We start from the raw sequence: 144,179 nt of genomic DNA on the forward strand, positions 1-144,179 counted from the left end.
GCTGCACATTATCTGCAACAAGACGGACTGAAACAGAATAAATCAAGTGGACATTTGAGGAACTGCAGTTTTTGAACTTCCTTATTAACACCTTCATTTTTCATCACTGTAGGTTGTTGTTGCCCCTTAATTCAATATTTTTAAAAGGGTGATGCACTAATGGTACATCCTCTATCTGTTTTACGCTCTCCATCAATATTGTATGCCTCTTAATACAAGTGTGAAATTTCCCACAACTGAGCGTGATTACACGTCTGTATTTGTGGCTCTAAATGTTTTCTATATTTAAAACCCCAAAACATAATCAGGGATCTGACCTTCATAGCAGTGGCCCCAACAATACCACGAACTCACCGCCAGCTGTAGCTCATGCTCATTCATTAACACTTGTTTGCATTAAGATAGATAAAATATAGTTTTTCAAAGACAACCTGGGAAGAGTAGAAGATTACCTCCTGCTGTTTCTCCCTCTTCCCTCTCTGTATGTTTCCTGCTTGCCAGTAGGTGGAGCTTGTCTCCTTTGGCTCGAGAGAAAGAGAGAAGAAGGGAGAGAAGGAGATGATTAAAGCGAGAAGAAAGACAGCAAGAGGAGAGGCAGAGAGGAAGAGAGGGATGGAGGAGAGAGGGAGGGATGGAGATGGAGCTGGAGAGGGAGGAGGGGAGGAGAGAGCAAGCGTCAGCACTCCATGCGTTAAAAGGGCAGATGGTAACCGCGGGTAACTGAGGAGCAAACCACTCTGCTGGCCACAGAGCAAGAGATCAGCAGAGAGAGGGAGGAGGAGGAGGGAGGGAGCAGAGCGAGCACATGCAGCGCAGGCAGCAGAGGAGAGGAGAGGAGCATCTGAGAGGAAGCCGCACGCCGCCTCTGACAGAAAAAGACTGAGTTCTTCAGCTCCTCACTAACAAGGAGGCAAAGAGAGAAACAAAGACAGGAGAAAGAGGGGGAGAGGAAAGTATCCCTCCTTTCCACTAAGAGGGAGACAAAGAGGGAGGGAAAACAAAAGGGGAGGTTGAAGTGGAGGGAGAGGAAAGGCAGCCGGCGGGAGATAGTTAGAGGAACTGCAAGGCTGATCAATGAGGGAGCTGAGATTTCGGGAAGAAATTTCGACTCAGCAAGAATAAGGGAGGAGGAGGAGAGAGTAAGAGTCAATGACAAGGAAAGATTGATGAATGAAAGATGGAAGCAAAACATCTGGAGAGGAATAGGACTTAGAAATAATTAAAGGGAGACCTGAAGAGAATTTAGAAAGAGAATAAAAACATTTAGAGGAAGAGAAAAAGATAAGAGCGGAGGGGAAGGAGGAGCAGAGGGTGAAATATTTAAAAAGAGACAGAAGCTGAGGGAAGACGAGCGGAGAGTCAGAGAGTCACCGGCTCAAAACTTCCAGAAGACAGAGAATAAATCAGAGCAGCAGCAGGGGAGGAGGGGGCACTCCTCCTTCTCTCTTTTTTTTTTTGTTACGGGGTCCCTCTTCTTCATAAAGCAGAGGAGGAAATAAGGAGAGCAGGAGCAGAAGACTGAGGAGGAGGAGAACACCTTTTTTCTGCAGATTGATTGTTCTCAAAGTTTGTCAAACTTAGTCAAATCCAATGGCGTGCTACTACATTGTGATCAGTTCCACCCACCTGCGAGATGGACAGCTGAGGAGCATCAAAGGGGTGTTCAGAGGACCAATAGGAACCACCGGACAAAGAAGCACGGTAAGGCCTTGTTGTCTTTAGTATTTTTGACTTCTTAGTTTGCTGGGAGACAGAAAAAAAGAGAAAAGCTGAGGTGCTTTATTTTGTAGAGTTTGAAGTCCTCACAGCAGGTTTACTGCTGTGAGAAAGTCAAACTTTAAAGTTTCTTTCTGACTCATTTCAGCTTTGAACTCCTTTAATCGACATAAATCCAGTCTAATCCAGAGTGCATGTGCCTCTTTGTTTTTTTATGTGCTCCATCAAAGAAAAGCCATTACCTCTAAATCAGCATCAGTAAAACCACTCCCACTCGCTTGATTGTCAGCTCCTTAATCATCGTGTTTGCTGGGTTAATTAATTGCCACTTCCATTAGGTTAATTGACTTGGAGGCAGAAAGATGCAGAAAGACGGGGGTGGGTAAGCTGGAGAGGGTTTTCCCTCCTCTCTCACACTAAGAGCTCCTCGAGCTCCGCGACTGCACTTAAACATGTTTGGCATCTTGCGTCCTACATTTTAAATGTTTGATGTTTGAGGTCAGTGAGAAGTCAAGAGAGGTTTTTCTCCTTACATTTAGCCTCAGTCTGACACAGCACTTATGCTCCTTTACAAGAAACACATGCAGAAGTAAAGTGTTTACAAGGTTTGGTGCACAATTTTTTACACAAGATTTCAGTCCTTTATTCACAGCCTCCTTTTTTAAAAGGCTTTTAAAGTAAAGAAGTAAAGAAGCAGCAAAAATTTAAAAATGAATTTATCTGAAAAACAATACTGTGCTAATAAAAAAAAATCTGGGTGCTTTTATTAAATTGTGAATGAACAGGAGTTGAGGGAAACTTGCTGCGGTGTGCAGTCTTGAAGCTGTGTGGGAAGAATCATTGCGACCAGATGAGTCACAGAATCTCTTTACTTTTTTTTTTTTTCTCTTAATCTCAACTCCAGTTAAACCTTGTTCTTTCACTCTCTGTCACTCTTACTGGATGGTACAGGCAAACATGATTACAGCAAGTACTTGCAGTGAAGCAACAAAAAAATTTCCAACAAGCTTTGAAGAGAGACATCATACGAGAGGAGATGGAGGAGGTGAGCGTACAGTACGCTCAAGATGCTCCTTTAAGCCTCAGGAGGACTCATTTTAAACACAGTGTCAGGTTTAGTCTGTGTAAAACATGCTTGTTTTAGAGTGAAATGATAAAAAAATTGAGTCATGTACTGACTACGTTTTGTGTTGAACAGTGATGACTTAAACGCACAGTTTCTCGTCTTTGTTCTGTCTCCGTGCCTGTTTGTATCTCAGTCATCATATTTCATTTTAAGTTGTGTCAATACTTTTAATAAGCAACATAAATCTTAACTTATGATGAGGTGCCACAGAGAGCTGATGGGGCCATCAGTCTGTGTGAGTGACTGGCCTACAGTGAATCAACAATGCACCTGACTCAGACTGTAATTAACTGTAGAAACATAACAGAGGCTGCGGCAGCGCTCGAGTGTCCTGCAGCTGCAGCCGAGTGTTTGTGCTGTTTTATTGGCCGTCTTATTAAAACAGTGTTTGGCTGCAACAACTTGGCATGCAGATGTTGGACCTTTTTCATTATCACATGAATGCATAATGTAACACTTGCATAACGCTGGTGTTTATGGCTTCAAATGAATACCAAAATGAATTCTTAAGGGGCAAATCCCAAATATGGGTAACAGCAGAGATAAGGATTTGTTATCACATCTAACAATGTAACTTCAAAGCCAAACGCAGGAGCTTTAGGATGATAATCAGAAAAACTGCGTCTGTTAGTCTTTGGCACATAATGAAGAGCTGCATAAAAAATGGGGCTCCAATCAGAGTTAATAAAAACACATCGATCAATTTTTAGAGCCTGAGTGTGCGGTCACTTCTGCTCACGCTTTGATTTTTTATTCCTGTAACGGTGAACGGACTGAGCTTCAATAGGGTCACATTTGGAAGAGTCTTCTAATCGCTCCTATCACAACCTATGTGTCATCTTTTAAAAATCAAGACAAAGGTAGGAGATGGATTGTCACTTGATGTCTATGTCTTCTGGAAACATTTGCTTTTATTGGTCGGTCAAAACTGAAGCTTTTACAAACTGCTTAATTTTTCTCTTCAGGGAATAAGGGTTCAGGATTTTCTATGTTGATGAAGTATATGTGAGATAATTTTATCTCATAATTTTGAGTTTGATTATTAATTTTTTTTGTGGTTGTATCTGTGATAGTTTCATTTGCTGAAAAAGGCTGCAAAAACATGATGTAAACAAATTTTATTTTCCTCCAGTAATCATAAACTCAAGGCCTTATGGGCCATTTCATCTTACTAGAAAGGTTCAGAGACAGAAGGCTAAAGAAAACATGCATCCACTTGTACTCAAGCTGTACAGCTCTGATTACGATGCTGAAGAGTCCCTTGGGTGCTGAAATAGCTGATGGACAGTAATATGAAAAGCAGCTGCATGACCTCCTCATTCCTTTAACTTCTTCACTGGTAACTGTGATGCACCGTTCTACAGTCGTTCAAGTCATGGTTTCAAATGACTTAAAAATCACTGTTAATATGTACGCGTGTGTGTGAGAAGAATCATGTGACTGAAGCAGATTTTCTGGTGAAATTTGGCCTCAAGCATGGTTGTTTTTTATGATCCCTAGTTGGTGAAAAAACGTCACATTTCCATAGAGTTTTTGTCACTGGAAAAATGCTCACTGGGTCGTCTTCAGGCCCAAACCATATGGCTACAGATAGTGAAGCTTTAATTTCAAATGCTGCCGGATCTTTGCTGCTGCTGGTTCAGACTGGTGATTATTGTTAAAGAAACCAACTTTGGATACCATCTTTTAGGGAAGTTAAAGTCACTTTTTTTAAATGAGTAGTATTCCATAATAATATCATTTGCAATGTATAAATCAAATAATAACAATAGCAGTTAATAACAGACACAGTCTGCTTGTTTACTGGGTTTATCTTATTCATATGTCTCTGATTTTAGAATAGCGAGAGGGTTGAAAATGTCAGGTTACCCCAGTAAAAACAGAAAGGAAAAAGAAACCTCTACATTTCAAGGTTTTTCTTTTATAATCATTTTTTCCCTAAGGGTCATTATGTTCATGAAACCTGCTGTAAAAAATGTGCACGCACCATTTTGGTGATTTCAGGCATCAGTATCTCTGCAGAGACCTTACTGATTTTTATCCCTGTGTTGTTTTTTTTATATGTGCTCACAGTCTGTCTCTGATGCTGGTTCAGATCTGAACACATTGGACTCTTGGGATGTCAGGATCCCAAAAGAAAAGTTCCCACACCCACCTCCTCCTCCTCCTCCTCCTCCTCCTGCATACTTTGTGAAACTGGTAGATTTTCAATATGAGTTGTAATCACTCCAGCTTGGAGAGGTCTTTGTCACTTAATGTTTCTAAATGTCACTTTTGGGCTGCAACAACTTTCATGTTTCTCAGGAAAACCATCTCATGTCTTCTTTTTTTCTGAGGATATCTTACTCTTTTTCTTGATCTTTTTTTCTGCCTTTGTTTAGATTTATAACCAAATTTCACACAGACTATAAAAGAAGAGTTTGACTCAAAGACTTAAAAGGATTATTGTGCTTCAACAAAAAAGATGACAAACTAATGACACTGTTTTAGCACCTTTAGACACAGAGAGAGGAAAGAGGGAGTTTTCAGACTTATCAGAATAAAATGAAACTCTGAAAGCATAAGGTAAAGCTTCTACTGATAACATAAATAAGTCCTGTCTAATTACCCACACATGAAAACGAAGGCACGCATTCAACAGTGTTCGTCACCTCGTCCAAGAATAGAAAGCTATATCAAGAGATTTAATTGGCGAACAACCACACACATGACGATCACCAGTCACCTTGGGTTCTCGTGTACCAGAGCTAATTTTATCTCCAACTTCTCCAGTGCAGGCAGGTCTGATGAAATTTAATGAAATGATCACATCTTTAAAACTCACATAACAGGCTGTGTGCATGGGAAATGAGAAACGTATGTTGGTGCCAGCACAAAAGAGGAGGGCAGAGACAGGAAGCGGTTTGAAGCCAGAAAAGTGTTAAGTGAGAGATCAGTGGGATGGAGGAGTGTCTGCAGTTTGCTTTGAACTTAAGTTTAGCATCATGTTTATGCAAAGATGTTTCATCTCCAGTCATAATGAACAAAATCTTATTAAATATATACTTTAAAACTTACATTAGAGTTTGCAAAACCACCAGCTTGATCTATGAAGTGGAAAAAGCAAGTTTTAAAAGTGAATTCATACCAGTCTATATATAAAATCACAGTGAACTACAGATCTGCACAAACACTTCTTAGCCCTGAGTTTTAATTGCATGGTAACTGTGTCTAAATAAAGACTGATATGGCAACATTGCCTCACACTTGTTGCACAACACGTTGTAGAAGTGACATACTCTTCATTTTCAAACATTATCAATTTTTCTTTTTTTTTTTTTTTATTTATTTTTTCTTTTTTTTTTACTTTTTACAGTAGTGTCATGAACTCTTAAGACCCTGTGTCCACATATATGGACGTTACATTTCTGCCTCTCAAATCCATGATACATTTTTTAAACTTTGACCTTTTAGCCACATCTAGGGACACTGCCCACATTATCTTTAGGTGAAATCCCAACATTACACCCATTTTAGTGAAAAAAAACAAAACAAAACAAGTATAAGTACAATAACAAACAACTAATAGTGAATTCTGAAAACAAATAGTCAACTTCCCATACAAAGACCAAGTTTAGTTTTTATACTTATTAAGCCTTACTTATCCCAAATAGCAAGGTGAATTAGAAACTGCACAGGATACAAAAGCTCAGGTCTTAAGAAGTTAAAACAAAAAGGTGCCAGAAGAGTTCCACTTGCTAGCTAGGCTGAAAAAGTATATGAGGTGGAGACACTGCACATCAGAATCAGAATCAGAATCAGAATCAGAATCCTTTTTATTGTCATTGCACAGTGTACAACAAAATTTCAAGCAGCATCCATGTAAGTCACAGTGATAAATATAAAAAAAAATAAAATATGTATAAAAAATCTATCTGCATAAGAATCTTTTTCTTTTTATTTCTTTTTATTTTTTTAAGATATCAGGCAGCAGTGCAAGTTTTAAGGAAGAGTATAAATAGAAAGAAAGATAATTATGTACAGAAAAAGGAAACCACAGAGTGAGAAGAGAAGACAGGACATCCTAAAACTCCCCAAAACCCACCAGTTTGGTTGAGAAGTCTAAAGCTTTTCAACCAAAAAATAAACAAACTAACAAACAAAAATAAAACACTTCACAGATAATATATACATCATGTACGTGTGTTTAGTTTTATGCTAAAGCTCATTAAAGATGTCACTTGTTGTTGAGTCTGCCTATTATTGAGTCATGTTGGAAGCAAAACCAGAGGCCTTGCAGGTCATTCACCTGCTGTTGACAAACACTTTTTACAAAAACCTCCAAACCCCCCAAAACCAAAAAACATGGTCTATGTGCATCGAACCAAAGATATTAGCGTGGTTAGTTGTGGTCTCCCACTCAGGCTCTCTATCCCTGCACCAGCTTGTGGTTTTGATTTAGTTTGCATATTGTTAAAAACTTCTTGTACTTGCTGCTTAATTTCTTTCTTCCTTTTTTTTCTTCTGTACAGCTTTGGTTAAACACTCTCTTCGCCTCACTTCCAGTATTTCACCAAAGAAGAAATGAACAGTAAAGTTGTAGACTTGTTTGGTTGATCAAATTTGATTTTTTCCTTCTGAGTTTTCAACAAATATTTCAATTATATTTTTAGACTTTTTTGTTGTTGCTTTTTTTTTTTTTGTTTTTGGCCATGATCACAATAACATGACAGCATCATAAATTGGAAAAAAGAACCGTCAGATCAGGAAAAAATGGGAGTTCAGAGAGTTGATTTTGCGAAATAAACATATCCATTTCCCTTCATGGGTGTGGGATTGATCTGCTGTGAATGACTCTTTTATCCCCTGAAACTAATTTTTTCTCTAAATTACTCTAGTGCTTTGTATCACAGCAGTAAAACATAAAAAAACAAAAAGTTGCCTTTTTGCTTTACCCAAACTGAAAGCAGAGCTAGGTTGAGTTTGGCCTTTTTAATATGGCCCCCACAAACGTGGAGCTTCAAAACTGAATGGGTGATTTTACAAACACTACGCCCAAATATTATACAACCAGTGGTTAAATTATACCAGCCGAGACGTCCTGTCCTCTCTCTCTATCTCTTGTCTGTTTTTTCCCACGGTGAGATCAGAGTGACAAGATCAAGCAAACTGATTGGTTGGGCGGTTTTCTAATACACCCAGGCAGCCAATCAGCATCTCTGCCCACTCAGATCGCTGCATGAAGAGTGGGGCTATAAACTAAGGGGCTGTCGAGCATGGCCTGTTAGGGATGCACAATATATCAGTATCATTACCGGCCCATATTGGTCATCTTTTTTACATATCTGCATCAGCCAATGTGTAAAAGTGAGCCGATATTGACTCATTAAATGTGAGTAAATAGTAGACATTTTCAGAGCATCTTGAATGATCTCTGAAGTCCCAATTGATATTGTTTTCTATGACTATGTAAACACCAAAACAAAGAAAACAAGTTTAAAAGTAAAGAGAGATATTGAAATATTTAGTTTCACAATTTGATCATCTCAGTTTTTTTTTTTTTTTTTTTTTAACCAAAATTGATATCTGTAAATATTGGTTATTGGCCATAACAGCAATTTCAATATCAGATATCAGTATTGGCCCGTGCATCCCTACTTCCTATAGCCTCCTAAACAGTGCGGCTGTCCCTACACATATTCTGGAAGATTGTTTGTTTGAAAGGTTTTATAATAATTCTTCAAAACAAAAACGAAATCAACTTATCAGACGTTCTTATTTTCTCACCTTCGTTGCTGCAGGTAGTGGCACCATTTATTCCCTTAAAGTACGTAATGACCCTTTAAGAAATCACTCTTTCAGCAGTCTATATCTTCTCTGCTTTTTAATCTCAGAGGATAATATCAAATTCAAACCACTGCAGCATAATCTTTCCCTGTTTCATAGCTGTACTCTTAGACTTAATCCTCATTTCCTGAAAATTTGGACACTTTGTTGTTCGACGGGTGAGCGTTTAGCGGCTGCAGACAGCAAACACATCTCACATTGCATGCTGATATCACCCTCTTCTCTCCTCTTTAAAGGCAAAATAAATCATCCTAACACCCTGAATAAAATGTTTTTATTTTTCCCTCTACCTTAATTGCCTGACTGTGCCAGGGATATTTGGGCATGTTGCCTGTGTCTCTCTGTGTTACTATTCATGCTGTCAACACTGCTCGTCTTTAAAAACCACACCGCGTGCTCTAAAGCCTTCATCTATTATAACAACGTTTAAAGTCATTCAGGAAGTGAACATGCATGCATCCTGTGTGTGTTTGCATGTTTTTTTCTAAAACTCAGGTAGTTCACACTGTCACTTCACTGCAGCATCAATTCATGATAGCCCACCAGCTGTCAGCAAATTTTTCACACCTTTCCCAATATCAGTGAGGCCACAGTTGTGTTGCTATAGAAACATTGATTCCAGTAAGTTAAATAACGCTGATTTTCTACACCCCACTTGGCACAAAATTTGACATCAAATTCCTTCTGAGCACATAATTTATTCTCTGCAGAGATATTTTTTCTCGCAATTTATTTTGTTTTGGAGGCTTCCTGAGCCGGGTGTGTGAAGTGCTCTTTTGCTCTCGAGGAAGCACTTTGTGTTCAGAAGCTCATGACTGGGGAAAAATTTGAAAAAACTCAGGGAAGATGTGATTGTATACAGCTTTTTTTTTTTTTCTTTATTAGAAGTCGGTATTTCAGTGTTGTGTGTTTTCAATTAAAAGCCCAGGTGCTGCTGACTGTCTTGTAAAAGTAATAATGTCCTTGAGCCGCCGGGTTATGGTGCAATATTCTCACTCTGTGCGATCGACTATTTGACATCAGGCCTAACAACACCCATGACAATACTGCTCTATAACCCAGTGCCTCTCAGCCTTCAGAGCTTTAAGTGTGTGTGTGTGTGTGTGTGTGTGTGTGTGTGTGTGTGTGTGTGTGTGTGAAGGCTGTGTGTTTGGGCTAAGATGCCAACAACATGGCTCCTCACTCCATAAATTAACACTGATGAGGACACACCGCGCACACGTGTGTATGTATTTGTGCTCATGACTAAGCCACTGCATGTATCAGTGCCTGTGTGTGTGTGTGTGTGTGTGTGTGTGTGTGTGTGTGTGATGTCTAACATTGTTGGTATGACTGCAAGCATGTTACTTTCTGTGTGTTCAGAAGATGTGACTTGCATGCCACGAGTATGTGTGTTTGTGTGTGTGCATGTGTGTGTATGTGTATGTTTGTGTATAGTTGTGGGTACATGATGTGCTTCATTGATGTGTGAAACATCAGCTATGACTGTGGAGCCATCTGCTCCAAAGGGAGAGATAGAGTGCAAGCGTGCATGTGTGTGTCGAGTGTGTGTGTGTGTGTGCATGTATTTTCTTCTCCATGCATGAGTGTTTGCGTGACAAAGCAGTGTGCACATGGGTGTGTAAATTTCTGACACAGTCTGACAACTTGGCCAAACCAACAAGTTGTTATTTTGAAGCATGTGAGACAGTGTGAAGTTTTAAAGTTGGAATTTTATCTTGAAACTTTTTAAAGAGCTCTTTATGTCTGATTCAAAAAGAGAAACCATCATCAGTGAGAAGCATTGAAAATAAGACAAACAGACCTATGCATACAGGAGTACCCTGAGTTGACCATCAACAAAAATATTTTATGCCACAACACGGGATCTGCACAACTACTGAATCTGTCTTTGCAACCAAAAGTACAAAACCACCACTAAGGCATTGGGGAGAAGGAACATGCATTAACCCAAATACATAAACATCACTCACATAGATCTATTTTCAGTTTCTGTACATAAGAGTCTTCATATGGAATGACCCCAAAAACATTCAACAGATTTAGGATGGAAAAAAAGTCAAACTTGTTAACCACCTGATCATTTTTGTCTTCCAAAAGTATAAATAGCATCTCTCAGCTTGCAAATCACCAAAACCAGACTTAATGAGTTGCTTGATGGTGATTCAACTTTGGAAAAACATGTTTTTTGCAAACCCCAACAAGCCCATGCTCCTTGAAATCTTCATGTCTTTAATTTTGTCTCCATAAAACCCTCACGCTTCGTCTAAAATCAGAGACCCACTGAAACATCACTGCCATTAGGCTTTGACAAGAAGCCAACTGCTGAGACTCACAGCATATGCTGTTACTAAATGCTCACCGAATAATAAAACGTAGACGTCTGGGAACATAAACATAAATACATTCACTCTATTTACACACACCAAGGAACAGGAGCCTTTCCTCTAAGTGTTTAATAATTAACATTAAAAACACACTCATGAATAAAACCCAACAGTTATTACGTTTAACTCTGTGTGAGTGGACGCCTGATATTTGTGGTCTATTGCAAAACAATTCTACTCCACCCGTGATATCTGGATCATCTTTTTCCAAATCGTCTCGCTGAATAACACAAAAACTTTGATGCTGGTAAACTGTGGTGCAAATATTAAGGCTGGTACACATAACAGGATTCTCCAAAACTTCACACACTTAGATACAACACACTTGATGATATCAAAAGACAGATAGCACAAGATTTCTCTCTCCTGATCTTACAGTGTGTGGTCTGCACTCAGAAGACAACAGATTCTTCATTCTAACAGATTCTTCAGCAGAGCTTCAGCTTCTTCACGCTCAATATTCAAAATCTTGCGTAGTAAAACGTGACTTCGGTGCAAACAAACATGACGGGAAAAAGCAAAGGTGTTTGTTTTATGGACTCTAGAATTTCAAAAAAAACACACAAAGGAAAAGGGCTTATGGAAAAGGTTGTGGTGATGGCTGATTTCTTACTTCCTCTCCGGTCAGTCAGCTGAGTCAGCTCGCGTCTTGATTGGCTTTGCTCCGGTACACGTGACATTACATGCTGTACCTGCTCGGCTCCTCATGAAGCACCCCACACACGACAGGATTTTTAGTCTCAAAAATCAAACATGTTCATTATCTACGATCTCTGAATCGGAGGCCTTCCGAGCGGCTCCTACCAGAAGAAATCACTCTTAACACACCCCACACCACAGGAAATTCTCACATGACGTCATCAGACAATCAGACTTTCACTGGCTTTGATCGTAAGTGGGAAATAGGGACAAAAATCAAGCCAATTATCCTGTAGTGTGTACCCGCCTTTAGTGAACTCCCTCCTCTGGTGGGATTGAGGGGTACAGTGCTTATCAAGCAGTGGCGATTGCTCTAAAACTGCAAGGGAAGCTCAGCTTTCCCTAAAATGTCTTCAAAAAGTGGTGATATGGACTGCTGTGTGTACATTTCATTGACAAAATATGCACTAGAATTCCTTCATCTTTTGTTCAGAATCAGCTACCTATCACAGGTAACTGGCTCGACCTCCTTCTCATTCACCCCCGCAGCGTCTCAGCGCTTTAACACAGTCGGATGCTGAGTGTCTCCTGACTTCAGCGTGGAAGTGTGGGTTGTTGAAACTGGGTGGTCATTGGATAAACGCTGGGCTTTGTCCCGCCCATCGAACGCTCAGCGTCTCTGGGGGTCTATGAGGCAGTGGGCTGGCCTGGACGCTCGGCTTCTGCATGATGATTGGATGATCTGTCTGAGGCTGAATCCCTTTTTGATTGACAGTGAAATGAGCCAGTCAGCGATTGAAGTATAACCCTCCACTGGAGCATCTTCTCAGTTGTTCTGGACTGATCTGGAGGCTTTATCGCTCCCCAGCGACTTAACCTTTCTTAGAAACGACGAGCGTTGAGAGAACACTGGTAAAATCCCTGGAAAAAACACCTGGTTGGTACGACAGGGTCACAGATCATTTTCTTGAAAAGGAATGGAGGGTAGAATTTAAGTTAAAATAAATAAACAATTTTATGATGTAGGCCTGAAAAAATGAGCTTTCCCTCCTTGACTGACCAGCAGCCGCCACTGTTATCCAGCCACTCCTTTAAAATCTAGCATCTGTTGATCCAAAATCAAAATAACCACAGATTTCTTTCAAACAGTTCAGGTGTTAAATGTTTCTAAAATTGGTCAGGGCCTATATCTGAGTCCAGCCTGTTAGTGTAACAGATAATTGATCTGATAATCTGTTTGAAATATGCTTGTGACGACAGAAAAATCAATATGAAAACATCCCCTCATTGAGATTCAGAGGCCAGTGGAACAGATGTAGAGGGGGAGAGGAGGCGGGACTCCGTCTGTGTGTGTGTTGGTTTCGGTCATTCATGATGTCAGGCACAATATGTTTGATACCTCTCTGCTGTCAGGAGAACTTTCCTCCGCTCTCCAAAAACATGAGACGCTGATTCTCAAAGGGTTGATATTAACACATGTTAAATATGCTGAACGAATGACTGATTCTGTGAACACAGCGTTGGAGCGTTTATACCCAAATAAGCTTTGTTCTGACTCTCTCATGAGTCGTGAATAAAGAATGTTCTCTGGTGCTCATGAAATCCCCCTGGGGTCACATTTACCATCATGTTGCGCTCAGCGGAGCGGCTCCCTCTTTTACATCCTCACTACCTCACAGGTTCAGAGCTCAGCCGCTTTTTTCCAGTGCTCACAAACACTTGCTCAGTAAATCAAAAAGTGCTCTAAATTCACCACGGTGGCCCCTTTAAGAAGAACAACACCCTGAGAGATGAATTTTTCATCCAAAGACGTTCTTAATGAGTTGTGGAGTGCCGAATGTTAAAGCATATATTTATGTAGCACAGTCACTACTCGATTACCATGGAAACTGAGGTAGCATGTTGGAGGTGAGTGGGCGTCAACGTGACTTAGATGAACCCTGCGAATGTGGTGGGTGGGACACAGAGAGAAAGAGAGAAACTGAAAGGGAGAAAGTGACAGAGGAAATGGAAGCAGATGGAGAAAAGTAAGAAGTGATTAAATGTTCAGGAGGAAAGTTTGCTGTGATGAAAGTTTGCTTTTACCTTCCTTCTCTTTCTCTTTTCATCTTTCTTCTCTCACCTCATCCCCTCCTCTTTCTATCTTCTCTTCCTGTTGCATACATTTCATTTGCACATCTGTTGTTCCTCTCATCCTCCTTTCTCCCTCAATGCCTGAAATCTTGCTTCTCACTGACTTTTCCCTACTTGTTGACCTCTCTCACTCTGTTCCTAGATTCCTTGTAGAGGAGGAAATCTCTTCGAAGTCTGCGCACATAAAAGTTATTGTAAACAACACAAGTCCCTCACAGTTACAGGCTATTTAAAGCAGTCACTGCTCGGGGCATGAAGCCTGTTTTATCCTGCCAAATGAATGCTTGTATCTGCTGCCAGAGGAGAGGAAGAAGGTGAAACATGGTTTTAAAGGTGTCCAGGGTCTTGTACTCTGATCAGCGCTCTGTCAGTGGCGATGTCAGGACTACTCGACGAGTCCTGTAATCAAACATGACAAATGTGAATGTTTGCCTTCCCCTGACGCACGAGTCGTTTTATAAAAGGATCCTGCAATAACTGTGGTCAGTGCAGCAGCTTTGTTTATAAACTGACACAAAAAGTGCAGTCCTGTTTTGTCCCCAGCAGGAGGCTGGCGTACAGAACAACAACAATAATGGTCTTTTAATATCCCTGTGTTGTGGTTGAGTTCACTGCTCAAAGAGTAAGGAGCTCACAGACGCCGTCTTTCGAATTCAAGACTGTATAAAAAGATGGGCAACATGAGCACTTCTAATAATAGAAGCCAAAATATTTGAAGCCACCCCCTTACTGATTACCTTCTACTCTTTAAATTGTTAAATGTCAAAAAGGAAGCTCTATTTAAACCACTTCACCAGCTGCTCAACAACCTACTATCACCCCAGCTCCTCCTTTTGTGCTGTGACTGATTTCACCAGCATCACATGTATACTCAGTGATGTTTTGGCTCTTTGTTGAGTAAAGGCTGCATATGGAGGAGAGGGAAGAAGAGGAGCTTCTGCTCCTAAAGCTTTGCCACTTCACATATGCACATGGGAAGGTAGGGAGTTCTCAGAGCTACGGATAGGTGAGTACTTGTATTGGTATCGAGTATCAGGCTACCTTTTTCAATGTATCATACTTGTGAAGGCTGTCAATACCAGCAGCCAATGCTCAAAGCAAAATAGCAAATCTCCCTCGCCACTAGTTGCCACAACATGCTGCAGTTTAACACCACGGCTAATATGCGTCAGATCCCGGTCAAACAACACGAATAAATCAGGGAGAGTTAAAAGTTAAACTGTTTTATTTTGCACTTGTTTTTTAAAAAAAAACTTTAACTCAGACATTTGTTAGTTTTATTTTGCACTTTTGTCATACTTATATACATATAAAATGGTAAACTCAGAGAGAGTTTTTTGTGTTTTATTTTGGTCTTAAAGGTCCCATATTTTGCAAAAATCACTTAATTAAGTCTTTTAGTGCAATTTCTAGGTCTTTGGCTTTCCTCCCAGCTCACAAAATGTGATATTTAATGACAAACCTGTACTTAGTAGTGCTTGTGAATGTATAATCCTGACCTAAAAGAGCTGTTTGGATTTTGGAGATTTGCCGATGTCATTGATTCCCTTTTTTGACCAATCAGTAGAAAGTCTGACCTGATTGGTCCACTGGAGTAGATACCCCCAAACCCCCTCCCCGCCCACTCTCCTCCCCGCTGCTGGAGAGAAGAGAATGCCAAAGTTGAAAAGCCATCACTGCTTTGTTTTTGGCTGTAAACAGCCACATAGTTTCATGCACAAGCTGCCCATCTCGGAAGAGGAAAAGAATAAGTGGTTAGAGTTCATTTGGTACCACTCTCAGTGACGTGGAAGAGCGGGGCGGTATCAGCGGCGGCTCATTTACATATGAAGGTCACGCCCACTAAATCAGACCGTTCTGAACAGAGGGGCTATAAGAGCCTGGAAACAATGCTGCTGTGTTTGATTTATTGACTTTTTAGACCAAAAAATGTTACTACCATTTTATGAAGACATCAATGATCCATACTAAACTGCAAGAAAGAAGCATAATATGAGACCTTTAAAAAAGTAGCTTTTAACTGAAGTGTCAAGATTCATCTTCTGTACCAGTAAAGTATGATTTCACTTTTTATACCCACCTGTGACTGCTTTTAGTTTGCCACCTTTGTCTTTCTTGTGCTTTTTCTTTTGTTCAGTTTTAACTCCAATCCTCAACCACGGCTCCTTCTTTACTTTACTTTTCTACTCAATCGCTGATACACTTTACCATTCCACCATTACCGTTCTTTCAGTTTTTTGCCTTTCTTTCCATTGTTTTAACTTATTTTTTTCCTCCCATCTTTATCCGAACGGTCTTTTGCTTCTGCACTTGTTCTTGGTTTTCTCTGTCCTCTCAACCAGACATTTGCAACTTCTCTGCTCCTCTCTCCTCCAGTGGTCCTTCCCTTTTTTTTTTTCTATCTGTTAAGTGTCTTTCTAAGAGGCATTTTCATGTTAGGCACGATTGTTTTGTAAGCACAGTTGCTCCCCACTCCTCTCTCCTCCACTTCACAGTAAGTAACATTGTACCAGACTTATGTTCACAGTCAGATACAGAAGGTGGCAGTAGGCATGTAGTTAGTGAGCAAATCTGCCAAGAAGAAGACGGTGGCTCATTTACATATGAAGGTCACGCCCACTAAATCAGACCGTTCTGAACACAGTGGCTCCGAGAGCCTGGAAACAATGCTGCTGTGCTTTATTTATTGACTTTTTAGACCAAAACATGTTACTACCATTTCATGAAGACATCAATGATCCATATTAAACTGTAGAAAAGGAGAAGAATATGGGACCTTTAACCACACAGAGGATAAAACAGGAAGTGCTCAGTGATAATTCAAACATTGTACAGCAGCCTTCTTTGTTTGCACATGCTGGGTTACCATGTTTCTCTGAATGTGCTGGAATTCACGTGAATCGGTTCAAGACCGCCTCTTCAGACTTAGGCAGACTGGGTCTTTCTTGTGACACCAACCTAAAATATCTTTGGCTTCAGTTTCCACATACTTCTCTTCCCTCCTTCTTCTTTCCTTGATTCGTCTCTTTTATTACTGTTCGCCTTTCTTCTTTCTTCTTCCAGGAAACTTTACTATTTGAACTTGTCCTTTCATTTTTCTCCACCCTTCCTTTATTCGCGTTATCTTTGCACCTCCCTCTCCTTCTTCTAGTCTTTTTTCCTCCTTTCATCACATCTCTCTTCTCCTCCCACTTTTACTCCACCTGTCCTCTCCTCTTCTCCACTTGGCTTTATCTATTTCTGCTTTACTGTTTCTCTTCTTTCTTTCCTTCAGCCTTTTTCTCATTCTCTACGTTCTGTACTTGCCCTCCCCTGTTTTCACCAGACATTAGCTGCATCTATTTGTTTTTACCCTTTTGATCTACAATAATAAAAAAGACAATAAGAAGTCGAATCATAAACTAGAAAGAAAGACAAAACAAATCTAGCTCCATCTTTTCTTGTAACGGTTCAATAGCCCTGTACTGGAAAGTAAACAGACTGTTGCAGATTTTTGAACCCATTGATTGAATTAATAGTATTTAAAAGGCCTCAAGTTGTTGCTAGTTTTCTGACAGCTAAGTCGGCTCACATTTGAAATTCTGCCCTCTTTTGTGCTGAAAGGAAACGGTGTCAAACTGGCAACTCAAATAAAGAAATTCATGCCTGAGGCTGCTAACACCCAGTGCACCCTGGTCCGTGTAGGAACAAGATAAAGCCCTGAAAATCTGTCTTGATCATTATTGCAAACAGAGATTTATTCTCCTTCTCAAATGACTGCATTTACCACAGCAACTGAAATTTGGCAAATTTCCCCTTTTACTGACACTGTAGTGGGCGGGAAGATGCATGAATTTGCATTTTTTTAAGCTCTTTCATAAAAACAAGTTTTAAAACTTTGCACTAATTCTGTATGGAAACAGACCTACTGGCAAAATTGTCTCTGTCTTATCTTTTATTTGCTCCATGGCTCCTCCGCAAAACCCTCCTCTTACTGTTTACTGCCCATCTTATCTCTCTTCACTGTTGTCTTACATTCAGTTTTCCTCCTTTCTCTCTTTTTGTCACCTGTTACCTTTCTTCTGTCTTTTTTTTTTTAAACACTCCTTTTCTTCCTCTATCTCTCTCTTGGGATACATCCTTTGATCTTATCTCATGCTCTCCCCTCATCTCCTTTGTCTTTTTCAATCCACCTTTCATTCCTTCTCCCTTTATCCTCCTCTACCTTTTTATTACCAGTCCTTTATTTCCTGTTTATTCAAGTCCCTCCTCTAATTGTTTCTACATAAACCTTTGCCCTTGTTACCCCCTGCTTTCGATTACCTCTCTGTCCTCCTCCTTTTTCCTTAATAGTTTCCTCTCTCATCTCCTCTTCCTCTGCTCTCCTCACCTAGTTCCCTCCTCTGTTTTCCTACCTCCTCTCCACTCTTCATTCTCAGTTTAGTGAGCAGTAAAAACAACGATAAAATAATAATAAAAACAACAACTGTCCCGTGATTATAAACCCATCTCCATCTGGATCTCTCACACCCTCTCTGTGAGACGCACACAGACACACACTGAGCCGAATAGGAAGTCAAACAGAAGGCCAATAAGACACGCTTGACTGGAGGCGACTGCGTATTTATGTGTGTGTGAGTGTGTGTGAGAAAGGGAGATAGATAGAGAGAGATAAAGAGGGACTGTGTGTACGTGAACGGGGAGCGTATTCACTCCTGTCATTGTGTGAACCTTGTGTCCTCACAGCTAAAGGAAAGTGAGATAAATCCTTAAACATTTTTGTCGATACTCGAGGGAATGTTTTCATCTGAAGGCACCTGGAGGTGTTGAAGCGGTGTCGCCTCCTGTTGTAGTAAAATAAAATGAGTAGAAAGCAGTAATCAAGCTGGAACGACAGCAGTAATTCCTGATTAGACCCTTGAAGCTGAAAAAGTATTTAACTGACAGGCTTTTACAACATGTTGACTCATTAATACTCTGTGTTTGTGTCATAAGATTGTCTTGCTGTCACCTGCTGGGAAAGTTTTTAATTAAAGTTGCAATGATAAACCTTTATAAGACAAACCTTGATGTTTGTGTGTATATGCAAATAAATGTACGCTCGATGAAGTTTTAGGAGCAGTGGTGCAAAAAGTGATGGGTAGAGAGGGACACATCTGGTCATAACAGCCTGAGGGACATGTACGTGCCACACACACACACATACACACACACACACACACACACACACACACACACACACACACACACACACACACACACACACACACACACACACACACACACACACACACACACACATACACACACACATACACACACACACACACACAGGAACAAGAGCCAGAACATCTACTGACACACTCTGATAGTATACACTTTTATCTTGGCCTAAACGAAAGGATAAACAAAATTTTTATGCCTTTAATCAGATACAGGACAGTGGATAGAGTAGGAACCCCATAGGCTGGATTCGAAACTTGGGCCACCTGTGCGAGGGCGAACCCCATGCAGTGCAACCTAGACTCCTTGACCGCTTTAACATTCTTTTTAACGAGAGAGGAAAAACCTCCTTGACTGTCATGCAATCTTTTTACTATTATCATTCACAACATAAATTTGCTACAATCAAAATTAGTTATTATGCTGCATGTGCACGAGAGAATACAGCGGCGAGTGGGGCAGACAACACATGGTAAGCTAGCTAGTATTAGCTTGTCATGTTAGCAGAATGCAACCCGTGTGTAAGGTTACTATTTTGATGCCTCAGAGTCTGTAACCCTCACTTTAAGTTCTATTCATGTTTGTGGTCATTTGCAGATCATTTAAAATCATTTGATATCTGAACGTTGAATGGAGAATTACACAAACACCCACCTGTAGCTCAGCGGCAAGCTAGGAGCCTCTAAGCTGCAGTTTCACTCCTCAAACCATTAGGTGACGACAAAGACACATAAACATTACAAATACATAAATATAGCAGAAATTCAACTTGAAGAAAGTAATCCTTTCTGTGCTATTAGCTAGTTGCTACCATAGACTGTGAACAGAGTGGACAGCATGGCTCTACTTTTTACCATTGTACAGTTCTGAAGCCAAAGCACCCCGATCAGACAGACCGCCAATGTGCAGCTTGAGTCTGTGCAGCAGAGACTGTGTGGGACTCTGAGAGAATCTGAATCTGAATTCTTTTTTCCTTTTAAAAGTTCAATCTTGGCTTGGCTCTCCCCCAATGTTTTTCTAATCCTGAAAAAACTATACAAAAATGGTAGCCATCCATCATCATTAAATGTAAAGCACAACCCTGTTTTTTATTTTTCTCTAAAAACTAATGAAAACAAAACTTTTAAGAAAAAAAGAGGACTTGAACAGAATGCAGCCCAATAAAAACTTCACATCACAGCATACAGATTGTGAGAAACATATCTACAAGCTTTATGTATTTTTTTTTAAATCTGACCACAGCTCATCTGGAATAGTGGGAACCATAGACTGTATAAAACATGGACGTAGTCTCACTGATGTCACCTGTCTGTTTCTGAAGCAGAAAATGAAGCATATCGGCTATGGCGGCCATATTGGTAGTGGCAAGGGCTTCTCGTACAGCCATAGGGCGCCTGTCGGTCGCGTGATCCTGAGCTGTGCCCCTTATTGGGGGAGCTTGTGATCTTAATATCCTCTGAACAGCCGAGTTAGAAAAAAATTCACCTCAGACAGGAGACATTTTTTGAACCAGGCTGTAAATAGGTTCATATCTGCTTTGAAAATGGCTTTTTTTGGCTTGGTGTGTGTGTGACTTCCAATAGCCAGCCTTGAGGCAACACTCAAGAAGCAGCAGATTTTAGCACTTCCGCATTGTCTCATATTCTCAGACCAGAGGTTGCCGCTTGTGGGGAACATGGATTTGTTGACCTACTGGAGCCAGTCACCAGGGGAAGCAGTTTTTCGAGGTGACCTTACTTCGAGCCGCGCAAGATGATGCCCAGTTTCTTTACTGTTTATGGTTGCTACTAACAACTGCAGCTAGCTAATGATGAGTGTTTCTCATGGAGCAAATGAACAAGAGGAATGAGTACCTTAGTTTTCTCCATTTAGCAGTTGCAAGCTGTTTTATGTTATTATTTATAAAAATGTGATGCTCAGTCATTTTTCTTTTTTAAGACACTTATGCAGCATGAAATCTTTTTTTCTATTTTTTATGTTTTTTTTTTCATTTCAATCTAAGACCAAAGTTTTTCCGTTAAGCTGATGTTGGTTAAGTCCTTCATCAAACAACACAAACCTAACAAATGTTAATACATTTTCAGAGATTATTCAAGTTTTTTCTCATCCTTATGTTGTCCCCTCTTGTATCGAGGTTACATTTTCGAGCAGGCGGCTTGTAAACTAGCTGTTCTGTAAAAGTTCTTTTAACAGGCTACAAAAGCACAACTTCTGCTCATACAATTAAAGATCAGAGAGGATTAATTCAAAGATGTAATTCTTCTATTTTTACTACGACGCCAGACCACGTTACACAACAGCATGTTTATTTCTTCAATCTGTCTTCCTTGTGATCTTCTACCTCTCTTATCTCTGTTCAGCGGTTGTTCGCCAACAGTCTGTACAAGTCTTCCAGGCAGACCCTACAGCGTAAACAACAGATGACATAGAGATGCCCTTGCTCTGGGGCACGTCGGCAGTGTCAGCCCTGCTGTTGATACCTGAGATCAAACCAGTAATTCCCTCTCCAGCTCGGTGGCCTTTCTAAGAGGAAAGAAAGATGGTCCGATATTTTGGCACTCAGGCTCTGCTCTAATGACACAGCAGAGGAGCAGATAGCATTGATCAGAGTGACCCCTCTTTCTAAATCAATAGAAATGATCCCATCTAGATAACGTTACACACAATCAATAACTCTCTGTCTGCGTGTGTGTGTGTGTCTGCTCCTGGTCCTCGTGACCTGACTGGTGTCTTGGTAAGGCTACCTGCATGTGTGTGTGAGTGTGTGCGTGTGTGTGTGTGTGTGTGTAATATAGTTCTGAGAGTGACATTTGTCAGTGTATGTGTGCATGTGTAAGTTGTGTGTTGGTGTGCATGTTAAGGGTTGGAGTAGGGCACTTTAAGGTCAGACAAGGTGAGGCGTAATGGGACTCTGACCAGATCCAATCTGGGACCACTTGTGGCAAAATGAATTGGCCTCAGACATAGGAAGTCTATCCTCGAGTGTGTGTGTGTGTGTGTATGTGTGCTCCCAGCTGTCTGTGTGTTACTTGCAGTGTTTTTGCTTATGTGTAAAGGCCATGCTTGCTGTGGAAAACTAATCTAATTCTGACAGGTTCGCACAGACAAAAGGCCACGTTTATTAAAAAAATAATCATACAATGACGAGGCGTCACATTGGCTCTGCACCACTAAGTGTGTACAAGAACTCACGGTCTGATCTGGTCGAATGTTTCACACACCAGCCGCCACTTTGTGACCGACTGTGCTGAGTGTAAAATGCCACGTGATTGGTTGTGTTTCGTAGTGGAAAAGCATCTCCATTCCCTCCCCGTCTGGTTTATCGCCTCGTGGTTGACTCTGCGGCTCAGATGTCGTCTTCAATCCTCAAACTGCCTCTGCTGTCTTTGTTTCTTCATTCACCGCAGCCTGTCGACCCATTCGTCCCGGATATTTCCAGGTTTCTGACGTTTGGTTGCAGGTCTAAAAGTGTCTGGACATCAAGGTTAAAACCTCTCTCCTTGTTACTTATAAACCAAATAACAGCTGTGGATTTTGCAGACCTGTATTTCAAAGATTTAAAGGAACATGCCATAGCATTCTGTTTAGAAGCGTAATAATGGAGGCATGTTATTCTAAAAGATGATGAAGGAGGGTAAAGGAAGTAATTACAGGCTGGTTTCAAAAAGACTGCAAAAAATCATATCAATAACAGAGGCCAGCTTTGGTAATTTTTACACAATGAATACATCACACAGTCTACAACACAGCAGAAAAGCGCCAATAGCCAGTGAGTCTGCAGGTTGTACCACATGAAGTACATGTGGGAGTACACGCCCACAATGCACGGCATTGTTTGAGCTGAGGGAGAATACAGTGAACATTTTCTGTACAAGAGAGATATAAAAAGAGAGGAACAGGAGACCAAAGAAGAACTGAAAAGATGTCCTTCAAAGCTGAGGCAGCATGGCCTGAATCTGTAACATGATGTCCCTTACATGGACCAAAGCAGCAATGAGAAGGCTCCTCAATGGACATCCTTGCTTCATTTGAAAAAAACTGCTTTTTACTGCATGTTTTGGCAAAGAAAAGACTTCTACAGTTATGACTTCCCTGGAAAATGTGCTTTAATGTGTGAATTATGAATGTTAATTGGATAACTAGAAGACCTTGGACTCTAAAAGAAGCAAACATTAGCAGAGGCACATTTTGTATCACCGCTATCATCAGGAAACTCCTCAAACCAGCAGCTTTAACACATTTTATACAATAATGGGTATGAATATTTGTCAGCACTTGATTACAGGCCCCGAGAATTTTCCACCTTGCAGGTCTCGTAGAGGTATACATTAGATTGAGTAGAAATGCATGGTGGGAGAAAAGCTAAAGGGTTTATGGGTATGGATGAGGAAGGAGAGATGTGGTATGAATGTAAATGGATCTGAGGCAAAATGCATCAGTTAAGTTGATTGGGTTGAAGTAGGATTGACAGATGATGACTGTTATGTACAGCTCTGGATTGTAAGTTGACTAATGTCAGGGGTGACCAACCTATGGCTCGCGAGCCGCATGTGGCTCTTTGCCTTTTAGTGTGTGGCTCTTCGATCCATTCATCCAACACTGGGATCAGTATTGATCAATATTCGGGTGATGAGATTAATACTTAAGTTTCATTTTCTCTTCTCTACATGTGATCCTCTCAATCACTCATGTGCTCATAGCTACCTAGATAGATAGATAGATAGATAGATAGATAGATAGATAGATAGATAGATAGATAGATAGATAGATAGATAGATAGATAGATAGATAGATAGATAGATAGATAGTTTGTAAGACCAGGTGTGTGATGTGGCTCTTTGTAGTACCACAGCAATTTTTGTGGCTCTTGGTCTCTGACTGGTTGGCCACCACTAATATAGAAATATGTGGATCTGAATGCCTTTGACACAATGTTTGAGATTTACTTCAAAGTATAAAATCGATGAAAGATAGAATGGCTAAAGGAGGCTGCTTTAGTTGGCAGATGGACAGAGAGAGGTGCAAATAGAGGAAAATAAGAATTGAAGGTGTAAATATATTCATATGCATTTGGGAGTAAGCCCTTTTTTTTCTAGGACCCTCTTCCAGAGGTCTGCACAGGGACAAACAAACCCATCCATGCATTTATTCACAGTTTAGAATCAATCTGGGCGTATTTTGATTCTCTAAGCGCTCGAGTCTTAGAGGGCTGAGCTGAGTTTGAACCCAGCCTGGACCTTCTTGTTGAGAGGTGAAAACTGTCAAGCACCTCTCCTCTGAAATCCTTTCTCTTGAGTATCAATTTCTCACCGTATGTGGGCCTGGAAAGTGGCTTCAAAAAGTTTATAGTTCAGGGCAGTTAAGATGGATTTCGATTGCAATTCAAGAGCCACAGCAAAAGAAAAAAAAAGGAGAGAAACGTCTCAAAACCACAGCTTGAGCAGAAAAGACTAAACATTATCTGTGTGTTTAGTGTCGACTTGTCAGACTTGAGGATTACTATACTGTCATATAAAGTGCTTAACACATTTATTAAACCACCTGTCATAGAAACGAGAAACCATCCAGCATCATGAAGTGCTTCGACTCGGACTTTGTCTTCCTCAGTGAGTTTTCTATGCTTCACCATTTTGAACAGGAGTAAGGAACTGAACACTGAAATGCTCTGAGAAGTCACAAATTTTTCTAGAATAACATCCAACCACCAAAAAACACTTTTCTGTTCAGGAATGACAGCAAATAACTGTGATTTGTCAATCAAAAGAAATAATGTGCTTTCTTTTTTCTGCGCTTTGTAAAATGGTGCATTGGAAAATTCATGGATAGAAACAATCATTTTAGTTTACTGTAAAATATGTATCATTTTGATTAAAGAGCTTACACATATGGGTGGATTGTTCATTACAGAAATAATAAAAAAAATGTATTAATCAGCAACATACTGTTAATTTAGGGCAGAGATGGCAAACACTTCACGCTGGGTGGTGGTCTAATAAATGTGTTAAGCTCTGAATATTAATACTGTATATGTTGAAGCATGACGATACAAAAAAAATAATATCACATAAACATTTAATCAAAATTAATGTGGTTCTGAAAGAAAGCCACACATTTTACAAACTGAAAACTGTGATAGGAGAGTGCCTTATTCAGAACATGTAAAGTTTGGACATAAGCATGTGTTTTGGTTTTTGTTTCATATGTGTGTGTGATTACTCCATAGAGCAAGTGTTCAGATATTTGTCACAGGAGGTACAGAAGTGGCAGTGATCAACGTAACACATAACGTCAAGCTGTTTAGATTTATAGAGTTTGTTTTACACCATATCTTTCAAAGCAGCTGCAGTCGGATGTATGATTGGTGATATATGATGTCAGGGTGTGAACTATTTTTACCTCCACCAAGAAGATTGTGAACAACATAACTCAAACAATAATAAACAGATCTTGATGAAATTTCCAGGAAATGTTCAAAATGGGATAAGGAAGAAGTGATAAAATTTTGGAGGTGATCTGGATCACCGTCTGGATCCAGGATTTTTTGTTTTTTAAAGGATTCTTTATCATTGTGAGATAGGGCTGTTTTCACCACATGTGAATATAACTCCACAATAAATGGTTGGATTTCTTCACAAAACAATACAAGACATGGTCACCATAATTTCTGACAGATGTAAAAGTATGATCCAGATCCTGGCAAGATTCTGGATACTAAGATCCAGAATATGAAATATGTTCTGGGTCATCATAGTTTTCAACACTGTCAGGTAACAAACTATGCTACCAAATTGTAGCAGACAGTCTGCTGAAAGGGAGTATAACATTAAAGTAGGACTAAAGTGTTGGTGACAATCACAATAAGCTTGGAGGTCTGCACTTTCTGAGTGCTTTTCTAGTTTTTTTTTAAGCAGTTATTTTAACTGAAAAAATTTACATGTGAGTTTCAAAGCCCTCAAATGTATGTTTACATAAATCATGTATAGGCCCAAAGAATGGACGATTCCATTTAAGATTTATGTTAACACATAGCAACACTTGCTACCTTAAAAATGGCAGTTTATCTTTCCATAAAAAGGTGTTGATTAAAGTCATCATACCTTTCTCTGATTTTAACAGTTCATTGCTGCTCTGTTACGACTGCTTTAAAAAGCCTTAAATGGGATGATCTACCACCTTGGTGCTGAGATTTGGTCACTTTGATGCCCTAAAACTACTTTGAAGGATCTGAAAAAAGGTGGTTTGAATCTTTAGGATTCTTCAAGGAAACTAGAGGATGAGACACTTACCAAGGGCAAGTTCAAGTTTTCCGAAAACATCTTTGTAAAGAAACAAATCAAGCAAATAAAACACATTAGTATCAATGTGTCATTTGTTTGAAAAGTGTTTGCCTTCAAGTAAGCCATTGCAGATTATGCTGTAAAATTGGTTTGTGACACTGTAGGAGATATTTTGTAGCCTCATTGCCATAACTCTTCATTTCTTTATCTGTTGATAAGAGTTCTCAAGCTGAGAGAGCAGCTGCGCTCAAACAAGGTTCACTATTCAACAGATAAGTCCACAGCAGATCATTTCTTTGGGCACTGAGCTGACTTTATGTTGATTCCTCTGTCAAATACCTTGTAGTCGGCCTTACCAACTGCTTGCTTTCAGAGTATTTTCTTCAGCCATCTTTGTCCCGCGCTCACCACAACAGCTTGAATATCACCTGGCTCAGATTTTCCATCACCGCTATTTCCGGCTTCCCTCGGTTTACCTTATTCCTCACTACACGGCTCCATGCAGCGTGGAATGTAAATAAACCAACAATTGAGGTGCCACAGCCAGTACACACACAAACACACACACACAAACACACACACACTCACACACTCACACACAGATTTGTATGCAGCGAAGAGTTTGACTGTGTTTCTATTTCTGGACGTTTTGACTTCTTTGTAAGTCTGCCGTGCTGCCTTTTTCAACGTTTCTTGGTTGTAAAATAAAGAATACAGATACATGTACTTCTTCACAAAGATTTGTTCACTCTCTCCATTACAAGGTGTGTGTATGTGTGTTTGTGTGTGTTTTTGACAGTGTGTGTGTATGTGTGAGTGGAGAAAGAGAGACAGAGATAACATTGTTCCCCTCGAAATCTATCAGCGCCAACAGGATTGCTTTTCCCCCCGCCTCGCTTTTTCCTGTGTTTCATTCCTGTTTCCATCTCCCCCGCCTCGTCTTTCTCTCCTTTTCTCTATACGCTGCCTTCCCTCCTTCCTCCCCCCTGCCATCTCTCCCTTTTTCTCCCTCCTTTCCCTCTTTTTCCATTACTCTCTCTTTTTTTTTTTTTTGAGCTGTCCCCCGAAAAAAACTGTGCACCAGTTGCACTTTATAACATCTAGTTTAGCAGCTGCCCACCAGAAGACAAAAACACACATGGAGACAAAGGGAAGCTGGGCAAATGTGAGTGTGTGTGTGTGTGTGTGTGTGTGTGTGTGTGTGTGTGTGTGTGTGTGTGTGTGTGTGTGTGTGTGTGTGTGTGTGTGTGTGTGTGTGTGTGCATCGGTATGTCAGTGAAAGCTATCTTCTCTAAATGATACTCTGCCTCCTCTTACCCCTGACAGAGAAAGAGATAGATCTGAAGATGGCAGAGAAACGGGAGTAGAGAGGGAGATGGAGAGGCGGGAGACAGATGAAAAGAAGGGGGAGTGGGAGAGGAAAGAGGGGAACAAGGGGGGAAAGTGAGACGACATGGGAAGATGTAGCGTGGGGGAGAAATGAATGATCGCAGGCCAGAGAATAAAAAGAGATGTATAGGGATTAGGGTGCGAGGGGAAGAATTAGTTATGGCCGCTGCAGACGGTTGGGATCAGGCAGGGCGCAGCAAGGTTGTACTTTGCATTTGTCAGTTCCACTGTTACACTGTGTAATGTATAATTTTCTCATGTAGGGGGCAATTACTGTGCATACAGAGCACTACATACCATATAAGAGGCAGCCTGGGAGGTTTGATGTCGACACAAATAAATGGGATGATGGTGCTTTCGTGATAAAACTGATCTGAACCTGCAGCACAAAGTATTTGAAACAAGAGGCTGCGTTTGTTAGTGCTTTTATCCAAAGCCTTTTCTATTTTTTCATCATTCATACAAGCCTACACACAGTTAGATAGCACTCAAAGAGCTGCCCGACCACCGCTCACTTTATATGAACAAATATATCGATACTCCAGAACCGTCTCCCTCCTTCTGCTGGGATGTAGACCCTCGAATTCTCCCTCTACGTTGAAAAATGTGGTTTGCTAATTGTAACCTCTCGTGGTTGTTTGACCTTCATTGTGCAGAATGATGCATGTGCAGATAAAAGGAGGCTGAAGGGTCCTAAATCTCACTTACAGACTTGAAGTAGTGCACAACTTTGGAAGGCAATTATGGTCCAATAAGCTTCCCTCTTCTCACCAAGTCTTGAAAGTTTGGAAACAACCAGCTCTAGGTGACATTCTGTCGGCATGCTGCACTCTGTAACCCAAAGAATGAGGAAGAGTTACAATGACACAAAGCTTTTATCTTTTTTTGTCTCACAGTGGAAAAAAAGAAATCACAAATAAGTTATAGGTGCACAAATGCAAAGGTCTGGTTCTCTTTTCAAGTCTTCAGCATCATATAGTCAACTCTAATTTGTACATGTCATCTTACTGCAGCTGCAAATTAAAGATGCTATGAGGAGGATCTGTTTTAATTGCACTCCCTTGCCACTTTGTGGCCCGGAGTCTTCGCACATTGTCGTAAATTACTTTTAGCGAGGTGTGTGTTTGATTTGGATTTAAATGGGGAGTGGATCAAAACAAGTTTCCTATGTTCAAGACATTTTTTTACTGGATACGACCCGCAGAGGTAAGGTGTTCATCAGTACAGTTACGTAGCGCTACAGTTGAAATGTGACAATAAGCAAATGTTGTAGCAGCTTGCTACATGTTCGCAACATCTTTAGCCTGGTGCTCTGGGGTATCTGTAGGCTAACATGACAACGAGAAAACACTGTCAGTTTGTAAGTAGTTCAGTAGACATTTATATTTAGCGCAGCTGGCAGCCGGTGCTCTAACAGAAGCCTGTAATGTGTTAAGTTTGTAAATCCTGGTTAGCTATGTCCTACCAGTCATCCACCAAGCAGAGCTAATGTAACCTCACTCTTCAAGGCTAATTAGCCTTTAGCTCAGGCTGTATCACTGTCCTGTTTGGCTTTCTTCTTCTCTTCTGTCCTTTTTCTGTCTGACAGTTAGACTCCTGTGTCCACCATCACTACAAAATTAATCACAGAAATCATTTTTAGCAGAGAAAAACACAGATCTCTGTGTTTTATATCCTCTCACCACTAAACTTCATCGGCTGGCGTGGTGTTGCCGAAGCGTACCATCAGTCCAGTCCTAGTCGACCCAATCAGGAAACTAAGAAGTTGCAATTTAAAATAACCTGTAACCATCAATATTTGTGCTGATAATCTCATTTTAAAGTGTGGATTACGATCAGGCATATATCTAGAAGGAAGACTTTTTCAAGATCACTTTCAAACTCCTCACAACCCCTTTAAATCCCAGTTTCATCAAAACTGGAATGAACCTGAGCAGCATGCAAATGTCCTTCAAACACCATTTAAGAAATGCATAAGTGATCCTGAAACATTTTCACTTTTATATACTTGCATGTTCATAATCTACAATTGAATTGAAGAATGAGATTATTAGCACCAAAATGGATTACCTCTAAACGCTATTTCTCAGTACTACAGAATAACCCATTTGCAGCAGAATGTCCTTACAGCACTATACCGGCCGACAAAGTTTAGCAGCAAGAGTAATATCTATGTTTTTCTCAATTGAAAAGGATGTCTTTGGTTTATTTCAGCGTAATGGTGGACTGATGGTGGAGCTGAACTGTCATAAAGAAAAATGAAAGAAGAGCAGAAGAAAGCTTAACAGGAGAGTGATAGCACTCAAGCTAAAGGCGAAAATGTGGGCTAAGATGTTTGTGATATAGTTCATTCCAACCCACAGTCAGCAGTTATTCTGCAGTGGTCTGTTCAAACTTGAGAGTCTATCAAGAAAATAAAGAGTGAAGTTACGTTAGCTCTGCTTGGTGAGGTTGGAGTTGGTAGATGAGCACTGGTAGGACATAAGGATTCCGAATGTTACAAGTTATGAGCATGCCTCAGAGCACTGAGCTGTGAGTAGCACTAAATATAGCAGGTTATTAAACTACAGAACAAACTGAGTTTACAAAGTTTACATGTTGTTATGTTTTAAATGGGCACATGTATTTGTTCCCACAGCTCTAAGATTTTTTTTTTTCTATAACCTGTTTTTTTCTGATTTATAGAAATGGAAACAAGGGTTCAGCGTTTAAAAGCTCTACTTTGGCCGAAACCCTGTTTGATCAGCCTATTTTATTTTTTTCTTGAAATGATTGTGACGATTCGTGGGCTGTGGGGGCATAGGGTCTAATGGTCTGTGAAAAAAAGAAATGTTGGAACATATGGCTGACCCCTTTAAAACAACAACTCTATGTCACGACTGATAAAAACATCACCTTGTCACTTTGCAGCCTGTAAAAGTTGTCTTTAACAAAGTAATGTTAAAACTTAGATCCCAGCTCTACACATTAAAAAGTGTTTATTCCACAAAAGCACTAGTTTTTCTAGAAAGCACCTTTAACGGAGCAGGACATGATACAAACAAAAACAAACTTTAACTTGGTAGATGAAGGCCTAGACACATCAGCCCTTTTACCTCGCTTGATAAACACTCCGCCAATTCTCCCTCGCAGTTTGCTAGACCTCTGTTTTAGTCTCCACCAACTCGTGAGTGGGAAAAAGTTATTTGTATGAAAAAAAGATAAGCTACTCTTTTTCAATTCTATATCCCAGGGTTAAATTTAACCTTTATCGGGTAGGACAGCAAAGAGTGGGGGATGGCATATACAGCTTCGGGTTGGAGAGGGGAGTCAAACCAGTGGACACTGCGACAAGGATACAACCCCTGTCTGTGGGACATGCTCTTAAACTGCTAAGCTGAACCAGTGCCTCAAATTAAGCTGGCCTTTCTGTAAATTTAACTGTTGTTTGGTGAGTGATGTGCTGTGGGTTGGTTGAGCTACGAATGAGACTTGTAAGAGCAGACGGGGCGAACACTACAAAAACCAAAACAACAAGCTAAAATAGGCTAAAATAGTTAGCAAAGAGTAAATAGTTACGTAAAGCAAACTTCTTTAATTATAAAGTATTGAATTACTTTTGTTTTCTATGAATTCACCCATGTGGAAAAGGTGTCATATTTCTTATGCGTCATTTATTGTTCACGACAAAATTAAATGAAAACTTTCATTCATTTAACTTCGAAGTTCATTACTCGAATATGTGATAAACATGGGTTTAGGCTTTAAGTAATTATGTTGCAGGTACCTCCTGCTACAAGTTAGTAAACCTTTCTAATTGCAGTATTGGATTGCTCATGCCTTGCTGCAAACCATTAACCAAATGTCTGAGGAGCCAGATATACGCTGTGAGGTAGTTAATTAGAATGGAGCAATGCCAGCGGTTAAGACATCCCATAATATAGCTATAATGCCTGAGAGATCTCACAGAGCAAACCCTCTCTGACTGCAGGAGAGCGGCTCAGTCTTACAGCCATATTTTCCGACGCCCAAGAAGCTGGACGTTAGATACTGAAAGCAGCGTAGCGAGGCGAGTGCGCCGATGAGCTTTTCACAGCTTCCTTCATCAATCCTTTCCAGTGGATTTCTGTCACCGCTTCGCAATATTTCAAAATAATATCCCATCTTAGCTGAAACCTCCCCACTCTATCCTCCCTCCCCTCAGTCTGTTCATTATTTACCTACCTGCGTTTTCTCTCTTTCATCCCCTTGTCTTCCTACATCCCTCCTCCTATCTGTTTCTCCTCTTTTCTCCTCCCTGGCCTTAAAATCTATTCATCTCGATCTCCTTCTGTCTCTTTATGTCTGTCTCCTCCTCCCGCTCCCTTTAGTAACCTCTTAGAAATTCCTTAACGGCACTTTTCTTTTTTTTTATCCTGAGAGCACAGGCAGAGATTGATGGAGTGAACAGCAATAAAGAGACAGTAGAAGACAGAGTAAAAGTGTGTGTGTGTGTGTGTGTGTGTGTGTGTGTGTGTGTGTGTGTGTGTGTGTGTGTGTGTGTGTGTGTGTGTGTGTTGTAGTGTGTGTGTGTGTGTGTGTGTGTGTGTGTGTGTGTGTGTGTGTGTGTGTGTGTGTGTAGTGTGTGTGTGTGTGTGTGTGTGTGTGTGTGTGTGTGTGTGGGGTAATAGAGGAAACGAGTGAAGGAGCAGGGAGGGAGAGGAAGAAAAAAAGGGGGAGAAGTGAAAAATCTCTGAGCCATAATCTTCACTCAGCCTGGAGAAGCTCTGCCAAGCTGACCACACACACACACACACACACACACACACACACACACACACACACACACACACACTCAAGCACACACGAGCACGCACAAACACACACGTTGTGTGGGCTAAGTTTAAGACAGAGTGGAAATCAATGCAACCACTACCACTATGCATGATAATGAGAAACACTGTGCATCTATGTGAGTGTGTGTGTGTGTTAGAGTGTGTGTGTCAGGCTGTTTGACACTAGATGTGTGTATAAAGCCAGCATCTGTTTGTGTGTGTGAATGTAAGTGAAGTGTGTGTGTATGTGTGTGTATGTGTGTGTTTGTGTGTGTGTGTGTGTGTGTGTGTGTGTGTGTGTGTGTGTGTGTGTGTGTGTGTGGTCTAATCCTAACTAAGCCTGTAGATGTGTGTCTGACGCTGATACAGTGTCATAGGCTGATTGGTGGATCTGCCCTGTGTGTGTGTGTGTGTGCGTGCGTACTGTAAGTGCACTCATCTATTAAAGTGTGTATTCGTGGAGGTAAACTTCCCCCCTGAATGCAATGAGGAAGAGTTCAGGTTCAACAAAAAGTCACTTTATTAAATGTGCAGGGAATGGTTGGGGGTAGTGAGTGAAACTAAGCTTCTTCCTGGTCACGCTGCCTTCGCTCTGCATGGTCAAGGCGGATGCAAGCCCTGTCCGCTCCTGGGCAGGGGAGGAGAGGTGGGGAGGAGCGACTGGAGGTTAAAGACAGGGCCGTGTAACTACAAGCGGCACTAACCCGTCCAGATCCAGCGCTTGAAGCTGCGATCCAAAATCGTTATTCCTGGTCATGCTGCAGGGTCCAGAGAAATCTATAACACCACCACTGAATACTGACGCATCGGACACTTCATCAGAAGCTTCTTCCTCACCGATATTAGATGGACAGACGGCAGACTGATGTATCATGGAAATTAAAATTTATTGCTTTGTGTCCCTTTAGAAAAATCTGATAGATAATCTATGTTTATAAATTTGCCAAACACGCCCTGCCAACACTTTTTGTTTGTTTGTTTGATCAATACCAATGTGTTGACAGTCAGTGTTGCAGTGGTTGTTTCATGATAAAACTCTGGACTGAGACATGTGGCTCTAAACCAGCAGGCTTTTGTTGGACACCATCTATTAGGTTTATTTATATGTTTCATATGTCTCATCAATCTAAGAAGGTTCATGAGGAACATGAACACTTGCTGGGAAATGATGTGAAAATAAATTAGTTTCTGCTTTATCAATGTCTGATTGAAATGTAAATCATAATACATTAGACACCTATTGCTTTTTTTCCTCCTAAATTGAACTTTTATGACATTAACTTGTTTCCAGCAAAAGTGACAACACAGTTACATGCACTTTACTTATTCACTCAATAGCTTAATCAAACATCTGTAACCTGTACCTTCAAACAAACAACACCCCTATAGAGCAATATGTTTGACTAGAATTAAATGTGATAAAGTAGGAAAACAAATTTAAAAACAAACAGCAGGACTTCAGCAACCAAAGAAAAAGTAAAAGTTACATAAAATAAGTCAATGAGAAAACAAAGTGATGCATGACTCAGATGGACAATATAAAGTGATATAAGAAGACGACAGATACTTGTATTACAGCCCACAGTATGTGATGATTAACTGTTATGTAAAATGGAAGAAATCTGAAAATAATCCAGTAAACTGAATCCATGAACAAAGACTGAATCTTCAAGTTAGCCAACGCTGATGAAGTATTTCAGATCAAATTCTCACACATCAGTGGAAGTGCTTCATATAACCCCCCCCAAAATACTGACTCCAATTGTTGAGAAATCCCCAATACCAGACACCTGACCTTTCGATTTTGCCTGTTCAATAAATCACCCAATGGTTGTTTACTAGGAAAGGTTGTAAAAACTATGCAGATGTTAATTTTAGTCAGCAGAGAATTGTCCAGGATATTTTTCGCTGGGTCAGACTCCAGTGCACTGACTGGCAAGGGTGGCAGGAGGTGGGTGTGTCTAAACAAAATAATAATTTGATTTTTTTCCTTTAATTTTTTCCACCAATAATATCTTCTTAAAGAGGGAATATTATGTTCTTCAATATTTTACAAATGAATATGCTGTAAAGTTACAATGCTGGATGTCCACACCAAACACGCACAAATTTTCAAACTGCTTAATATTTGTAATACTGTCAAAATCCCTGAACCTCTCTGTAAACTGCTCAAAATGCGCTGTTCTGAAAATAGAACAAGATCTTCATGAAATTTTTACAAACCTTCATAACACTTGCTGAAATTAAAAGGTCATCATATGTGGATCCTCTAACTGGTTCGTGACAGACTGGAAGGGGCAGGCCTCAAATGACAAGGTCTGCCCATATCTCTGCCCCTGACCGGCGCCCAGATGGCTGGTCAATCAGAGGAAAGGGGGTTTGAGGGAGAGGAGCCTTAAAAAACAGCAGCTCAATAGAAGCATTTCAGACAGACATTTTTATAAACATTTTTAATTATTATTATTATTTTTTTTAATAAAACTAGTATGAGGGGAAAAAATGTTATTTTTTTAGCTGTAACTTATGTAAAGCTATAACAGGGGTACCTGAATCAGGTTATATAAAAGCACAATATACTTCTCTTTACCAACCACAATTTACAGAAACATTCCTGTTATCAAAACTTGAAATATAACATTTAAATCACATAAATCCTAAATCAGAATCTCTTTTTTGTTACTGCTACTCCTTCAAAAAGTTGAAAAAAAGAAAGTACAAATAAGAAATGAGATTTCAGAAATTACAAAATATACGAATATAAGAAAGTGGGAAAAATTGAAGCATAAGTGCTTCAATTTTTGTGAATTTTTTTTGTAAAATGTGAAATTGAATATAGCTATAAAATAGAAGTATGGTAATACAAGTTATAATTATTGCTCATATACTTTAAATATGTCTTTTGCACAGCAGGTAATAACGACATCTATTGCTTAAAACACTGAGTCCACAGTGAAACTAAGAGACACTCAGAGTAAGAAGTTGTACAAAAAAAAAAAAAAAAGAAAGAAAATAATGAAAAAATTAGCCTCAGATTAGTCAAACTGCCACTCAAAGGTCAAAGGTCAGAATTTTAGGGTGGCTGATCATATTTCATGGAAGGGCTAATGCCACCTCTTATCATCCCTCTGTACACACCCCTGCTGCTGAGATGATTCATATTTTGAGCCCATTGTATGAAGCTACTTCAGCCAAAGAAAATATAGTTCAGTCTATAGACAAACATCATACCCACTTGTGATTTTCTATTTTTTTTTCTGTTTGTTTATCTAAAGAACTATAAATGTAGCAGAAAACGTTCTTACGTTTAAAAACCAATATGAACAAGAATATCCTGCTCAAGGCCAAGTGTCTTTATTAGAAAATGAGGTCAAACTGTTCAGAGTATCTGGCCATGACACTCTCAGCTGTGTGGGCATGTATCTCTATCACTATATCTGCCCTGTACTCCAAGTGTGTGTTTGTGTACGTAATTTGAGAGAGTGTGTATTGCTGATGTAGTTGTGTGAGTGTTTGCTTTGGTGAGTGTGTGGATGTGGGGTGTGTGAATGTGATTTGTGAGAGTGTCTATGTGTTAATTGGTGGGCTGTTGTCTTGAAAGATCATCCATTTGTCTCCATCTGGCCCTCTGGCTGCAGATACTTCCCTGCTACATCTCTCTCTCAGACACACACAGACACACACACACATTTACTCTCTAATTTACTAGCATGCACATCAATGCTACATCCACCGGTGTTCTCGCTGTGCACCAAGGTCCTCACCCGTCACACTTGAAACATTTCTGAAGTCAACAATACTGACAACATTTCATCAAAGCCGCCGCTCAAATGCATTTTAATCTGCATCTTCAATCAGAGTGGTCCTCTATGATTCCCAGGGTTGTTTAGTCTGCAGGATAAAAGCCTTTAATATCGACTGTAAAGTGGAGGTGGAGGGCGTACAGCAGGCCCACCGGCTCATTTCAGAGCTGCCTCGCCTCTCATCTATCTAAAAAAAATGATGGTGGAGGTGATGCTGAGGCTCTGCCTCCATTAAAATCCATCCAAATCTTCATCCAGTGTGAGCAATAAACTCTCAGCCTAACATGAAATAACTGCCATAATAGTGAAGGATGAACCCTGCATTGAAGCCCTTAGTGATGAGGGCTGCACTGCAGGCAGTGTGTGAGTGTGAATGTGTGTGTGTGTCTGTGTGTGTGTCTGAGAATGTGAGTGAGAACAATGTTTATTCATAGGATCAGACTGTTTGGCCAGGATGTCGGTCGTCTTCACGAAATAACATGGCAAACACTCCTGAAATTGATGCAATATTAATGTCAATATGCCTGTCTCATTTTCGTCTCCTATGGTAGACTTGGTGGGACTTCTTAAAGGGATAGATTCATGGAAATAACAGCATGCACTTGAGGTGAACTTATGTGCAAGAGTGTATCTCAAACACCTCTTCTAAAGACTTAACTCTCTCTAAGATCACTTTTACAAGTCAGAGATTATGTTTTTCAGCTAGTGGAAACTGTTGAGCGTGTCTGAGGCTGCAGAATGAGAACATAATGCTGGTAATGTCATCAGGATTATCTCAGCTCGGATTCAGAAAGAAAACATTGTTAACAGTGAGGATAGTGGAGTATGAAAGAAGGGAAGTGGGCAGTTCTCTGCAGGGAGGGTCTTACAAAAGACGATATCAAGTTGCATCATGAGAAATGTTGAATTCAGCAGATCATCCGGCAGCTTGACCCAGAGTACAGACTTAAGGGCACATCACACACACACACACACACACACACACACACACACACACACACACACACGCACACACACACGCACACACACACACACACACACACACACACACACACACACACATACACTCACACACAGACACACACACAGACACAAGCTGAAACAACAGGCAGCCCAGTGAGATTTTGACACGACTTCCTTGCTGTTTGTAAACAGAGATTTAAAGAGAAAAGTTGGCAAAAGTGACAACAGAAACCCTTCTAACAGCTCACAGGACAAAAAATTAGCTTTGGCACCTTTTCTCTTGCAAGGACACATCAAATCCATTGTCAAAAGCAAATTAGTCTGGAATAAGAATGGGTATTCAGTTTATTGATACTAACCCCATTATTGATTCTGCTTAACGATGTGATTCTTTTGTTGCTAGGCGCCGCCCTGTTATGGCTGCCTGTTGTGGCCGCTTTCTCTTCTTTGTTTGTTACTTGAAATTTTTTAATCTCTTTTTTGTCATGTTGGTCATGGACACCAAACTGATTATGTCTTCAGTAGTTGCGTTTCCATTACACTTTTTCGCAAAATAAAAGCGATATTTCTAAGTTTCGATTAAGAACAATTTCCCCTTGCCAGTGTTTCCATTATGGCTAGAAATGCGCACAACTCAAGTAAATTAAAACAAAACATCCATCCAGATGCTGCTGCTGATGATGCCAATTCATGTTAGTGATTATTTCATTCATTAGTGTTTTTATTCACTGCTCAAACTGTCGGCCGTGATCACGCTAACTCAAAACAGGCACGAACTAAACACTGACTGAAGATCATCATCATCATCATCAAATGTTTATCAAAAACACAAACATCTGCACTGAACACATAAGTAACAGCAGAGTCGTTAGAATATGAGCGCCAGAGTCCATTTGTGTGGCAGTGGACACGTACGAGGAAGCGACGGAGGTGCGTTGTTATGACGTGCCATGTTTTTGCAAAAAAAGTGATTCCATTGCACTTTTGCAATAAAGTTCAATATTGAAACTTCTGTAAAAACCACCTCATGAGAGTATAAAAACTTTTTATCCAAATTTGAGAGATTTTTTTAAATTGTGGTGTTTCCATTACTATTTCTTTATTGCGATATTTATGTTTTGCACATTCCTAGGTGTAATGGAAACGTTGCTAGTGATGTTTTTACTGGTTTTGCTCCTGTGTTTGTCTGGAGATCCTACATGTAACCATGGCCATATTGTTATTATGTGAAATCAGCTGTTAGCAGCCTTGAGCATGTCAGTGCTAACTAGTGCAAGGCCTGACGTCTTCCCACAAAATGAGGAGAAGGAGGTGAGGACGATGTGCTTATTCTCAGGTGTGAGCTAAGAAGTGACCTGTCCTTCCATCCATTGTTATTGAGAATGTAAGATCTTTTTCCAATAAGATGGTTGAGCTAGCCATGCTAACCCAGCACCAGAGGGAATACCAGAAGGCAGAGTAGCATCATGCTATTCACTGACATGGCTAACAGAGCTAACAACTGGACATGAATGCCACCACTGGAGGAAATTCACCTGCTGTAAGCAGACAGGATACAGGAGAGATGAATAAGTATCAGTCTGAATGTTGGAGGCATCTGTTTGTAGCACGAATCCACATTTAAAACAGTGAAATATTTAAAGATACAAATCAATAAAAGTATCCTCCAGAGCACATAAACATCATCTTGGAGTCTGATCCGTGGCTGACCTGCTTGTTTTAATAGTTTTAAGGATTATCAGGTTCTTCTGAAGTGTGAGGTAAGTTTAAAGTGATTTTATATGCTTATAAGATCCAATAGCTCCACTGATAACTATCAAACATGTTCAGTGTTTCCAATCAGATATCCTGTTGCGTGTGGGGAACCCAGAGGACAGCGGAGCATACTCAAGATGGGTTGTAATGAGAAACACATAAAGCTGGGTTGACATCAGTGATGGAGGACCAACCTGCAACAATGCAGGAAACTTTGAAACTTTTTCATACAAAGTTTCCCTTAACACATAAAATACTTATACCAACAAGGGAAGGAGTGAAAAGTTGTGTGAATTTTCCAGGTCCCAAAACAAATAGCTGGTTTAGTGTGTGGTGTGCTGTGTTGGCCATAGTTCACACACTAGAACAACAAAAGTGTTCAATCTGTAACTCTCAAGTAAATTTTGTGCATCTGTTGAGACTCCTAAAATCTTTTTTAAAGGGAGCTTAAAAAAAAATTGAATAACAACATCAAACTCCACTGTGAAAAGTTTTATAAAATCAGATCGTCCAAAAAGAAAAGTAATCCATCAGCTGACATTAAGTGACATTCTGCCTCAATGACTGATAGTAGTCTCCTGTATAACTGTAAAAACACAAACATTTAATAATTTCATTCAGTGCTTCAGTGAAAGCTGGCTCACAAGTTTGGCTCATAAGCACATTTTTGTGAAATGCAGACATAATTAATATTGTCACTGATACCCATTGTTCCCCCGCTGTTTAAATCAAAATACCTACTATCAGCAAAAACAAAGCACAGGCTTCCAACCAGGGTGTCATTGTATAAATATCAAAATAATTACACTGGCAAAAAAAAGGATGGAAAACCCAGCTTGAGCCCCGTATATCACCACCGCTTTTTATCTTATTTACACATTGTAAAGGCTTTGTTGAATTACCTGTGACTCAAAGAAATTTGTGGCAGGAACCGTGAGGTATATTGGCAGTGATTGAACAAGAAGAAATGAGTGAGGTATCATGAGCTTCTGGACACTCTACCAACCAGTAAATATGAGTGTTAAGTTAAGTAGATCAGATCAGCAGATAAACTGTGAAGTAACTATTGTTTTTAATTATTCAAACTACAGCTGATTAGGTTCTTACAGCCCATGACTTCTACACCAGGTGTTCTCAAATGTGTTTGTCTTGTAAACCCCCGTTCAAATACAATTTCAGCCAAATACCCCCTTGGATGGCCAAAACAAGTTTTTCAGGAAATAAATAAGGAGATAAAAGTCATAAAAAGAAGATATCCCTCAAGATACTGAGGATGTTTTGTAAATCAGGGTTTTGTTGATGTCTTTATCACCTGCCTCATTTTCCCTAACTTATTTGCCTTGTTTCAACCACCTGTCCATTGTTATCCACCTGGCTGCGCTATTGTTAGCATGCACATATACCTGCTTGCTAGCTGACATTAACAGATGGAGGCTGTTTAGTTTAAATGGTTTTGCAAATAATATATTTTATGAATGAATGTGCTCAATTTTGGTAAAGTTATTTTTTGTGATGCAACTTTTTTTTTTTTTTTTTTTTTTTTAATTTCAAAGTCCTCCTTGCAGTACTCTCACGTACCCCAATTTGATAAACCATGTTCTACACAGTACAATGATAACTCGCACTAAGGACTACAATCACTGTTAAAAAAAAATATCTGGCGTTAAACTCAACTTTGCAATCTGGCTGGTATCCGACTCATGTGGGAGCACGCCGACAGAACAACAACACAGACACAAAGGAGTTTAACCCATATGGTGTCACAAAGATGATACAAATATTTTCAGACCACAGTGAACAACAGCACACACACACTATCTTTTTAAACATAGCTGTTGTTATTATTTTAAGTCTTTGAGGTGCATAACTATCTGTGAACACAAGCTGGAAGCTTCTGTCATGGGGTTTTATTGGTTGCACAAGTTTTGAACCATTGTGAACAGAAGTGGTTAATACTCTTCTTGCCATGAAATGTAAACCCTCAGCTGATTAGGTATTCTTAATGGTGTTCAACTGGGAACTGTATTTTTCATATAAGTCTGTTTTTCTTAGTCAAAGAGATTTGTATCCATGTGGTGTTTGAGTGAAGCTACAGACACTTTTGTTATGATAGAGATTTGCTGTAGAAGAGTCTTTACTCACTTCTCCTCCTATATGGTGGATAAAAACAATCCTTTGACACTTTTAAACTGTCAGCAGTTCAAATAACAAAGGAATGTGATGAGTAAAAATGGAAACAAAGCAAAATAACTACAAAAAGAACGATAAAGAATTCTGGTTGTGTTAAGAGGCATCATATGGTGTGATAATTATAATTAATTATAATATCCGTTACATGAATATTTCATTCCAGCACCCTTCCATCATCACATATTTATCTTTCACAAAAGAAAAAAGTAACATCAAGTGAGAAGTGGGAGGAAAAGCCTGCGTAATTAACCTACAAAGTACACTGTCGACTTCAAAAACCCTCTTTACTCCCTCCTTTATCTCTCTCCTTTTCCCTCCTCCATCCCTGTCTCCATCTCTCTATCTTCCTCTCTTGCCATCTCTCTGAAGTCCGGTCGCCATATCAGACGAGCTAATTAAAGCAGCACATAATGAGCGAGCAGAGGGGGAGGAGGAGGAGGAGGAAAGGGGAGGGTCAGAGAAGAAAGGAGTCAGGATTCAGAGATGTCACACTCCTATCAAAGGAGCTTGTTCATCAGACACATAGCGCATTTCCTCTTCCACTGAACCCTCGACATGTTTCCTCATTCTTCTGCTTATTTTTGATTAAATTATTTAAACTAACAGAATCATCGAATGCAGCGTTCTGATGAAGAGAAGCAGCTGATACCTGTGGGGTGTTAATTAAGGCCAGTTTCAAAAGTTAAAGAAATGTAACATGCAGCCTAAGGACCTCCCCGGAGATAAGAGAGTCGATGTTTCCAACACACGAATCGGCTCGTTTTAAATTAGCTCTGAGAGAAAGGTGCCTGGCAGAGAGGGAGGGAACTGAGTGTATTTTTCTGTGATTCATCTGAGATTCATTATGAAATGCTTGATGTAATAGAGATGTGGGGGTGATTCCTGTCTGGGATCTACCTGGATATGTGCAGCATGTGAAATTAAGATGTTAGAGGACCTCCTGCTGCTGAGAATCTGACTCAGAGTCTGTAGACAGGTGAGGAGATCAGATGTGAACATGGACGGCTCAGAGACGTATTAGAGGCCCCACACCAGCCCTGTAAGAGACAGACGCTCTGGCACAGACACAAAATGGACCTGCTTGTGTTTGTATTTTTGGGTCCTTTGAGGCATTTGTTTATTTCTTTGAAGTAATTTTGCATCTGTCTATAGCCATTTTGCTTCTGTTTGGAGTTGTTTTATGTTTCTTTGCAGACATTTTGCATCCCCATTGACCAATTTTCCAACGTGTGATGTTTCTTGACTTTTTCACCAGAGCTTTCTTTTTTGGCTTCATTTTGTCATTGTCTTTGTGTTCACTTTGCATTTTAACACAAGTAATCAGTTTTATGTTGGTTTTGTTTTTTTTTTCCAATTTTTTTTATTTTTATTTTATGTTGGTTTTAGTTTTGCAGTTATTTGGTATCCCTATCTATTGTATATCTTTAACATTTGCAGCCATTTAACATTACTTTCTTATATCCCAAATCTCTCCCTCTCTTGTCTCTTTAGTGACTAAATGTCTTGTTGAGCTTTTTTTTTTTTCTTTTTCATCCATATTCTTATCCCTTCAATCACACACTGGCTGTGTCATGTCTCATTAAATAAAACATGCATTTTCTTTTGGTGAGTGATTCTATAATAAGGGGTACATTTCATGTCCATGGGATATACTTGTCCATTTTACTAAGCATTAATTTCAAGCAATGACCAATTTTACAGTGGGTCATTTGAGTGAGATTTCACTTTTATTTGATACAGAAAGTTAATAGGTTCCATGATTTATTTAGCTTAAAATGCAATTCCAAGAAATCAGCATCAACCATGTTACCCATTGAAAAAAGACCCATAAATCAGCAATGGTTTGCTCCAAAGTCACATGACTTAAATCAATTGAAGTCACATTCTTTTTGGTGGGAACTATCGAGAAAGTGTTGCATATTTTAACTCCTCTTCATATTTCATCAAAATAATTGTCTATACCAGGTGTGCTTTTATTGTTTGTCAACTGTGTTACCAACATTTTCTGGTGTTCTTACTATAAATGTTTATAAAAAAAAAAACTGAAGAAAAGGCACAGAAATGTGATGCGATTGAGGTCAGGTGATGCCTTGTTCAAGGTCCGCAGTTAGCACAAGAGTCAAAACTTTTTGTGCCATAATTCTTTTAAATTTTGGCTAAATTTTAATATAAATGATGAAGGACATTTCTAGGGAGCGTAGTCTGACATAGAAATGTTGAATAACTCTAAATTCAGAATAACATGGATTTGTGTTGAAAAGTAGTCACAACTTTTGGCCATAGCACTGTTGACAAAATTGTGCTCAATTTATTATTATTATTTTTTTGTTACGTAAATATTTAAAAATTCATTAGAGCTTAAGCTTTCTAAATAATGAATTAAGTACATTCCAGGTGTATCACTTGCAATCAAATAGAATATGAATCAAAAGAAGCACATATTTTTTCACTTTTTTGTATCCCTGAAATATACCCCAATTTAAAGAATTGCTCTGGTAAATAATATGTGGTTGTTTCTTTGTCAGCCTTTTTTTTTTCCACATGTGGCCTGAAGGTTGTATTTTTTGGGGGGAAGCATTTTGCATTCATAGAGCGGGCCAGAGATTGACAGGTAATGTGAGAAGAGAGTGTGAGATGCCTGGTGCCAAACAGTGACAGAGTCAGGGGTTGAACTTGTGGCTGCCTTGTGTCTTTGTAAACATTTTGCATATTTTGAGGTTATTGTCCTTTCTTTTGAAGTCACTGAGAGTCTCTTAGTTGTGTTTTTTCCTCCTGTTTTATTCTAGATGGTACACTGCTGTTCAGTGTCTGTGTAGGGCAGGGGTCAGCAACCCAGGGCACAGGTGCCATAGCTGGCACATGAGGCTATTTATGTTGGCATGTAGAATAATTACAATGAGGCAGAAGAAAAAAATAAAATAAAATGTATTCGATTTAACACTTTAAAATAAACTGTGCACTCTGTAAATGTTCTTACATTAAATCTACAATAATGATAAAGAAAAAATCCAAATCATGGTGTTGAAAGTGTGCGAATGTGACTTTAAAATACACCGCCGCAATTTCTTGGGAGCAAGGTTATAATCGTTTTGTATTTGTCATTACAGTTTAGTTTTAATTAGTTTTAGAGCAGGCAATCTCATTTTTATTTAGTTTTGATTTTTGCAACAAGGCACAATTTAAGTTTAGTTTTAGTTTAGTTCCAGTTTAGTTTTAGTTTTTCATACCTTATTAACCAGGTGCAGGATTCAAAAAGGTCAGGGTAAATATTTTGTAATACTGTTTATTTTTAAGTCCAACATAGTGCTCACTGCTCATTCAATACTGATACTGAACTGTTGGTAGCTGCCTTAAACACAAGAAAATAATATAAACTTAATATAAGAAATATAAAAATAAATTTCAAAAAAATAATGTTAACATAAATTACATAAAAATAATATAAACATAAATTATATAAAACAATATAATATGAGCTTTAATAATTAGAAACTTGGACTCTGTAACAATAAAGGCAGACTCAAATACAATTAAAGTCAGATTCACATTCAATTAAACTGTTACAGATGCTCTGATTCATTGCTCCACTCTTTGTTGTTGCAGCACAGAGCACAGCCAGTCAGTGCAGTAAACAAGCACGTCCCAGTAGGTCTCTATGATGGTGCCGTACGGCACTGACAACTGCCGAAAACTGTCATAAAATTGGTTGGGAAAATGTGTTAACTTAAATCCTAGAGGCTATTAATATTGTCAAAAATGATAACTACCAATATTTTGTCTATAATTTTGGTTAGTTTCAGTTAGTTTTGTGAACACAAGATACAGTTTTAGTTTATATCATTTTTGTTTTCTTTTCTAGTTTTTATTAGTTTGAGTTAACTGCAATGTATTTTAAATTTTAGTTTTCGTTTTTAGTTTCGTTTAAGTTAACTATTATAACCTTGCTTGGGAGTTCAGTCTGTTAGCTTGCAATCACATACATTTAGCAGCATCATCAAGGGAAACAAATCAAGTTCCAGTCACTCTTTCCAACATAGCTGGACAAGGGAGTATGGATTTATAACCAGAGATGGCCTGAGATCAAGCAATATGCTCCCTTTGCTGTGAAAGTGTGGTATGTTCAAGTGGACATCAAGTGGGCAGCGTCTTTTTGAGACCAAACACAAAAACAGTGTGAGCAAAGTATGCCAAACAGAGCAACACATTCAAAACCGTTTGTACTGTTAAAAAACAGGCAACGGAAGAAGGTTATACCATTACTCACTGCGAAGGTGAGCATGGAAAACTATTTAAGGAGACTTTCCTGTTGACTGTTGATGATTTTATAAAAGAAGCAAGTCATTGCACTTTGGGTATGGGTGCAATTTAAAACGGCTTGTCACACAAAAGGTTGCCTACTCCTGGTGTAGGGCCCTGGCGGATCACTATAGTCACCTGGTGCTGTAGTTCTCTATCAGTTAACATTTTGAATCCCTCTTTTGTCCTTGTCTTCTTTATGGTCTTTTGAATATTTGTTTTCTTTGTCATTTTGTGACTCTTTTAATCCACTTTGCATCTCTTTGTAGTTTCTTTGTGCAACCTGATGGTAATTTTGCATGTCAGTGGCAGATTTACGTTTCTTTGCTGTCACTTTTTGGTCTCCTTGTGGCTGTTTTGTGTCTCTTTGTAGCTTTTTTGGTCCCTCTTTGTTTGTGATGTGCCTCATTCCCTGACATCTTATATATCGGCCCATTCAGTAATCCAGCCGTGGGTGTAAGCTGCATGGCATTCTTTGTGGTCTTGGTTCCAGTGCAGAAAAAGATTTTTGACTCCAACATGTCTCCACTGCGTGGCGTGACCGATGATGAAATGACTTGAAAGATGAGAGACCGACAAAGAAAGAGGGAGATATGGAGAGGCCAAGAGATGAGACAGAAGGAGAAGGAGACAAAGATAGGGGACACAGAGGGAGCTGCAGAGACAATAAGGAGGATGTTATCCCTGCATCATTACTTCAACACCCATTCTCCCTCTACAGTCTCATCTTCTCTTTTTTATTATTCGCGCTCCCTCTCATCTTTTCTTTCTATTATTCATCCTCTCTCCTCCTGTCTCTGTCATTAGTTTTTATCTCTCTGTCTCTCTCGCTTTCTGTTGTTCAGACACTCAGACAAATGAGGCATGAAATATTCGCCATCAAGTCACAGGGAGAGTTTCTGTGAGAGTGTGTATCTGTGGGTGTGGGTGGCAGGCTGTGCACATGCATGTATGCATGTAAGCAAGTGTGTGCATAAGAGTGTGCGTGTGTGTGTGTTTGCTCATTTTGACTTTGAAGTCTGTCAGGTCTACTAGCCGCTCTGGAAGGTAGCCCACCTGAGTTCGATCTGCCGATTGTGATCCAAAAAAATGATTTGGCAGGAAAAAAGTCAAATTGGCCGCAAGAAGTTGTGAATTCACTGGCTGCTTCACAGCTGACCAGCAAAGAAGAAAGGATGTTTCATGAATTTCTTAGCCAGGGATCTCACTAAATCTGAAAAAATAGCTGAAAAGACTGATATTTGTAACAATTTGATGGTAAATGTGGAACAAAAACAATTGAGGCAGAGTTGCTGTTCTGTGACCGGTGTTGTACAAAGATCTATGCCGTACTTTTTCTTTCTTAACTTTTCCCCCTTTTCAGAGTAATGTTGCACATAGAAAGTTCTATAAATATGCACAAATGAAGTCACTGGTTTCATACTTCATGTTTGATTTTGTCATCTAGTTTCCCAGTTGTTGCATGTTGAACTACAAATCCCAGCATTAGTCTTTATTACCTCTGCCAAAGAGGTTATGTAGGAGATAATTATGTATTTGGGAGAGTTTGTCTGTGAACAACATAACTCAAAAAGTAATAAGCCGGTCTTCATGAAATTTCAGGAAATGTTCAAAATGGTATAAGGAAGAAGTGACTAAATTTTGGAGGTGATCCGGATCACCAGCTGGATACAGGACTTTTTTTTAAGGATTCTCTATTATTGTGAGATAGGGCCATTTTCACCATATGTGTATGTAATGCCTAGATAAATGGTCGGATTGCTTTGCAAAACAACACAAGACAAGGTCACCATAATTTCTGACAGATGTAAAAGTACAATCCAGATCCTGCAATATTCTGGATACTAAGATCCAGACTATGAAATATGTACTAGGTCATCATAATTTTCAACACTGTCAGGTAACAAATTATTGTACAAACCTACAACTAACACCAAATTGTAACAGACAGTCTGCTGAAAGGGAGTATAACATTAAAGTAAGACTAAAGTGTTGCGTGACAATCACAATATGCTTAGCGGAGGTCTGTGCTCTCTGGGTGCTTTTCTAGTTGAGGTCATGCGGTTTGTTTATGCTGGTCCTGACTGTATCACAGACCTGTTGATGGTGTGGCAATTTCCTGGTTCCTGTCAGAGCTCAGTCAAAGCGCTAAATGACAAAACCCATCAGGTAAATTGAGTTAGCTTAAAGTAATTAACTCCAACTGAAACAGGAAAGCAGACCATAATATGTCCGATAAGTTGTAGAACAGCACCCTTAAGAGGAGAAAGCATTTTCTCATCCTCATTCAGCAGAAGTAGATTTAGATTAACAAGTGTTGCTCTTTTAAACAACAATTCATTGAATGTATAACGTACAATGTTCTTTGTGATTTTTAAATTTAGACAGGAGAGAGTTTAAACGTGTTTGCAGAGCAGCCAAGTTTCAAATGTTCGTCATCCTCGCCCTCTTTACACAACGCACATCTTGTGAAATATGCATAAAATCCTGCATTACTGATACGAAGCCAGAGGCACTGCCACATGTTTGATCTCTCACGTCTTTGGGCTCCAGCCCACATTCACACACAATTTCTTCCCTTGTGTTTGAGACTCTGCATCCAGAGTGGCTCTGAAGAAGTTGTCCTCCTTTTAAGTGCGCCAGAAAGTCAAGAGCAAACCTCTCTTCTAACAGAGAGAGAAACAGATCCGTTCTTGGCCCTTAACACACTTTTTCACATGTTCTCCTCTGTGATGCAGGATCAAACCATCCACACAGTTGGCAGTGAAACTCAGAAGAATGTACAAATGCAAATATCTTTGTTGTAAGTCATCATGAAGAGTATGATCCTCATCTTTTAAACTGGAGATCTACTCTTCGGGGATCCTGCCCCAAAGTGCAGCAAGAGAACAACAAAACCACACCCCATGTTAAGTGAATGGTGAATAGACCGTACATATATTGTGCTGAAGACTGCATGTTACAGCACAGACATGCACTATGGTATAAGATGCTTTACAAGGTGCCAGCCGGTCATAACCAATTAAATTTATACACTGCTGGCTATTCCATCCAGAGAAATGTCAGAGCATGCCTATAAGGGCACTTTGGCATATAGACTGTGTGACCCGGGATCAAACCAACAACCCACCAACTGAAAAATAACCAAGAGCTGATTTTTTTTGGCACAAGGGACTTAACCTATTCTGTTTTTTTTATTTTTTTACTTTCCCCTCTGGTCACTCAGTTTTCATCTACAGTATGAGAGCTGCAACTTTACTGTGTTGTGTTATCGTTCTCAAGTCTATAAACTAAAAGCATCTTTTTAAAAGATAATTACCGATATCAACCAATTCATATTTACACCAATTCAGGGAATTTAGCCCAACAACTGAAACATGATACGTTCTTTAACACATCTATGTACTGTCGAATGATGATTAAAACGTGTGTTTTAAGAATTGAATCTTGTGAAAAATCATGAATTCAACACGACATTGCTTCCACAGTTTTCTGTCACACCTTTCAAATCCTGTATCAAGATAAATAGTAGGGATAGACCGATTATCGGGGCGGATATTTGGCATTATGAGGCATATCGGCATCAGCCTTTGTTTTAATCTGCACTGTCCCACCCACAGTACCATCTGATTGGTTACAAGCAGAGCCATGACTTGGGAAACAGCCAATCAGCAGTGTAGTTATTACAGTTATTGCAGTTGAATTGAAATTTTGGAAAACTTTATTTACTGTAGAAAACTTTAGCGATTTATTTTTTAAAGTTTTCATTTAACTTTATAAAACATGCTGCTAAGCCTGGGAGCTGTTTAATAAACCCATGCTTAAAGGTATTTGAATAAAGTTAAGTGTTGGAGTTTGTATTGTTCTTGATATTATACACCAATATCTGCACTTTGACTGCAAATATCCGCTTCAAATATCGGTTGTCGGCCTCCTTGAATACAAATAATCGGTATTGGTATCACCTGGAAAAATCCATATCGATCTATCTCCAATAAATAGTAACAAAAACTGTCTGACATCCTTTAGTTAAAAGAAGAAAACAGCCAAAAATCACACACACACACAAAGAAAACCCCAAACAATAATGATAAAATAATTTAAGAACTGTGTGTTTGCCGTGCATTCCTTTGTAAGCATGTTTTTGAGAACCAGCTGAGTCGACTCCAAAGTTTTCTGGGCTTGGTGCTTTTATATATGACGGCTCCTCACAGCTCTTCACAAGCATTTAAATAAATATATGATGAGGATGATGAATGTAACCTAGTTGTCAAAAAGCTTACTCAACCAAATCTGATCCAGTCTCACCGTGTATCCTGAAAATCTCCCTATAAATGCTCATAGGGTGGTGACATCTCACGGAAACACAGAGTTAGTCATTTAACGCTTGCTTCCTTCACCCGAAGTTGCTTTTGAGAAACTTTCTGCCACCAGCTGCCCCGCACCCTCCCCTACTGCTGGTGTAAGCAACAAAATCCTCCAAAAAACACACGCATGGTCCAGAGAAACCTCAGTGCAGCAGGGTGGGCAGCTGGCGCTCAGGCACGTCCAGCCTCCTCAGCCTTTATTGTCCCAGCTCGAGCTGCTGCAGCCTGAGTCTCGGCCTCGCTTTGTGCCGGTCCCTCAGCGCGCAGCTCTGCCTCTACCAGCACGCTCAGACTCTGACAACATTTTATTAAATGTGAAGTGATGCAGGAGGTCCCCTGTGCGCACACACTGGAAAGTTGTTTTGGTGAGCTGAAATGATGCAACTCCAACGGCTGAGAGAGCAGGAGGGCGCTCCCAAGAGGCAGAGAGAGCCAAAGTTTCTCATGTAGTTCTTTTATTTATTAGCCAACAAGAAAACACATTAGATGATGGTGAGTCAGGAAACCCAGTCGACTTTTCTGCAGTGACAGATGGATCATTACTATCAGGAAAAATTACTTTTACCCCTCAGCTGTCTTCAGGTGCTTATATAGCATCATTTGATTTGAGAGCTGTGTTTATACAACAATGAGGCAATTTTTTTTTTTTTTTTACAAATTATATGAGTATCTGAACATTTCTCCAGCTATTATTTAAAAAAACAAAAACAGAATAAACACTACAGGGTTTTTTATCCCCGAGTTCTTTAAATGATAAATCCATACTATCTGCTTTTTTCCACTTTTGATACAAATATGGCCCCATTGCATCGGCTTACAGGCATGAAGAGTTAGTAATTCTCACTTTCAATCAAAACCTTGAAATACAGACTACAAAAAAATAAATTAGTGTCTGAATACTTAATTTAGTAGTTGGCGATTTTTTCTATACTGTCTTGGCAAGGGTAGCAGCTGAGAGCCAATACAGCTGCCATCATTTTTCAAAATGCATCTCTTCTTGTGTGTTTTCTCTGATGTTTTATCTCATTTGCTGCGTAAAATGTCTGTAATAAGGCAGATTATTTTTCAGAGCAACCTTTCAAACTCAGAATAAGCTGCATCCGTCATCAAAAACTGTATTCACGTCCTTTTTTTTAAACCTTTAACTAAAACTGTTCAGACTGCTGCAGGGTTAGTGCTCACTCTGCTCTTTCTCTGGAGTCAAATTAACAAACCACAAACTACCATTTTTTATCATCAGTCACATTATCTGTCAGTTTCTATGAGCAATCACTGTTGGTTTACAGTGAAATCTGAGAGAAGGATTGGTTTCACTCTTTAAAGCTGCATTCAAACAAATGAACCAAAGACGGCACATTAGCCAAACTAACAGACCACGCAGGATGCTGATCATTAACCAAAGATAAATAAATAAATAAATAAATAAATAAATAAATGAATAAATGAATAAAAAGCAAGGAGTCAAACGTGCTCATTGCCTTGGAAGCATAATTTGAAGCGATGTTGATAAGCATAATTTATCAGCATCAGCCCTTACAACCTCATTGACGCCTGAATGTTTGCAGCCTGAATGACGCCTTTTCATTTTACAGGAAGCCATGAGATAAAAACCCCACTTACTGTCAGCCACATCCTCATGCATTGGGCTGACCTGGACTAATGTCTCTTTACATTTTAATCTCACAATTTTCACATAGCTAACTTCATGATAAAATAACAAAGGATTTGAATGATCAAACAAGAATTCAGGGAATTCGCCAGAAATTGATAAAGCAAAGTTATTTTCCATGCAGTTTAGTAGAAACTATAAGCTTGAGATCCTTTTTTGACCAGCAGAGAGATCTACCCATCATATGCAACAAAACAAGATATCCATTCACTGGCCTGCAGAATATAACAGTGTGGATGTTATTGGTTTAAATTTCTGACCTTTGCTACGGGACTTCCCTTGAAAGAAGACCAGAACATTAATATAATAATATAATATAATATAATATAATATAATATAATATAATATAATATAATATAATATAATATAATATAATATAATATAATATAATATAATATAATATAATATAATTCTTTATGTAAGGGTTAAGTAGCAGTTAGGCAGCGAGGTCAACTACTCCCCCCTTAAATTAGAAAAGGCAATATTCTGATGGACACACACACACACACACACACACACACACACACACACACACACACACACACACACACACACACACCCACACACAAGTATATTGCTCACTCATACAATTGCCCACACAAACACACTCACATACAAAATCAATTCATTTCATGTCATTCCCCTTTTAATTTAAATCCTTATTGTCCCAGAAGGATTTATTTTTCTTTGTTTCCGGGTAGGATTTCTGATGAAAAACACACTATAATAAAAACAATTAAATAAAACAATAACACACGCACACACACGCACACACAACCACACACAGAAAATTAAACAGCGTGGAATATAAAAACAAAGCACAATAGCTGTGGAGTCAATCGCTCCATATAGTCCTATAAAAGTTGATTATCAGTGGAAAATATGACGTTCCTGGGTAGATAAAAAGCATTTTGTCTGCAAATTAAACTGTTACAATGCAGAGGGGATAGAGTGGTGCCATATTATTTTAATCTTAGATTTTGCCACTCTGAGATGTCACCCAGAGGGCTCACAGCTGCCTCACAGGGGCTGACCTGGGCAGTCCGCTTTCCCCGCCATATGCTTCCCAAAGGTTGAGTCAATTTTTCCTCAGTAATCTTCCCGGCTACTTTTTACCCACATCACTAATCTTATTTTATAGCTGAAGGCTGCAGAGTCGAGCCCCAATTCAAAAACCCTGCAAAATATGCAACGAAACCCAAATTCGACAACATATTAGACTTTATCCAACATCACAGGAGGAACACATGCTGCAGCAATTCTCAACGGATCAAATCTCTCATCCTGTGTGTTTTTTTTTTTTAAACAAATGACTGGCAGTTAAAAACAGATATTTGCAGATGTCCACCAATTTACTCGCCTTTCATCACAGTGGGTTTCGGAGAAGGTTGTGACATTGTCCACTTTTGAAAGCAACCCTGTAATCTGTCTGCTACACAAAGTGATTAACATGAAGCTTGTGTCTGTTTTCTCTCTCTTTCCTGAAAAAAAGATAAAAAATGACCTAACATGACCCCTGGACTTAATAAAAAAACATCTCTCTATGCACTGGCTGTGGTGAGTCATTAGTGTTAGGAAAGTACAAGCTTGGAGAAAGAACATAACCCTGAGGGAGATGGAGGAAAGGAGATCTGTCAGTAAGAGAAGTCATTTACAGGAGCTGCTCGGCGAGCGTGCGAGGCTGAGAAAAAAGCTGCGGAGGAGCTTCACTTCCCAAGTCTTCACACTTCAGACTTATCAAGCCAGTTATACGACATCCAAAATCAAATTAGTTACAGCCGACAGCTTTGTTTCAGCTAAAGTAATACATTTCAAGATACTGAGTTGAGCCAGACCTTCTAAAGAGTAGATTATTTGATGCTTTCCCCCAAGCTTTTATCATGTTTTCCTCCTTGTGTCTCAACCAAAAATATTAAACTCAAAGTTCAAAATACGGCACACACTTCTGCTAATTGGGTGTTGACACCCAGCTCTGCAGCCCACAGCACATTTTAGCCTCTTTTAGATCACTGTCTGATTTTTTTCTTCAGCCGAACAAGGGCTGCAGTTTCCACCAACAAAACCCAACAAAGTGCGCTCTGAACTGCCTGCATCAAACGACAGAGATGTGAAGTAAACAAGTGGAAAGTGGTGGGAGACGTTTGAAAAGGCTGAAGAGGCAGACGCTTTCTCAGGGGTTGGTGGAGACAGAGTGAATGTTGACCTTTGATGAGACCATTCAGTTACACAGCTTCAATGCTCATGCTGTGTCCAGTAGATGTGGAAACAGGCAACAGTTTTCTGGTGCCTAAAAGTCAACAGCTGCCTGAGACTAATGTTTGTGGAGTCACATTTGAGCTTTTATCCTTTTTTTTGTAAATTTTAACAGCTAAGTTGTAGCTTTAATTTCTTTTTTTTTTTTTGCATGGTTTAAAGAGGCAAAAGAGTTTGCTTGAGCCAAATGCAACAAGTCCTCCCTTCCATGATCACAGACTTTCCCAGCTGTAGAGTTTCTCTTTAGCAGAGCAACGCACCCACAGACCTCAACCCCGACTTGAATATTTGACAACATATGTGACCTGTTGTGATTGTACTAAAACAATCTTTGTCTTGGCTGACCACACACTTGATACTTCAATCTAGATTCAGAATTGTGCATATTTAAGCTGAAAGGAAAAAAAAACATGGAGAAACAGAAACTCTGATCAGATACAAACCTTTCTTATTTTCTTTATAACAATGCTGAGTTGAGTAGCCGATCATAGTTCAGGGTTGGAGTCAGTCAGTCAGTCCCAGTTTGGACACAATGAGATTTTGGCATGTTTCGCATGTTTGGAGCAGAGTGAAGGGGGTCGGGCACAGAGAGATAAGAGAAGGGTCAAAACTTCAGCAACTCTTGTTGGTCTAAAGCCCCATTTCCACCAAGCAGTTCAGTTTGGTTAGTCTCTGTATGGCACGTATTTTGTGGCCTTTCCACCAACTAATCCTGGGGCAGATCCCCAAATAACCGAGACGAGCCGTCCCACTTTTTGGGACCCTCCTGTGGGGGTGCCAGACATACTGATCTGACCTCAGAAGGTGGAGCTACAACTCTGCAGACTGTTGATTTGTCGGAAGAATCGTCACTTACCGTATGACAGCAGCTGTATTTTTCCTTGCGGCACACAACCTTCTCAGAAAAAAAGTTTGACTGTTTGAGTTAATCAAGAAGGAGAGTTGCCGAATGTCTTCTATCAATGCTCTTTGTTTAATGTGTTGGGTTTTCTTCATTGCTGGGTTTATTAGTGGCCACATTGTGTCACGCTGCCATGGTGTCACGCTATTATGTAATTATATCAGCATCACGCTTAAGGCTGATTTATGCTTGACGTGTCCACGGGGTCTGTGCGGATTTGTGCGGACGAATTACGTCATTTTCGCACCTACGCCCCCTCTCGCAGTCCCTTTCCCGCACACACTCAAAAATTTCTAACCTGTCGGACAGAAAGGCGCGGAGAAGATGGCGGAAGAACTGGATCTCTTATTGGTCGAAGTGCAGAAATACAGGCATCTGTATGACTCTTCACACAGAGATCACTGAGATAACTGAGTGGTAAATAATATGTGGCGTGAAATTGCGGCTACTCCTGGCAGAGAAAATCAGTTAAAAAAACCTGGAAATATCTCCAGGTCAGATATGTCATGTTGTAAACAAAGGCAAACTTCTTCCACTCTCGTTTAGTACTATGGTGGATGTACATTTGTGATACACAGCCCCCTGCAGTTTGGGGATGAACACTAATGGACACCATGAAGAGAGTTAAAAAGCCCGAATCTCGCGTGCCTATTTCCGCGCATCTCATTTGCCCGGAAAGCATAACACAGCCTTTACACGCTGCCTACCAACACATACATTTGGCTATAGAAACACAAACCTGATCAGGCTTCACTGATCCAATCTAATGGAAACTACAGATCCATACAAAACTGCTTGGTGGAAACAGGACTTAAGACTGTAGATGTTACTTACAATATGAAATTTGTCCAACAATATAGTTTTGGATTTTTCAACATTTTTTTTATAACCCTTTGGGAATATTGACCTCAGCTTGGGTTTCCTTGTGTCTTTCTTGTATCATCTTATTCCTATAAGACATTGTGTTTGGTTTGAACAGGCGTGCTTTTTGTTTCAAGTTAAACAAACCAAACTACAGCTTTCTTCTACGCACTACACAAAAAAACATAGAAGTATGGTGGTTAAGCAGGCTTTACATGACAGAACATTTTTTTTTGTTTTGTTTTGTTTAACAGGATCATACAGTCTCAACACTATCTACAAATTACTGCTTTGTTCTCCAGCACCTCATCTGCTTCCTTTGTGCCGTGCAATCAAGGAGAATATTGTGCATCAACAGCAACAGCTTTTAAAATCACTGCAGACATTTTAATCTGCCTGTCTGACTGAATTGCAGTAAACAAAGTCAAATGCATTCACTTTGTAGGAATAAGAAAATTTCAAAGCTAAACCAGTAAATAATTGTGACTTTGTTTAATGTTAAACTATTGTGAGTTACTGTATTTTCAGGTGACCTCTTTAAAACAGTTTAGCAATAAAATCATCGTCTCAGTAACAGATACAGATATACAGAACCATATTAGTAAGGAACTGGATATCATGATCTAAAATCTATAAATAGTTTGTTAAGTTTATGTAGCTCATATCTGGAGCACTTTGGGGAGGCTTCTAAGAGTTTGTCCTGTGGGTTTTGAAAAATTAATTCTCACTGTGGGTCAGGCTGTTTCCTCAACTCTTCCAGGAAAACTCTCCCTCAGCGTACACTAAGAAAAACAGGAAGGAGAGTCTCCCATGGCAACAAGAAAACCTCTATTTTGTTTTGATGCAGTGTACCAAAAGCTCTGAGAGTGCAATGTGTTTTAATTTGAGAGTTTACTGAGCAGCAATTTCCAGGCTATCCAGTACGCTGTGGTTAATGGACACCAAAACCCATCTTCAATGAGCTAATGCAGCCCAATGACATCTTTAATGACATAATGCAAACCAACGCTGTCTTTGATTAAATAATGCAAATCTAATGCTTTGTTCTGTAATAGAATAATGTTACATAGATTTGTTACTTAATGGGATTACGGTAGCTGCAGTAATCATTTGTGTGCTGAGCTAATGCTGACTGAAGCAGGAGCTCCCGGCAGTAATGGCCGAGGATGGCGGCTGTTCTGGGACCGCGAGGGATTAAACAAGGTTGTGTGCATTTCCCCTCTGCTTATGTCACTGTCAGTCTGTTTGTCTCCATCTGTTCTCTGTCACATTGTACGCCTGACTCACTCACTGCTGCCCTTCTGTCTCCCTCCCCTCATTCAGACTGTCTCCTGACAGCCACAGGGTTTAGGGACCTTCTACGCTGCAATCTTTAAAAGACCAAAAGTTAAAATTTCCAACTTATGCAAACTGTGACTCGCATGCACACACACACATAGACACACACACAGACACTCACTCAGAGCGCCTAGACCTCCGCTGAAGGTCGTGTCAGAGATTGAATGTTCCCTACTTTTAAAGATAAATCAATCTTCCATTAATGGAGTTCGTGTGTGTGTGTGTGTGTGTGTGTGTGTGTGTCTAGAAGGGAAATTTTGCTTTGCTAAGTCTGTGAATGTCCGTCACAGTGCGGTGTAGAGAGCTGTGTGCCTCCAGAGATTTGTGAATTTGTTTGTCAGAGTATCAGTGTATCGGAGTGTGTGTTGATCAATAGATGTGATTGAAAAGCCTATTAGCTATCCAAAGCATCAGAAACAGCATCACTCCACATGACAGCCTTTATAAAAACGCGCGCACACACACCCTTTGTTTACAGCTAGTCCTTACGTTGGATAGGTAGGTAGGTAAAGAAATGACAAACACTTGTTTCCTCTTGAGAAATGACACAGGGATAATGTTCAATTAGCAGGTCAGCCATTTACCACAAGAGAGTAGTGGTTATATTGAAAAATCCTCCATGTTGCCATCTGATGCCACAGGAAACAAATGTTTTTGCCAAATTGTCTACAGGAAGAGGTGAAATTAAAAACTTGGCAAATGGGCTGGACTCTTGTTCCTGGATTGATTCAATGTGATCTGGAGTAACTGACTATTGTAAACTGACCAATCAGATTTTTTTCCCCTAACACTCTTTTTATTTAATTTTTGGCACCTAAACAGCAAAAGTTTTTTTTTTTTTTTTCATTTGTTACGATGAATATGTGCATCCTGGCACTGGCATTTCATGTAGTCAACAACAAATGATAAAGTAGGTCACAACAAGGATGACACAAGTTAATTAAATTGAAAAGCAACCAAAACAATACAAAAATAAATAAATAAGTACATAAAGAAATAAATGGAGACCAATTGGATTTAACAAAGCTGGGTTATAGATATGAAAGCAGGGTAATGAATAACTAATAATAGCTTTCAATAGAGCACCAACCGAGAGGATAGAGTGGTGATGTCAGCTGCGATGTCAGTGATATCTGTTTTTCCTGATTGGAGGTTAGGTACTGTGCAGTGGCGATTGCTCCAGGACTGCAAGGGAAGCTCAGCTTCCCCTAAACTGTCCCCCAAAAAAGTGGTGATATGTACTGCTGTGTGTACATTGCATTGATAAAATATGGGCTACAATTCTTTCATCTTTTGTTCAGAATCAGCTACCTATCACAGGTAACTGGCTCGACCTCCTTCTCATTCATCCCCGCAGTGTCTCAGCGCTTTAACACAGTCGGACACTGAGCGTCTTCTGACTTCAGCGGGGAAGTGTAGAGTGGGTTGTTCCACTGTGGAAACTGGACAGTCATTGGATAAACGCTGGGCTTTGTCCCGCCCATCAGACACTCAGCGTCTCTGGGGGTCTATGAGGCAGTGGGCTGGCCTGAACGCTCGGCTTCTGCATGATGATTGGATGACCTGTCTGAGGCCGAATCCCTTTTTGATTGACTGTGAAATGAGCCAGTCAGTGATCTTGAAGTATAAACCTCCACCAGCGCACCTTCTCACTTATACATTCAGTTGTTCTGGACTGATCTGGAGGCTTTATCGATCCCCAGCAAGTTTACCTTTCCTAAAAACGATGAGCGTTGTTTTTAAAGATTCTCTTTCGTTTCACCAATAAGCAGCTACAGCTACAGCTGCGGAGCTTCTCCCCCTGTCAGTCACACTTACAGCCTGCAGGTGTAGAGAGGAGCTTCTCCTGTTTAAAGCGGCTCAAGTCTTTCACCCGCAACACAATGGACCAAGGCCATTTAAGCAGTCTAGCTCTGCTGGCCATTGAGAGAACACTGGTAAAATCCATGGAAAAAAAACACCTGGTTGGTACGACAAGGTCACAGATCATTTTCTTGAAAAGGAACCAAGGGTAGATTTTACGTTTAAATAAATAAACAAATTTATGATGTAGGCTGGAAAAAAATTTGCTTCCCCTCTTTGACTGACCAGCAGCTGCCACTGGTCCTGTACGACAAGAGATATCTATGTTGCCTGATCTCACAAGAGTACACCTTATCTTATGGGAAAATACATTTTATATGTTTTGCAAATAAAAGATAAGTGTGGCAAGGTATCCTACAATGAGGTAGGATATGATATGATACAATTGGTATGCTACGTATGGTACGGTTTGTTACGGTATGAATCAATATGAATTGGTACAATATGTTGCATTATGATCAATCTGGTGCCGTGCCATAGACAAAGTACAAAAAAGTTATGAAGCAATAATACTTTTCACAGGCCTCTTGGGGGTGTTTGCCTCAAAATGTGACACTAGAGAAGTATCATGACTGCTACATCTTGCAAGAAGATGCCTATCTGAGTTTACAAAACCTGTAAAGACAGAAATCAATACGAGTCAAGAAGAGATGAGGCGAGACCACTCTGGATAATACCACACCATACAACACAATACTCTCCTGCTCCCTCAGGGAAACGGCTATTCTTTGAGTCATTCCTTTGTCAAATCTTTGTAAAAGAGAGTTTCTTTTTGCAAGATGTTAGCAGTGTATTTCTGTGCCATTCTAAAGTAGAAAGTCAATTTGTGTCAGAATGTTTGAAAGATATGTTGCCAAAGTAAAACAGGTAGAATTAAGTCTTCTGTGCGGGTAAATTCACTCAGAGCCTATAAATGGTCTGCTGAAGGAGAGGGGCAATGGTGAGCAAACATTGACTTTCACTGTGTATGCTGTCAGAACCGTGGACTGAATGCTCTGAACCCTCTCTCAAGGTCATTTTTACTTTCTTAACACACAGTTTTCTTTACGAATGATACAGCGATGTACATACCAATCCACTGACAGTCATTATCTACCACAGCTGGTAAAATCATTGGCTGATAACTTCTATTTAGTTTGGTTAAAAACTGTCTAAAAGCAGTCTTTAATCAAGGACCACTTGTTTTGAAAATCTGAAAGTCTGTCACCTTCATCACTGAAGAGCATGTATGCAATGTACACAGAGGAATGTACATAGAGCAGTGGAGGTAATCCTTTTCCCTGTCTGACAGTGATGAGACTCATTGGCTGTACCTTGTGACTTTTACAACATCATTTTGGTTTCTGTGAAGAAGCTTTCGTTTATCTACTGTTATTACGTCAAGAAATGCAGATGGAACAGCCAACAACTGAGGTCCTCAGAGTATCGCATTTTTAGTTTCACAAAAACTTTTAAGCGAACTTAATCAGGGAGATTGTTCTCATTTAATTTCAACTCACACGTTTTCCACAGCACCCTTTTACAGCTCAAAACAAAAAGTTTAGTTTGAGGACAAAGAAATTTGTTAAAACTGATCCTTTTGTTGAAATTAATTCAAGGTGAAAACAAGGAACTATTTATCTTGTTAATGGTTCAATCATTCACAAGATCACCACAAAGACGCTCAATATAAGACATGAGATTTTCTATTGAGGCACTAACTGATTTCTCTTTCTTTTGTCCTCTTTCTGCCTCTATGTCTCTCTATTCATCTATCTATCCATCTCCAGGAGGAAGGAGACTCCAATCTGTACTGCGAGCTCTGTGATAAGCAGTACCTGAGACACCAACAGTACGACAACCACATCAACTCCTACGACCATCACCACAAGCAGGTGAGTCACACCACCCTAACAAGGCACCCATGGGTCTTCTTTATCTGGCCGAGCAACACCTTAAGCCCTCCTCACCAAGGTCATGGATTTATTACATCCCAGAGCCACAACCAGCACTCTGCTCTGGTTTCTGTTACACAGACTGTGGTCGACAAAAATCACACAAACACACAACAATATCAGCTCTTATGACCACCAGCACTCCAAAACCTCCACTGATTGATTTTACAGCGAGTGAAAACACTACAAACAATCTGAGAGCTACACTTTCAGCAATCAGCATTCTTGCCAAGAGATGGAAATATAATGAATCACAGTTTATTAGCAGTGCAGTTAAGCTATCTGAGCTAAGTATGAGAGGCTAACTATCACTGAAACTTAGGCTACCTGTGGTTTAGCTAGCTGTATCTTGATGTTCTGTCAGTGTAGCTACGCTTCTGAGCAAATGATCCCTTTTATACATATTTATTAATTGATTAGTTTATTTGGAGGGAATTTTAAAAGCAAGGCTATACCTTATCTTGGTACACCTTCAACTTAAGTTAGGTTGTAATTTGTTGTAACTTAGATTTATCTGTACAATGAATTTAAAACATCCATTTCTATTCAGTGTTTTGCAATTAGACCTATGAATATATAGACTTTGAAAATTGCTATCTATATTAACATTGACTGAAAATTGCATGGATGAATGTTTGAACTATAGCCCCTTGTAACTGTAATCTGTATCAATAATGTGGCCTGTTGTCACTATTATAACAGGTTGCACAACACTTTTTGTTTCAGTGTGACTGACTTTCTGACACATAAACCTTGTATTCGCCAAGCGGTTCAGTTCATCTCAGCACAACACGCATTTTACAGCATTTCCACTGACCAATCCCGGGACAGATCCTCAAATAACCAAGATGAGCTGTCCCACTTTCTGGGACCCTTCCATCGGGGTGCCAGACTAAACCGATCTGATCTCGGAAGGTGGAGCTACAACACTGCAGACCGCTGATTGGTGGAAAGAATCGTCACTTACCGTACGACACATAGCTGCACACAGCCTTCTCAGAAACAAAGCTTGATTGCACTTTGTGTCAAAGAGCCACATGCCAATCACACGGAGGAGGAACTGCTGGATGTCTAAGAGCGCGGTCACACTGGCCATCGAAACCGTGCCGTGGTTAAGCACAATTGCCACCCTGCAGCGCTGTTCCCCAGCTGGAGAGTACGGCCAGCGGTCACACTACCCCAATATGAACCAGACTTTAGCGGGTATCACACACGCGCTCGGCCCGCCTACGTCATCGTGAAGCGTCTGTTTACATGAAGTGCAAACTCATCAGAGTCAGCACAATGAGACACACAGAGCACTGCTGCAACTTTTGGACTTATGGTGAGTCGTTTTCGCCTGACACAGCCCTCTAACACCCCCCCTTTATTTAAAATGATTGTCGAGAGATGCGCTTGCAGTGATCATACGTAATGGATCGCACACACTGTCCGCGTGCTTGTGCTCGTGCATGAAGTAAACCGTGCCGAAGCCCACCTCTTCGAAGCGTGCCGAAGCACAGGAGGGAATCGTGCTTGAGCACGGTACAGTTGCGGTCACACTGGCCTTTCCAAACGTGCTTTACGGCTGAAGCGTGGTTAGGCACGATTGGCCAGTGTGATAGTGTTCTAAGTCTTACTCATTGCTCTTTGTTTACTATGTCGCGTTTTTCTTGGATTTATTAGCGGGGTAAACTGCGTCGTGCTGCTATGGCATCACGCTAATATGTTACTGATGCGGCTGTCAGGATCCAGCTTACACGCTGCCTACCACGAGGGGGTACGATGGGCTGTGGAAATGCAAACAAGACCAAGCTTAACTGAGCCAACCTGTACCAAACCGTTCTGATCTAAACCAAACTACTTGGGGGAAACGGGGCTAAAGGTAACTGCTCTGAGACAGTTAAGAGATAAACTCAAAAACTTGTGTTTGATATAGTGTTTCCAAATTTTCTTCAGTATGAACTAGTTCTCTGGTGGTCTTTTTAGCTTTTCTTTATTCACTAAAAGCAAGAGTACTATTATGCAAAATTGTCCTTGATAATATTTTTTAAAATGTAATAAATGAGGCTTAAATACACATAACATTATACTTGTCTTTATTTTAAAGATAATTAAAATAATAATAAAGAAATCCTCTCTTCCATCTCTAACCCGAGTCCATGCCCAGCCTCACACAAAAGCACACATGGATAGATGACTTGTAATTAAAAAAAAAAAAAAAAAAAAAAAAAAAAATCAATTAAGGCGGCTTTTAACAAAATAAAAACAGACCTGAGGAAAAACAATCAGAAATTAAGTCAAGTACAGTGAGGAAAAAAACCTGAGGCACAATAACAAATAGATTAAAACTATTAAACTATTAATATAATCCTTTGCTATGTTTAACCTGAGGGGAGGCGTAGTATTTTATAAATAGCAGCTCTCCATGAAAGATTTCTGGGGGTGTTATTAAAGACTTTCATTGTGGGAAACATTGTAAATCAATGAGCAGCGCTGCATCATGGTTTCATTGGATTTTTAAGGATTTCTGCATCAATATGATGACAGATTGTGATTCGTCAGCTTTTCAGTTTAAATGCTTAGCAGACAAGCATCGTTGGATCTGTGTTTTATTATATCTCATTAAATACCCTTAGATTTTGTTTTCTACATCCTCATTCTTATGTAAATTTATCTTAATTTCTTTCTCTGGCACTTGAGGGTTTTTGTCTTGAGCCTGTCAATTAAACTGATAGTTAGAATAAATAAATCTCAAAGACTTCCAGTAATCCCTTTAGAAGATGTCATTACACCACTCTCAGTACTAACAAATATGGTTATCCAGGGCATCTTTCTAGGGTAAGATCAATACTGCACATTAAATAATAACACACAGGTTATCAATAATGCACTCTGCGAACCTAAAGAATAAAACTTGTCACGTCTCTGTTGTATTCCTCCTTTCTCTCTCATCAATCTTTTCTTTTGAGCCTCATTTCAAAACAGTTTGTTGATCCGTAATGGGATGAGGAAGTGACTGTGAGAACTTGCAGCTGTTTACAAAATTATAGGTGCTGGGAGGAATGTATTTGCTGCAATTATCATTTGTTCACTTGCAAGCGACAGAAGAGGCATAATATTTTTCACAGTTAGCTGTGCGTCTGAGTTATTAGGTTTACTTGAGGATGCAAAGTGTTGAGGGCATATTGTTCGAGACTGCAACACTTGCAGGAAATGGATTTCCTTGCAGTAATATTTTTCAGCCTGCACACACAGCAAGCTAAGCCGCCCGTCTTTTGGTTCACGGTCAGTCACGGTCTCATCGTCTTTAGAAAAATGGAGTGGTTTGCAGAGAGGCTACGTCACTGGCACTTGAGGTGCTGCTGCCTGTGACGGATGCATCGATTCACACATGAAAAAAAAAGCAGAGTTTATCCGACATTAAGCTGCTGCAAAGGATGCATGTGTTAATGATTGAATTTAGCTCATACAGTGTGATCTGAGGGAAACAGGAAGGTGATACCTTACTGTTGTGTCAATTTCTGTTGGTTTGATGAGCCTCTTCCTGGTCTGCGAGGACGGATTGTGACAGAATATATCAATGACATTAGAGAGTCAGCCCCCAGCTTATTTCTGTAAGTGTTAACTTCAAGATATGATTAAACGTCTCCCTTTTTTTTTACACAAGTTTTCCTCTCTGATGCTTTGTAACTTCAAAGCTGAATCCGGGCAGCTAAACTACTCAGCATCACTTTCCTGATACTACTCGGCTCTTCTTTGTATCAATACGAGGTGATGTGTTAATGGGGAAGCTAAGATGGGGTTTGGTAAAATTCCTTCCCCTCTGAGTCAGTGCTTAAAGAAGGCAGGTGGAGTATTTTTATGTGTATTGGATGTGTAAATATTCACCCTTGACAGCAGATGGAAGAAAGGCTCTCCCAAAAGGCCAAGAGCTTATAGGGCGCATACAGATGGCGACATAAGACTCTCAAGTTCTTATTCTTAGTGACATCAAGAATCTGAACACTGTCAGGAGATCGTCTCACCAGGCGAGATGCTTCAGCCTGAGCAAACATGTCTCAGAGTCCACCTCTCCTCCTTGCACAGATTTCAGTCAGTATGTATCCTCATCTTAACACCAAAACTACGATGACCATCGAGACTTTTACGTCAGCATTGAAGCATCACAACTATGGGTTTCTGTCACATTTGAAACGATGCAGTACCAATTCTCGGTACCTGGCAATTGGTATCGGTACTTATTCTTTACTTAACTCAATTTTCACTACTTCTTTGTGTTTATGTGGTAAAAAATATCAATTTGTCTAATAAGAAAATTTGAATTCTTTTTAATTTAACATATTTATTCTTCAAAATATAACCTTGTAATTCTGTGTTTATGCCCAGCATGGAAAATCACCTACTCTACATTGAAAAAAACATAAATCTTATCAAGTGTTTTCGTCTAATTTTCAGTAGAAAATGTCTTTTTAAACTGAATCTGAGCCACCTTCATCTGACCAGTCCAGAAAAAATGTTTTATTTCAAGTTGTTCAAAGACAAAAATGAGGTCTGAATTGCTTGTAACACTTAAAAAAAAAAATCTGCCAATGGAACAGAAGAAAAGTTACTTGTATGAAGACATTATTCTAGTTTTAAGCAAATTTTCTTACATTTTTTTCTTGTTCCATTGGCGGATTTTTTAAATTGTTACAAGCAATTCAGATTTCATTTTTGTCTTTGAACAACTTGAAATAAAACATTTTTCTGGACTGGTCAGATGAAGGTGGCTCAGATTAAGTCTAACAAGACATTTTCTGCTAAAAACAAGACAAAAGCACTTGATAAGATTTCAGTTTTTTGCAGTGGCTTCCACTCACTCACAGTCACAAGTATGCATTTAGGTACTGTTAGAATATTTAGCTTGTGTATATGTACTTTGCTAAAATATTATCAAAATGTGCTCATATGCGGTCATAAATTAACAGGTTTCTTTACAGGTGGTTTTAAGCTCCTGAGAGGTTACAGATCACTCAGAACTAAAAAGAAATAAAAGTCTTAATATGAGGAATTTAGCTTTGAGCTGTGACAAAGAAGTATTCTTGTATGATTGTGTGTTTTTCATATAAATGATGTGTTTTCAGTTTTAAAATGAGGAAGACTGAGAAGTGGAACAGTGTTTTTTATAATCCTCAGGTGTTAGAGATGAAAACAGGAAGTTCAACTGCATAAGTGAGACTGTGGTTTGGAGGAAAATAGACAGAGAAGGGAAGAAGTTAAAGGTCTCTTTACAAAGGCCATGCGTGTAGGCGTCTGCATGTGTCTGTATGTGTAACTCTTCTAGGAAATCTATGGTTGTCCTGTGCCCCAAGAAAAAAACAATGTGAACAAGCACAGAGGCGGCACACCAGAAGACAACGTCTCAGACTAGGAAATGGCATTTCTAAATTAGGTGGAGCAAGAGAGTACAAAGGCGTTCGAGGGACAAGAGAGAGGGTTCTTTTACCCCAGCATATGTCTGTGGAGAGGGAAAGGTAAACAGAACCCGGATCTGTCCTATATTTTTCAACTTGTAATCAATAAATCAATAAAATAAAAACGACTCAGTCGTTCTTTGTCATCTCTTATCATCATCAAAGAACGCCAATAAACGCGGTAAATTTAAGGTAAATAACAGAGGGTCAGATGTTTTTATTTTAAGAGTACCATGCGTATGACTTAATTGAGTTTTACAAAATGAGGAAAAATACCACGTTTCCAACAGTACCTTAATATGCTACCTTTTTATTATACGTGAATCAGTATACACTCCTTTTGACAGAATCCGATCAGTACCTATAAAAGTATCTAACTTGGTACTAATTCCTCATCACAACCTGCCTAGATAAGTGTTTCACACTCAAACCTCGGTTCACTGAATGAAAGTCTGCCGCCGTCTGATCCATCTCATCACCCTGACTTAGTTTCTAAAGCCTGTGATGGTCCTTTGACAAAAACATTGGACTTCTCATGCACCACAGAGGTTGTTCCTTGCATCAAATAGCCTCTCTGATGAGTTTACATTGGAGTTAGTTAAAGCCCTGTGGTGACATTTCAGGGGACTTTGTGCAAGGGGTGTGACAAAATGGTGGCATTAGTTGTTCTTGGGATTGGAGAAGTGCTGTGATTGGGTAGGCCTTAGTGTCAGTGTCGTGAGATCAATCGAATATTCCCACAGGCTGTGTTACATTTAAGGAACATGGAAAATGACATTTTCCTCAAAGGTCACAGCTTATTCATTCCATATGTAGTGTTTAACTAAACATGGTTTTAATTTGTCTGGACACAGAAGCTGCCACAGCCTTAAGAGACACACATTTTTACTTTATCTAAATTATATGCAAATGTTTGCCAGGGCTAATAAAAGTGTAACTTCATACAGTGAACCAATAAACTTGTTATTGTAATCAGAAAAATTGCTAAAACAAGATCACATTGCCTAATTTATAAACCTGATTTTTCTTTCTTTTTTTTTCTTTTTTTTTAAAAGAAGGGTTTGTTCTGTTGTTTCACTTTCTTTCTTGTGAAAGAAACTTTGAGCTTTTTCTCGTTTCCCTGTCTTCACTGCTCTGACTGTACATACACCAGAGTCCACATTTCAAGGTGTTAAAAAAAACACACTCCCTTTGTTTGTTTGTCTTCCTGTCCCTCTGTCCCTCTGTGTGCAATCTGTCCGTCTATTTTTGTCTGTTTATCAGTTCGTCTGTCTCTCTGCCTGTCTGTTTTCATCTGTCTGTCTGTGATATGAGCCCACTGACATGTTATTAATATTATTTTTTACCCTCTCTCTCTATCACACACACACACACACACACACACACACACACACACACACACACACACACACACACACACACACACACACACACACACACACACACACACACACGCACAATATCAGTATCTCAGGCTTGCAGACACAGCTCAGTAAGTGAATTAAGCTGGTCTGGACTGTACTAAAGCTGACACTGGCTGACATAGTAAACACACATAAAAACAGGACACAGAACAGACATGTGCACACACACACACACACACACACACACACACACACACACACACACACAAACACACACGTTATTATACTTAAGGAGAAGGCAGATAAATAATCGCTGACTGACGGATAAACTTTCACACTGAATTCTGCCTGATCAACATATTGAGATATTTTTCCCTCACTTTTACCCTCCTGACCTCTTAATTCTCCCTGTCAAAATAAAATGCAACTCCTACTTTGGCAACTACTGCTGCTTTAACCAATGATAATATCAACGGATGTGCTTGTTTTGTAGCGCCTCAAGGAGCTGAAACAGCGGGAGTTCTACAGAGCGCTCGCCTGCCGACGACAGAGGAGACGCAAGGAGGAGAAGCGAGAGGAGAGAGCACTGAGAGGGCTTCACAAGGATGAAGACAGGAGGTCAGGAGAGTGGTGAGTGAAACGTGCTTCAGCATCATTACTGAGCGGATCATGTATAACTTAAAATTAAAAATACCAATGTTGAAACACATTTGGGACGATGTATGGGTGGCTATTCAAACTGGAACCAGAACAGGGTGAGCAGAGCCTCTTCACAGGTCAAAGCAGTCTTCTCTCACCCTGACAGGATGAGACAGTACAGTAAGATTGTTGATTCAAATATTACTAAATAATATTATGTTTATTCAGCCACAAAGATTCAATGATTCTGTCAGCATTCCTGCTAAACAGATTAGCATTAAGTGATTGAATTAAAAACGACACTGATGTGAACATTTCAGTTCAGTGTGACAATCAGTCAAATGCCAGCCTGCTTGATCACTATGGTTTACATTTTAGTTGTAAGTTACGCAAGACAAAGGCCCTGTTTACATGACAACATTTCATCCAAAAACACTAAAACGCAGTGAAAAAAATCTGCGTCTACAAAGAAACGCTGAGGGACTAAAAATCGCTGCAGTAAGCATGCCAGGCCTGTAGTTGGCGCTGTAACTGTCTTGTCCAGAGACAAAAATTGGTGAATTTTAAGTGCAGAATTTGAGCAGCAGATGCACATTTTGTCAAAAGACAGTGAGCAGATTGAGCAACACAAGCGCAACATGGTAGTTTCGCAACCATCACAACAACAGAACTGTTGTGTGCACTTTCATGAAGCGGAGTGTGACTTTAGCGTTTCCACTGAAAACGCCGGCTTACTGTTTCCATGTTACACTGTTTACAGAAAAGTTCCACTCTGGAAGCAGTTTTCAAAAGTTTGTGTTTTGGGTCAGCTAAAACACTGTTACCATGTAAACGTGATACTGAAATCTAACAATACTATTGCGTTACACCCTAAAACAATTGCCGTGTAAACAGCCCCAAAGTGAGCACTAGCTTTGCTGGTTGTGCTTGGATTGCAGGACAGAATCTTGGCCCACATCAGAGATATATATGAGAGAGCAGCAGATGCACATTTTGTCAAAAGACAGTGAGCAGATTGAGCAACACAAGCGCAACATCTATATCTCAGAGATGTATATGTGCCAAGTTTGTAAGTTAGGACGCGGTCACACTGGCCAATCATGCCGTGCCTAAGCACGCTTCAGCAGTAAAGCATGTTTGGAATGGCCAGTGTGACTGCAACTGTGCCGTGCTTCGGCACGCTTCGAAGAGGTGGGCTTCGGCACGGTTTACTTCATGCATGAGCACAAGCACGCGGACAGCGCGTGCAATCCATTACATATAATCACCGCGAGCTCATCTCTCGATAATCATTTTAAACAAAGAGGGGGTGTTAGAGGGCTGTGTTGGTCAAAATCGACTCAATATAAGTCCAAAAGTCTCTAAAGTTGTAGCAGTGCTCTCTGTGTCTCATTGTGCTGACTCTGATGAGATCGCGCTTCATGTAAACAAATGCTTCACGATGACGTAGGCGGGCTGTGCGCGTGTCTGATACCTGCTAAAGTCTGGTTCATATTGGGGTAGTGTGACCGCCGGCCGTACTCTCCAGCTGGGGAGCAGCACTGCAAGGGGGCAATCCTGCTCAAGCACGGCACGTTTTGGATGGCCAGTGTGACTGCGTCCTTAGTGTCAGTGTTGTGGTGACAGGTGTGTGGCACTTATGAAGTGCAAGCTTCATAGGCCCTCAGATGACATGTCATTATGTCACCTCACCCATTTTTTCAAAGAGTTACAACTTACCCCAAGCAAGTTTGATACAACCGTCTTTGAGTGCATTAGTGATAAGCTAGCTTGGCTTAGAGCTAACAGCTAAAATATTACCACAAACAATCGGAATGAAAGATAGCTAAACAGACACAGACAGTTGAAAAGTTCAACTACAAAGCAGGTCAGGCTATGTGACTACAAAAATAATTTGAGAGGAGAAAAAAACCTTGCGTAACTCAAAATTATGTTTTCCCTCATGTTTTTAAGTGTCTGCTTCTGGACACTGAGCATGTGCAGAGCGATTCAGGTGATACCTAACTTGTTCGTGATTGGAGCAAGTGCTTTAATTGTCCCCAGTCTCCCCCACAACCACAAGTAAAATGACTTGTCTCAAACTCAACTTGTGGAGCAAAATGCTGAATATCTTGATTGATAAATTAATTTCCAAATTTTATTTTGACAAGTGAACACAACAATTCGTAAAAACAACCTTTGACTGTAAACTGATTAGTAGTTTACAAACTTAAGCATCAATGTTCAAATCACTTTAAACCCTGAATTCTTGAGTTATATGACACAAAGAAATCAAAATGAAATAGTTCAACATGATGGAGTTAGTTTGACCTTTTCTGCTCAGCTTTTTGTCGATGTTCTGCCAAGTTTATTTATCGGGTTGCATTAATCTCAAAGTAATCCTCTGCAATGAACAACCTGCTGTTTATGTTTGTTTAAGATCCTCTATGGATGAGTGTAATGTTAAAAATCTACATGCAGTATCATTCTGAGTTTGCACTCTGGAGGAGAGCTTAAACATCTTGGACTATGAGTTATTAGTCTTAACAGAAATTAAAATGAAATAAAAAAAAACAGTAAAATAAGATAAAAAAAATAAAAACAATAAAAAGAAAGGCGGAACCCTGAAAGAAAAAAAATGACAAAACAAACCCAGAGATTTGGAAAAACATGATGTTGGAATCTGGCTTGTTCCCTCATAAAATTCATTTTTATGATGAGAGTTCATCTGGCGACCTACCAAAAAGAATTTGGTCTCCCAAAATATATACGATAGCGCATGAATGCAAAATTTGAGCTCAGGGCTGCGAGTCAAAACCTGAAGACGCCCACTCAAAAAAATGAACGCAAGTCTCCGCCAAGAAAATAGTCCCCGAAGACTCGATCAAACATCCATGACTTTTAAATTTGTGCATGAAAGTTTGAATCTAAAAGTGGGTCTGCTTGCTCACTTTGGTCCAACTTATATTTAAAGACAGTTAATACGCCCGCTGACATGTTGGTTTTGCAGAGTGAACGTTTGAGGAAATGTATCTGAAGTCGAAAACACAAGATCACTAACTAGCTCCCTGCTTACAACGGGTGTTGGCACAGCAACCAAAATAAGCATCTGGCTGTGCGTAAAGGAGATAATCAGCATGACCATGAAGGGCCTCTGACCAATCATATCGAGCGGCTGAACCCGCCCGCCGCATACAGAGAATTGGTGTCGGCTGTCACTGCCATTTTCATATTCGCAACAATGCAGTTTGGCTCCTGGCACAACGAGAGGGAGGGAGAGAAGCATGAACAAATTGATTTTCAGCTGGATTTCAGATTTACTGTCACCACTCGTCTCCTTGTTTCCTTCTCTCCCCGTCCTCATGTGTTTCCTTTCACCCCTTCTTTTATTACTGGACTTTTTATCCTCTCTTTAACTCTGCTCCTCCTTATTTCCTCTTCTCTTTACCTCTCCTGTTTTTACTTTCCTTTTCACCGTTTCTTTGATTTCTGTCATGCTCTCCTTTCCTTTTTCCCTTTCCTACTTTCCTTCAATCCTTTCTCTTCTCTACATATCATTGACTCTCTTTCTCCCTCCCCTTCAGCTGTCTTTATTCTGCTCATCTCTTGTCTCCTTTTTTTCTCCTCTCCGCATCATCCTTCTAATCCTCTTTTTTCTCCATTTTATCCTCTTTCCTTCTCGCTTTCCTCTCCTTGCTATTTTCTTTCCTTCTTTCTTTCCTACCATTCTCTCACCCACTCTTCCGTTTCTCTTCCTTCTTCTCATTTTTCTCCATTCTTTTCAGCTGTCTCCTTGTTTCCTTGTCTCCTCAACAGTCTTCTCTTACAAGTGATGCCTTACATCCTCATTTTTGTCTACTTCTCATTTTTTCTTCCTCCTTCCTCTCTTCTCTTGTGATATTTATGTTTTCTTTCCTTTGACTTCTTTTCTTTGCTTTCATCATCTCTCATCAAATGTGTCCTTGCCTCCTTCACTCATTGTTATCTGATCATCTTGTTTTCAGCTGCATTCATCATCAATTTCTTTTCTTCCCTTACTCCTTTTCCTCTCCTCTCCACTTTTCTTCCCTCCCCTTCTTTTTGTCCTATTTTACCTCTTTCCTCTCATTCTCCTCATCCTATGTCTTATTGTTCCCTCCTCTCCCAACTATCCTTTTTTACTCCTTTTATTTTCACTTCCTTTTATCCTCACTTTCCCTGTTCTCCTCTTTGTATTTTATTGTTTTACAGATTTCTCCCTCCCTTCTTCCTGATTTATTCATTATACTTTTGATTTGCCCCATTCATCTCATCTTTATTGGTTCCTCGTCATCTCCTTTATGCTCACTTCTTTTCTCTTTCCTTTTTCAACTCATCCTAGCTTGTCCTTCCTTTTCCGTCCTTCTCTTCATCACTTGTCTTGTATTTCTCAACTTTCTTTTTTGTTTCCTCTCCTCTCTTTTCCCCCTATTTTTTTCCATTCCTCCTTTCAGTCCTCCATAATCTCTTCTCTTCTCCCCCCAGTGCTCCTGGTTCTGGCCCCATGTTCCGGTCCACCACGGTGGCGGTCGAACCAGGAAACCAGAGCAGTCCTGATTCGGTGCAGAGCTTGGCCAACATGCATACAAGCAGCTCCTCCCTGGGAACAAGTAAGGTTTCTTCAGCTTAAAAGACGAGCACTGTGCCGCTTAAATAGTTAATGAGCATGTGTTTGGTTTCGCTGATGGAGATATCACTCTTGATATTGAGGGATTAACCAGAGTGTGGTCTGCTGCAGTAGCGCTGGAATATCTTTATCAACAGCAGACTTTAGAGACAAAATGAACAGCTCGGAAATCTTTGCATAAGATTAGATGAAATGAGATAAAATCCTTGGGGATGAGGGGTTACGGTTTGGGGAAGAAGTGGTACACAATTTAACAACAGGAACATGTTCAAGGCAATTATATGCTAAATGAAAAATGACTCCAGGGCCTCGGTCACACTGGCAGAATTTCGGACCAAAACCAATTGATTTTCATAGAACAGCAGAAATAAGTGGATTTGTTATAAAACAGCACTCTGCTCAACTTGGGGGAACTTTCTCACACAAAGTCTTGCTGCTGACCGATCGGAAACAGTCTTGACAGGACTGACCTTTGTGGTAAAATAGTACTGGACAATAGAGGGAGGCAATCAGTGTAACTTGAAGTGCACCATCTAAAATTATAAACCGCGGCTCTGCTGAGTAATGTGCTCCACAAAGTGAAAGGTGGATGGTACATGTAATGGGCTGTTTGAAAGTGACTAACTTTCTATTACATTTTTACTTGTTGTTTTCAATTAGAGTTTAGTTTTATTCAAAGTGTCTTTTCCAGTTAAGTTTTTAATTTTTGGGGAAAGTGCTCAGTTTTAGTTTAGTTTTAATTCATTTCAGCATTGGTTATATGGGAACTGTGGGGACATAGGGCCTCTTTTTAAAAAATAATCCTAAATGTGGGAACATTGTGGGAACATCCCTTACTTTGACAAGGTAAGCTAGGTGAGCTTTCCCGTGTGACCTTTTTACATGGACTCTGAGATGAGAGGGGCTTTTCCCCTAATAAATGTTCTGCTTACTCTACCACCTTTACCTAAATGCAAGGCACCTTCTCCTCTCAGAAACATGGACATATTCAAAGTATATCCCAAATGGGGCTCCAAATACGGCATTCTCCCAACTTTGGCCATCATGAACGTTCTGCTCATGTGTGGATGTGTGCTTGCTTGTGCACATACGCAAACTGGCGTAAAAACAGAAAGTAAACATAAACATTTTGTTTCCCCAGAAAATAAAGAGTATAAATATGATATGGATTGACAAAGACTAAAACTAAAGACATTTTCTCTGCAATTGTTGTTTATTCTAGTTTATTTTGTAAACTTACAATACACTTTAAGTTAGTTATTGTTTTTTGTAAGATTTCTTTTTTATGAAGTTAACAAATAAGTTTTTTTTTCACCTTTAGTTTTTGTTTTTTTGGTTAGTAATATAATATCCTTGCCATCCACACAGGGTCACAGAGTCTAAAGACCTATTTATACTCCCATTACGTGTGACACCTGCTGGGAGGTTTGAAGGCTAGTAGGGATGGGTACCTTTCACATATGAAACGAAACGGTAGTGATGCCCGGTACCTGGCCATCAGTACTGGTACTCAACGGTACCATTTTTTGGTACTTTTTTGTGTTTTTTATGTGGTAAAAAATATCAATTTGTTAAATAATAAAATATAAAAAGTTTACAACCGAACATATTTCTATAATTTATAAACTTGCAATGCTGTGTTTATGTCCACCATGAAAATTTGCCTACTCTTTCTTTTAGGTACCTAAACATCGAACCCTTTTGGTTTTACGTGAATCGGTATTCGGTACTTTTGACAGAATTAGGTCGGTATCTATAAAAGTACCTAATTCGGTACCCATCCCTAAAGGCTAGTGGTGCTAGCTCTGCTAGTGTTAGCAACACTCACTGAAATAATGATACTGTTTACCTGCCGATTCTATGACCCTGTGTTTAGCTGGTTGGTTAATTTCAGAATTTAAATATCTTACAATCATGAGCAAATAAGTCACTTTCCTCATCCCTAATATCTGTTCATAAGTTCATCAAAAACAATCAGCCCCAAGCAGATGATGAAGGTCTATCACTGTGTGGACATGCAGCACCTCAAACATACAGAGTTGTTGAAATTGAACCTAAAAGTACTGGCTGTGACCGAAGTTCAGATCCTGATAAACAAACTGGTTGCAGGGCAGTAGTGGCACTGGAGGTATTTTACGTATGATGGAGTGAAAGTTGACAGGTTTCATCTCAAAGAGTTTAAACAGGCACTCTACATGTACAAAAGATTTATTTCAGGGGTGATGGACTGTGTTCATTTTTGATTCAGCATTCAGAAGCAAAATGAGGTAAAAAAAAAAAAAAAAAAAAAAAACTCAGTCCATGAATAAACTGTTGAGTTTGGATTTCTCTGATAAACTTTCGTTTCGGTCTGAATTTGTCCTGATTCAGGAGCTGATAACAGCTCCCTTCAGTGCATCTCAAGAGGATTGTAGGATGCAAGATGGATTCATTTTTAAAAAGTAGAGATTAATAACATGAAATTTAGCAGCTGCATTTCTGTGGTTTCAAAGAAACAATCAAATGTCACTCTGTCTTTTCAAAGAACATATCCCTCACATTCAGGGAGGGTTTCTTCTCTCATTTTAAAGTTTAAACGAAAGAAAAAGTTTGACAGCTGCATTTAAAGTCGACCTCCCCGAAGTGCTAAATGTATTTTCACATTTAGTACAGCAAGAGTGATAATTTATTTGAAAGCGTCCCTCTGAAACTCAAATATTAAACAAAAGGGGTTTCTGGATTGACAGAAGACACATTATGGAAAAGTTTTAACGTTATGAGTCATCTTAAAACCTTCACTCAGCAAATAATTGTCTGAATCATTTGCCTCACTGATGTATAGAGAAATGTTACAAATGAATGTCTGTCAGCATGCTCTGCTCCAAGATAGATGTGGAAAAATGGATATTACATGTGATAAAAATAAAGCCCTTAATCTTGATTTCTTTCTTTACAAGTCAGCCACTCATTCATCTCAGTGCTTATATTCTTCCTTAAGTGCATCCTTCACCCATAAATCTCATTCAGACATGTTTAAAGCAACAAAAGATTAATGGTAAAGAGGAGAAATGCTGAATGAATCTATAAGCAGCTTACTGTATGGAGAGTCTCAAAGACGAGAGCTATTTTTCTACACGTATAATTTCAAATTCCTTTCTTTGGAGTCAGGTTAGGCACATAATCCTGTTAAGTTTTGCATGTTAATGTAGCCAATGTCATCTGGTGTAATCCTTTCTTTGCTCCCTCTTCCGTTTAGATCCTCAAACCCAGCTGATCCAGCCCTTCCTTCCCCTGGACCCTGTGCTGGAGACCAGACTCCTGAGCAGCTCACAGTGGGGGTACAGCCAAATGGATGCCAGAGACACCGCAACTCCTGCTGACCACTCCAGCATCCTCAAAAGAAAACAAACTGGCCACGATGACCCCTTCACCTCCAGTATCACCCCTGACAAGACACCAAACTTTTACACTTCGAACAAAATCCCCTGGGCTCATAATTATTTAAGCAGCTCCAGGGACATCCCAACAACTGCTGCTGCTGCTGCAATCAACGGCTCCATTTTCAGCACAACTAATGTCACCAACTTCAGCGAGACAGTCCAAAGTACCCCAGCAGCCATTACCACCACATCTGATCTTGATGCTAATAGTAGCAGAGCAGTGTGTGGACCAGATGGAGGCCTCAAGTCCGTCCCAAGTAGAGTCCGTCCTGTGTCCTTCTCACTGCCCAAAAGGAGCTGTGTCCTCCTCCATCAATCAGCAGCTGTTTTCATCCAAGCAGGGCAAGGCTCCGGCCTGTCAGGCAAACAGGATTTACTGACAGCACAGGCACGAGCCAAAGATCTGGGGGAGAAAGTCGTCCATCAGCGGCTCAAATCTCCTTTATCTGCAGTCGTGGATAATGTAGGTGTGGATCAGTGGGACACTGGAAACCAGTGCAGTGTGGACAGAAAAGTGGCAATCCAACACTCTGAGACTGGAGCCAACATGTCTACCGAGAGGGGAACCGAAGAAGAGTCTCGGACTGGAGCCCAGGTTTCTTTATGTAATCGCAGTGTGATCAGAGTTGAAGACTCTGTTATGAGTGGGAAAGAAGCCCAGCTCTCCTTATGTAATGACAATGGGACTCAAGTCCAAGTCAGCCTGGAAAGTAGGACTGAAGCTCATCTTTATTTAAGCAGTGGGATACCAGCACAGGTTTCTGATATCGTAAGCACAACTGTGACTGAAAACTCTGAAAGCAAGACAGAAAAGCAAGACGATGTGGATCATGGGGAAGAGTTGAACCCTAACCATGATGAAGCGAGGGATCTCCTTTGTTCTGCGACAAATCAGCCTCAAAAGTCAACTTCTATTTCTGCTGAGACCAAAGAGTCTTCAGTCCTAACACAGGCCCAGGGATCCAGTTCCTCCCTCTCACACTGGGTTAAAGAGTCAACCCCCCTGACTTCAAGTCGTCCCAAAGAGCCATTTTGTCCCGTCCTCAGCCGAGATGGTACCAGAGTTCTTCTCTGGCCATCAGAGATGGTCAGATACACCAAGACCTCTCCCTCCATCTCTTACAGTGTTAATCCTCTACTGTATGACTTCAGAGCACATAGCAGGACCAAGGGAGGGGGGGAAGCAAAGAAAGAAGGGCTGGAGGAAGGTAGGGAGAGAGTAAAGTCACCTGTGATCAAACAAGCCAACTGTCAACAGAGGCAGGAAGTAATGGAAAGAGAAGAGGAAGGGAAGATAGATGAAAGAGAGGACGAGGATAAAGGAGCACGGGCAGGAAATCCTGTGGAACTTGTTGCTGGTTGTAGCAGCGCCGCCACAGCTTCAGACTCAAGCAACTGCCATGATGAAAGTCCTCAAAAACTTGCTCCTGTATGCCAACTTGTGCCAACAGTAGGCGTTCAAACAGTGAGGAAGAGGAGGAGGGGGAAAAGAGGAGGGGTGAGGAGAGGAATAAGGAAGAGGGGGAGAAGGAAAAGAGGAAAGGCAACAGATAGAAAGGAATCGGAGAGAGTGAGAAGGGCAGTAAGTAGTGTTTCTGAGAATCAGATGTTCGAGGGGAAAGAAGAGAAGCAGAAAAGAGAGGGCACAGAGAAAGATGAGAGAAGAGAAAAGGGGCCATTAAGTAATCTTGCAGCGCATCGGCTGGTTGGAGGGAGAGAAAAGAAGATGAGGGCAGACGAGGGAAGGATAAGAGGAGATCAGACGGAGCGAAAGGGGGCAGGTAGAAATGACGAAAAGAGTGGAGAGCTATTAAGTAATCTTCCCGTGAATCGGTGTAATCGGTGTAACCAGCTGTGTCTGCAGGTGAAAAGGGAGGCCAGCCAGCATCAATCCCAGCAATCAACCTCCGGGTGGGGCCAGGGGCTCAGAAAGCTCCTCAGCAGGGATGCAGCATGTAACTCAGTGATTAGCCCCGTCCCCAGGTCTGTTATAGAGATGCCACGCTGTCCTACAATTACACCCGGCCCTGCTCAGAATGACAGAGAGACGGGGGAGATGAACAAAAATACACAAGCCGGAAAGGAGAAAGGGTGGGGAGGTGAGGAGCAAAGGAATCCGAGGGAGACGGAGATAAGAGCTGTTCAGGATGCTAAAGAGAATGTGTGTAACCTGGTGATTAGCCGTGTCTCTTTTCCCTGTCGAGAAGCAGCACGCGAGCCTGAAATTTGTCTTGTTCAAACACCCTGCAAGGAAGCAGCACGCGATCCAGCGATTAGCCTTGTCCCTGCTCCCTTTGGGGAAACAGCATGCAGTCAAAGACAAATACTACCTGCAGGACACAGCAATCTGGTGTCAGGCCCAGCCCCAAGCTGCTCCACACAAGAGACAGAAACACAACCGAGAATGAGATCAGCCTGCGCAGACATGACCCTCCCAGGTGATGCGAATTCAAAAGGCGTCGTGTTGAGAAGCTTGGTGACAGGTGGCAAGAGGAAGATGGAAATGCTGGAGGCTGGAGAAGTGCCAAAGAAGAAACGGAAAAGGGGAAGAAGGCAAACAAGGCGACTCGGTCCTGCATTGAGGACTTGTACCCAGAAACAGGAAGGAGCTGGTGATGTGGTAAACCCTGACCCTTGCAGAGATGAAGCGTCTTGTATGCAATGGGGGACACTTTCCGACAACTGCATCAGTTGCAAAATCACTGAGTGCGGTCAAGAGGGTGGAAGGAGTGAGAAAAACACAGACTGCCACTTCCTTTGCAAGGCACAACACTCTGAGTGTCCAAACACAAACATCAGAGAGGAAACACTCAGCTGTGACCCCACTGACACACCGAGTACCTTCTGCCGCTGTGATGACAGTGGAGACGGAAACTCCAGCCCCAATGACCACAGCCACTTTAGCTCTGATTCTTCTGGAGGTGAAAACTCTTTCAGTGACTGCAACATATGTGACACGTCAAACGACCACAGGCAAAGGGAGGAAGAGGAAGACGAGGGTAACATCCTTTGCAACAAAGACAACAAACATAATGTGAGCCATGATGTGGATGAACTTAAGCCACAAAATGAGCGGGATGCAGCCAGCTGTGAAGTCCCAGACACACCTGTGGATTTAATACCAAAGGACTTCTTTACCTGTAGCACAAATGACACACACACTGACCACTGTCAATATAAAAACACATCCGTTGACTCGAGTCCTATCAGTCATTGTGACAAGACAATCTCCACAAGTGAGGAGAATCAAACCAAACAGCAGGGTCACAACCACTTTAGTGATCACAAAAAGAGTGTTGATCAAAGCAACGGAGCGCACTGTGACGATATGGACAGTGGTCAGTGTCATCATTTCAGCAGTCAACTCGATGCTGAGTGTAACCTCTGTGGGTTCAATGGTGTTAACGCGAGTATCACCAGATATGCTTCTAACACTCCTGCACTCATGAGCACACTTAAGGAACAGAGGGAGGATGAAAGAGATCTTGAGAGGGTGAGAAAAGAGGAGGAGAGGAAACAGATGGAGAGGAGAAAGGTGAAAGAGAAACAGGAAGAGTGGGAGAAAGAGTGGGTGAGGAGAAAAGAGAAAGAAAAGGAGGACAGGGAGAGGAGGAAGGAGATGGATTTGGGGCATTTCTTCACAGAGAAGCGACCTTGTTTTCCTCACACCCTGCCTTCACATTGTGTCCCCTTCCACGGTCCCCTCCTCCTCCCACCTTCCCTCTCCTCCTCCTCTTCTTTCTCCCTCCATCACACCATCATCCAGCATCACCTCTCCCTCCTTCCGCCTCCGTCACACCTACCTGTCCCCTCATACCCCCATCTTCTCCCCTCTTTCTCCCCACATCTCTCACCTCTAGCTCTTAATCCGGCGCCTGCTCCTCCACCACCTCCTCCTCCTCCTCCTCTTCATCCCTCATTCTACACCTCATCCCCAATCCCCCTACTGGATGCCCCTGGTCCGTATCCATTAGCAACAGCATTTCATCCCTTGCAAGGTCCCCACCCACCATTGTATCCCCCGCCCCATCCTGCGGTCATGCCCTTACAGATGCTGTTTTAAAGAAGCGAGATCAGTAAGAAAAACAGGAACGGCAGGTTTTCATATTTTCAAAGAAAGAAGTTGTCACCTCAAAGCGGTTTTCACCTGCACATTTAGAGCCCGTCTGAAATGGAAGGCAGAACAGTTTCCACAAGACTTCAGTTGAAAAACAAAATCCAATCTTTCTTAAAACTAAACCTCTGGCAACCCCATCACCCCGTCGAAACTCTCCAAGCACTGATTCACTCATCGGGTAAAAATGATAGCTAATTATCCTCATCAGCGGCAATTCTGTTCAAAATGAGCCTCAGGTGTGCAGCTACGGGAAATCGGGTTGGGGACACACAGCTGGGCTCGTTTCCCTCAGCACAAATATGTTGATGCAGTTTTTGCATTTTTAACAAACGCCTTGCTTGGTTTAAACCTTTCAAGGAAATTAAAACAGTGGTCTGCGACTTTAAAGGACAAATCCATCATTGTACAATCGCATATCTTTAATCTATGATAACTAATGCAGTATTTTTTTCCTCTTGTTTAAATTTACATGTTCTCCCTTAAGAGCTTCCACTTCAGCTTCCTTCTTTTCCCCTGAATGACTTTAAGAGGCGTGTGTGGCTCTCAGCAGAAGGTTATTGAGAGCCATTGACCTGCATTACTTTTTCAACAAGCTTCTGTTTTGCAGGCATAAGTTAGAATGGGTCGACTCAGTCTTCATAATAGATTGAAAAGAGGTGCTGGAGTTGGCTAATACCTGTATCAACTGGTGCTGCACGGCTTGGTAATATTGTACAGCTGATGGGCAAAACCAAACAGACTGGGAACAATCAGAGGCGAGGCTGTTATAGTTGCAACACATCTAGTGCAAATCACAGCTTTTGTCTACCAATGTATTTCCACATCCTCAATTCAAATTTGACCAAACATATGATATACGAAGCACCTTAGGAAGTAGATATAATTTGATAAATTTTTCGTTTTCACAAAGACAGAAACATTAGTTACTGTAGATCCCCTCTATTTAATTTTCTTTTTGTCTGTTAGCCCCTTTTGTGTGGTTCAGTGTAGAAACAAAAGTTGATGCTGAGTGATATTTCAACCCAAACCACAGTTTTTCACTGAATATTACAAAATATATTGATGCCCAGATCTGACTGGACTTCCACTTGAAGGGGCTGTGAGGAGTTTGAAAGTGATCTTGAAAAAGTCTCCATTCTAGATATATGCCTGATTGTAATCCAAACTTAAAAATGAGATTATGAGCGCCGATATTGCTGGTTACAGGTTATTTTGAACTGCTACTTCTTAGCTTTCAGGCCGGGGTGAGCAGGACCAGATTGATTTACGACACGTTTAGGTCTCTATGACAACACCACGCCAGCTGACAAAAGTTTAGTAGTAAGAAGATATAAAACACAGAAATCTGTTTTTTTTTCCATCTGCTAAAAACGATTTCTGTGATTAATTTTGTAGTGATGGTGGACACAGGAGCCTAGGTGTCAGACAAAAAAAGGACAGAGGAGCACAAGAAAGCTGAACGGGAGGGTGATAACGCCTGAGCTAAAGGCTAACAGGAGCTAAACTGTTTGTGATAATGTTCATTACAACCCACGTGCAGCAGTTATTCTGCAGTGGTCTGTTCAAACTTGAGAGTCTATCAATAAAATGAAGAGTGAGGTTATGTTAGCTCTGCTTGGTAGATGACTGGCAGGACAAAACCAGGATTCACTAACGTTACACATTTCAGACTTGTCTTAGAGCACCAAAATACATACAGTGACAGTGTTTACTTGTTGTCACGTTAGCCTACAGCTACTTCGGTGCACCAGGCTGCCGATAGCGCTACATATAACTGGCTACTACAACATTTGCTTGTTGTCATATTTCAAACCGTATCGCTACGTAACTGTAGTGATAAATACTTTACCTCAACACATTATATCCAGTAAAAAGTTGTCTTAAACAAAGAAAATTTGTTTCGAGACTCTGGGCCACAAGGTGGCAAGGGAGTGCAATTAAAACAGATCCTCCTCATAGCATCTTCAATCTAATGTTGAATTTGTCATCTCAGATGCTTTACAAAAAAGCTGGTCCAGACATGTTAATGTGATAATTTTAACAAAGGCTCAACTCTGTTAACGTCAAGAAAGAAGGCTTATGAATTCTTCAGCCCATGATTTGTTTACGTTCACATACAGTCTCTGTTGTGAACGCACTAGAATACCCACGCCACAAAGGTTTGCTGTGGTGTCACCTGAAGCAGTACTCTTTGAAAGGTGTTACACACCTTTCAGCTGACAAAAGTGTGACACACACTACTTTGAGTTTGTTGTATTGAGATGGAATACAGATCATGTTTATCTCAGCTTACACACCCACTGAAACAGACATGAGTGCAGGAGCTGTTTTCCAGCCCCTCCTAAGGTCTGTCTCTCTCCCTGTGACTGCGAACGTCAGGGCAAAATGTTAAGTTTAGAAATAAGCTTCTGCTCTTTGATTTTGAGGGACTGACTCCAGCGTCTGACCTTTACTCTTGACGTTTCAGGCTGTTGATTTTCTGCCAATCTAACTCTGTTGCGGCTGCACTAAAAATACCCCAATGAGGTGGATAACTTTACATTTAGTGAGTCATCCATGGAAACAAAGGCCAAAGCACACACGGAAAGTAATTCAGAGCACCATGTGGCACACTCTGACTCAATAGGGCTTTGGAGTCGGCGAGGAGAGGTGCTGTGAGGATTTGATTGTCAGAAAGCTAGAAACGTCCGTTTCTGAATTAAATTCCTGCTCTCACGTGGCCTTACATTGGTTTCAAGTGAAAGTCTTATTTCCTAGATTATATTTTCAGACACAATAACACGAAAAAGGAACTCTCACATTGAGTCACATGCAGGAAGTTAAGTGTTGTTTCCCACTGAGTGGATTTCTTTCTGGGAGTGAGGGGTTAAGACAAAAGATGTGAAGAGGTGTGGATCAGACCCTCTGCCTTCCTAAGGGTCCAGACACTCTGATTTGTGTCGTCTCATTTAGCAGAAATACCCGACGATTGACAGAACTGAGCCTTTAGTGGTATGACTGGCAGGTGAAGTGAGGAGAAATGAGCAGAGTGACGCCCACACTTAGCCACAGATTTGTTTTTCCCAGTTGTTTTCCTCTCCCTCCTATGAAGTTGAACATCTGGCTGCGGTGGCTTTGGGGCATCACTGGCAGCGCCGATCCATCTCAGCGACTATAGATTATCCTGGTGCAGACGGCGATGACAAACACATCCAAACAAATAAAAATATGCATGAAAAATTGTCTTCAGGAGGCTCATATTGCAAGTGAATCTCCATCCTTATTCTCACTTCAATTTCAGGCAAGAACTGTAAATTATTTTGTTTTTTATTGAGCCCATGAGCTTGAAAACACACAGTTTAAGCATAACAGCTGCCTGCTAGTCGCTGTTGTTGACACAGTGATGCCCAGGGTGACGTACTTTAGCTTAGTCTGCTGGAGGTGCTTCTGAAAAGTGTTAGCGACTTAAAACTTATGACTGCTTCTTCTTCTTACAGCTCCGAGTGCAAGAAATAGCCAGGTTCATATTTAGCTGGCATGTTAGCACTCATGTTCTCGCCTGTAGCTCTGTACAACAAGAGATTTGAAACCATATGTTCTCTGAGAAAAAGGTTTTATTTATTCATTGTGATAAATCTGTACATTAGAGAATTAAAGATGCTGTTATTAGATGTATTTTTGTAGAGAAGCCTCAGTTGAATGAGGCAGAGGTTTTGTATCATGTACTCTGATGCTATTTTAGCGAGTATGTAACTCCACTTTATTTGTCCTCTTGTAAAGCTGTTGTACATATGTTACTCATGGGGTGAAATCCTCATGTTTGACTTCCTCTTAGTAACAGTTCTGTCAAAGAAATGTGTTATGATCCTGATAAAACCCCAAAATTGCCTTTTTTTAAATGTGTAATCGAATTCCAGCTGACTCATATCCACAGATATTATCCCTGCTCATACAATAGAAAAGGAGATTACTCTGAAAATTAAAAATAAACCAGTAGACTGAACATCCCTGTGTCTTCTTGTCATTGAGTTTCATTTACAGAGACTGAAGCATCACTTTGTGTAAATCGATACTTCATCTGAGTGAAATAAAAAGCAAGAAACAGAAATATTCAGTGGAAAAGGTTCATTCAGAGAATATTTGACTCACTTAAAAGGAGCTTTGTATAAATAGAAAAACATGAACTCACACACACTCCCTGTGTTGATCAGATGCTTTGGGACTGAGACCTTGAGTATGTGTGTTAGTGTCTGTAAATGTGTGTCAGTGCGTGTGTGTGAGCCTCCAGAAGCCCCTCAGACAGCTGGGACCATCATGCTCAATGACTAAAATAGCGTCAAAACTCAACATGTTCGGCACCTGGGGCTGTGTGAGTGTGTATTGCATGAACTTACAATATTAGTGTGTGTAAGTGTGTGTGTGTGTGTGTGTTTCTTAGGGGCATAAAAGCATCAAACACAGCAAGTGTGACAAGCCAAGTTCACTTTATAACCGAATCAATGGTTCACAGTAATTTGCTGTGGTGACCTTTAAAAACCAACGAGAAACCTTCTGACATTAAAACTTGACTGTGTGAGATTAGTTTCAAAATGTGCGAGTGTGACTTCTGGCCCTGAACGCAGCTTCGTACCGTCTTTGTGGATCCTTTTTTCCCCTCTCTGTATGCTTTTGCAGAAAGGTTGATGGATGCTTCGGCTCAGGCAGCACTTTATGGTGAATGCGCTGATAGACTCAGCGGTGCAGCTGCGACCACGTGTTACGGTTTGCTTCCTGCTCTTCAGCCGCAGAAACTGCTCAGAGACATGTCCCAAAAACCTCAGCGGTGGCTTGTTGTGTTCTTCACCAGCAGCAAAGACACGAAGCTGGTCCATTAATGAGCCATTATGACTGCTGTCGCTCTCTTTGGGCTTCACAAGAAACACAGTCTGTTGAAAGATTCATGAAATTTTCTTACAGAAATAACTTTAAAATGATTTATGTATCAAAGAGCCTCAAGGTAGAGAGCATCACTGGTTTGCGTGTGGGAACCTGTCATGAAAAGATGGTGTCTGGATCTAGGGATAGAATTGTTTATGAAAAAAAAAGGTTAGGGGCACATGTGCTCCGTTCGGTTCTTTCTTTCGGTTTTTTCTTTAACAGCTCAGTTTGAAGCAAGTATGTAGCTCCGATCATACGCATGTGTAACACGAGGTGAAGGATATAGCAGAACAGTTGTGGGGAGGCGTGTGTGTTGTATATATGACGAGCGAAGAACACAGAGTCAGAGGGTGTCCCTGTGGCACTGAGTCGTTCTGCTGTCTGGGAGCTCTTTAGATTAGACTTCAGACTCCTCTGGTGAGTTTTTTTAAAGAAGACAATTCTTGCGTTTGGACTCTGATGGTGAAGCGTGTGTCTCACTATGGTCACTTCTGCCGAGTTCATATTTAGACATAAAAAAAACAAGAATGAACAGAAGAAAGTTAATTTGTAGTTCTAAACATATGCAAATGGATTATTATTCAAATTGGACAGCAGAGTCGTTTAGTGACTTTTAGTGGCTTCTGGGACAACCAATACTGACTTTCATTACTGAGGAGTTGGCATTATGGGACTAGCAATGTTTCACCCAGCTTTAATGATGTTTCCAATGGAAAACAGCCTCATTCTTTCAGGTTTTTCATCACTGAAAATGACAGAGTTCATATATAATCTGTTAATAGTGGATTATTAGGGTATATGGTAAAACTAAAGGTATTAAAAACAACAACGTAAACCGAACCAAAAACAGTAACCACAAAACCTTGATAAGAACCGAACAATGGATTTTGTGAACTGTTTCATCCAGTGGCGATTGCTCTAAGACTACAAGGGAAGCTCAGCTTCCCCTAAAATGTCATTGGATAAATGCTGGGCTTCGTTCCGCCCATCTGACGCTCATTGTCTCTGTGGGTCTATGAGGCAGTGGGCTGGCCTGGACGCTGGGCTTCTGCATGATGATTGGATGATCTGTATGAGGCCGAATCCCTTTTTGATTGACAGTGAAATGAGCCAGTCAGCGATCTTGAAGTATAACCCTCCACCGGAGCATCTTCTGAGTTGTTTTGCACTGATCTGGAGGCTTTGTCAATCCCCAGCAAGTTAACCTTTCTTAAAAACAACGATCGTTGAGAGAACACTGGTAAAATCCCTGGTAAAAACACCTGGTTGGTACAACAGGGTCACAGATCATTTTCTTGAAAAGGAACAGAGGGTAGAATTTACATTTAAATAAATAAACAAATTTATGATGTAGGCTGGAAAAAAATGAGCTTCCCTCCTAGACTGACCAGCAGCTGCCACTGGTTCCATCCCTATCCGGATCAGAACAAAATATGAAAATACGGAGAAATAACTGAAACAGATGTGTCATAAGTTAAAAAGGATGTTTCATTGAAAACATAAGTTTAATGCTACTGTCCAGTGTTCAGTGTCTGAACATATTGATTCAGCTAAGCCGTCATCTTTTTGTCTCTTAAAAGCTGTTTGTTTTCTCTTTGTAGACTCAACACCAACAAAAACACAGCGGTCTTCATAATTTGTCAAGTGAAGCTGTTTTGTTTGCATTTTTCTTTAGTTGACTTCAAAGCATGGGTAGACTAAAAACACTGGGAAAAAAAAACATCACAACCCAGTCTTTTTCCTTACACCACTGCATTGACTTGGTCTGGGTGTCAAATGAGAGCTTTCTAAAGCACATGACCATCTGCTGGTGCATTGAAAGGGCTTAACATTTGTTTGAGTCCCCCCTATGTCTGCTAACACAGAGTCTGATGATCTGTTCAGAATCTGTGACACAGGTCTTTACACACACAAATCTTCTTCCTGTCGATTTCCAACTCTGTCATGATAAGCTGAATAACCAAACCCGTGTTAACAAGGCACAAAGTTCATGACTAGCCATTTAAAAATGTCTTGATGCATTCTTGGTTGATTCACTTTTTGAGGTGTCTTCTGCACGTGTCTGTAAAACACACATGGATGGACTGTGCCATCTCCTGTGTGTTTTTAGGAATGCCAACAAGTTGCTATGTTAGCGTTGTGCTTTATTCATGCATTTATTCACTTCGACACACCCTGTAGAGGGAAGGGTCAGAAAGAGCTCATTGTTTGAAGGAGCTGTGAGGAGCTATTTGGGATCTGTAGTGTTTTGGGACTCTGTGTCCCATAAGCACCATCACCCTCTGTCATTAAGACATTACCGTAGGCTGTAAAAGAAAAATGGCCGTCATCTCTGCTCAAAGTGAGGTCGCTGCAGTATAGGTCAAAAAATCTACCTCCCCAGTCATTCGAAATGGGCTGTGGTCAAACAAATGTTTCTCATGTCAGATTGTTGTGGTGTTTAAAGATATTATTTGGCTGCCTTGTATTCAAGTCCCTTTTTTTTCTGAAAAGTTTTGTTTTTTGTTTTAGTTTTGCATTAGTTATAAGATGTTAAAAACAAGGTTTTACGTCACGTTTAACGTTGATTGACAGCTATCATTCTTGTGTATTTTAGTAAAACTTGTTGGGAGGGAGAGAAGAGATTAGAAGCGATTAGACTCTCAAATTAAAAAGAAAAAAAATATTTTTGTCACCCGGCTCCACTAAGATTTTCCCAGAATCCCTCACAGTCTCTACTGCGCAGACTCTGGCTGCACAAACTGCGACAATGGCTGCGCCTGTGACGGGGGTATTTCGGCTTCAAAACGGTACAATGGTGAATGGCGGAGCCATGCTGTCCACTCTATATATACAGTCTATGGACATCACCCATGCCAAGACATGCCGTACTTAAGAGCCCCTGAACTTAAGTCATTTTCACAAAATCAAAAGTGGCTAGGGCTTGGTATTGCTAGGAGCCTCACGATTCGATTCAATTTCAATTCTCTAGTTTGCAAATCGATTTGATATTGATGCGATTTGCTATTGATTTAAAAGCTCCGAGTTGGATTTCCATGCCCATGTGAACATAAGTGGTATGTCACCTCACGTTTTAGAGCAATAAAACAACTGGGTGAGGAAATATTGGGATGCATTGATTCATCAATACTTTTACCCACCCTTAAAAGTGACCCTCTTTGAGAAATGTGTGGACACATTTCTACAGCTGGCTTCAAACCTCCTTTGGGGCTTCATTCATATTATATTTGAAACACAGAGAGAACTTTTCTTACAGACAACAGGAAATGCTATAAGAGGATTAAAAAAGGAATTATCTTTCACCTTTAAGCCAATACTAAAAGATTTTTTTGAATCGTGACAAATGTTAAAACCTTACAGACCTCACACTTGCCAGTAAACACTTATAGCCACAGGTTGTATGTTAAAACATCATCAGACATTAGTTAAAACTGCTATGAGACTGACCTTTAGGCCCCGTTTACATGACGCCCAAAACGGTCAATTCCGCAAACATTTTGTTGCGTTTTGGCCTTCCGTTTAGATGAGACCACGTTGCGTTTTCAGTGAAATCGCAATCTTTTGAAAACGCTCCCCAGAGTGGAAAGATTTGAATCCGCTCCTCCATCCAGCCTAGTGTAAACACAGAGCAGAGCGTTTCAGAGGGAAACGCTGACGTCACCGCATGCGCACAGTTTCAGGTGAAGACTCTGCGCGCAGCCACATTTCCAGTTGAGTCATTCTGGCCCAGTAGGTGGCGGTAATGCGCGTCATGGTTGAATTGCCGACCGTCTCACAAAACAAAACGGCAGAAAAAGAAAGAGCAGAAGAGGAGACTTCTCCTCCTGGAGTCGTATGAACGCGGATCGTTTTCACGCCGTCCTCATGTAAACATGGGTGGCTTTTGGAAACGCAAAGGAAGAATCTTTGCGGGAGTCTCCATGTAAACAGGGCCTTAGAAGGGACCAACCGTCTTCCTCAGGTTTGTGTTCTTCACAGAAAAGGATTTGGAACAGATGATGAATAAAATGGCAAAATAAATGTCAGGGTAAAACTGAAGACAAAAAGGTAGGTTTGTTTTTTGATGACATGTCTGTTACTTTACTTTGAAGGGATGAACGGCTCCAGGGAAAGAACCACTAGGTGCACATTTTGTCTGGAACTTAAAGCTTTCTGGAGTGTGTGTGTGCGTGTGTGTGAAGGCTGAAAAGTACACAAAAAAGGATGGGCACTGGAGGTATTGAATGCGAAAACTGTACATGAATATTTAAGGTGTTTAGTTAACTTTTTCTTTTCAGATTGGTTTGAGTAATCAAGCCAAAATAAACTTTTAATAACTTCTGGTTCTTATCCTGTCTCCAGCTCAGTGACTTTCACAGTTATCCACAGAGTTTGAGAGTTTCTCTGCTAATTAATCAGCATGTGATTTCTTTTTTTAGTCTTGAACATTCTGTCGCCAGCTCTAAGATGTTTATACTTTATTTTATTTTCTCCAAGTTTTTAGGATTTCAACTGACACAGACTGATTTTACTTTTCAAAGTTTTAGTTTTGATACTAAGTCAGTTTTTACAGCTCTTAATGGGATAATCTTACAGAGTACAAATGTCAATGCAGGACATTAACTTGTAATGCAGTGTTATTCCCCAGTGTCATTACTACATTAACTTCAGGGATGTGGTGGAGCTGTGGGATCCCCGAGGCATCGCTCTGCCGGCGTGCGGTGCACCGACACACTCTGCATGGTTTGTAATGGCTTTGCAGGATGGGTGAACATTTCCTCTCGCAGGAAGTCAAGACTCAGAAAGACCCAAACCACAGGGAGGCAACAGAAAGCAATAACATTTGTTCTAACATTTTTGATCACTCCTGCTGCTGTGCAGAAATGGGTCACGGCTGCCAGAGATGCTTCAAACATCATGCAGTCGTCTGACTCAGTGGAATCTCTGATGGGCCTTTTTCTCTGCGCTGTCAACACGGCTCCTCTCCACTTTCAAAGCTGACAATGTTTTAGTGCTGAGGAACTGAAAAGTAGTTTCAGCCTTTCCACTTTTCTGCTCATTTATGATGACTGATTGTGTCTCACTTCTTGCCTGGAGTTTCTTTTTCCCTGTTGCTCCTGTTTAGGTGAAACAAAAGGTTATTTCAGATCGAATTTTCCACCGCTGCACTTTCTAAAGCCCGCAACACAAAGTGATTCATCTTCCTTAATCAGCACAACTGCCGTGGCATCTTCTGTGAGCTTCAACGACTGCTCATCCTGGGATGTACTGTGTGAGGAAATACAAAAAATATGCAAAAAAAAAAAAAAAAGGGAAACGAGTGTCTTGGACCACAAAGTTTCATGTCCATGAGGAGTCTAAAACCACATTTTATTTGCTTTGAGTCAAATTTGAATTCAGGGGGTCAGGGGTTGGGATTGATTCGGCATTAAGCTGCAGCTAAAAGAAATCTGCATTCAGACACCATTGAGAAACAGCATTTAACTAAGTAGGCTTATGGAGGAAACGAGGATGGAGATCAGGCAGTTTTTCTTCCTCAAGAGGAAAATATTTTAACGGCAGGAGTCATGTGATCAGGTCTTTGAAAGGAGAGTGCGTAGTCAGTCTATGAGTCTTGATGTTTCTTGAATTTACTGCTGTTACCCCCCAAAAGTGATATGCATACTAACCCTAAGGAGAAATAGTAAATGTAGGGAAAATATGGTCATTATGCACCCATAATTTACCTTGAATTTTTTTGAAGTTATATTTTGCAATCTGGTTTTGTTCTGGGAGCTCCCTGTCCTTCCATTGACGGACTTGGAATGCCAAAGCCTGAGGCAAGGAGAGCAGTAGCAAAGACCTCATGAATTAATGACGTTACATGCTGCAGATTGTTTTCTTTACAAATTACAGACCAAGCAGAGTCTCAGGCGGGTTTTAACAGAGACGACAAAAACTGTCGCAACAGTTGAGCTCCTTGGGACTTACTAATCCAACAAGAGTTTGGCGTAGTCCTGTTAGATTGCTCTTAAAGTTAGGAAGACTTTTTTCAATAGCTTGTGTTTTTTTCTGAGGAGTTAAAAGAGTATGGAAGTCTCTGTCTGCAGTTATACCTCACAAACAAACTCAGACGACCAAATCACCTGTCAAACATCTCAGAGAATGATGCAAAGAGACAAACTGAGAACCTGACAGGAGAGGATGTGAGTCTGTAGCTGACAAACAAACTGTACAAATATAGGATTTATGTCCATGTTTCTCCTCCACAAGAGAAAAGGCTTCAGGGAAGATGAGAATATAGGGCGGAAAAAAAAGAGGTTTTGAAATGCTGCTGGTCATCTAATGATCAGAGTCGTCATCTGTTTTGGTGAATAAAGATTGTATTCCCCCTGATGTTGAGCTGCAGCCTGACAATAGAGAAATCACTAGTTGGATCTTGATTGGGTAATGATCGAGCGATGCTGCTTGACAGGGAGAGTGTGTAAGACAGTCCAACACGTTCCCAGTAGGCGGGTTTTTGTTGCAGTGTGTTGCAGAAGCCCTTTGGCTGAGATTAGATTGGATAGATTTTTAACCCCATAGCTTTAATCTGTCCATCTTGAATTTAAGCATTTGTTTTTTTTACCCTGGCACTGGATGCATATGGTCCAAATATTCATCAAGTATTTGTGTTATTTCTCTACATTTCTACATTAACACATCTGGTGTCCAGGTAACATTGTGAGAGTGGGGAATAACATACAGGGAGAAGCCCTTGTGTTGGACTGGAACCTGGGGCCCCCTGCTTCTGGGTTAGACACATGGGTGTACCACCCTAACCAATGAGCCACGCCGAGGACTCAATTCTCAGTTTCTCAATTATGTCTACCATAATAAAAACTCAAATTTAACAAAACCTTCAAATTTAGCACTAAAATTTTGTATGGTTTCAAAACTTTATTTATAGAACTTTAATGTACCCAAAATGGTAAAAAAAAATACTAACTAAAAAAATACTGACAAATCAAATGAAACCAGGTTTGCAGAGAGCTAGCTGTAAAGGAGGGTATTGGTAATAATTACAGTTTTTTATTTGCATTATGAGTAAAGAAACAAATACTTTTCCAATACATTTTTGAAATGCAACGATATATGTGATTCTCTTGAGTGTGACCCTCATCAATGGAAGGATTGAAAAAAAATATCCCATTTATTTACATCAGTAAAACCCATAAGATGCAGTCCTGTAGAAAATACAGGACAGTCTGACTAAGGGCCTCTTTCTTTTGATTATGCACTTGAGGTTAAATCCCAGATATTATTACAATTGATCTAATATTTAATTCTGAGCCAACAACTGTTGTTTACCCCGCTTTACCCGTGAAACTGAAACTTTATTGTTTCTGTTGGCACCTCAGCAGCATGAAATGAAGATCTCACAGATTGTCACACCATGAAATAAAGTAAAAAGCGTGTGTTTCAATCACAGTTTGGTGATGAAGTGCTGATGCACTTCCTGGCTGCAGTCTCAGAGCTGCGTGCCAGACGCTGTCAGCACAGGTGGCAAAGGCAGCGGCCAGCCAGCAGCAGAGGAAGCAACAGCAGAGTGATTATGGTTCAGGGAGCTGAGCGGATCAGCTGGACTGGACTCAGAACTGCAGAGAGGCTTCAAGTCCGGTCTGAAAGGCTTCACCTGATGTGACATTAATGTGCTGATAGTCTGTTTGATTACTGAACTCAGAGTGCTTTATAACATGGTTTCAGGGAACATACTCTCCACTTTCATCCTGAAGTCAAAGTCTCTTTGTTGTTGTGGCTGTTAAGTGCTGGCAGTGATTTACTTCTCAGAAACACTGTGCTGCTTCCTGTCACTGACAGTTTTACTGAAATGCGGGCACAACTGTTTCTGTCATGTTAAGAGCTGAGGCATCTGCAAACTGATAGAGTAGTATACAATACTATAAGAAAACAGTCGAGTTGGTCTTTTTCACATTATGGCTTTGTCACACTCCCAACAGTACAAGTGAGAAAGATGGCTTCAAGGCTCACAGCAATCACCTATTCTCACATACCCATACACACTGCCTGGACAAAAAAAAGTCACCTCCTGGATTTAACTCAGCAAATAGGTTCAAGCCTCCTATTGGATAGTGCATGGGCAATAATCTTTCAGCTGGCTACAAGATATTTAACCCCAACTGGTGCATTGAGTTGCTTCTCATTTCTTTAACAACCATGTTGAAAGACACATCCTGTGGTCATGGTAAAGATGTTAAGTCTGTTTCAGAAGGGTAAAATCACTGGCATACATCAAGCAGAGAAAACATCTAAGGAGAACTGTCCAATGCTTCATCTAAACTGGAAGGATAGAGGGGACCCATCGTCTGTAAAAAAAAATCCTGAATGGTCGTGATCGGCGATCACTTAAATTTTGGTGAAATCAAATTGAAGAAAAACAAGAGTAGAACTCAGAGCTATGTTTAATACAGAAAGTAAGAGCATTTCCACGTGCACAATGAGAAGGGAACTCAAGGGATTGGGACTGAACAGTTGTGTAGCCTTAAGAAAACCACTAATTAGTGAGGCTAACGGGAAATAAAGGCTTCAATTTGCTAGGGAGCATAAAGATTGGACTCTGGAGCAATGGAAGAAGGTCATGAAGTCTGATGAGTTCAAATTGACCCTGTTCTAGAGTGATGGGCCATCAGGGTAAGAAGAGAGGCAGATGAAGTGATCACCCATCATGCCTAGTGTCTACTGTCCAAGCTTGTGGGGGCAGTCTATGATCTGGGGGTGCTGCAGTTGGCCAGGTCTAGGTTCAGCAACAGTCTGTGCTTAAAGAATGAGGTCAGCTGACTACCTGAATATACTGAATGACCAGGTTATTCCATCAGAGGGTTTTTTCTTCCCTGATGGCACCGCCATACCCCAAGATGACAATGCCAGGATCCACTGGGCTCAAATTGTGAAACAGTGGTTCAGGGAGCATGAGACATTATTTTCACACATGGATTGACCTCCACAGAGAAGGGTCCAGCTTTCTGAAGCTGGAAATTTGAAGTCTGACACAGTTAGACAAAGGTTAATTAGGACTTCTGTCAGCAAATTGTAAAATCTTTGGGATCTAACTGATGATAAGCTTTCATTAAACTATCAATGACTGATGATTGTTTTAAAATGGTTTAACATGCTTAGGGTTTTCTGTTGTCAGGTGATGAATGTGTGTATAAATATATTTCCATGTATTCTCAAACTTTGTTTTATATGCTTCTGTCTCTGTGTTTGTGTTCTTAACTGTCTGTCAGAATAAAAGGTACAATGTAGTTAAAGTTGAAGACTGAGCTAAGCATCCTCAGCTTGTAAGACATGAAAATGGTTACCTTACTGCAAGAAACACTTCAGCAGCACTCCAAAGTCAAACATCTATCTGTGGAGTTTTTCAACCTTGAAATCTTAAAGCACTCACAAAATGATCACTTTGCTCTTGTGCTGTCTAGGGTCTTAGAGTTTTTTTGCTTTGTCGTTTTTCTACTTGAAACAAGTTTCAGACTTAGACTTTCTATTTGTTGGTCACAGATAAATGAATGTCATCATTTCTAATTAATAAGGTTTAAAGTGTTTCAGACACAAGTCTGGCCCCCAAAGACCAACGTACTAACAACGAATTCCCAAAGAATGATAGCTTAAAACAGACTGTTACCACTGTGGTCCTGTCACCATCTAGTGGGTCTTTCACACAATATCTTCTGTTTGGCCTTCTCAATTTGAACCTGAGGGCATGAACAGAGGGAATAATAAAAGCCTAGTCCCTGATTTTGGAAACAGCTAGGGATGAGCATAGTTATCATTCTATGTAAGCAGCACATGGCTAATTGAATATTCATGAGATAAACACGATGTAGAAGCTGAGCATGCTCAAAGCAGTCCAGGCTCACAGCAGTGGAAGGAGGACAACACTCAACTTTTACTGAAACAGAGGACCCATTTTTCTTTCCATGACGAGGCTAAAGCGTGATAACTGGATGCTAATAATGATAGCTTATAAGCTATAGGCAAGCTGAGAGTTTACTGAAGCTACTGGTTGTTTAATGTGTAAAATGCAATAAAAGTTAAATGAGAAGCAGCTAGCTGTATTTTTTTTATCTTTACATTCAACTTGCAAGCAAATAAATAGAATAATGATATTTTCTTGTAATTTCCAAGTTCCACTAATATGTAATCTGTGTTAAAGGTGGGCAGTTACCACAGCATCGTAAGCTCAGGCTGAGGTTGGGTTGGTTTTTAAATTGTTTTAGACTGAGGTGGAGTTTTGTACTGAAATGTACGGCTCCAGCTTTGCGAATGTGAGAAATCATGCTGAATCAGTGTTTGTGTTCTTTGGATGATTCGTTGCTGTTGAGTGATGGTTACTCCCTTTTTGAAAGAACAAAAATTCACCAGAGGGGTCTAAAAAAATGTCTAAATAAAATGACAAAGTTGCTAAATTGGCAACACTGACCTTCTCTCATGAACCTTCACAAGCAAAAAATGTCTGTATGTCTAAAAAGGTAGTGCGGTTTAATTTTTTTTGAAGTAATGGGACATTTCACCTCACATTAACTAACAGTGAATTTCAGTAGTATATGGAAAAAACAACTTATAAAGGCCAACAAGTGCTAACACTCTGGGTTCCCTTGAAATCCCAATGTGCAACGCCAAGCCTGGGGTTTGGCGATGCAGCAATGACCAGCAAGCCTCTTTTGGAGAGATGACTGGGCCCATGTGCAAGGGGTTTGAAGCTACACTTGCCTACTAAGAAACTGAAATCTTAGAAAGAATTATTAACTTTTTAACATTAAGATTCATTGTAAGTTACTTCATTTAGCCTAACATGTTATCTATGTGAATAGCTCAAATGCTTCATATAAGACTGAACAATATGTGTGTAAGTGTATGTGTGTGTGTTTGTGTGTGTGTATGCGTGTGTAGATGGAGCATTTACACAGGATACACCCACACACAAACACACTAATCTGCACAGAGGCTATTTTGGCAGACTGCCCCTCTTAAAGCAGTAATCCATAGTGATTGAACTGTGACATCCAAGCTAAAGCTTTACAGATGACAGTGCTGAGCCCTGTCTCTCATTTAGCTGATGCTCATTCATCAGTTTGTCCCTACAGACAACCACAACACACACGAAATACAGATTGGGAGGTGATTTCAGAGCTGCAGTTTTATCTGTGGGTTTAAAACGATAATAGAGATGAGATGTAGTCAGAAATAGATTTGTGCTCCCCAGAAACATCGGTGAGTGTGACATCTGTGGCCATGCTGAGATGTTAATGATAACTTATTAAATGGAAAGTCTGTCCTCTGCTCTGATTGACTGATCTGAAGTAGTTGTTAAACGCCCAATAAACGCGCACCTGTGACCGCGTAGATGTTCATTTGAACATTAACGCAGCAAAGAAAGAACAGTCACGTCATGATTGAAAATAAACTGCTTCATGGAAGTTTGTAGTGATAAAAGGAGAAGAAGAAAATGGTTTTATTAAGTATTTCTGTGTAAGAGCATGTTTTGTAACAGAAACAAGAAGAAGAAGGTATTGTGTTTCGATTTTCCAGCCCTCCAGCTTTCATCCCCACAAACATTGTCACACTCATACCGACAGAATGAACTGTGGAAGTATTTGTCAAACAGCTAGCATGTTCTTATTTTTGCTGAAATAAGTGTATCTGGGTATTAGGGGCTCAATCATTTCATAAGTCCAAAATGTCGACTTCTTCTCTTTCTCAGCGTTGGTGGTGCAGCGCTGCAAAGTCTGCGCTGTTGACATCACTGATTAGAGGTTTTACTCTCAGGACTCTTGGCTGTGGGGGAGAACTGCTCACCACCACCTCTTCAATTACATCAAAACACTGAGGCGAGAGGGAGAGTAGGAGGGAGATGTAAAGGGGAGGGATGGGAAAGAAGAGGGAGTGAGAAGAGGTCAGAGGAGCAGAAAATTAAAGAATAAGCCACAAGAGGCCACAGTGATTTTAGAAAGTCTCTGTCTTTTAAAAAAAATCCTGTTTGCTGATTTAACATCAAGCTGTCGAGTCTTACTGCTTCTTTATTGCTTTTATAAAACAGTACTTAAAACCAGTATCATAAAAAGGACTGCAGCATAATAAATAATTAATTCAGAGCGCATTTTCTGTTTATGTATGCATAAATGACAGTCCTTCTATTGTTACTGTAGCATTGGGGCTCTGGGCATGTTGCGAGACTTCTGAATGCATGAAAAATGAGAGAAATATGTTCCCCTCCGACATGAAAAGGAGAACATGAAGTGGGCAGTGATACATGCAGCAGTCAGTGGTCTGACAGTGAAATTACAAAGTGCAAAGTCAGAGTGTGGAGGCCGAGCAGGTGGATCAAAGTGTGTATTTACCTTCAACTGCACTGAGCCAAGTTAAATCCCAACGCTTGCCGAGAAGGTTTCCATCATCATAGAAGTTTTCACTTCAAATCAAAGGTTAAACTCAATCCAGTCGGAGCCTTCCTCGGACTTAACCCCATATACAGCTGACTAACTCTAACTGACTTTGTTTGACCTGATAGGAATTAATGCAAAACATCAGTTGAACTTTTAACTTTGTACTTATAGGAAACCAATGTGACCAGCGAGTGTGGAGCAAATCTATCCTCATCCTGCTGCTTTCCCACCCTGTACAGGTGCAGCTCAAGAAATGAGAAAGTTGTGAAAAAGTTCAATATCTTCTAGTTATTTCAGAAAGCGAAAATTTAATATATTCTGGACTCGATGCATGCAAAATGAAATTTTTAAAGTGTTCCTTGATTTTCGCTTGGATATTTATGACCGACAGCTCAAGAAATAGATAAAATCATAGAATTATAAAAAAGTACATCTTTCATTTCAAGTTAGACAAATTTTGTAACAATGCCAATTTTCTTTTCCAGCAGGAGTTAGCACCTACTCACAGCTCCAAAACTACTATGAATTTGTTCTCTGATTGTGACTTAATAAGTTGGCCTGACCTGAAGCATGTTAAGAGACTATAGGGTACATACTGTGTAAGACATCCGGTGCCCCAGCCCAGCATGGCTCTAAATCTCTGGACAGAGTCTTATTCCCTTTTGACCAAATGGTAGAATGAATTACTTAACTCTATATGACCCGTAGAGTCCCTCTCTACTTTTAAGAGATATCTGAAAACTCGTCTGTTTAGGGAACACATGGGCTGTTTTCCAAACCCTCTACTACATACTACATGTGAATGTAGCATGTAGTAGGCACTGCATACTGTCTGTTTTTACATAAAGTATGTAGTATGACTGTTCTGTAGGCCTGTTTTGTAGTATACTACACTGGTTTTCAGTTTCAGAAAATGGAGCTACAGGTGATGGATTTTATTTTGGCTTTTGTACAACACAAACTCTGGATAGATCTTGGTATTTTGTTATTTCATCAATCATATTATTAAAGAATCATCGTATTTGATTTATACTGTTAACTGAAAATAAATCCGTCAGGGATTTTTATTTTACAACTGATGGAAAAACACTTTGATACAATCCACATATGGTTTAAAAATGTAGTTATTTGTTTATATGGGCTTTAATGAATTTGTTAAAGTAAACACCTCTTTTTTAACTTTAAGCAACAAGATTTACTTGTGTTTCTTTCTAATCACTTCATTTCTATCTCACAGACCGTATAACATTAGTGTTGTTGTATTGTAGTTAGAATTCCAACTTGTTCCAGTAGAGGGCGGTAATTCACCAAAAACCTGCCATCTGCATGGACAAACAGCATTAGCGCTGTGCATTGTGGGAAACGGTATGCTAGGTAGACTGGTCTGTTGAATACTCAGAAGTTTTCCTGGATCAGTAGGACATCCAGGAATCTTTGGCATACTGCAGATTTTGCAAGTTTTTGAATTTCGGCCAAAATAGTAGGCATTACTAGTGTAGTAGGCGGTTTTGAAAGCAGCCTTAGACACTTAAGCTGACCTTTCTCCTCTTTGTCCTCAGTGGTAGAATGAATGTGTTTGAAGGTTGAACAACATTGTTGCAGTAATTTTAATTGTGGAATGCTATGGTTACAATATTTTACACGAAAAAAGGTACTTCTTCTTGTACTTGATGGCAGCACCTGTAGCCAAATAACTTAAAGCACTTTATCGCACTAAATAAGGTTTTCCCTTCTGTCTAAATTCTTGCTTGTGTTGTGTGTCATTTTAGATAAAAGCGATTGAAAAAGCAATCAGGAAATTGTTGAACTGTAGAATGTTGATAGAAAGATGATAAAGATCCTACTCAAAATACAGACTGGCTGGAGGGCTGTCATAACTAAACTTACCTCAGCAATGTCACGGGCTCATTCCATTCATTACACACTGCTTTAGAGCAGTAGTTAATGCAAAATGAGCCCCAAACCAAGTATTTAGACAAATAAACCTTTAAAAAATTGGCCATACTTTTCTTGATTGTTCTTTGGAATTATTCTAATACTTTGAGTTATTGGATTCCTGATTTTTATTCTGGTGATGTGTGGCTTTTCTAAGGTGGGAGTTTTTTAGCGCTGCTAACATTACTTTAACAGGATAAAAACAGAGTGCCAAAATGTCTTCTTTAAAGAATAAGTGGAGGACCAAAACTAAATGAAATCAGTGTAATTTTAAATTTTGAGTCAAGAAATGTGGATAAAAATGTGAACAGTTTCAGCTATTGGTGTCTGTAGCACGTCCAACAGGTGACTGGTGGTTCATGTTGATCATTTCTTTCAGACAGAGTATGAACTTCTTTGTTCCCCCCAAAAGTTAAAGAGTTAATGGCAGCCAGAAGATGAAGGTACAGAGTGCTTCGAGGCATGAAGAGAAGATGTTATGCCTCAGAGGAGGGCGAGCGGTGTGACAAGGAGAAGAGGAGCCAGGGAAAGGAGGAAAATGGTGAAGCTAGAGGGAGGAGACAGAAAGACGGGAAGAAGGAGGAGGAGATGGAGCGAGAGACGTTCAGCTGTCTCCACCAGCAGAGGCTGAGGAGTCCGACAGCACACACAGCAAAACTCTCCCAGTCCACTGCCAGATAAATAGCTTTACACACAAACACACTCGCACACACACATACAGAGACGGACACACACACACTTGAAACTAAATAAATAGCTTTATACTCAGCAACAGCCAAAGTGGGTCAGACATCAAAGTAGCCACTCGAAAAGCTGCTGGAGCTGTCGACACACACAAACACAAATGGCCACGCACACACTTGCTTACTCCAAATTGCTACTTGAACTGTCTACACACTCACACACACAAATTTAGAGAGACACACACTTGTGCTTACTCCAAATTGCCACATTCTCCTCCTCTCCTCTTCTCTCCCTCGTCTTCTCCTTTTTTTCCTTCTCTCACACGCGCAAACACACACACACACGCACACACACAACCTCTTGCATCTTGTAAATTGCAGCTAGTGGGTGCCATGGCTGACCAAATAACAGCAATCAGGAAGTCTGAGTGCTGAGGGACAAAGGCTGCAGGCCACTTTAAACACACACCCCTACACACACATTCTGTCACACACCTTTAGCAGCCATGGTTGTGTCCATTTCAGAATATAGGGCCAATAAAAAGTCAAATAACACCATAATCAGCAGTAATTTGTTGAACACGGAAACTTAACCAAATTTTTCTGGATCAGTTTGTGACGACGTTGTAGTCTTTGTGGTGGAATGTCTTGTTTTACAACTTTAAGTGAAGCCAGCGGTTATTCCAGAGTAAATTCTGCCTAGAGCTGGAAACAACAGGTGACCAAATATCAGCAGGTAATGCAGGTTTCACCCAAGACAGATTTATGGAAAAGCAACAACAAGAAACAACAACAAAAAAGGGGATTAATCAGTAGATGATGATGACATCTGGTGTCCATGAATATGAAGCTTTTGGTCCAAAATCCCCAAATCTCACATTAAAGCTGTGAACAAACAGACAACAAACAGCTCAATGGGGAATATACGCCTGATACGCCTCTTCTGTATCTGCCATCAGAGGTATGAGGACAGAAGGGGAAGACAGCGACCATGCATTGCGCTAAAATCAACAAGGCAGAACAGTTCTGTTAGTATCCATGTCTGAGTGTGTGTGTGTATGTGGAGCTCCTTTTTGGGACCCTTCCGTTGGGGTGCAAGATGTACTGATCCAACCTCAAGGAGGTGGAGCTACAACACCGCAGACTGTTCATTGGTCGAAAGAATCATCACTTTCTATGGGACAGTAGCTGTAGTTCTCTGTAGTGCTCACAGCCTTCTCTGAAACAAAGCTTGATTGTGCTTTGTAGCTACCAGATCCAAAGAAGAGAGGAATGTCCAATTTGGGGCCCACGGGCCAAAGTTGGCCAGCCAGCGATTTTTTTTTTTGGCCCGCTGCCCATGTTTGAATTTATTCATTTTATATACACATTCTTAATTATTGTTATTATTATTATTTCTCCACTGCCAGCAGCCTGAATTTCTCATTCATTGTTAAATTATTGTTTCCTCTCCTTAACACTGTGTTACATTTGGAGTCGGGTGGTGCTGGTCTTGCCATCTCATATCTGGAAATCATTGACCAGAAAGTGAGAAGATGCAGGGTCATGGCTGGGATGGAGCGTATAGGACAGTAGCACTCTGACAAGAGAAAGTTTAAAAATAGCTGGAAAACCCTAGTACTTTTTTTTTTTTTACAGAAATTGATTCCACAGAGTATGCCTAACATGTGGGCAGAGAGTCGCTGTTTTAAAAGAGCATACTCTTCACAAATTAAGGTAACTACAGTAGTCATTGGTTGGGAAAAAAAAATAAAAGCAGGTGTCCAGTTTTATTGCCATTCTTTATTACAGAAGGATGAAAAATGCAATATTTTGGTTTCATAGGAGTATGCTGTGTCCCATGTTGTTCAGGTTATATTGCACTAAATGTCTTTGAAGACATAATCCTAGTATTTGTGCTATATGAATGTTCAGTAATTTCATGCTGTGGAATACAGTAATGACAAGTGTTTTGCACAATTATGCTATAGGCATATTTAATATCATGCACTACAACATGAATGTTTGGTTTTGGCCCATGACCCTCCACCCTAGTTAGTTTTTGGCCCTTCACTGAAAAGTATTTGGGCACCCCTTAAGAAGACAAATTGCTGGATGCCTCCCATTGTTGTTCTTTGTTTACTGTGTTGTACTTTTCTTCTTCATTGGATTTATTGACTGGGTACACTGTGTCGCGCTGCTATGGCCTCACACTTTTACATAACTGACGTGGCAATCGGCATCTGGCTTACACACACCACACACACCAAGAGGGGGCATGGTTGGCTGTGGAAATGCAACCAGGACCAGACTTAAAGGTATAGTTGGTAGTTTGATTTAGATACACATTTTTTTAGACCGGTTAAAATGATCTTCATGTCCTGATGGCAAGCAATGCATGATGTGGTCTTAACTGAGAGCAAATAATATCCGCTATATACAGCAGGAGAAAACCCAGGAAAACATCAGCCAATCACATCGATTAGGATCCAATCTGTTAAACCAATCAAATCCTGTCCTGCCGTTTTGCCCTCCTCCTTGGCGTACATTTCACTGGCGGGCACTGCCCCTGACTTAATGCGTGTTCCCGAGTTTAAAGGTGTACAAGTTTGCACTCAGCAGAAAAATGACAGAGAAACTACCCATACCTAGAAACTAACTACTCCTCCGGCTAACCAGAGCAAGAAAAGAAAGATGGAGGCTTTCTTTTCTTTTTCTGTTCCCCTGCTTCTAACTACTGCCCCTCTCGCTCCACCTTAGGCCTGTCCCCTCTGACCCGATGAGGTACTTGGCTCTGGGCTGTAGTCTGGATCAAAGTCTCTCACCACAGGGGCTCTGACAAGCAAAATAAAATTGGTGATATTTAGTAAGTCCCAGAGTAAATGTACATGTACTATTTGTATTATAGCTTTACTCCTGATATCGTGTCACAGGTAGAAGTGGATAATGCTAGCATGACAGTCGCGAGTACTAACAAAAGTCACGTTTATTTGTTTTTTAGCTTTACGTTTCAACGTTTTGGTGTTTTTTTACCTCTAAATAAGACATGACACGATGTAGTGCAAAACATAAAGTGATGTGCTGACTCCGTCTTTCAGTCATTCACAATCATAGTCGCCAATCAGCGGCGCTCGTGCATGTGAGCGAGGGCGTTGCTTTGGAGGAGCTCCAAGGGGAGGGAGAGGAGGGGCTAGAAGGAGTCCTGACGAGATGCTACATTCAAATTCATGTTAGTTTTTCAGGACTGCCAACCCTGCCTTTAACTGATCCAATCTGTACCAAATATCACTGCTTGGTGTAAACAAGCTTTACAGGACACTGATTGAGATACTGTCGGTCTGTGATGTTTTGATTTTATCTTGAGTCAGATCAAAAGTGAAAAAAATTGCTTGACTAATCTAACTGTGAAAGAATGGGCAGACTCTAAAGTGCAGCTGCAATTTCCACAGGTTTTGAAACAATCAATAAGTCCATAAATTTCTGCTGCCTTGTGTTATTGTTTAGGCTAATTACCTATTTTTCATATAATCAACCTCCCCGAGGATAAAGATAAAAGTATATTGTAGATTACGTACCAACACAGCTCCCTAAAGCTCAGGTGAGGTCTCTAGGTTGTTTGTTTTGAAAAACTAAATATGAAAAGTCTTCCCTGGAAAAGCAAAGCAACAATGCTCTGAGTCACGCCTGGCCATATATTCATATACAGTATATGAGGAATTTCAATATGTTTATATTAAATAAAGCCGACTGTGTTACTGACTTGATGTTTCTCCAGGCTCTGGCTCTCTCACCTAGAAAATGTTGCATACTTGGTTTCTAATTTAAAAAAGCAGGGAATGGAAGAAACTAAAGGCAGCATTTATGCGCTTGATTTACTACAAAATACTCTGAGGTCAATTTAAAAGGCAGGGAGCACTTCAAAATTCATAAATATCCTCACATTAATCCTGGAAACATAAAATCATAACATAAATCTGTGCAGCAAATAAACATAAACTTACCCTGAAATAACCCTGTGTAGCTACTCCACTTTCCTCTTTTCGCACTCCAAGAGAAGCTGTGTTTCTCTTGAAGTCGAGCTCCTCTTTGACTGCGTCTACAGTATGTCTCTGAATTTAGCTCCTGCAAGCTCAGGCAGACGGCAACACAAACAGGGAGTGATTTATCGTAGCAGACAGTCGGTGTTTTCATTGTCAGGAGGTTGGTAATGGGAGCCAATTGAGGAGTGAAAAGAAACATTGTGTTGCTTTGAGTGCAAGAACTATAGTGAGGAGCTTTGTGGGAATGTGCTGTTCTTTTCTGTCACCCTCCTCAAACTGCTCTGCAGAGCCCAGCACACCTCCACAGGATCTGGACTCAGCCTTACCTCCCAAACAACTGGCTGACAGCCTCACACTCGCTGGAAATGGTGTTGTGTGAAAATCAAGCATGTGAAAGAGGCTTTGTCCATCCACTGTTGAAATTTCTTACAAGGTCAAGCTGTACCTAACCCAGATTTTATCAGCAGAGACATATTCGATGGCTTGTTATTCCCTTATTCAACAACTTTAAATGAGTCTCCCTTTTTACTGAAATGTTCTGCAGCTCCTTGAGAGTCTGTCTGAGCCTGGCTGCAGAACACCTGAAACTACAAACATCAAGTCAAAAAAAGCCAATTTGTCTTTGCCAAACAAAACAGTCTTGGATTATTTTAAGATGTGGAAACAGTGGAAAAGTCTGCCATCCTGCTGGTTGGATACCTTTGATTCTGATTAAACTACATGAAAGAGGTATATCACAAAAACACAGTAGAATATGAAACATCGCCAACATACAAAATGCATTTATGTATGACCCAACAGTGTCTAAGAGATGTAACATTTTCACGACAAATCTAGCCAATGAGACTTTCCTCCACAGCCCATCGAAGATGGAGAGTTCTCTCAGATTCATGTCATAATGCACCAAATCCATCTCCGAGTTGTCTCTGGGCCTCTCACAGCTTTGGGTCTGGTAGGTATCTATTCAGGTCAATGTGTTAGCTCACGCTGGCTTGGTTGCATTATTGCTGGGTATCAGCTCTGATAGGTTGGAGCACATGATCAGATAAACAAGTCTTCTATTATTGCCAATGTGGCGGCAATGACTCAACAATTTGCAACACAAAACAAAACAAAGCAGAAACACTGCAAAACAACTGAAATCTTAGGAAGTTGTTTTGGCTTACTTTAAGTAAAAAATGTCTTTTTAGACTTAATATGAGCCGTATTCATCTAACCAGTCCAGAAAAGTATTTATTTCAAGTTAATTTTAGAAAAAAATTAGGTCTAAATTGCTTGTAACAAGTAAAAAAAAAGTCGATGGGTTAAAAGAAATGTGCTTGTTAAGATTAGAGTAATGTCTTAAGGCCTATGCACATCAACGGCAACATGAATAAATGGCACAAACTGCGAAAAATTCAGAGGTATCATATTCAATCCCTCTAAACGATGTCTTTGAAATCATTGTCTTTGTAGTTTTAATGTCTTTTGACATAAAGAACCGTGTGCTGGGACACGAACACAATCGATGTTGAATGTTTAGGTGTGACTTGTCAACAATGAGCGGTTTGATTGGACGAATGTGTACTTGTCGTAAGCGAAACTCAGTTTTGCTCAGCAAAAGAACATTGCTTGTGTGAAAGCATTGTAGGCATTGAAAAACAGAAGGTTAGAAAAAAATAAAATATTTAAATAAATAACATGAAACATTAGCGCAAAAAATACGGGTCTGGCGTGCAAAGTGCTATGATGGAAGCACATGTCTGAACAGGTTGTTGATCATTTTATGACTTTGGCAGAAAAGGACAGATTTACATAGACAACGGACTTCTCACTGAAGTTTGATCCTGAAATATTTATGTTGCTTCCAAGAGCCAGTAAGCAGAACCTAAATACACAAATCTCAGTCAAATGAAACCGATTCCCATTATCAACCCAACATGCTGATGCTCATCTCTGTTTAACACAAGAGGGAAACTTGGAAGATTTGACCAACAAATTGCAAGTCCACTGAGGTTTTTCTCCAATGCTCACTAAATCAGAAAACTTATTTTGATTCCCTTTTTTCTGTTGTTTAATATATTTTAATTCAAACTCAAAAACATCTTGTTTGTGCAACCTTTAGTTTCCCCCTCTGCTGGATGTGAGGTCTCAGCGCCTGCCTCAAGCTGCATCCTGACTCCTTATCAAAAAACACTTTATTTCCCCTCACCCCAACCACCCCAGAGAGAATCACCTCAGCCATAAGCCGAGGTTTCTGCATCTACCTGACCGTGGCCCACAGGGCAGAGGAGTCGCACTCAGGCGTGAACACACTGTATGACAACTCAATGAATAAAATGGATGAAGTAATGACTTTGGTGAGGTGGCTGCTCCACTCGACCAGTTGTAGACTTCTAATTCAACGAGGAAGGATTGACCCTAACAGGTAAACCTGGAAAATATTAAAAACTTGCATGGCAAAAAAATGAAAAAACAGTTTTCTTCCAACTCCATGCTTTTTCATTTTCACCAGTGTTTAAAAGTAAGAAAACTGTCACACAATTTTCTTCTACAATTGAAATTTTCCAGACTATTGCACCTCTGACCAGATCCAAAGGGATTTTAAGGTGCATTAATGTTGCCTGGGTGAAATTCTCAATCGCACAACAGCAAAGTGAAAAGTTCAACCTCTAAAGATCAAACAGTCAAGATGTTTAGCTGGTGTCACTACATTTTTTAAACAGACTGACCGATTTAAGAAGGTCCCTATGGTATTTTTTTCTGTTTCCAATGCAAATGTAGGAGCCTGATACAAGCACACAAGGAACACATCACAAGCCTGCCTCAAGTTATATGCTACTCCATAAAACAAGAGTTGACTTAATAGAGGACTCCAGATTGATTGACTGGTGATGATTTAAGATGTTAATGAACGCTGAGCCTCAAGAATGACTGGGATAGAATAAACTCTGTGTGCTTTCAATGTTTTCTAGTCTTCCTTGCCTTTACACATCGTTTAGTTTAAGGTCAAATCTGGGACTGTTGGGTTTTCAGTTCAAATCCAGTTCTCGACAGTCAGAAAATTGGGCCTAGAACTGAAGAGGCATCAGCTCACCTCCTGAGCTCTGAAGAGGTTTCCTTCTGTAAGGCACTGTACCCCCTCACTGCTGAAGGTGCCTGTCTGTGCAGCCTCCTCACCCTGGCATCTCTTCACATGCTCCTAACCCCGGGCTGACTCCAGATCCATGTCTGTTAAAGGTATGCCAAGAAAGAGCAGAACTGTTCCTGGTTTGATTTTGTTATGGCAATATTTGTGCATCAGTGTCAAAAATAGGATCTTATATTTAAAAAAGAGAGATATGTATGTGGGCTGCACAGTGGAGCATTGGTTAGCACTGCTGCCTCACAGCAAGAAAGTCACTAGTTTGAATCCTGGTTTGGGAAAGGTGGGCCTTTCTGTGTGGAGTTTGCATGTTCTCCCTGTGCATGTGATGGTTCTCTCTGGGCACTCTGGCTTCCTCCTACAGTCTAAAAACATGCTAATCAAATTAAGTAGTGATTCTAAAAAGTCATAGATGTAAGTGTGTGCTGGAAAGACTGTCAGTCTGTGTATGTCAGCCCTGTGATTCACTAGCGACCAGTCCAGGGTGCACCCCACCTCTCAGCCAAATACAGCTGGGATAGGCTCCAGCCACCTGCAACCCTGAGTTGGATAAGTGGTAGAAGATGAGAAAATGAATGAATGTGTATGCATTACTTTCAAGAACATAATGTCATCAGATGAAGCAAGCGTGGCACTCCCTGAGTAATTTGGACGTAACTTGGATGCACCAGCAAAATTATTTATTTCAAAAGTCAAAAAGTATTCAGTGTTAGGTGTGGGAGAAAATGCCAAAAATCATTTTATCAGGATTTTTTGTTTGACAATATACAAATTGTAATTCTTTGTAAAAAAAAAAAAAAAAAAAAAAAAAAAATCAAATTCTTCATTTCAGTCTTTGTTTATAAACTGGATTGGAAAAAAGTTACCACTGAGAATGAAAATTTTCTCTCTGACTCACGTGACGTGCATTTTATGGGGAAATATGGCTCCTGATATAGTCTGTAGACATCATCATCACTTAACTTTTTCACATGGTTTGGTATTAAAAAAAAAACAAAAATAGCAAAAACCATACACCGTATTTTCCGCACCATAAGGCGCACCTAAAAGCCTTCAGTTTTCTCAAAAGCCGACAGTGCGCCTTATAATCCGACGTGCCTTATATATGGATCGATATTGATTAATCATGGCTACTGTAGTCAGGGGGCATCGTCGGAGTAACAGCGGTAAGCAGTAGAACCTGTAAAGAGGAATTCTGCTAAGTGCTAACGTTAGCTCACAGGCTGGCCCGAGCTTCTTCTCTTGTTTATTATAAGAGCAATACAGCCCCCCCCCAAAGGTCTGGCATTTGAACGGATCTACGTCTTTTGTGGACGGCAGAAACGGCTTCGTCTTTACAGCGTGATTTTTTTTAAAACGGCACAGAAAATAGTTGGATAGGAAAATGTGCGGCTCTGTGTGGATGTAGCCTGAGTTTGACTGACTTATTGACTGTTTTATTGACATTCCCTTTGGCACAGCCCCATCTAGTGGATGCATAACGCAACCCCAGCCACTACCATAGCTTCTACTCTATGCGCCTTATAATGCGGTGCGCCCTATATATGAAAACAGTTTTCAAATAGGCCATTCATTGAAGGTGCGCCCTATACTCCGAAGCGCCTTGTAGTGCGGAAAATACGGTATATTGAAGAATTCCAATTTAAATCAAATTAGCACCCCAAAAATTGTAATAGAATCAAATCGTGAGACGAGCATATCGTCCCAGCCCTATTCAATGTGCTTCAGTGGTGTGGTGGTGTGGGAGATCAGAGACATCTATTCAGACCTTTATACTGTTCCACTGGTAAGTGTAAGTAAGTTTACCAAAGTTGAAGTGAACGGCATTTTTTTATAGGCTTTTGTATTTTATAGGCTTCATTTGTTCGTTTTTATTAATTAATTTGTTTGGTTGGTTTTTCTTATATCCTATTAACAGATATTAACTTCTTTCAAATCTTGGCTGCTACTCAACCGCTTTCTCTTTCTATGTTTAAGCAGAAGATGGTACTCTAACCCCAAAGAGACACCTCCAGCTTCAGGATGAATCTATGACATCTATGACTATGGCCACTGTACAGGCTTAAAAATGAAAAGCTGACAGATGAGCTGTAACACCACTGTTAAGTGCAACATTTACAACTAATTATTCTCACAGGACTCAGCTTAGTTATTTTTAGATGGTTGCTCCAAAAATAAAAATAAAATAAAATAAAACTAAAACTTAAAAAAAGAATAAGCCCCCAAATTTCAACCTATTGGTTGTGTTGAGTATTAATGACTTGGAAAATAGATTTAAGATAACAATAACCACTTGTGTATTTGTCAGAGCTGAATACCTGCTGTGGCCATGAAGCTAATTAAATGGTTAAGCAAGAGCGCTGTACTTACAAATATGCCCTAACCTTCGAGAGGAGCTTTAAATGAGAGGATGAATGTCAGATTGCACAGAAATGATCATATTAAGTCCCCCGTAATTTGATTGTAATGCATTGTAATACATTGTGATACATTGTAAAATTATAAACAACACCATGAAGAATTTGATCGATATCAGTCCAGCTTGACTTCAGTTTTGTCTCCTGGGTTTGGGTGGATTGGTATTAGAAAAGCAGATAACTAAACAGTCAGGTTTCCAAGAACTTCTGGGGCTTAAGAAGCAGGTTTTAGCAGATAGAGGATTTCTAATCAGGGACAAGCCTGCAGCTTATAGTGTCATCCTACAAATTCCTTATTTCACAAAAAGAAAGAAACAACTCTGCAAAGGAAGTGGACACATCTAGACAACTTTCTTGTGTTGGGATCCATTCAGAGTGAGTCACTGGATGGTGGCAGAACTTTAATAATAGTTACCCTTGATGTGCATCATCTTCCTTTTTTGCACACAGAGGAATTGAAACTAAAACATTTTCAAGGGCAGAATCATTCATGTTTGTAATGAAATTCTTAATAAATGTTTCAATGTAAAATGAGATAAAGACATTTTGAATTCAAGTCTTTAAACAAAATGCATTGGTGCCATTACAGTTAGTCTTACTATTTTAGAGTCAATTTCTGAAGTGTCTGGAGTAGTTTGCCTATTGACATGCAGGGAAAAAAAATAAAAGCCACCATAAAATAATTTTTCTGTGACTTCAGTTTGCAAAGTTTAATGGGTACTGAGCTCTAATCTAATCCAAATGTATTTACAACACACACATTAAAAAAAAAACATGAGTTGACCAAAGTGTGGCTTATTCAGAACAGAAAAAACAGCACATTAAAACATTAGACCAATCAAAAGTTTAAAATGTGTTTAAAACACAAACATTTGTCATGCAGGTACAGCCTGTTTTTAGGACTAGGCTATTTTCAGAATGACTTAGGCCTTAAACCTTGTAGTCTTGTATTGTAGTCTTTGGAAGATATCAGACTTCAAAACAAAAACCTCTAGTTTATTTTGTAATGCTCCCCAACATTCTTGTGTTACCAAACACTGCACACACCCTTGCAAACAGCATTATAGTTTGCAAACTGTAAACAGGTCTGGATAAAGTTACCATTATTTGCAGCCCAACATAAACCCAGAGAAGGTGGTATTGTTGCTCTTAATGGCAGACTCAAGATCAGGACTTGTTTCCTACAGCCCATGAAATAGAATAGTGTGAAGGGTCACTTGTTTCATCAAGAAATCAAGTCAATGTTCTCCCTGCAATCTAGCAGGGGAAAAAGTAGCACTTGGCTCTGGATTGAAAGAAGAACAACAGCTGGGATGTGAGTTGAAGACAGGGGGGTCTGAGACTGAGGGGGGTTTACCATGGACGCCAGCTGTCTCTGTTGAGCCCTCTGGAGATGTTGCTGATTTATCACTGAAACATCAAAGACGGAGGATGCCCACCTGATGACCTCAATGACGTACCTACCCATCTCTTTCATCACTGCGATCCCGCTGTCAACATCAAGAGTGACGACTTACCACAGGGATCAAAACATCAAGTCTTATTATCTCTTCAAACATACAGGAGGTCGTCCAGGCATCACACAGTGACAGACAGGCTCGTTGATTCTCTCTAACACTACAGAGGAGACCAACTCCTTTTCCAAAGTACACACCCTCATTTGTTGCTCGCATGATTGTGCTTAGTAGTACTGTCTCACAGCGACTTATAACTCGTGTTTGGCCAGATACTTTATTCTCCTCTCTTTCAGGTAGTTTCTATTTTTTCCGATGAGAATGTCCTAAACTTTCCAACAGGCTGAGTGCTGTGAAACTTCTTTCAAAAACTGCTTGCCCCACTGCTTCTTCTGTGAAGCACCTGCACTTTATTTGCAGACGGGAACACGGACACCAAAACCCCTTCACAGCACAGCTGAGTGCTCTGTAGCTTATCTAAAAACACTCATCGGCTGTTTTCAGCTTCTATAAGACATAGAGGTACTATTTTTTTTATACATGTTCTTCCTAGAGTGTTCAAAATGTCTTGAATTGGGTTTGACCCTAAAAAGCAGAAAACTTTTTTTCTCAGGACTGTCCTGTCTGGAGGGGACAGTTGAGGTAGGAAATGTCCTCTGAGGCAGCAGGCTCCTGTGCTCTCTGGAGCAGGTGATTGTGTAAATCTGCTGATGTTGTTTGTGCCCCACTAAAATTTGTTTCGGTACTGTTATTTTACACATAATGATTTGCTGACCACTCTGACAGAACATTTCAGTCTAGACCTATGGGTATTTTCATTTTCAACCAAATTCACAAATTTGATTTATTGAATGTCAATCACAGTGCAGTAGCGACACAAGTCTTTTTATGCTTACTTACTTATAGGTTGATGTGCACCTCCTCTGAAATGTTATCACCAAGCGTCAACTATCTCAAACTGTGAAACCTTTGTGAAAGTGCTCAAAAAATGCAGTGTTTAAAAACTCCTCTGCTGATTTTTCTAATTTTCTATCTTCAATGATTAATGTCACATATTATGCAAAAATCACTTTAAGTCTTTTAGTAAAATTTGTGGGTCTTTGGCTTTCCTCCCAGCCCACAAAATGTGATATTTAATGACCAAACCTGTACTTAGTAGTGCTTGTGAATGTAAAATCCTGACCTAAACGAGCTGTTTGGAATTTGGAGATTTGCCGACGTCAGCGATTCCCTTTTTTTGACTAATCAGGAGCAAGTCTGATCTGATTGGTCCACAGAAGCGGTGGCTCATTTACATATAAAGGTCACGCCCACTAAATCAGACCGGTCTGAACAGAGGGGCCTGGAAACAATGCTGCTGTGCTTGATTTATTGGCTTTTTGGACCAAAACATGTTACTACCATTTCATGAAGACATCAATGATCCATATTAAACTGCAGAAAAGGAGCATGATATGGGACCTTTAAATTGGGTTTTTTTTTTGCCCATATGAGAGCGCAGGTAACCTGATTGATAGGCAGAAACCCTGTAGGTGAATGTCCTCAGGCTAAAGGCCCATCTCATCCAAACTGGAAAAAAAGCTGGCTTGAGTTCAGCCTTACATACTATTATGCCCCCTAATCTCCAATTAGCACCAAAACTACATATCAGAAACAAAGTGGCCAAAGCAATAACCTCTGGTCTAGAGATATGAGGCAATGCTGAAGTGTCAAAACCCGCAGTCCATCAAGTGCCCCATAGAGGCCTGGTGCAAAAAAAATTTCAGCCTGAATAGCTAATTTCTCAAATGGCACACAGTGTAGGGGGTGATTATTTTTCTAACTTGGCAGTTAAAGTTCAGATCCAGACGAGAGATCCTTAGTTAAGATATGAAGAACATGAGTTTGTCCAATCAGAGACACAGCTCATCTGATTGACATTGGCTGTTAGTGTGGAGAGTTAGAGACCGCCCCATTCTTCAATATGGCCCCTGTTGATGATTTGCTTCAAAACTCTGTTTCATAAACAGGCGGTGATGTCACAGACACTAAATCTATTTATTATTTAGTCCATGGTACCGCTATGACACTACATCCACATATCAGACACTCTATGGGTATTACACATGGTATTTACACTGACCTCAAGCCCTGTAATTGGTCTGTTGAATGGCATCATATTTCTTGCATCTACAATATTTCTTTATCTCTGCTGTTTATTACATCTCTTTCGACATCTTCTCTCTTTTCTTTCTTGTAATAATTGCTGTATGACAATATTTATGAGCTCCATTTGAACATTTGGATTTGCTGGGACAATGCAAGCAAAACAACATGAGCCGGGTCAGCCCAGACAAATAAACAAGTAAGTAAAAGCAATGTGACAGCTTTAGAGAAATGTAATGTACAGGTTGAGCTAAAATATTTAAAACATTCAAAGATATCATTTCAGATTATTTCACGACACATTTGTTCATTGTACTGCTTGTTGTATCCCAAGTAAAACAAGGAGGTAAAAATGAAACTGTTGCATCAGCTTGTGTTATTTTTAATACATCAACTGATTGTGAGCCTATTGATAATGTGAATGAAGGTTCAACTTTGTCAGAGACTTTACATTTTGTCTGGAGTCAGTGTGGTTGGTGATCACATTTGTCATTCTATTACAAAGCAAAACTTGTAAGAAGCAGGTTTTTAATCTTTTCATTCATTATTTTAAGAAATAAAACCAGTTTGTTTTTTTTGAAAGCCCAACAGGGAACAAATCTAAGAACCTCCTCCGCTGCTGCTGAAACAGCACACAAGGACTCATGAGTAACTGAAGAGTTGAGTCATCATCACCTCTGCGTCACATAGTCTTAACCAAAACTGCACATTACAGGCTTGCAGTATTAGCATTAGCCGCACAGCTGTTGTATTGTTGCATTATACATTACACAGAACGGGTATTTGAGTTATTTTGTCCGCCCCCCACGGCAGTGCTCCCCTACTGTTCCTTGCCATTGAGGCGGTAATTGCACAATCTCACTTTGCTTTACACAGTGTGCACAACCTTATATTACCCTAACATTTGCTCACTGTGCCATTTTACAGCCTCAGGAATTATGTATAATGCTCTGAAACTCTTGTAACTGACTTGAGAAGTTTATTCGACTTTATGCTTTCATCAGCAGGATTCAGAAATGGACAGGGACTGACTCGCTCTGTCCTAGAGTATAAAATCCTTCAGAAGTGGACTCTGGTATATGCATAAGGTATACTCTTGATATAATTAGGAAGGGAATATATATGATGTCTGTAAATTATGTATCCTACAGATAACCATGAATTATAAACCATCGCTTCTTAGCTCCCCCTGACCTGTTAGAGCCATGACAGTATCCATGACACATCCCTTTAATTCAACAACAAATGTATCTCTAAACTCCAACTCCTCTCCCTCAGCTCCATCTGTCTCCTCCTCTCCTTTTCCTCTTTCCTGCCTTCTGTTTTCTTGTAACTGCTTGAACCCTGACCCCCCCAGTCCCAGTGTTGTCATGACGACAATATGGAAATATTTAAGTGTTGCTAATTGTTATGAAGATATATTTTTATGCTGTCTTATGTGCAGTGTGCGTCTCCCTTCTTTTTCATGTCTTTAACCCTGACCATCTCCTCGCTCGTGCTCCCACTCCCGGGTGATGAGAAACTGGAGCATGTGCCGACAGAAATCAATGTCTAATGAGCCGTGAAATTCCTTTATTCCTTTTCTGGCATCTTATAATTTTCTCTTGACATTTATGTTTGTGTGTTTCTTTCCAAGTTAATGTGTTTGTTTCTTTTTTCAAAGAAAGCTATTTGCCAGCATTGTTGTAATTATTGCGGCGTAGCAGAGACTATTGTGATCGCTTTACAGGTCTGGATAAGATGCTTTAAGTAAACGGCTATTAACACTTTGAGAGAAATGATGTGTATTTAAATCTGACAGATGTAGCTACAGAAAAAACTCCGCAGAATATCATTTAACTCACAAATACTGTTACATAGAAACAGAATTTGTAAAATCAAAAGTACTTCAAGATGTTTGAGGAATATTAAACGCAGATTTAACAGTTAACCAAGTTCACTTTTCAGTTTTGCATGCAAACAATTGACAAACTCACTTAGCAACATGATTGAATTCCTTCTCGAAGATGGCACGAATGTTCCAGGAATTTACAAGATGAAGCCATAAATGGTTTTCATATTAACCAGGGCTGAAGGATTAACCTCATTGGCCTGCGTGCCCTAACCGCTAGGCAACCTCCGGTCTAAGAATATGAGACAATGCTGAAGTGCTAAAATCTGCTGTTTCTCGAGTGTCCGCTAAAGGCTGGCTCCGGAAGTACCAGAAGTCACATCAACACCAAGCCAAAAAAAGCTGTTTCCAAAGCAGAAATTAACCTATTTACAGCCTGGTTCAAAACACATCTCTTGTCTGAGTCACTAATTTTACTACCGGCTCCCACTGTACGGGGGGTGAATTTTTTTCTAACTCGGCCGTTTAGAGGATATTAAGATCGCGAGCTCCCCCAATAAGAGGCACAGCTGGGGTCACATGACCGACAAGTGCCCTATGGCTGTAAGCGAAGCCCTTGCCACTACCAATATGGCCACCATAGCCGATGTGCTTCATTTTCTGTTTCAGAAACAGACAGGTGACGTCGGCGAGACTACGTCCATGTTTTATACAGTCTATGGGCCAAACTTGCGCCATGACACACATATACTTTTGACGTGCATGTAACTTTTGGTGAGCTTTGGGGCATTTCAAAGCTGTCACATGAGCAAACACTTAGGATGAGAATGAAAAGATAAAGAAAAACAACCCAGGGTTCCAACAGAGCAGAGCAGAACTGTGTTGCGTGCTCGTCGTGCCTTAATAATAAATCTTCTCGCTGATATTGTCGTTGGCTTCAATCCCCCTCTTACAGCAGCAACCTGTTCAGTAGATATCCAGACATTTCTGTTCAAACAAAATTTATAGATCTTAACACTACTTGTGTTTTAGTTGAAACACTGGAATGAGAACGTTGTGCACTGCCAGGGCTATTATGGTTTTAATAACACAAATGCTTATCAAGTCACAGTGAGATGAAGTTTGGAAGAAGAAAAATTACCTTTACCTTTAAAAAACAGAAAAGTGGCAGATTACAGCTGGGTTAGACTCCCTTGAGCAGAAATCAATTTGAGCACTTCCAGTCATGCTGTGGTAATGATGTAGATATAGTATGAATATGTATGTTACCTGATGGTGCGTTTCATTACAGGCCCTGCACTCCCACGGTACACCCACACAGGTGATTTGACTTCACGCCTGATTGGAGCTCTACTAAAGACTGTACAAAAAATAACTGATTGACATTATACTCACTGTCCTCTGAGCACTCTTTATACCTGCAAGGCTGAAACAAATTAAACCTTTATCTTCTCTCATTGGTACAAGGACTCCAGTGGCTTTGTTTCAACCTGAGAAGCAGTCTAAGCAATACACAAATGAATGTCTGACAGGTCTTTGAAACATGGACTGGAGAAATACAAGAATAGCTATTCTGACTAATTTGTCATTTAAGCCTCAGAAAATATGTTAATTTTGTGACCAGGGACATTCACATTTAGTGGACTCAGCTATCAGATGTCATGATGATGTAAGCGGGCTATTAATACTGTAGATCCAAGATGCTAGTCATGTGTTGAATCTATAGACACATGCTATTTGCAGGGGCTTCAGCTCTGGTTGATGCATAATGCTCTACTACCTGGATGTAAACAAGCATAGCTAACAGACAGCATCACTTTCTGTGGCATAGTTTGGTAGCATTCTAATCTAATCTAAATGGAGAAATCTGTGTTTCCACAGACTCTGTGGGTATCAAATAAACAGCACTGACTTAAAATGTTGGTAAATTAGCCACTTTGTAAATACTTAGTTTTTACCCAGTTTGTCTAAAAGGGTCAAAATGGTGTCAAAATCACACATTTCAAGCTTTTCAGTCCCAAATTTAACCAATTTTCTGTCTTATGAGACCATGAACAAAGCATTTTTAGATTTTGAATTCAAGCACAAGATTTTCTTGCCAACAAATTTATTCATAATAAGCTGCAACTCTAGTTAGGTCACAGAAAAATATGATTTTAATGTGTAAAAAACACTAAAAGCTTTTCAAAGAGAAAAGTTCATAGACATAAAACAGAGGTACACAAGGGCTGCTGCAACCATGGCTTAGTTTACTGTTGGCTCCATGTGTTAATTGCTTAAAGTGTGATGTGGGTGCCAAAGTAAATGTGGTTGTTATTTTTTCAGGGAGGTTGTTTTTGCAGCAGCATTTGTTTGAATGTTGGGCTGCCTGTCTGCAGGATATAAGGGGAAAAAAGTACTGGTCTGTTTTTTGGAGTATGGCTTGTCACTGACTCATGACATTACATTATGTAAGCCAAACGTGTGCGCTGGTTCAATAATGATGGATATGAAACACATTCAACTACCTCATTGAGGATAGCGTTAGTTCAGGAAGGCCACAAAGTCAAACTTAGCAAGAACATCAGCTGCTCTTAACACCAGCTGATAACATCTACATATCCAATTATCAACCAAGAAAATGGCTGTTCGATCAAAACTGCTTTAGCCTGCCAACACTTTTGCTCCTCCAACTGCAAAACACTCAATACCCCATCCTCGTCCCAGTTCCTCCTTCTTTTGTACTGTGTCAGATTTTACCAGTGTCATGTGAATCGTCACTGATGCTCTGTTCTGTCATCCTGGCAGTCTTTGCTGCTGCTCTCCCTGCTTTCGCTTTTCATGTATTTCATGTTAACAGATGCTTTTATGGGAAAACATCACTATGTTTATACATGGGGAATATTAATGAGGAAAAAATCTCCGCGCCACGACAGCGATGCACGCTGACGTAGGCTCTGCTTCTCCAGTTTGGACAGCCTGACAGCTCCCAGTGTTTAGCATCTGATCACGTGATCTAGAGAGTGTCATTCACTCTCCGTTTTTAAGCTTTTCAGGACCTGAGTCAGAAACTAACAAAACTCCCCTAACTATTTAAAACAGAGGACATTTATCCAACGGAGCTCTTACTCTCAAGCTCACTCTGCACTGGTAACAGCGTGGAGGAGGAGGGGCGGAGTGCGCATGAGCAAAGTGGAAGTAGCGCATGCAGAGAAACAAAACTAAACGCGTTCTTATGAAGAGCTGGTAGGGAGTCCGGCGGGATCATACAGAGAGCACAGCAAGCCCCAATAAGCAAATAAACATTAGAAAACAAGAACAAAGTCACTAATAACTGAGCTGTCTGTAGAACCAACACTGCAAACAACAACTTAATTTTCTTGTTACCCGCTTCATTCATTTTAAGATTTATTTGTTTTTGTTTTTTGTACTTGTATTTTTATGTCATTATGAATGAAAGAAAGACAAAACAAAAAAACATGACACAGGGCTGACCAATCAGAGGTGAGAACCTAACTGAGTAAATGCAGTGAAAATACAACACACAGGTTGAATTTTAAAGGTCTGAACATTTTAAAGGCCAAATTAGGTTAAAACACAAAAAAATTGTAGTTAGCCGACTGATCGAAAAATAACCAATAGATAAGTTGAGTAGTAAAGTAATCGTTAGTAGCAGCCCTAGAGTAAACCTGACTGAACTACTCTCATTAGGTGAGGCTATGACCCTGTAGCTCCATGAATGCTGTATCAACATCTCTCTTTTTCAGTTTTAGAAACACAACGGTATAGTGTGTAATCACCACAGTTTTAGACATCAGGCCTTGGCGTTGTTCTACATTTTCAATATAGCTTCAATCTGATGCTGTTTCCAAGTGTACTTTGTCAATCCAGACTGAATAAACAGCAATTTTGTTTCCAATCCTCTTTGAGCTTCACAACCAAGCAAATAGTCACCGAAGAGTTTCACATCATTTTTTAAAGAAGCACTCAACACTGATTCAGTGAGAAATCTATCAGAGAACAAGCAGGGGCATAAACACCTCCACTGACAGCCGCCTTCAGCACAGCTCAAAGTAAACTGCAGCCACAAGTTGTGTTTCAAGTGAAGCACACATGTCCCTTTTTTTTTTTTTTTTTTTTTTTTTTTTTTTTGACAAGATAAACAAGACTCTCATGTCCTGCTGCAAAACCAGAGCTGAAAGCAACAAGTTCAAACTTCTGCTCTGGAAGTTTGACAGAGTACTCCAGAAAATGAGAACTTGTAGAAGTGAAACAGGCAAGCTGAGAGAAAGAAAGTGGCACTACGTTTGATTTGCTTTCTCACCAGTCCCTGGTTTCTATGGTGATAATAAGGTCAATGAGCACTAAATATGAAACCTAACATTTAACAGGTAAATAAAGAGTGACACTGTTATGGCTCCACAGACAGTAAGATCTGATTCAGAATCCAGCACAAAATTTAATACCGATGCTGCAGACAAAACCTTAAAAATAACTCTACCATCTCATGGCGTCGACTGTGCTGTTAAGAGACAGAAAGTGATAAGATTACAGTGCTGGAAATGACAAACAAGCTGACAGATAGTAGGAGTTATCAATTCTTTGGGTTCGCTTGCATTCGACTTGTGAATCTCCAGCACAAGAATGAAACAGATCCAGGATGGCAGAACATCAGATTTCTGCCTCGCATGCACCAAACCAGCGCTCTTTCCATGGCAACCGTATCAGAGGCTGTTTGGCAGCCGCTCACCGTGTACCAACCAAATGACAAATCAACAATGTTGATGCCATCACACTTCCACTGAGATGCCCGTCATTTTTGTGTGCGTGTGTGTTTTTCTGTGTGCCTGTCTTCCAAGATATGTCCACTGCAGATCAAGATAGAGACCAGCGACTAAATCTGAATGCTAAGTAGGCCTGTGGGAAGGAAGAAGAAAGAGTGTAGGCTTTATTTCTGCTGGACTGTAAGGACACAGACTAAATGCTTTTTTCTGGTATCAACAGAATAAAAACAAAAGATAGAATGGTTCAACAGGGAATCAAGTACAGTATATTGCGGATTTTAAAAAATAGTAATAATGATAAATTAATCACGTTTCAAATTACTGAGTATGATAGGAATAATGAAGAATAGGAAGAAAATGATCATCATCTTGCACTTCATGGTTAAAGTTCATTTAGTTGTTCAAGAAATTAAAAACAACCATTTAAGCCTTTACTGCTGCATTTAAATTTTAAGCTCCAGGAACATTAGAAGGCATGTTTCACTATTTCTTGGTATTAGCAGAATGAAAATTGATCCAATTATTTGAAGAACAAACAGATTAATGGTGACTAAAAGTAACAACTTCTTAAAGTCCTTTCAGATGTATGAAATCCTTGTGTTTCTGTTACTTTTAGCATTTTACTGAAAAGCTGATTCATCACTGTATGTCCTCAAAGTCTCTGACATGAAAAAAACAACCCCTCTTGTTTGAACAGTTCAGATTTTTGTTGCAGTGTGTCAACTCCCCTGAAATCGACCACTCAGCTCTAACTCAGAGCAGCTCTTCAGCCTGTGCTATGGCTGACAATCACAGCAGCAGCTCATTAGTGGAGAAGCTGCTGATGTGAAACGACACCCAGACCAGCCGGCTGACTGGTAGGTGGGAAAGAAGCACTGAGGAGTGAATCGTTAAAACTACAGCTGATGGACTTTAAGCCTGACAAAAAAAGAGAATCTTCACAGATGTGTTGCACTCGTTCCCCAGCTAATTATACCTTATAAAACTGCAGGGGAGTGAAAGGTAATGGTCCTTTAATGAAACAATAAAACATGCCATACATGTGCTGCACGGTGAAGGACTGAACCAAAACTCAGGGTAAAATGGTTTTAAGAGCTTCAGTCAGTTTTCAAATTAGCCTGTAAAACTCAAGCAAATCAGTAAATGGTACTGAGGCATAGAGAAGGAGCTTTCATGTTTGTGAAGCTGAAGCATTGTCTGCATAGTTCAACTACTGAGGGAAGATACTAAACAGTAACACTTGTGTTTATATCGTTTACATAGCATTAACCTAATGGGAGGTTCATCTTAATTTTTATCTCATGAAGAAACATTTCTCCATCACAAACTGTGCCTAACTTTGTAGTTGATGTACGTATATCCATTGTATGAATGACTTTGTTCAGTGGTGGATTAAAAAGAAAACAAAGCCTTCACCCTTTAGCTCCTCTGACTCAGTGGTTGTTTGGCTTTTGCTCCTCCTACATGGAGTTGTTCGTGTCAAGTTCTTCACTTCTTGGTGTCACTGTAATATCTCAAGCTCAAAATTCATCACTAACTTTGCTTTGAGCTGATTGGCTGTTGAAATGCCACTGGTGACTTTACAAGATAAGTCACAGGTGACATCATCACAGGCTCAGTTCAGCAGTTTGAACTTCTGCAGCTTTTTCCATGAATGTTTTTGTTCTGTACATAAATTTGACCTGAACTGGTATTGAGATGTCTCAGATGGTCTCTTGAAAATAAATAGCGTTGTTTGGAACCTAAAACCAATCCCTTGTAAAACATAAAGACCAAAAGAGAAGGGCAAATGGAGTGAGTCCTTAAATGTTAAGAGAACATTACAGTGCTGTATCTTCTGTTTGTTTCTCATAAGTGCAATTAAAAAAAAAAAACTTGAAAAAATGTTGAGAAAAACATATATTTCCAGAACTGCATGGGCATTGGGCCAACATTTTGTGTCAAAAAGTTTATTCCAATTTATTATACTACTCCATTATTGTTCGGGTTTTGTTAGCCTTGCAGAAGTGTAATGATAGATCAATCCTGCTCTTACTTCCGGTCTTACCTGAGAGGTAGGGTCTGCATTTGTTCAGCAGAATGATTTTTAGACCGTTACAGGAGTAACGCTGCTAAAAAAAAAAATCACCTATTGGTCTCTGTACATGCCTAGCAGTGACTGACAGAGACCTTGTCTTCTGCTTGTATTTTGATGTTTTGGTTGACTAGGGATGTTTCTGGGAGGAGAAAAGGTGTGAGTACTGCAGCCAATCACACTGCACATTGGTAGACTCAACGCCAACAGTAGCAGAGGTTAAATGAAGAAAGAATAATATTTTACAAGTGAGGCAAAACTTTTGGGGTTAAATGTGATGAGGGTTGGCCATCTTTTGAGAGGATAGCCAACTGCCATCTGTCACCTTGTAGCAGAGAGGTGGATCCCGTACCACTATAAAGTGGGCTTATCCCACACTATGCAAAGACAAGCTCTCTGGTTACAGTAGCATTCCCAAACCAACACTGTAAGCTGACCGTTGGGAACTTGGTGAAAGCTTGTGTAAATTTGCGCATCAATGTTGGTGGAAAGTGGAAATGTGGGGCTTCAACTTGAATACTTTCAAGCTTTTCATCTTTGCTAGCAAACCTAAAGTAGCATGTTAGTAAATTCAGTTTAAGGTCTGAAAGCCACCATATGATTACATGACTTCTCCATTTTAATTTCAGTGTTGAATTGATATGATCAATCAGCTTTTGCCCAAGACCTATGTGTTCTTTTTCTTCCCCCCGATAGTAACAAGAAGGGTCCATCAGCATCGACACCTGACAAGACCCTTTGGCTCCCCTGTCCCTTTGACACTTGTCAAATCTGGACCACCCAAAACACAAGTAACGATGAGCTGCTGCAGGATTATTTTGCTCAGACTGAGTTTATCAGACTGTTTACATGGGAAATAACTTTGTATCAAAGATTGAGGTAACTTTAGAGAGAGCCAAGTGTTAAAGCCTTAGGATCATAACTCCTGAAAATGAGACCTCCTGTTGTTTTGGCTCAATGTAAAACCCTTAGAGGTTGGAGAGGTTGTTTGCTCAACCTGACATGAAAACACAGAAGCTCATGAGTGCCCTGAGGTCCTATGAGAGGTTGACTTTAAACAAAGACTGAAAAATTCAGGAAGTTAATGATCTTTACATCCAAAGGTGTTTCCATCCAGAAGATGCTGTTTTTATTGTTGTGAGGTTTCTGAAATGCTAATGAAAACAACACAACCCTCTTCAGTAATTACTTCATGAATTCTTTGTAGCTGTAAGACATCTGCCTTATTGTACAGCTAAATGCTGCCATGGCAACAATGTTGGTTCAAATCCCACCTCTTTATCTACTCCTCCTCCGATCTTATGCTCCTTTCCCCTCTCCATCCAATCTTCCCTCCCAGTGAAACCATTAAATTATCAATCCCCCAATCCCCTCAGGGTTCATATCTGCGCCTCATCTCACCCTCACTCTCGCTTTGTCTCGCTATCGCTCGGTCAATATTTACAGAGTTTCTCATAGACTCTCAGGTAATAGTGTCTTATTCCCAAAGCTCTGCGTGGTGCTAACACACACACACACACACACACACCCCCCAACACACACGGATACCAGCAGTGTGAAACGGCCATTCCATCTAAATGAGTGCAATTCAACTAACTGTCCCACAGGCTGTGACTGCCTGCCTCTGCATGTGTTTGTGTGTGTGTGTGTGTGTGTGTGTGTGTGTGTGTGTGTGTATGTGTTAAGGGAAGGGAATTGTCTTCACCCATGTACTTGTGCTTACTCAGGTGGATGCATGTTGTTCTCCTTCGTATGTGTGTGTGCACTGAGGGGTGACGCTCGGCATGTGTGTGCGCATGTGTGTGTGTGTGTGTGTGCGCATGTGTGTGTGTGTGTGTGTGTGTGTGTGTGTGTGTGTGTGTGTGTGTGTGTATGTGTGTGTGTGTGTGTGTGTGTGTGTATTTCACTGATAGCTCACTGTCCCTTTTGGTAATCTCATGGTTGAGAAGAGAGAAATAGATAGAAAAGGGAAAACAAAATATTCTCTGACAGAGAAATTAAGACAGAGTGACATCCCTGCTACGACGATAGAGAAGATCTAAAATACCAATAAATATGTAGATGTAGAAATGCAGATGCCAGACGGATACCTTCTAGGAAGTATTCCCCAGTGCCTGCTCAGTTTAGTGATTTTTGTTTGTTATTTGACCCAGTTCTTGTTGATCTATCACCACTTCAATTCTTTGTCCTCTTGGTTTTATTTATCTATATTGTGACAGTCTTTTTAATTGTGTTTTATAATTAACTATAAAGTGCCCTTGTGTATTTTGAAAAGCGCTTTTAAATAAAATGTATAATAATGATAATAATAATAATTATTATTATAATTATTATTACTATCATTGTTATAATAATAATAATAATAATAATAATAATAATAATAATAATAATAATAATAACAAAAACAACAACAACAACAACAACAATAATAAGATGCCATTAGGAGGATCTATTCTGATTGCACTCCCTCGTCGCCTTCTGGCCTGGAGTCTCCACACACTGTCACTGTCATTACTTTAAGCGAGGCGTGTGTTTGTTTTGGAATTAAATGGAGATCGGATCGAAACAAGTTTTCTTTGCTCAAGATAACTTTTTACTGGAAACAATGAAAGAAGGTAAGGTATTAATCAGTATAATTACGTAGCTCTACAGTGTGAAACATGAAATCAAGCAAACGTTGTAGCAGCCGGCTATATGTCAGTGGCACCGTCAGCCCGGTGCTCTAACGTATCCGTAGGCTAATGTGACAACAAGTAAACACTGTAAGTTTGTAAGTAGCTTAGTAGCCGTTTATATTCAAGGTAGCAGACAGCCCGGTGCTCTAAGACAAGTCCGTATTGTATAACATTTGTAATTCCTGGTTAGCTATGTCCTGCCAGTGATTTACCAAGCAGAGCTAACGTAACCTCACTCTTCATTTTATTGATAGACTCTCAAGTTTGAACAGACCACTGCAGAATAACTGCTGCATGTGGGTTAAGCCCCGGTGTTATGGAGTGATACAGCCTTTAGCTCAGGCTGTATCACTCTCCTGTTTATCTTTCTTCTGCTCTTCTGTCCTTTTTCTGTCTGACAGTTAGGCTCCTGTGTCCACTATCACTACAAAACTAATCACAGAAATGTTTTTTAGCAGAGATAAACACATATCTCCGTTTTTTATCTCGTCTTACTACTTAACTTCATCAACCGGCGTGTTGTCAAAGAGACCTAGACGAGCTGTACATCCATTCGGTCCTGGACGACCTGAACTGGAAGCTAAGAAGTAGCAGTTTAAGATTACCTGTAACCAGCAATATTGGCACTGATAATCTCATTTTAAAGTGTGGATTGCAACCTGGCATCGATCTAGAAGGAAGACCTTTTCAAGATCACTTTCAAACTCCTCACAGCCCCTTTACATAAAAACAACAGACTGATTTCATGTCATCAATATTTGCCATGACAGGCCAAATATACTTACTGACTGGTAAGGAAATGTAATATTCTATTTAAAAAAAGAAGAAGAAGAAGAAGAAGAAGTGTGGTATTACAGCCTCTGGTCTTCTGGTCTTAGACAAAATTTTGAAATCTGCTTCAGACATTTGAACCCATTTGAGCGAATTATCATTTCAGTAAACTTTGACCACAGTCTAGGAGGCCCAAGCAGAGGAAAATAGGCTGAAAAGGCAGAAGCAAAAGTGACTGGAAGCCACATCCCTAGCCCTGCTCCTCAGCATTTCTTCAGCTATATCCTCTGGTGAGAATAAATTAGGCAGAGTACTCAGCCAGCTACCATATTGAAAAATGTATCCTCATCTGTAACATTTAGTGCAGTCGTATTTTGGAAAGTCATTTACTACACTGTTTTCTTTGCTTTTATGCAATACAGGTGTTGACATTAATCAGAATCTAGACAGAAATTTCCTGTTGCTCTTTTAGGACACCAAGTATGACAAATGACAGGCCGTGTGCCTAAGTAAGAGTTTTCATAGCTGCAACTAAGTGTGCCTCAGTGACTGAGAGAACATTGATAACTCTTTTCAAACAAACTATCTGCACACACCAGGATAAAGGAGGCAAACTTAACCTATTTTCAGCCTGTGAAAGTCACTGTTTGACCAGTGTTAAAATATTTGTTGCGTTGGGATTTTGGAATGCTCTAACCGAAGGAGAAAATATCTGTTGTGCCCAAGCAGCAACCCTCAGTCTAAAAATGTGAGGCAATGCAGATGTGCTAAAATCTGCAGTTTGTCGAGTGTCCACTTGAGGCTGGCTCCTGAAGTACCAGAAACCACTTACACACCAAACGAAAAGATTTTTCAATTATTTGTTAAACGGAAGCCTGGACAAGCCCTACTCCATGTGGGCCCTATAGGAGATAAATGCTGCGTCCCAAATCACGTACTTCGGCACTTACACTTGCTATTTTGAGTGCATAAAAGCATTCACACTGACAGTATGGAAAATCACAGTGCACTTAGATTTTTCAGTTGGCACAGTGAAAACCGTCAAAATGTTCAGTGTGGAACCCTGGACACTTCTCACACTCAGTGATCACCACCTTGGCTGCAGAGAGGAAGGGGTGGGAATGGTTCAAACAATGGTTGATGGATGTAATCATTGAAAAGCAGAAGAACCCCTGTGAACAGTTGTGAAATGCAATCATAGTTTCCGATGAGTGCAAATCTGCAACATCACTACCCTGTAAGATTTAGCAGAGTGTACACAGTTTCATGTATGTGTACTTACAGAAGTGCACAATTTGGAACGCAGCGAAAGACTCACCAACTCCATTAGTGAGAAACCTCCTCATCAACTCTGGAACTATATGCTATTCAACAATAGCATTCTATATGGCACAACAAACAACCTCCTCAACGAACTTCAGTGCATCCAAAACTCTGCCGCCCGCCTCCTCACCCGTACCAATTCCTGTGAGCACAAAACCCCCATTCTTCAAGATCTCCACTGGCTTCTTTTCCGATACTGTATCCAGTTTAAAATCCTCCTTCTTACCCACAAAGCACTCCACAACCAGGTCCCTCCATACCTTGCTGACATGCTCCACCCCTACACCCCTTCCTGCACCCTCCGTTCCTCAATTGCAAACCTCCTCACCATCCCTAGGACCAAGCACCGAACCTGGGGGGATAGAGCCTTCTCTGCTGCCCCATCCCTTTGGAACTCACTCCCACAACACCTCTGTGATACTGCCAACCCCACCGCCTTCAAAACAAAACTGACCTATTTCACAATGTTTTCAACATAAACTAACAAACCCTGCTACTGACCTTGCTTTTTCTTTGCACCTTTGAATTGTTTTGTTGCCTAGTCTTCTCTTTGTATATATGTTTTTTTTTTACTGTTATTTCATTTTTTGTATCTGTTTTTCAATTTGCTCTTTATACTGCTTTTACCTTGTAAAGTGTCTTTGAGTTTTTGAAAAGCGCTCTATCAATAAAATGTATTATTATTATTATTATTCACATGAACAGCAGGACCTTGGATTGGACCCTAGACTAAGAGGGTGGCCGTGGCTCACTGATAAGATCAGTCAGTAGCTTGTCATACAATCAACATGATAGTTATAATACCATCTCTTTCCTAATGTCTGCTATTTCCAGCCATCATGTTTCTTTAGTCTGTCATGGTAGTTCCTCAACACGTCATAAGGAGAGGGCTATCGTTGCCAGGGCTTAGAAACTTTTCCTCTTTCCTACAGTTTGACCTTACAGAACTAACTTTATCATTCTTCTCTATTTTCACTTCTTTTTATGCCCATGACCTTTATGTGTGCAGAGCTTTGTGCAGTCATTGGTTAACACCAGTGAAGTGACAGAACAAATCTTAGAAGGCAGGAAGAAAATCAAACAGGCTTGACCTCCTGTTATGAGGTTGTGAGATGTCCTGATGTGGGGGGTTGACTGTAAGACACTACAGAGGATAAAACAATGATTTCTGGGGGCCAACGGGTCCCAAAACCCTATTCCTGTCAGATCAAGCTGGTACTATGCTTTTTCCATGTACTCTGACCTTGGTATTTTTTCATTTCAATTAACCGCATCTTTATCGTCTGGTTTTACAGACTAGCAACTTTTATTCAAGAAACATTTTCTTCCTCTTCCAATGAATTTTAAAGCATCATTGACACAGTTTGCAAGGACAAATGTCTCTTTGTTGGTATTGTTTTGTATGTCAAATATGTTGAGTGGGATCCATGAAGGCACGCACCATTAGGAAAAAAAAAAAAAGGAGGGTGGCTGCTTTGGTGTTACAAAACAATGATACATTGATCACCACATGCAAATGAACCTGTGGATACACACTCCTACATAATGTTGAAGACACCGTATATGAGGGCGTGTAAACAGACAACATGTGAAAAATACCTCGTACAAACACACAGCAGAGATTCACCCACAGCAGCCACAGCGTGGACACAGAGTCGTTGGAGTACAGCTTGTGAAAATAATATCTCGAGATGTTTAATATTTAAATCCCTGATACTTTCACAGCTGGTGCCTGCAGAGAGTGAAATCAAACATGCAATATGGTGTGGGCTCACTCTCTCACACCATATAGATATATCTTTTTTATATTCACACACATATAATTTATATATGCACAAATTACAGTATGCTTGCATCAGCAGACTTGAATGAATATTAATGAGTGTTACAGACACATAATGACCTATAGGAAAAAAAGGTTTTAGTTCTGTGTCATCCAGGACACCGCCGGAAACTTCTGTCAATGAATAATTATGACCTTTCAGGGTGGATTGAGAGGACATTAACAAAACATGAAAAATAAACCCACCATAATAGTTAGGGAACCATAAATTTCACCTCTCTTCAGCTTCTCCTTTTCTATTACCCCCGGACTCTTATTTCTCCTTTATTCTCTAGTTTTCTCCTCTTCAATATTTCTGCTACATTTTCTCTCGGGCTGCTCTAATTTGATTCTAAAATCACTGGTGCCTAAGCAAATGATTATACAGGCCAGTAACAAATGAGAGCAGACAGTTTGATGGGCAACAAGTCAACCGTATTGAACATCAGCTCGTCTGTGTCTTTATTAAAACATAGCAGATGACAATTATCGTACAAGTGCCTGAAACTCCGGCAGCTGTCAAAAACGACAGAACTGAGGTGATTTCTAGGCCATGGGGAACATCACAAAACTCTCCTGCCAGCTGCACGATGAGCTGCTTGATTGCTGCGCCGAGAGAGGTCCGATTTAATTACATAAGAAATTCTCAGACCTCTTTGATGTGGTGTTGTGACACGGCTGAAGGTTTTTCGGTGGCAGCAGGTAGCCATGAGTCTGCAGCAGCAGCAGTGTGACCAGTCAAATCCGCATTAATTAAATGAGCTGCTTCTTGGCTGCTGCCTGCCCCGACACCCAACAAAAACAGCTGATGAGCAGAACCTGATCACGGATCAATGCACAGGCCTCTTTGAGGTGAGGCAGGGGCAGGGCTGAGACTCTGAACACGACCGTGACCGACTCCATTTCAGTTGCACCACAGTGACATTCCTGCAGTCACAGGAAATACAGAGTGAAGGGCACAACTCTTTGTTTTCTGACTGTAAGTGGTGCATGTTTTTGCGGTGAGTGACACAAACAGTGTCTCCTCAAACTTGTCAAACACAGCTGTCTGCTCAATGGCTCCAAGCTTCAAAATATGACAATCTGAGGAGCTCAGTAGCTCAGCTTTGTGTGTGTAGTGATCAGTGGTCAAGACCATCATCACAAGCAGAGTCCAGTTAGACTTACAAATTTGTGACTTTTGGAAAGTGCATCAATCATTTTAACGTGCTGGTGAACAGGCACAGTTTGGTTAAGCTACTTGCTTTGTCAGAACAAATATGAGGGTTAATAAACAGTTTGATTTAATGATATTTTGAGTATGTTATAACATGAAGCAAAGCCCTACCAGAAAATAAGGCTGATTTTTGACCCTGTACCAATCTTTCTGATAGAGGACAGTAAAGGCCTGATTTTCACGTGGTTCAAGACACCATCTCACCTGATCTTCCCTTAGTATGAGGTATGTTAAGTGTGCTTTCACTTCCCCCAATCTTGTCAGAAGGATGATGGCAGCACTGATTTGATATTATAAATATTAAATACGCTTAATATTTATGATCCGATATCCCATTGTGTGGGAAAAACCTGAAGAAGGAAGCTCAAAGCAGAGAGCAATGGTGAAGAGCTGTAAATGTAGCAAACATATCAGGTAACTCGTCACGTTTAACTTGATAACTGGCCCAGTCCCGCCTGTCTGCCATGTTTGTTTACATACTCTAAAGTCAAGATTTCCAGTTTTAGGGTCTGGACTTAGAACTCAGGACTCTAGTTATTGGTGAAAGGACTCAGTTCATGTGCTGTGATGGCTTTGTTGTTGTACTCAATATATGGTAAGAGCTATACTACAGAATTGTAATTTTGTCATTATGTTTGGAGTGTCTTACATTTTTTTCTCTTTCGTCTTCTAAGATCTTAAAAATCTTTTCATGTAGGCGAAGTCTAAATTATGAAACTAACGTGGAACATTAAATCTAGTGTCAATGTACATAAAGCTACATAAGATGAGGGTAACTTCCCTATCCAAGCATACAATACGTGTCTGTGTCATCTGGAAACTGTACCTAGTCTCTTTCATCTGTAGAAGCAACACACAGACACAAGTGATTTGTTCTATATAAGATAATCTAGCTGAATGAGCCTCTACTGGTCTGTTCACCGGAGAAAATCCATGCTGATTGCTGATCAGCCATCATGGTGAAAAAAAATTGCAGAGGACTGTTGAATTCATCTTGAATCCAGGTGTAGAACTTCCTTAAACTCCATCACATTTTTACATGTATTCACTTACCTGTCCACCCAGAGTGGACTTTCTATATGGTCAACTGATGTCAAGACCTTTCAAACAATTAGCTAAAGGAGATCACTCATTATTGGTGCAACATGTAATTGATACATTAAGATACCAACCTAGTGGCTGTAATTGACCACCTGTGTCATTGGGCTGTCAATGGGATGGTCGATGCCAGTTGTGCTCGACGCCTTGGAGTAAACAGAAGTATCAAACTGGTAGAATAGGTCAGAAGGATACTTTGATTTGCATTATGATCTCAGCTGGGTGTGGCCTTCTTGGTTCTTCAATCAAAATCCCAACTACATTTGTAACAATGTTGATAACCTGGAGAGTCTCCAGTGTAACGTCAATCATGAGCTGTCATTCAGTCGAACCAGCCACATGTCGACCAACTAGATGTGAATGACAGCTCATCACAGCATTGATCCCCTGTGGTTTCAGTGGTGTGGTATAGCGATCAGGTATGTTTTCTGATTTAATGCCTGAACAGTCAACCATCTGGTTATCAGATGGTCTGATAGATCGAACATCTCAGTTCTGTTATTTGATTTCCTTGCTGGGCTGCTGTCAGTGGACCTGTTCAACATCCAGCTGGAGTTAGCAAGTTTTATTACTGCTGGTAAATCACTGCCAGCTGTATTATACAGGGTATGGTTGACTAGGTGAAGAGTAAAAACCCTTAAATAAAAACAGTCCTGGTAACAGACTTTTAGGGTTTAATAAGTCCCTACAAAGCTGAGATGTTCCACTAGTTGGTGTCATTTGCTGTAACTGTGATAGTAGTCATAACAACTGTTATAACACACTTATTAATGTCTAAAATGTCTGAAGGATGTAACAAGAGAACATACAATGAATAAAACCAATAAGTGGCTATATGTTTACTTTTAGTACAGCTGGGATATGCTTAAGATATGGTGGATCACAACGTGAGGTGTGAGTCAACACAGGATTTGTAAATTGGTAAAATGTCTTTTTCAGTGAAGTTGATGCTCTGTGACCTTTCAGCCGTAGTCTGAGGCTGAATGTCTTATAACAACAGAATAGAGCTGTCAGCATAAAGTCACATGGACAGAAATCACTTGTTTACTGGACTAACTGACCCAGTAACATCAGGGACACATTCAATGATTTATTCATTATCTGTCAAAGGATTGAATTTCTTTTCCTGGAGACACAAAGAGCTCACTGTGCTCAAAAAGAATATCTCGGTGCGTAATGAGCGCTCCAACAAACATTTTGGTGTAACCACCTAAAAGCTCTTATGTGAGTTTAGAGTTTGTCAGCCAGTGAGTCAGTGAGAAATGTGGTTTACTAAATAAAAGATCATTGTGCGGCCTTTGTGTAAATGCATCATGCCTGTCCAATCATAAACCAGAGTGTTCTGATAAGATAAAGGTATAATCCATAAAGTGTGTGATTTAGTATCTTGTTCAGAAAGGTGAGGTTTATTTCTCCATTTTTGCTCATAGTCTTTGCACTTTAGTTTCTTCATGCTTTCGCTTTTGGGTATTACAATTAAATTTTAAATTTAAGGTGTTAAAAACTGTGATCACTAAAATCAAACTTTAAAAAGAGAAGGATGAAAAAGGTTGTTATGAAACAACTTGAAGGAAAAATCATTTGTTGGTTTGTCTCCAATAATCTACTGGAAATGATCTAAAGCATTTATCAATGTAGTTTGTAATGGGACCATTACAAACCACTGCTGAGAGACGAGACAGGAACCATTAGATCAGAGTCCTAAGCCCACTTCAACAGTGGCATGCATAGTCTCTTGAAAGGCAGGGGCAAAAAGAAAAAAAAGGCACATACAGCGCGTTCTCAGCACTAAAGAGTAGGGATGGGAATTGATAAGATTTTGTAAATACTTCTGCTTATCGATCTGATTCTTTATCGATTCCCTTATCAATTCCTGTTGTGAATTTTCTTGGCAAAAAAAGTAGCTTAACAGGTTTTCTGTGTCAACAACATTCAATTGAGTTTATACTGTACGTGAATAAAATGTAATTGGTGCCTGAGTCTGGACATTTCTGGGCATAATTATACAGAAACAGGTAAAAATTGCACACAATGTGACGTTGATGAACTGTGTTGTAATGTATTAACAATTCAAGTAGGCCATCTAGTGTCTCAAAGTGGTTATAGCAATGGTTCAAGTTGTTTGGAAACTTTCCGTAGTTATGAAGTCAGCCATGAGCCTTTCAATTGCCTGTTAGCTTTTGACATTTGAAATTCTCAGTGTTTTTTACAAAGAGTTGATATGATATGTTTCTGTAATGAAAGTTGAGATTCTATTCTGAAGCTAAAGTTATACTGATGTATGCTAACTGCTAGCATATCAATGTAGTTTCCCATATATGTTAGCATCAGGCTTGCGCTGTTTTGTTATTTTGGTAAATAAGGTGATTTATACCTTTCCGAATGTACTGAATATGAGTCTCCTGAGAGAGAGTAATGTACATTTCTTCATGAAGTCAGTTCTTCAGTAAAACTTCAAGCTGAAAATCCTGATTCAGAGTTTTCTTGGGAAACTTTACCTAACTGCTAAGCTAAGATAGCTGCAGCAGACTAGTCGATATAAGGCCCGGCAGCTCCAGCATAATATAAAGAATTGATAAGGGAATTGTTAAGCACAAAGGCTAACAATATTGATGTATTGAAACATTTCTCATCGATTCTCAACAGGAACCTGTTTTCGATTCCCATCCCTACTAAAGAGGGCACCGAGTTCTATGTGTTTTCAAGCCAAGAAGCACTTAAGCGTGCGTTTTTACCACCCAAGAGGGCAGTTTAACATGATTTAACTAGTCAAGGAGGCAGTTAAGTGTGTTTTGCCAACCAAGACGACAGTTTAGCACATTTTTATACAACTGGGCTATGAGAGGGTGTGATCGCCCCCTCTTCTTTCCTGTGCACACCACTGCACCACAAATCATTATACTGTGGATCTAATGAGTTATGAAGCTTTTTAATAGCTTGCAATGTTTCAGTGACATTTGAAACCAAAGGTTCATAAAATGGATTCTGATGTTTTATTTTTTTTCCCCAAGTAACTACACCAAAAAGTTAATTACAGTGCAGAATAACTGTGAATACTACAGATTGACATTTAAGAGTGTAAAAGATGCAGTGGTTGACTTTTCCATTTAATTTGCGACAGAGATGAAGCTGGAAATAGGTCGACTGTATTCTCGCCTACTCAGCCATGTGTGTGTGTGTGTGTGAATATGAAAAGCTTAAGAAACATAACAGAAAGACATGACGCAAGTGTGTCTGAACTGTGTACCTGTTATTTGTTCATGAGTGGTTCTTAATGGATTTTCCCTCAACATCATATGAATATCTTTTTCTTATTATGGATAAGTAGCCAAACCATAGAAGAGTATGGTTTTTCAGGGAGACTTTGCATGACCAGTGACTGCTGATACAAACACACCTAAATGAACAGAAGTTGACTTCATTGCTAAATTGAATTAAATGATTTACTTCTTTGTTTTTTCACCTTTTAAATCATTTTGTGTAAAATCAATTTTCAACACTTTTTCGATGCACCTGCACGTAGAGTTGGCTGGTCTGGAAAATCGATTGGGAGGACTCGGTGCTTCATCCAACAATAACATTTTTGCACATAATTTATTGTTTTGTGTTGATACATAATCTGACCTCTGAGTTCTGGTTACTTCATTTTATCAGTGCGGTGGATGATTAACTGATAAAATTACAGTTGATGTAGTTCTTTACGTCAGCAGCAGCCAGAGTTCACCATCGAGGTGATGCCATGACATGTGAATCTATTAGAGCAATATCCAGACTAATGCAGAGGAATGCCCATTCAACACACACACATACACACACACAGAGTATGAACACACACACACACAGCACGTTCACACAGTTAATCCCCACCTCTCTCTAATGCACACTCACAGTTACACACCCTCACACAACTCCTAATTCTCTATTCCAGTAGCTTGGCGTCTGGAACTTATCGATGGCCAATCAATACCCCCTGATCGATTGACCCTATCACTATGGCAACCACCATTTAGCCCACTATCTTGGGCCATTCATTAGAAAAGCCATTAAGTCCCTGTGTGTATGTGCGTGAGTTATTGCTACCATTAGAGAAGAAAGAGGCTCCTGCTGTCTGTAAACTATGCTTACAGAATCACTGAATCCAGCAGCAGCTACCTCCATCTGGACACACCACAGATACACTTATTACGTATTACACAGGAAAAAAAATAGCTATAAAAACACTATTTCACCTTAATTTAACAGAGTTTTGGGTAAATTCATAATTTTCGAGAGCTTAAACCACTTTTCCACCTCTCAAATAGGGTTTCTGTAATTTACTGCCTCTCTTTCACATGAAGTAGGAGGCGCCATTCTGGGAAATATTACGTTATATTTTTATCTGCAAGACAGATTTATCAAATAAAACAGTTCATTTTTTCAGCTTGCTGTAGACTAATTGGATATCAATTGGGTTTTGTACACTTCCTAAAGCTCCTGTGAAGGACTCTGTGATGATTTTGGTGCCCTCTGGAAACAAAGCAATGCTTCTTTCTCTGCCTATCCTGTCCTGTTTGTGTAAGGATTTTTTTTTTCCAACCCTCATATTTTCCTACATTTTTTTTTCATTCACAGTGAATAACCTTGAAAATGTAGGAAAACTTCTTCTCTAATTATCTGGTCTGACACCTGCCCTCTAGCCCTCTTGTAAACATTCATAAGCACTTATTACATGGTAATCTCCAGTTGGCTAATGCACAGGTACCGAGGTGATACAACAGCATCTCTGATCTCTACCCTTCATTGTTGCTAAAGGAGACATTGTGACCTCATTCAAAAAATATCTGTCAGAAAAATGTTTTAATCTTTTTATTCTGAATAATGAATTTCCATTAAATTATTAAATTTCCCAAATGTGAAGTTTTCCTTTTTAGCCCCTCTCTTTTTCTCATTTCCCGACTAAAAACTCTCAACTATGTGGGGGATCACTGTACACAATCACTGCTACAATTAAGAGGTTACATGTAAAGCAATCTAATGCTATAGATCCAATTTTGTTCTGTAGTGATCTTATTGATGTGTGTGTCGATACTCATGACAAGACTTTGTATCAGTAGTATTGACTGTATGGGGATCAATACGCACACACTCACTTATAACTAAACTGAGCTAGGGCCAAAAAAGTTGCAACTTTCAAGACTAAAACAAGAGACGTGTTAGTCATTAATAACACATTATTTTCGTCAAACTGGACATATTTTATTGTCTTGATTGAAGACTAAAACCTCAGTATTTAAGTACTTTAATCCCTAAACAGCTTTAAAAGATGTCAGAGGGTAGGATCATTTCTTGGTGGAGCTCATATGCAGCCCAGAACAGTAGGCTGCCAATAATCACAGCCTCTTCTTTATGTGTCACAAGTTAAAATAAAAAAGTACTCTACATTCTTTCAACACGCAGAAACTAGAAACTTTCTTTTGCCTTTTGATCTGGTGGCAACATGCTGTTTTACCAGAGTGGGAATAGAAAGAGTAAAAGCACCCCAACTGTCGACAACATAAAGCTTTCTGTGCAAGCACGGGGAGATTTAAATAATGAAGTCTACATGCTGACACGTATTGATTATCATGCTTTTAATGCATATGATTGATTCATTTTACCGTCACTCTTATGTGGGCTGTGATTCAAACCAGTTTTAGTCAGTGCTTTCAAATCCTGCAAAACAGGAGGTCTATTAACATAATCGACACAACACTCTGACATTTTCACCAGACTTTGAGTGTGCAGGGCTAATTGGCCTGCAAAAGCCCAGTCATATTCTGCCTGCCATTACAGATCAGTGGGTTTCAAATCATGCAGGATTCAGGATGGTCAAACAACTCAAACATTTCAAACAACCCACTGAAAATGGATATTGTTGGTTAAAGTTCCCTTTCTATCCATATTTCTATTTCAGTCAAGCCAACATGATTCTGCCGCCCTGCTGGCAGGCAGGCCAACAGATGTCAACGTCAGTTGTTTTGTCCGTCTGTCATGCTCTGGGTCACAGCAAGATGTCACCAAAAACAGACTGCCATTAAGTCTGCCCTGAATACTCAGTCCCAGGAGGATAGTTCCTAATGATTTTGGTGACCCCCTCACCTCTTGAAAATTCACTATTGCACAAGAAATATTCAAATGTAATGACCAGATTGGCAGGATGTTTACAGACCAAACTCCTTTCTTCCAGAGAATTATCACTTTCAATTTAGGACCCAAAATGAGTCAAACTGTCATCTATCAAACACAAATGCTGTTCTCAATTCTGACAAAGCCCTGAGTATGACAAAATCCATCACAATTATTGTCATTTTTGATTAATGTGTTGACTTCTTACCTGCTGGATTGATTCCGACTTGTGTCAGAAAACCGAAATGCCAATAAGCAATGATGTATAAAAAAAATGTCTCTGTTCCAGAAACTAATGATCCCACTGACTGCCATAGATTGAAAGGTCACTAGAAAAAATAAATAGTTAAAACAACATCAGCTTAACCTCCTACATCAATCAATTATAAAAAAAAAAAAAACCCATCACATTGTGCAACTCTTGAGCTCTCTTTTCACCGCATTATTTTTACATGGTATCATTTTGTCAATAAGTGATGGTTTATGACACATAAAGATGGACATAGATGTGAAATCCCAGGCTCACTTCCTATCATGTATTCTATGGTGGTCGAACTACGGTGGCCGACAAGGGCCAAATGCGCTGCAACGCCTGCATAATAATAAACCCCCGCATATTCAAAAATGCTGCACATTCAAAACCAAATGTAAACATCCAAAGCAAATGCAACGGCTGAAACAGGAAACAAATGCGCTGCAAAAAGCAAACAACTGCATTAATATCAATTGCACAGCAAGTACGGAAACAAAACTTAAGTCAAAAAACACACAACCAGAAAACAACTGCAAACAGAAATGCTGCATATTCAGCCTTAAATGGAAGTGCTCCAGGCCTGTGGGGGTGCTCTGTGGTACAGCTCACGTGAGAGAGACGGACAGAGAAAAAGAAGCCAACTTAGCAGCTTTGTTGCTATATTAAGTGACATCAGACCCATCTTTTTCTTTTTTTGAAAAAGCAACTAGAGACAAATCAAGCAGCTTTTCTGAAGTTTGGACACAGATGTGAAAGCATGTGCTGATCTCCAGTCTTGCTGTTTCACGGCATAAATGAAAATACTTAATTGAAGTAAATTGTTCTTTTTTACCACAAATAAGATCAAGTAAAGAAAGAAAACAGAAAGCTAAACTAGAAAATTACTCAGAGTGCACAGACCTCAGCCAAGGATATTGTGATTGTCACCAACACTTTATTCCTACTTAAATGTTATACTCCCTTTCAGCAGACTGTCTGCTACAGTTTGGTGTTAGTTGCAGGTTTGTACGATCATTTGTTACCTGAAAGGATTGAAAATTATGATGACCCAGTCCATATTTCGTTTTCCAGATCTTAGTATCCAGAATATTTAGGGATGCACGATATTGGATTTTTGCCAATATCCGATATGCCGATATATCGAAACCCCTTTTGGCCGATACCGATACAAATAATCACAAGTTTGTTTGTTTTTTTCATTGTAAAGAAAGCTAAGTCTATCCTGTACTGGACTTTATATGTTACTCTAATTGTGACGGTCTTATTTGTTTAAGAAACACAAATAAAACAAGACAAAAAACTTTTGATTTTACCATAAATAAGAAATGTATTATTTTTTCAAACTCAAGACATTCAGAATTAAAATACAGAAAAATAATTTCTTTAGATCATATGAACTTTAAATGTACAATGCATTTTTAAACATAACCAAGTTACATTTGATTATTTTAGAGCTACTGTAACAACCTGGTGACAGACACAGAGCTCTGCAGTGCAAATAAATGAAGTGCTACATTTTATTTAAGGAGCTTATTTTTCAGATGGAAAATAATAATAATCCTAACTGAATAGCACCTTATCGGCTGTGCATATCGGCAGAAATTTTCATATCTGCCTATACCGATAAATGTGTTTTTCAGCTTTTATCAGCCGATACCGATATTGTGCCGATAATATCATGCATCCCTAAGAATATTTCCGGGATATGGATCGTACTTTTCCATCTGTCAGAAATTATGGTGACCTCGTCTTGTAATGTCGTTTGGCAAAGCAATCTGACAATTTATCGTGGAGTTATATACACATATGGTGAAAACAACCCCATCTCATAATGATATAGAATACTTAGGAAAAAAATCCTGGATCCAGATGTGATCCAGATTCCCACCAAAATTTAATCACTTCTATCCATTTTAAACATTTCCTGATAATTTCATCAACTTTTACTTTTTGAGTGATGTTGTTCAGACAAAAAGACAACTTCTCCTAAAACAACCTCCTTGGTGGAGGTAATTAAACGACAATGGAGACAGTAGTCAAAAAATGATGGGTTTCTCAATCAACACATACCTGCCACTAATTGCGTCTTCCTCTGCTTATAATGGACTCACGCCACCTGCTGTGGCACCAGAACAAATACAAATAGTGCAGATTTACAAACACACCCAAATCAAAGTACAGCAAATGGCTCTAACACCTCTTTAAGCTAATTTTGTTTGGTATTAGCACAAAGTTACTATCATCAGCTTATGCCCATCAACAGGCTGAAATCTGCTCCATCCACAAGTGTTAAGCACAACTAGTTGAACTAGTTGGCTTCAAGTGTTGGGTGTTTCTGTCAGAAGCCGGTAGAGACTGAATTAGAGGTAAAATGAGAAAAGAAAACCATGAGGTGGACTCGCATTCAAATGATTTTGTACCTGTTGTGTTGAGAGGCACGCAGGCTCTGCCTGAAGCCCAGGACCACAGCCCCATACTGAGATCTGCTTAAGTTGGTGCCCAGGTTTACTTATTCTTACTCATGGCTCTGGTCTTATTCATTAACCAGAATCAGCCCTGTTTATCATTAAACGTAAACCCCAAGAGGTTCCAAGAAGACCAGTCATTACCACCGATTGATTGAGAAACACAACTTGCATGATGATTAGGCCGAGTTAACCCTTTGGTCGAGGTCACAGATCCATTTATTGAGAGGTAAACTCCCTTCACTAAGGTTATCTGAAACCTTAAAAACAAAAAGAGGTCCAAAGTGTTCTTTATAATAATTAAATGCATTTTAAAACATTTAAATATTATGAAAACTCACATTGATATTTTCAAATTCTTTAAAATATTACAATGTCTGGTCTCCTGATTCTGTCTTCAATTTTCTGAATTGTGACAAACTGTAGATGAGTGATCCTATAGTTAGAAGTAAATTACAGGTATACAAAAAAGTGCCTTTTTGCGTTATAGTCTACTTTTTTGCAAAGTCTATAGGCTACCTCAAAAGTACTAAATTCACGAGTTGGCAAGCTTCAGCTCTAATGAATTCTTAAATGTTTAAGTAATAAAAACAATAGTACATTATTTTGTCAACTATTTTGCAGACAAAATTTCTGACTATTTTTTCAATGCAGTACTGATGCCCGGTACCTGGCAATCGGTACCAGGACCCAACGGTGCTAATTTTTTTTCGGTACTTTTTTGTGTTTATATTTTAAAAAATACCAATTGTTTGATAATATTTTTTTTTTCTCAATCTAACAAATTTATTCTTCAATATACAACCTTGCAGTGCTGTGGTTATGTCCAGCATGGAAAACCGCCTACTCTTCCACCCCCTCACAGTCACAAGGATGCATTTAGGTACCTAAACATGGTACCTTTTGATTTTACATGAATCGGTACCTGGTACTTTTGATAGAATTCGACCTGTACCTATAAAAGTACCTAATTCGGTACCCACCCCGATTCCCAATGTAATAACGCAATTTTCAAATCGCAGAGACAGCAATTTAAAAAAAAGAAAAGAAAAGAAAAAAAGTCTCATGTACTGGAGGGAATATAGTAACTTGTACTTTTTCTTCCTTATAAAACCTGCAAAAGTCACTATGCTGTTTTTTTTGGCACAAATATTACATCTCTACAAGGCCTGAAGTTACATCAGTCAGTATTCTACTGTGATTGTAATGTTTGAACAAAAATATGTCATTTGTATCAATTCATACATCAGTTTATCCAATTTAATCATAACATGTAGGCCTGGCCTACAGGAAATAAGTGTTTATGTTGACAGTATCCGCTGTTGTGTTGGTCATTCTACAAAATGGTTTGTTGCTTGTGATTAGTGAATAATGCAAAAGATAAACGCTCCACCCCCTCACCCCACCCCAAAAGTTGCATGCTAAATCGCAATACTGGTCCAAACAAATCACAGTTAGATTATTTTCCAAAATCATTCAGCCTTAACCAGTTAGGAGATCATTGGCGCAATGTCCTTCTAATTTCAGTCAGTCTTGAGATCCTGTGCTATTTTTGGAGCGGTTTACTGACAGATTAAAGGATTTTTACAACACATGAACATAATGGTTGAACAGTGGCACTCATACAGTACTAACACCCAGCATTGTTATTCTATGTCCTTGTTTCAAATATGAGAAAGTATGATACCCCATTTAAAAAAAAAAGTCTTCTTGTAAGTGTATTATATGGAAAATAATCCATCTCTTTGCAAATTACAAATGTTCATCTGAGTTTCAAGTGAAATGTGAAAACTCCTTTTGTATTCAGCCCAGAAAATGCTCCCTGCTTACCCGTGTGAAGAGTCTTGAATTTGCTGAAATTCTTTCAGAGTCAACTGAGCTGAGTGGAGAGAGTTAATGTCGGGGACTGCCACCTCTGCAGTCTTTGGAAATCTTAAACTCAAGCCCCCCTGATGTCAGTAAAACCTAAACCAGACATGCAGAGCTCCCTGGACACACAGTGTTGATAAGCAATCTATTGTTCACAAAGCTCTGTGGATGGGTTTACCAGAGGTTTCAGATGTGTGCAGTCTTCGATCTGCTTTTCCATGACTGACGCCTGCCTGGGATCAAACACCCTGAGCAGCTCCAGAGGATTTTGTGAATGCCAGATAGATTGCATCACGGAGCTGGTCAAGCACCTCTCTCTTCTCTGTACCACAAATAACTCACAAATGCACTGCAATAAGTTCTAAAAAAGTTTTAAGCCTACATTAGAAAGTGTGTCCCACTTGACTTATTCATTAAAGATGATATTCAGGATGCTGCATTTCGTGGACATATAGATGGCGCCCTATCTGTCGTAAACATCTCCTCCCTGGGACAGCAGCAGATGCTAAGGTCAACTGTAGGTCTTACAGGACAGCTCACATGTCCTTTCTTGCATCTGAATGGATGCAGGACATAGTAGAGAAAGACAGCCTCTGTCCCAGTGGCCATCCACAGCTTCAATTCCCATCATCTCGCTCCCTCCCCCCACACGATGAGCCACCTCTCCCCCACAGAGACCTCCATATGGCTCAGCTTAAATAACCATACATCTCTTGGGCATAAGACCAACCATCACATCAGATACTGTGTTTACTGCTCTGTAATAGCATTGTGCTGTAAGAAGTCTTCCAGTCAACAGTAATGTCGTTTTATGCATATTTGTCTGACTCATTCCTTAATTTGACAGTTCTTTCTGCCTCTGTTACTGCCCCCCAGGGACGCATAAAGTGCTTTAAACTGAATTGAATTGAATTGATTGTTAGACATGTCGACTGAAATCTGATTTAGAACTCTGTTGACCAAAGAATAATTGGATGCAGTAAACACTGTAAAAAACTGTCATTGAAGGGGAAAAAAAATAACTTTATTGGACACACATTGACATCACATGTTCTTATAAGGCTGACTGGGATGGTCATCATTCTAGAAAAAGTGTTTTTTTTAAAAAGGGAATGTTAACTAAATTTGTTTTTCTGTCCCTTGCTCATTGGTCTTTAAGAGGACAGTTTCTTAAAAATCAAAAGGTAAAAAAAAAAAAGTTACAATTACAACAGTTAAAGGTAATAAAACAACATAGTCTCATTTTGTTCTGAAGGATTAGAAAAAACTGCATAGAAGCTTTTGTTTATTTTTATTGTGTATCAATTACTTTCATGTCTGGGGCAAGATTCAAGACCACAGTTACAATAAAAAAATACTTCATTATCACAGTATTTTGTTTTCCCAGTTTAAACAAACATGTATACACCTGATAGTTTCAATTTGCCACTTTGAACACAGGTCAATGCTGTTTACAATTACCCCTCACTCCAGAACATTCAATACACAAGCTCACAATCTACTTCTATGGTGTTTAACATGACAGACTCATTACACTTTCTCATTACCTATTGGCTTAACAGGCTTGTGCAGGCATTTTCAATCTTTCTACATTATCCTGTGATCACTACAGAAAGTGTGTGTTGGAAAGAGAATACATTAGAACTTTTGAACTGATTAAACTGTAAAGGTTTTTGTGTAATTACATTGAAATTACTTAAATGTAAAGGGACTTTGTGTCCACTGAATAACCAATGAAAAGCTGTCAGTATCACTTTCTTAAAAGATAGATATGTTTATGAGTCTAGGGCTTCTGAATACAGTTACACTTTCATTAAAACAGGCTGGTTTAATGGTGTGGGGGATATTTTCTTGGCTCACTTTGGGCCCCTTGGTTCCAATTGAGCATCATTTAAAGTCCACAGCCTACCTGAGTATTGTTGCTGACCATGTCAATCCCTTTATGAGCACCGTGTACCCATCTTCTGATGGCTACTTCCAGCAGGATAACGCTCCATGTCATACAGCTGGAATCATCTCAGACTGGTTTCTTGAACATGACAATGAGTTCACTGTACTCAAATGGCCTCCACAGTCCCCAGATCTCAATCCAATAGAGCACCTTTGGGATGTGGTGGAACGGGAGATTCTCATCATGGATGTTCAGCCGACAAATCTACAGCAACTGCTTGAATGTTTCCAGTACCTTGTTGAATCTATGCCACAAAGGATAAAGGCAGTTCTGAAGGCAAAAGGGGGGTCCGACCCAGCACTAGCAAGGTGTACCTTATGAAGTAAATAACTGAAATCAAGTTAAAGTCAAGATACAAAATAGACTCACATCTGCCATGAGGAGATTGGCAAAAGTCAATCAATTTGAAATTAATGATAAACTTGAACCTTTTAGGTGCTGCTCGCCTCTCAACATGAATCAAGCATTATGGGTAAACAAGCGAAGGATGATATTTGGTTAGGGCTTGACACCTCTTCAAAATAGACACCAAATGGTGACAAATTTTCCTCTGACCCTAATCTAACGCTAAGAA

General features: G+C 40.0%; 1 protein-coding gene across 1 annotated transcript; it reads left to right on the plus strand.

Moving 5' to 3' along the window:
* Positions 1 to 709: 709 nt before the first annotated feature.
* Positions 710 to 84,251, plus strand: LOC141795307 (uncharacterized). Its single transcript, XM_074676139.1, has 5 exons — positions 710 to 1,701; positions 60,514 to 60,618; positions 67,971 to 68,107; positions 72,599 to 72,723; positions 75,976 to 84,251. Exons 1-5 carry the CDS (start codon positions 1,591 to 1,593, stop codon positions 80,220 to 80,222), a joined length of 4,725 nt encoding a protein of 1,574 aa, XP_074532240.1. The 5' UTR covers positions 710 to 1,590; the 3' UTR covers positions 80,223 to 84,251.
* Positions 84,252 to 144,179: the final 59,928 nt, after the last annotated feature.

Source organism: Halichoeres trimaculatus, unplaced genomic scaffold (assembly GCF_033239565.1).
Source record: "Halichoeres trimaculatus isolate MK-OKI-2021-1 unplaced genomic scaffold, fHalTri1.1 fHalTri1_scaffold_8, whole genome shotgun sequence".
NCBI lineage: Eukaryota > Metazoa > Chordata > Actinopteri > Labriformes > Labridae > Halichoeres > Halichoeres trimaculatus.

What these genes read in the sequence shown, in the direction of transcription:
- LOC141795307 (XM_074676139.1), top strand. Translation starts at nt 1,591, where the DNA reads ATGGCGTGCTACTACATTGTGATCAGTTCCACCCACCTGCGAGATGGA. An exon ending in CCACCGGACAAAGAAGCACG is followed by an intron (nt 1,702 to 60,513) that starts GTAAGGCCTTGT and finishes ATCCATCTCCAG; the next exon opens with GAGGAAGGAGACTCCAATCT. An exon ending in GACAGGAGGTCAGGAGAGTG is followed by an intron (nt 68,108 to 72,598) that starts GTGAGTGAAACG and finishes TTCTCCCCCCAG; the next exon opens with TGCTCCTGGTTCTGGCCCCA.